Source organism: Numenius arquata, chromosome 2, assembly GCF_964106895.1.
Source record: "Numenius arquata chromosome 2, bNumArq3.hap1.1, whole genome shotgun sequence".
Classification (NCBI taxonomy): Eukaryota; Metazoa; Chordata; class Aves; order Charadriiformes; family Scolopacidae; genus Numenius; species Numenius arquata.
The window spans coordinates 93,201,600-93,342,938 of record NC_133577.1 but is presented as its reverse complement, the minus strand read 5'-3'; the positions used below and the strand labels follow the sequence as shown (position 1 = coordinate 93,342,938).

The 141,339-nt window shown below is 38.9% G+C and overlaps 1 protein-coding gene across 3 annotated transcripts; it reads left to right on the top strand.

The window, feature by feature from the left end:
* Positions 1–45,081: 45,081 nt before the first annotated feature.
* CNOT2 (CCR4-NOT transcription complex subunit 2) lies at positions 45,082–135,200 on the top strand. 3 transcript variants are annotated; one of them, XM_074163021.1, is made up of 16 exons: positions 45,130–45,157; positions 78,408–78,480; positions 97,130–97,252; positions 108,660–108,726; positions 112,010–112,157; positions 112,772–112,954; positions 115,745–115,824; positions 116,969–117,094; positions 119,657–119,781; positions 121,313–121,433; positions 121,543–121,699; positions 125,545–125,606; positions 125,704–125,753; positions 126,608–126,708; positions 127,282–127,426; positions 134,059–135,200. In XM_074163021.1, exons 3-16 carry the CDS (start codon positions 97,142–97,144, stop codon positions 134,143–134,145), a joined length of 1,563 nt encoding a protein of 520 aa, XP_074019122.1. In that variant the 5' UTR covers positions 45,130–45,157; positions 78,408–78,480; positions 97,130–97,141; the 3' UTR covers positions 134,146–135,200. The 3 variants fall into 3 exon arrangements, with proteins under 3 accessions (XP_074019113.1, XP_074019122.1, XP_074019101.1); XM_074163012.1 differs by lacking the exon at positions 78,408–78,480 and having other exon boundaries at positions 45,082–45,157; XM_074163000.1 differs by lacking the exons at positions 45,130–45,157; positions 78,408–78,480 and adding an exon at positions 96,027–96,047.
* The last annotated feature ends 6,139 nt before the right edge of the window (positions 135,201–141,339 follow it).

Genomic DNA, 141,339 nt, shown 5'->3' with positions numbered 1-141,339 from the left:
TTACCCTGTCGACCAAGCCACCTCTGTCCTCCTCCAGGAGGACAGATAATTCTACTACTGCCTTTTGAAGCCAAGTGGGCTTCTCGAGCACAGCTGGTGACCCCCATAGAGTCTGCATGTCACGTTACTTAAGTCTATGATTTTCAAATTTGGATGCACTGATTGAAAAGGATTTACACAGCTGACTTGATTTTCCAAATTAGTGAGAAATAACATTAGTATCTGCAGCAGTGGCAGCTTATGGACTTGAGATCACTCATTTACCCACTGAGATACAGGAATCAGCCCTTCTCTCTTTGACCAGACATATTTCTGAACACCTGGAACTTACTTAGCACCTGCTAAATGATATGCACTGTTTGCATCAGGCCTGAAATCAGTGCTGACAGAGAGCTTTCGCCCAAGCACTTCTGTCTCTCTTGGTGTGCAATCCAGATTTGGGGCTGGGTGTGCTTACTGCGTGAACCCAGGCCACCTTCCCTTGCAGTCTGAGCTGTGATTGAACTTAATAAATGTAAGATTTTCTCATTACATTTATTAAACCAAATATTTCATGATTGGTGATATTACAGAATATCATCCAGTGCAACTTTTCAGTAGTAAAAACAGTAAAAACAAGGAACTCAAAGAGAAAAAGCATATTCTCCTGGGCTCCTGGTACAGATGAACCTTCACTGGAAGACTTTCAGAAGTCATCCAAAGGGAAGATGCTTTATAAAGTATGCAGATAAAGATTTTACATGGGAATACCAGCATAGAATAGACGATGGGTGAAATTTCCTCTCTGATGGTAAGGGCCCTTGTTCACAAGGGGTTTTTAAAGATAATTAGAGGGTTGGTTTTGGTTTAACTTCAAAGGGCTTTATAAGCTGAGGGAGGGGCTCAGGAGGCCTGGGAACATTCATATACGTTCATTTCATGATCTATAATCAGACATATCTGGTCCATGTCAGAAGCTAGCAATTCTGTGAGTAAAACAAAATTAATTTTGAACAACACAGCTCTTTACCTGTAACATGCTTATTTCATGAAGCATTTCGAACCCTATTCCAAGGAGGAGATGTGCAGGCAGTTCTCTACTTCAGTGATTTTTCCCAACTGTTATTATCTAAAGCCTGCACCCCAGCCCAGGACCCTCTGAGAAAAGGCCCCTGTGGGTCTGGTACTATCTTCCTGTTTTCACAGGAGAGAGTCAGTGGGTGAAGCTGCAGCACTGCTGGATGTTGGATCTGGTGGGACTCATTGGCCATCCATGCGTTGGAGGCAAAACACTCTCAGAGCGGCTTTTGTAAAGAAGAAGACCCAAAGAGGGCTTGTCTTGCCATGGCAGGATTTGTGTAGCCTCTGTAATGGAGAGCTCGGGCTGTGCTAATGCTGAGTCCTTTAAAAAAGTTTCCATCCTCATTCGCTTGTTGTTTGGGGGCTGTTGCCGAGGGACCTCAACAAGGAAAATGAGGTAAATGAATTAAGCTTCATTAAAAACAGACGATGCCCATTATCTGTAGAAAATAATAAGACAGAGTTGTCTAGCTGATGCAGGTGCTGTTTAAATCACTCCTCTAAGCAGTAGGGCTTAGAAAAGTGCAAGGAGTGCAAGTTACTCTACATTTTAATAGTGTATCTTCGTGTGTAATTGGAAACTGGAAGGCAAAATGCACAGCAGAAACCCAAATTCTGCAGGGTGAGCAGTAATGAAACAAACCCGTTTTCTCCAGTGTTCAAGATATAAAAATTACCAGAATGAGATTTCTCAGTCTACCAAAAATAGTAAGAAATGAAGATGTGGGGGAGGGAAACTATCTAACTTTGAAAGAAAAAGAAACAAATGGAGAAATAGCCTCATGCTGTGGTAGAACCTGGTTTTGCATTGAGCAAGAGGCAAATTTCCATTTAACTTTTACAGGAGCCAAACCTTACTTCTCATCAGAGCTACATGCACTGGGACTGCATGCACTAGATATGTCTTCTACCCACGTAGCTGTACCTCATGCTCAGATTAATATTCTGCTTGGGAGCAGCCAGGCTTGGGATTTCTCTTATCAGAGTGGGAGACAGCATGTGTAGCCTAACCCACGTCCCATCATTACATGAGAAGGCTCCGAGTCCATGTGGAGGAGCAAAATAGGCTTGGACCTTCACAGATCCTCAGACCTCAGCCACCGTCGTGGCTTCATTGAGAGTATAGATGGTGGCCCTGGGAGTCTAGACTTCAAAACCACGTTAGATTTGTGTTTAACAGGCAGTAAGTTCATAAGTGTATAATGAGGACATAGTGCTAGGAAAAGCTGAGAAAGTTGCAGCTCACTGAGAGAACCAGTCTGTATGACAAGGGTGGTGTGTGTCAATGACTCACCTGTTGGTGCTGGAAAAGTGAACCTACCCTCCGGATAAGGGCTGACAGAGAAATTGTAGATTCTGCCCCCATGCATTATTTATGAAGATGGATGCACAAAAAATGCTGCAACACTGGAAAACAAGTGTAAGGTACCACGTGCAAAGAGAACAGCTGAAAGAGCAACATATGGAGGGAAAAGGACTTGGGAAGAGTAAAGAAGGGGAAAGTAAAGGCAAGAATTGATACAGTAAAGTTGTGGTAATGAGGGTTTTGTAAATTTCTGAAATATTAATAGTGACCATTTTCATAATAGCTTTTTATATTTATCAAATAGATGAATGCCAATAGCAGAAGCAGAAGCATGCCAATAAAGATTGATAAAATAAATTATTAAGGAGAATATTTTAAAATGCATTTTTCCATATATTTACTTGAATAACTGCAGATCTAGCAACCAAAGTTAGTGACAAGACACAGAGATAATACGATGTGTTTATGTTCTCTGTAAGGAGAGAAACGCTGCTATCCTAAGGCTAGCTGTGGTTTCCTGACAACTGCATTGTTATTTTCATTACATGGTGTGATACCTGGATGCTAGCAAAGTACCTTTTTCCTCTGGGAGGACTATCCTGATGAAATACAGTTCTTTTACCTCTTTACTGTCAACAGGTTTGAATTTTTACCGAGCATGTTTTCCAATCCCTGCTCCTACAAATCGAGTCAAACTAATGTAACTGAATAATACTGCAGCAGCTATGAATACAGAAACATTTGTGTATTTCTCACCACTTCTTAACTAATGCAAGTATTTTTTTTCGTTGCTTATGACTAATTGTTGTTGTGTCAAAAGCAGTAGACAGGAAAATTGGTGTTTCTTCCAAACATATCATTACAGTCACTGAAGTAATGAGAAATACATCAGATATTTTTAGGTCATCATTTTTTGTCAGGGAAAATAGCAACCTTTTTGAATAAACTGGAAATCATTATTGCTTCCACTGGGATTCACACTGAATGCACTAATTATGGTGAATTCATTTGGTACTGACAAAGTTACAACGAACTAATTTCAAAGAAGTCCCATTATAAATTGCAATGGGCTGGGTTGTACCCAGGCCAGAAACTTGTCTTTTGGCTGTGCCAGGCTCTCCATCCCCTGATGGGAGAACAAACTTTGCTGAGAAGGTGTAAATCCCATCCCCTAGCAATCCCCTGGGATTGTCCTCCTGGCTTCTGTGCCCTTGGGCCCCATGGCAGGAGAAGGAAGGGCACCCCAGGGCTGGGGAGAGGGTGGGGGGGCAACTCCTGCCCTGCTGCAGGGCTTCAGGGCATCTTCATGAGCAGCACTGCACGTACAAGAGTGCTCAGGGGCCGTCTTTCCAAAATAACTTCATGTACATCCTCAGGAAATTAATCTGCAGTAACTAGAGGTAAGTGTGTAAAATACCTCATTAAACCACAGCAGACTGCAGTGCACACATATTCACTGGACTTTCAATGAACCAAATTAAGGCTATTTCACTTCCAGCAAGGAGAGTCTCAGTGCAGCCTGAGAAATGCAGGTATCAAGCATGGTGCTTAATTGCTCCTACATGTTCCTCAGCCGCAAAGTCAGCTTCAGGCTCTCCTGCCCCGACATGTCCTGGTGACATGCTGCCACTACTGGTTGTGGGGCTGAGGAATGAGTCCTACCAGGTCCCACCTGCCATCAAGGTGGCAGTCACTACCATCAAGGTGGCAGTCCCTACCACCAAGGGAACTACTCTTGGTGGAAAACAAAGCCTTCCCCTTTTCTTTCAGGCTTACTTTATCTTGGCTCAATTAACTGATGTAATTTTACCACATGCCCCTAAAAGCAGCTGGGGACCCACAGCTGAGAAGGTAATGGGGAGTAGGGGTGGGTGGGTGGAACGGTTTGAGCCAGTATTATCATGGAAATAAAACTCTGTGGACTTGGCCATCACTTGCCTGTTAGCATCTTCTCCCTCAGAGTGGCTTTGGGATGAGCTGTGCTCAGGTACTGTCCTAGTATGGACACTGGACCTAATTTATGCAGTGAGAAACATCCACAGAAACAACAGCCTCAATGCCCTCTAGTAATGATGGCTCAAAGAACCACCAAAAAAGACTTCTTTTTTTTTTTTTTTTTAATGTGGAAAATCCAGGGAAGGGAAGAGAAAGAAAGAGAAGGCAAGGTCCCTTCCTAACACCACCCTCCACTTTCCCTGGGTGTTAAGAGGAAACACACCTGATTTGCCAGGAGTAGAGTTACCACTGCAATAATTTCCCTACTTGGGCTCTCTCATCATTATTTTTTGATTTGTGCTGAAATCTGTTTGTTTTGTACAGAATTCCTTAAAGGCAGCTCTGCTCCTCACACCATCCTCAGGTGACTACTGTGTGAAACATCCCAGGTGGGAGTAAGTTATAAATAATAAACTTTCCAAAGATAGTATTAGAAGAAACAATATTCTCTGTTAACCTCCATAAATTAAATTTTTTTTTTTGCCTTTTACTGATTACTTTTCCATTCTAAACTAGTAACTACTTGCCTGATCTAGAGCAATAACATTTTTTTTAAAGCAGAAAGCATCGAAAATATAAATCAATTGGGCTCATTATTTATTTAGAGTAAATATCTTGGCATTCACTGAAAGCAATCTCTCAGATGTTTATTTAATTCAAATCACAGCCTTGTATTTTATTACTCTCAAAGCTTAATGGGCTCAGATGAGGTTAACAAGTATTTTTAAACTTCGGCCATTAACTAAGAACAATTCTAGAACAAAAAAGCTATACTATATGTTAAAAAATCCTGGAAGATACAGAATTGCTTCTTTGGTAAAAAAAAAAAAAAAAAAAAAAGAAGAAAAAAGAAAGAGTCAATCGAGCCGTAAAAAAGAAGAAAATGTCTCCAAAGTCAAATTATCTAAAAATCAACATGCCTGTGTAAGTCATTCCACAGATGCAAACCACTAGCATGAATATATCACCCTGTTCCTCGAATGTGTCATGGATCAAAACTCAGTGTTATATTCCTGAAGGTGACCGGTTTCTAAATGAAATAGACATAACCAAAGTATTGGCGTTTGCTTACTTTTTGAGACCAAAGATTCGCCTCACAGAATAGTTCTCATTGCAGGGCAGGAGAATGATCAGAAAACGAGGATGGATTTCACTACAATAGAGAGAATTAAATTGAGCTTCTGATTCAGCTTAATTTAGCAGAAAGGGAATGAATTTTTTAAATAATGAAATGTATTGCAAATTGATTAATGCTCACTTCCCTGAAGCCGTCTGTCTTTTATCTGTGTTCAGTATTTGGAAGTTCAAGCCTGGATTTTTCTTTCTCTCCCAACAAAGTAAAAGGTCCATATTAAAGATTTCCTTCTGAGATCACTAAACAGTTGTGTTTTGTAAAGCTGCCTCCTGTGCTGCATTAACTGCTATACCTCTGTGGCCATTGGAGACTGGAGGAGCTTTCCTATCACTAGACCCAGCGTAAAACCCCTACATTCTTCAGCCAGCGTTGTGCCCTGGGAGCCGTGTTGACTCACCTCCATGGGCACAGCAGGACCCGCAGTGGATCCTGCGGAGTCCGGTATCTGGGTACCACAGAATGATGCAAAGCTATTTGAAAGGTGTCCTAGCACTTTTTTTGTTTTCCTTTATTTGTTTTTTCATACAAAACTGCCTGTGTTTTTATGTTTCATAGGCTCAGACAGGACGTCTGTGTTCCTAGAAAAATAGGCCTATCTGCATTAGTCAGCACTTGGATCCAGGAGGAGTTGCAAAAGGATCAGCATCAACCTGTGAAAGGCAGGTATCAGCTCAGACACCTTTCAATATGTGAATAATTTCAACTTCAACATTCCTTTAGATGTACCAAATTCTGGCAACTAATGGCAAAGAAACCTCAGTGCAATGCTTGGAGATGTTTCAAGACTTTCAAGAGTGAAACCTAAGGAGACTTACACCCTTAAATGATATCGTGGCTTTTGAAGATGCCACAAGTCATGCAGAGAAATATCAATACCAGGAAAAGATAGCTCCAGCTCACTTTCTGTGGTGTACAAAAGCCTGCCCTACAGGGCTTTGCAGTTGCACACCACCAGTTCTTGCCGTTTGCTGAACCTGCCATTCAGGTACGGGTCTGTGACATTCCAATGGGGACCAGGCTATCAGCCTTCTGCCACAGGTATCTATGGGTTAAAAGGCACCCAAGGAATGCAAATCTATTGCCAGTAGGCTGAAATCCACTGCGCAAGGATTGGCACCTCAGCTGGAGGTCATCAGCATGCACTTTGCTACCTATAATCAAGCACCTTCATAGCTCCAGAAAGGCGCTGTATTAGAGTAGAACATCTGGATGAAACCTTGGCACTGCTGAAGTCAACGAGAGCTTTAATGGAGATTTTCTGGGCCTTTATCCATAACAATTCTTAATTTGTTTGAGGTCAGCTGAAAGGTCCCAGCAGTTTTATGCTTACACGATAACACGAGGAGCATGACAAGACTGAAAAGCTTAATGATAGTTAATTCAAAAGCACTTTTAAGGCTGAGTAAAAGAGGGCATTTAGAGATATAAGTGGATGGATTAATTTCTTGAAAGAGGTTGAATTATTACAGGATCAGAATAAGTGTATTTTGAAATAGTTTTTCAGAAAATGTCTGTTCTGAGACAAAAAGAACATTTATATGTTTTTCTTAAGCTTTTATATGTTTTTTATTATAAACCTGCTCTCCACATTAATTTTCTTCCAATTATGTTTAGTGACTTCCATATTTTGTATCATGAATAATAAACCCTGTCAATATCCTTCTTACTTTCACTGGACATAAAGACACAGTTTAAAGGCTTTTTGCTGTCTGCTGCTGAAAACAATTTTTTCAACACCACTTGCTTGGTGACCGGTGTCCCGTTGTACAGCGAGGTTATGAGCTATGATTTATCACGCCAGGCACTGAAATAACTGAGTTTCCTGACACTGATGAGGGACTGCGGAGATGTGTATGCATGCATGATCTCCTTTCATATGTACAACCTCCCTTTTAAAGAGAGGAGAGATACACGTTGCCAGATCTGCTAGAACTATTGAAAGGGCGACTGGCAGCATCAGACTGGAAGTCCCAACTCGTCAACTAGAACATAACCTCCCCCCTAGCCATGGGGCTGTATTTCTCTGGACAGGTGTAGCAACTTGAAATAATTACATAAAGTGTGAAAAGACCATGTTCTGGTCAGGCTAAATGGAGCCAAATGGAGACTCATGCCAGTGGGGTACTCTGCATCTGTGCCACCAGAGGATACTGCCTTCGCCGCACCGCACGTTTTGCTGAAATACAGCTCCTGAATCGATTTAGCTGAGTGTTATATGTAAAAAGACATGTGATTTTGGCTTTGCTAGCTAGCTGCAAGAACAGTGCCACCAATCATAATAAATGAACTGTCTTGCTCAGCTTAAAGATGCCATTGTATTTTCTCTCCACGGCTGCTGAGAGCAGAGGGAAAACAGGAAGGCCTGAAGCCCGGAAAGACGCAGAGGCAGCAAGAAGAATATGTCTCTCTCCTAGAGGTAAATGAGAAGTGTAAATTACACCTTTTCAGTTTATTAAGTACTAATTAAGGGTTGCAAGCCTGGCATTCTTCTACCAGACATGTGGTGCCAGGGAAGCAGCCACCCGTGTGTTCAGAGGTTGATTGCTATCCTGTGATTATACAGAATCCAAGCGTGGCTTTTTCTTTTTTTGGGGTATTGCCGTCATTTGAATAATAGATCATCAGCATGCCTCGCTGTGGTGATCCATTATTCACAAGAGGTTATCATCCAAGAAAGATGTGTGACTGCTTCAGAGAGCTCATGTGATGCCCAGGCAGTGTGCCTGTGTGCTGAGAGCCTCTGACCGACCTCAGGAGACAGAAGAAGGGGTCTCTGGCCACCCCCCAGAAGCAGTTGGAATGAGCTGATTTCTGGTACATTTAGGCAGGATATTCATGACTCTGAATGGAGCTATCGCCAGTGGGTATACTATAAATCTTGATGTAGCTCCAGGTGAAAAACACACGTTCCCTGAAACCCTCCTCTTTGAGGAAGGTTTCTTCTGCAGAAGGTTTCTTCTGGTTTTCCTCTGCAGAGAAGCAGTGAGTTACAGCACATCTGCAACCTGGCTGCTGCCAAGTCTTTTACTACTATCAAAGCAAGTAGTAGCAACCCCTGGGGAGGTTAAGGAAGGGACCATAAAAGGACGGTGAGGTGCCTCTGTACGTGGTTACAGGGAGCATCCTCCAAGCAGTGAAGTACACGTGAAGGACCTGGTTTGAAAATTAGTGACAGAGGCTAACATCATGGTCCAAGATGAAGCAGAAGGTCTCCTCCTGATACTTAATGAGAGAGGAAAGTTTGTCAGGGAGTGGGGAACAGTAGAGATGACAGGGAAGGGAAATAACTACTAAGGAGCTGCACCAGTGAGGACAAGCACCATGTGCTGGGGAAGAGGGCAGGAACCAGGATGCCACTGAGGAGACCAGCAAGGAGAGTGCTTTCTGCAGCCCTGCTCTGCTTGGGTATCAGACTGGGTTTGCTAAGGCCAAAGAAGAGCACCCTATGGAGCTCGAGATTTGAGGTAATGAGAACCCAAACAGGAGTTTCGTGTAAGAGTCCAGCTTAGCCATCTGGAGCCAATTTAATCTTGCACTAAAATGTTTTCCTCCCACACTCTAGCCAGAAGAAAACAATAGTAACAGAGCCAAAGACTTTTTAGTGGCAGTGGAGCAAATCTGAGATCAAGGGTGGTGAATTGGGTCATGCACCATATGATCTGCAAGCTTCAGATGCAGAAGCTGACTTACGCTTGGCTGTTCTCACTGTGCCTTGCTTTGTGCAGTTGTTTTTGTTGCTCTACAAAGGCAGCTCAGTTTAAACAATATTTTATCCATACTCTGTGGCTGTTTACAGCGAGCATCTCCCAGGCAGGGAAAGAAACATGAGGGAGGTTTCTGCTAAATCCCATACCAGTTAAATCCCAGCTATCTGAGCATCTTCATCATAATTCCAAATAATCCACTTGGCTGAACTACGGATAAATAAAAGAAAAGTTAGGCTTAATGATTTTCTTTCAATGTTTTAAATATTTTGCTTCCCCTCCCTTAAGTTGCATGTTTAACAAATACCAAAATTACTCCTTCATTTATGACTTATGGCAACTGTTGTATAACAGGTTGATTTCTCAGTTTACTGGCAAAACCACACCAAAAAATGCAGGATCCACCCAATCCTCATTCATTTTTAAGATGTTTCAAACTATTTTCCCTTTCTAACAAAGGTAAAACCATTTGGGAAAAAAAATTGAGGACAGATGAAATTGGCTCACAGTTTTATGCTTGCATAATAAAACAAGGAGAACAGTTAGGCTGAAAAGACAGTTAATTTAGGATCATTATTTAGCCAAAGTATAAGGTAGTATTTAGAGATAAAAGAAGATGGAAGCTTTCAGAAAAGGTGTGTTCTGGGAAAACAAGACTAGGAAATGCAAAACCTCAGTGTGCACTTCCCTTAGTTGAACTGCAAAAATGCATCTCACTGACACTGCAGACCCCAAGGTAGCCTCCGCATACCTCTATATTAGCTTTAAAATTAACCAAGGACATCATCATAAAGCTGTTCTTTGGGTTGATGACATCTAAGCCGGTGTGTGTAAAATGGTATCATGTGGCATGAATAGTGGAGGGTGTAATTTCAGAGAGATCTCTCCCCAGCTGGTATTCCTTAATATTACAGCCACTTTGCTTAATTATGCAAATGCTACTGAGGCTATTAAAGGAAGAGCTGGAATCTCTAATTGCGTGGACCTCCTTGTCTGTATTCTGGAGACATCCAACTGTTCAGCTGTAATGCTTTTAAACCTATTTGCTGTACGGCAGTAACTTGGTGCTAATTGTATTCTGCACACAGGAGTTACTGAGTCTTGCTAATTTTGAAAGAGACTAACTCATTTTTTGGCAGTCATAGCTTGAACTATGTACATAAATAATGAGTCCTTAGATGTGTATTTTACTCTAATCATACATTAGTTCTAGAATGATTTCCACTAAATTGTGTGAAAACAAAACTTCAAATTTTTGACTTAAAAATAGCAAAGATGAAATTAACCTGTGGACCAAACACATTTTTTTTCATGAATTTTCATTCAAAAAATGTTTCCCACTTCAGTTTATAGAAAAGTTACCAAACTAATAATGTCAAGGTGGCAAATCCCCCATCCTACTTTATTATTATTAATATGCTGGCTTGAATAGCAATAAATAAGTATAAAAATGTCTTTGCGTGTCACATCTGTGGGGCAGGTGGCTTACCTGGAATATGAAATATAAACAACATCAATTCATCTGAATTATTTTAAGGTGTTTAGGTCGAGGGTTTGATCCAAACCCACCTTCCACCATCACATGCGCCTGAATGTAAAATAGATTTACTCACCTGAACGAACACAGGGATAAAGTTATGTACTTTCATCTCTCACTCCATAGGTTTTTTAAAGGCTTCTCTTGTAATGAAAAGTGCTGCATAATTCGTATGTTTGTCTGATGTATCAATATACCATACAGAAACCAATTACATCACCTCTAACAGATTTTTGCAACTGTGTGATTATAAATTTACCTTATCCAAGAGATTTACCTCTGGGATAGTGTTTGAATTTCCACTACCGCTTTTGCACCTTGCATCAGGAGGAGAGAAGGAAGAGTCTGATCAGGAGAAAGCCCAAGCAAAGCTGCTGATGACAGCAAAGGCAGATGGAGAAATTTGTGTTACAGCAGCGAACCAGCCCTTCAGCAAGAAAGGGGATTAATTACTGTGTACACGTACACAGTGACTAATGGCAGATAATCTGGAATGAAGATGAATTGGTTCCCTAATATGTCATGTTTGCTGGCCACAGGCTGCCTGCCCGGCTGCCACAGTCCTGTGGGAGCCCTGCCAAACAGCCTCTTAGGACCTTTTAGGAAAAACTGAAGGATTATCCCTTCATGTGCCCCTTACATTGACTTCCAAATATCTTAGCTTAAACTATGTCGATATGTCCAGTATGCCCAATTTAGCATCTAGCTAAGACTGACCCTGAGACTATCCCATACTATGAAGCTCTCTATTTCCCTGGGCAGAAAACTTTAGAATTGGAGAGATCTGGGAAAATAGAAAAGCTGGCAAATAAATAAGCAAGATCATTTCTAGAGAAGTTCATTATTCATTCTTTAAGGATCACTTTTCTTTGGGGAGACTGCGATTTAGTGAAGCTGTCATTCTGAAACGTCTGGCTCCACCTTGGCGTGGTCCCTGCCCGAGCCTGCTGGGTGATGCATGGCATCAGGGAGGCAACTTTCAGACTCAAGTTCTTCACAATTAATGCTAAAAATGATTCATCTGCACAGCCTTGCTTTCCCCACTGACTTGCATCAGCCCTGCACTTTCAGGTTTCCTCTAACACCAGTGAAACTACTCAGTGTCCACATGGTGATCTTGAAGGAAAAGAGAATCAGGTCATGTGTCTGTCCTATAAAAACACTCTCATCCTGGACCCAGTGGCATCTGCTATGTCTTAAATTGCCATTACAGGTCTAGGAGCTGGATTTTAGAAAAATGAGGCATCGTCTTGAAGGAATGTCAGAGCCTGGAGTCTCAACCAGACAGATCACTGATGGTAGTTTGCATCAAAAGTACAGCAGCAAGGAAGTTGAAGTATACATTCTGTAAGCTTAAGCACTTGGAAACTTTTCATTATTTTTTAAACAAAATTCCTCACAGTCCGGATGTCTTGGGGGATTTCTGATATTTACATAATCATTCAGCTCTCTACAGGCAGTTGACCAAAATTCACCCAAGTCTTTATTAATGGATGCTTGCAAGTGACTTTTTGGTCCTGGCAGCATAATTCCGCAGGAACTTTTGGATGCATCACAAAAATGATCAAGAACTGCATCCTTGCTGCTAATTCCATTCAAAATACTAAGCAGTAAATGGACGTGTAGCCTGGATTATCCAGTTAATTCGGAGCTGGTTCTTGCAATTAATGAATGGCTCGGTGGCAGATTGCTTGAATTCTCAGTTCAGGTGTTGTATCTACATTTGTTCTTGCCACTCATTTGCTGTTAATAAGCACTGCATTAATTTTCACAGCACAAAATTTGAAACCCTACTCTTGTACCAAAAATGTAAATACCAAAGAAAAATAAGAAGAAACAGCAAAGATGGCAGGAACTTAGATGGACAGATCCTCCTAAACACTGGTGCTATTTTATATGTCTGTTGTGAGCCAGTAATTCCTTGCTTCACTGGGCTACAGAGATGTATGAAGAATTACTAAATTAATGCACATGATATCCACCAAAATAGGAATTTTTATGAATGTCATATATTAATCGCTCTGATCTAATAGTACAGTTGCAGAATGTAATTAGTAGCTCTATCAGCAGGAGTCTACATTTGTCAAACCATCATTACATCAAAATTGGCTTTACGTGCGCATCTTGTATAACGCTGGAGCCCAGGTTCTTGCATACTTTCAAACAATTACAACCTTCCTGTAGAGGTGATCCTACTGACCGTTTTTATGTGCTCCAAGAGTTAAGGTCACGGAGAGCACCCAGTTAAGGTAATATAAGCATCTGGTCCTACATAGTGCTCTCAGTTGTCTAGATAAGATGGAAGAGAATGAACTGATGCAAATACCTCCTTAACCCAAATTACATGGGTCTCCTCACAAGAGTTATGAGAGAAAAATGTAAGGATAAGGAGCTTAGAACAAGAAAAAAGGCATGTAGCAGTGAAGAGATCAGTAATCTATAGTTCTTAGAATTTAATCAGGGGCACAAAAGATTATTTTAATTTAAAGCAGGGACTGGACAGATCGTTGATAAGGACTGGTTGTAATTATGACTTCTTGCGAATTAAGACTTGTAAATTGAAGCTTCTAACTGTGCTACTTGCAGAGCTGTTTGATCTGTATCTAAATGTGCTGCTGCTGCAGTAAGACATGCCCTTTCAATGCAGTAAGTGGTTTGACAGCTTTACTAAGTTTTATGACTCAACAAAAAGTTACTGCCTTTTAGTGTCTTTTGTTATGATTATTAGCGAATCTTCTACATAAGGCTGTCTATACTTACCAGTCCTCACAGAACAACATTATAAACCTGTCCCTTGTAGTGGTAGAGATATGTTACTTCAACATGTAATTTAATTATCACTTTAGGTAATGTGAGGTTTTCTGCTGAATGAATTTGGATGCCTGTCTTATGGTTTAATACCACACACACGCAGTGCCAAGTTCTGCTCTCGGGTTTATAACTTCAAACTTGCTGGTACTTCTGGCATCTTGCTGAAACGAGGCATCTAATTAAGTGAAGCATGTATTCACCCTGATGTCCTTTCCAGTCAATGGAGAGATTTCAGTGCACTAATTAGCAAACTGGAAGATGCCTATGTCCATTATTGATGACAGAGCATGCCCACACCCCGAAATAGGTGAGACGAACCTGAGCCATTGACCTAAGATGTCCTTATATGCCTTAGGATAGACCTCAGCCCTTAACATTTTGAACTGTTCACTTGCAGAATATTCATATACTCAACAAATTAACTCACAGAATATTCAATAATACTGTCAAAAATATAGTATCTTTCTTGTGAAAAAGAAAAAGGCCCACAACAATAGATCAAAGTTAGGGTTTATTTTTTTTCATGATGGTCCCCATGCTGGTGGTGTTGGTCACAGCCTTGTATACAGATACTTCTTTCTTCTTTATACTTACTTCTTATAAATATAAATTAAAAGTTAAAACAATTTGTGGATTTTTTTCACTCATGAGGAGAGAACAGATAGTATTTTATCTCCGAAAGAAACATCACAAACCAGGTCTTAGTATCAAAACCTTGGTTGTGCTCCTTCAAGACAAGATGTCGGCATCGTGTCAAAAGTCATTTAATAGTGCTGTCAGGTTCAGTTTCTCACAAGTGCCTCTAAAAGTAGTATTTTGGACTGAAACCTCATGGACAGGGAAAATCAAAACCAGCAGGAAAAAAGAAATTCAGTTTGTTGGACTCTTCAATGAAAAGTAGATACCATGCAAAGGATGATATTGCAGGCAAACAAAATTAATGCTTTACTGGTTGGTAAATAGAACTTATGTACTGCATGGATATAGTACTCTGGTGCTCTCTGCTTCTTGTTCTCTCTTGTGATTGACAGGATGTCAATTAATATGTAATGAGATTTATGTTTTGGGATGTAGGCTTGTCTTGACAAAGAGTTAGATTGCAGTCGCCTCATAAACTTCCAGTCCCCATTTTTCAAGTGTCTTCTGTCATTTCCTCTCTGGGGTGGGTTTTGTTTGGCAATCCGGAAGCGAACAGATCTATGCTGGTCTAACATCTCTACATAAACGAGTTTCAGGTTTTGAGTGAAGTTGATCTGTATGGCTGAGGCAGTTACGTTATGAATTTCCTGACTGGCAGAGTTTCACGGTAGAGTTCTCAAAAGTTCCTGTCTGAGTATTGCATGTAATATTTCTTTCACTTAATGCTTGTAGAATAGGCCGGGTTCATAAAATTTAACAGGGTCATTTGCAGAGGTCAACTACCTCTTTTTTCCCCAAAAAATTTTTTGTGGTTTTATGTGGTTGGACTCGATGATCTCAAAGGTCCCTTCCAACCACTAAGATTCTGTGAAAAGCAATATTATATAAGTGAAAACCTCCAAATACGAAAATCAGTGAAAACACCTCCAATAAAACAGGCATCCCAAAAACTGATGGTAAATTCAAAGAAGAAGGGCAGAGTTTCCCCTAAGCTAAATTTAAAAAGCCATTATCTGATTTTCAAAAATACACTGAGGTGAGAGAGCCATTTCTGTGGCTATACGGAAAATGCACTCACCAAACTTTTCTTGTTTTTGAGAAGTCTCCTAACAGAGTCGAGTTACTTGTGAGAAAAAACTTCACCTGTGTTTTTAATTTCATATTGTTAGCTGTCTATACCTTTTATTATCCCCACCCCAAATAACTTTGAAAGGTGCTTTACAAACAGATAATAAACCAAAGTCTTGGGAAAATCTTTAAAATGTTAGAGAAAATATGTATATACAGATGAAACAGCTAATCACATTTTTTCTTTCCATGGCCCTTGGGTATCCAGTTACATCGGAAATATTGCCATGTGTATCTGCAGTTAGTAGAGAAAGAAGAAAATGAAAAATACAAGATATTGGAGATCGTAGAAAGAAATAAAAATTGACTGGTTTAAATATTAATTTTGCCCAGGACCACTGTCACGTTTTTGTCTTTTAATCAAAAGTATTCTCTTTCCTTCTGATCATATTGATGGCATATGGGGATCTTTTACATTTATAAAAAAAGCCCTCTCCCCCTATATTTTTGCATAGGTGCATACACCTTTTCATAGAATCATAGAATGGTTAGAGTTGGAAGGGACCTTAAAGATCATCAAGTTCCAACCCCCCTGCCATGGGCAGGGACACCTCCACTAGAGCAGGTTGCTCAAAGCCCCATCCAGCCTGGCCTTAAACATTTGCAGGGGTGGGGCATCCACAGCTTCCCTGGGCAACCTGTTCCAGTGCTTCACTACCCTCACAGTAAAGAATTTCCTCCTAATATCTAATGTAAATCTCCCCTCTTTCAATTTAAAACCATTACCCCTTGTCCTGTCACTACATCTCCTGACAAAGAGTCCCTCTCCGGCTCTCCTGTAGGCTCCCTTCAGATATTGGAAGGCTGCTATGAGGTCTCCCCGGAGCCTTCTCTTCTCCAGGCTGAACAACCCCAGCTCTCTCAGTCTGTCCTCATAGGGGAGGTGCTCCAGCCCTCTGATCATCTTCGTGGCCCTCCGCTGGACCCGTTCCAACAGGTCCATGTCCTTCCTGTGTTGAGGACTCCAAAGCTGGACATGGTATTCCAGGTGGGGTCTCACAAGCACAGAGTAGAGGGGTAGAATCACCTCCTGCGACCTGCTGGCCACACTTCTCTTGATGCAGCCCAGGATGTGGTTGGCTTTCTGGGCTGCCATTGTGCACTGCCGGCTCATGTTGAGCTTCTCATCCACCAACACCCCAAGTCCTTCTCCTCAGGGCTGCTCTCTAGCCATTCTCCGCCCAACCTGTATTTGTGCCTGGGATTGCCATGTCCCAGGTGCAGGACCCTGCACTTGGCCTGGTTGAACTTCATGTGATTTGCACGAGCCCACCTCTCAAGCCTGTCCAGGTCCCTCTGGATGGTATCCCTTCCCTCCAGCGTGTCGATCATGCCACCGAGCTTGGTGTCATTGGCAAACTTGCTGAGGTTGCACTCTATCCCACTGTCCATGTCTTCGACAAAGATGTTAAATAGCACTGGTCCCAGTACCAACCCCTGAGGAACTCCACTCGTCACTGGCCGCCACTTGGACATTGAACCATTGACCACAACCCTTTGAGTGCAGCCATCCAGCCAGTTCCTGATCCACCGAGTGGTCCATCCATCGAACCCATGACTTTCCAATTTTGAGACCAGGATGTTGTGCGGGACATATTATTTTCAGGAATAATAATGGAACAATCTGCTATGTGGAAACATATTCATTGCTGTCAATAAGAACTACATTTCTACGTGAAGGTGATACATTTTCACCTTAGGAAACTGGAAACTGAGGCTCACTTTCTTCCTAAAAAGTGTAAGACCAGAGCATTCCCCTGGAGAAGTGAATCAGAAACCCACAACTGACTGACTCATTAAAAGATAAGAAAGAAAAGGTTCTCTGAGAAGGAAGAGGTGTAAACACAGCTGATGCGGAAGGAAGGAGGAATACTTCTCCTAATATGAATGTCCAGCATCTGGCAATATTTGCATTATTCTTGGAGCTGCTCCTGACCATGACGTATCAGGTTACTTGCAGCAGCTGGAATCAACTAGTATATGACGGTATGCTAACCAGCATTTAAAACACCATATATGTCAGCCAGCATTATGAAATAAGTTTTACAGCAGGAACTACTCCACTCTTTTCCTGTAGTATTAAATTTCTATTTCAATCTCTAGCAGCGTGGAGCTGATCAGATAATGCCTTTGTACTGCCTGGACTTTGATCCTGGGAACACCCTGCAACAAGATAGTACTCTAAGAAGATAAATTGGTGTACATGAATAAAAGCATAGAATCTATTCCATTTGTTAATGGTTCCAGGAAATTCTCAATGATAATAATAAGCCTCCAAACATAAAATTGAAAAACAATTCTGTACATAGGATTTCCTTCCTTTTTTAAAGGGATACTTGTGAGGAGAAAGTCACAGGAGCTGAGGGAGTTTCTTCCGATAGGAAAAATCAACATAAAGCAACCTAGAGATTAAAACTCTGAAAAGCAAAGTGTATATTTGTTTTTGTTTTACAGTCTTGATGTAAAGAAGTAGAACTGTTTGACATGTGTGATCTGTACATTGTCTGGGCTAGTCTAGGATAGGCTTTCCCTTATCCATTTTGAAGTTTGCCACAGGATGCTGGAAACCATACCTCTTTCCTCAGCCTCCAGCTGCTCCTGTAGCTCTGCTCCCCGACTCCTCTCCCTGTGCCCAGGCACCTGGCTCCCTACCACTGGGTCCACCCTGCTCCTGAGCAGGTCTCATGGTCCTTCTGCCAGGGACATCTCCATCACAGGCTCACCATGAAAGGCATGGAGACTTCTGTCCCTCCTCTTTAAGGCAAATCTCAGCAAAACAGGCTTTGGGCAGACTGCCAGGGTAGCGTATTTTGCACTTTTTGTGCAGGGTTTATTGCTGAGCGAAGCTGGTTGTCAGTGCCACAACCTTCCCATGAAAAAAATGTCGTTTGGAAAAGGAATTGTGTGTGTTTAACTCAAACCAAAGGCTGACAGAGACAACCTCTCAGGGTTGGACACAACCCTTTCACCAGTGCTTAGTCCTTTATGCTGGCCTGCTGAAGTCAGGGAGCCTGGCATCCCTCATTCATTAATAACGGATTAATGTTGAAGCCTGGAGGAGAACAACTTCAGGCTGGTCCAGGCATGTCTGCAGGCTGGAGACGGGTTAACCCAGCCACATGACAGAAAGCTCATGCTTCCAGCCCGGCTGCAGGAACACAGGCATTACCTGATCTGACAGAAACTAGGAGTAGCACAATACGTGATCGGACCTAAACACTGTTGGTACAGAGTTAACTCGTTAATACTTTTTGAGCAAGGTTGAACTAGTGAGTGTGTTGTACAGGACACATGCTGGTGCTCTGTGTGTTTTTGATCTGGCTCCAGGAACCTGACAAACACCGTTATTGCATGGGCCAACTAGAGCCTGAAGCTGCACAAGTTGTGCATCCCACTTCCCAAAGAGCTGTCAGGCAGGTCGGAAAGGGAGAGAGGACAAAATATAGGCACATCAGATAGTCTCAAAAATGGTTATGCGTCAAATCTGCTTGATGTTGCCACTGTCAGTTATATAAATGTAGCAGCATTATTATTGTAGGGCAGGCTATTTTGAGACACGCAGACTAACAGAGTTGGATTTGAACATTTATTTAGATACTCAGTTTTGCCATTGCATATGTTAGATCTTGTTTTTTGTCAAAATGGCTCAACTAGAACTACTGTCTAACACATATTCTCTAGGGAGGGATGCCAAGCTGAACTGTGAAATACGCTTGTCATTTCACGCTCTTCTGTTGTTACTTGGGGTGAATTTGGTCATGCCAGTCCTGCTCAAGCTTTTCCAAAACAAATTAATCAGATGGACTCTGTGGTCCGCCACAATTTTTAACAGCCAGGCTGCAAGAGACATCAAACTGGGCAAAGAAAACTAGTGATCACCTCTTCAAAGACTTGTCTCTAATTTCTTTCAGCTCCCTCCTCAGTAAAATAGGGGAACTCAGGATCCTTGGTAAAGCGATTTAAAGTCCATGGACAAAAGTAGCAGAGAACAAGGATTAGGTGTTATAAGACTTAGCTCTCAATGAAGAATTTCCTTCCTTCCTTCCCAGTGAGATTGCTGTGCCATCCCACAGATTGCCATCATTATTTTGTTCTTCAGTATTTTCTTCCAGTGTCTCTGATAATGAGATTCCTTTTGTCACTTACCCTCATCCCCACATACAGGACTTTCTTAGGATATGTAACTCGATCTCCCATTAGTGTCTTCTTGTGGCATGAATCTTCCCTCTTTCATGTCCTCTCTTGTTTTTTAACACCATGGATATTGTCTGAAGCCAGCAGCAAGCTATGAAAATTTTTTACTGCCAGCATTTCTTCTTCAAAGAAGCCTTGCTATGGCCACTCCAGTCTCTGCTGGCAGAGAGAGCCTTTGAAATGCCTGGGGCTCCACAGCATGGTCACAGAAATGATGAGCATATTAAAAAAAAAAAAAAAAAAGAAAAAAAAAGAGTTGTTTGTTTAAAGTATTCATAGCAACCATATAATTAAAGAGATGAGAAGGTCTGGAGTTTGTTTGTCTTTTATAGGACGGTTACCCACGCACTGGCTTCTGCATTACTATGACTTGGGACAACTATAGCCCTGCCACCCACCCTGTGATGGTGTTGTTATTGCTGCCCAGATGGGTTTGGCTCTTGCGCCTTTGCCCAGCCTCAGTACGTGCCTGCTAACCTGTGACTGTCTACGGCAGAGTAAATGTGAGGTTACCCAGACAGTGTGATACCTCCTGGAGCAACCACAGGACATCCATGCTGGGAGACTGACCTTCAAGTCTAACAGCTACAGGACAAAGAAGCATACTGGCCCTTGCCCCAGGAGGGTTACCATCCTTCAACAAAGCAGGTAAAAGCTAAAAATACAACCCTGGGTGCTCAGAAGCCACGGGATGAGCACAGTGGGGGGAGGGCGAGGGCCCTGTCATCTGGGCAAGCTCCTGGGCGAGCACTTTGGCTTCCAGTGTCCTGCCAGCAACCGTCCCACTCTGCACAGGGGCAGGCAAGTGCTGGCAGCAGGGGACCGTGGCCAGAGACATCATTAAAATACATGTTTTGTTTGAGGACCAGCCTTTAGCTCTTGGACCCAGTGGCAAAACCCTGCCGGGAGGTGAGAGATCACCACAGCTTCTTGCCAACACTAGTCCAGGGATAAGTAATTTCCAACAAAGTAATGCAAATAGAGCAAATAAATGAGTCAATCTGCTTCATCCTATCTGTAAGCACACAAAATTACTCAGTTACTCTGTCAGGTAATCCTGCCCTGGATAGAATTGAATTTGTTAGCCCCTGCAGTAAAGCAGCATTAGCTCAAATGTGAGCGCATTATATTCAATCTATCAAGCTAATCTGCTGTGCTAATGCGATAATCTTGGAAAGACAATTTGTGGGAGATTCTAGAAAGATGGCTTTTACTTCTTCTTTTCTTTTGCCCCTTTTTGGGAGAGTTCTAGGATAAATATGTGAAACATCCAAGTACTGAGAAGTTATTGAAATATGAAAAGGATTAGTACACAACAATATAGCTCCATCTGGAGAATGACAAAGAACTTCATGGTTGCAAAATGAGTATTTTGTTACTGTTATTGAAATGCTTTTTTTCATACTGCATTTCAGAATATAGCCAGGGAAGATTAGATGAATGTGCTAATATGACAGAAAAATATGTGAGATTTTATGAGTGTAGGAGAGAAAACGCGATGTGGATTCAACATTCTCTTGCTCGCTCCTGGAGGTTAGACTCTCCACAGCATCTGCTCTGCCCTGTCATGTCCAAGAACCTTATCGATAGAGAAGGCAAAGCCCAGATTTGTAGGTGTCAGGTTTTTTAACTTCATGGGGTTTGGATCAGGCCTGGAGGGTCACAGGGCACAAAATGAACTGTAGCGAAACACAGAGGTGTTTTGAGTTAAATGAAATCTGGAGGGAATCACTTTCATGACAAAGCAAACCACGGGGATGTGGAGACCTTGCTGATCAGGCTTTGCCACAGGCAAGTAAATACTGTGATTTGCTTGGCAAACTTGAGTGATCTGTTTGGTACTTCCTAATGCTTGTCATATACTTTCTGAAATCTGCAGCTATGGGTAGATTTCCTCTCACTTAAGCTTTTCAGGATGAGAAATATGCAATAGTCTACTCTTGCTGCTTGGGATGATGGGTAGCTACCCAGGCCCTCAAGGATGGTTCAGCCCCAATGCTGTAGAGCATTTCCATCTTCCTGGGCATCTCCATCTCCCCACTCCTCATGGAGGAACGTCAGACAGCCATTTTAACCTCAGAGCCCAGGTTTTGGAGGACTAGGAATGGCCTGGCTGAATCAATCCTTCCACAAATAACTCAAAGTGGGATCAATCTCACCTGGCTTTAGTCATCTAAAAATTAGGTGTCCACTCTAAGGCAGCTGACTCCCTTTTCTAGCCAATGCAAAGTAAACGTCTACCGAGGCTGATTTATCTCACCTGAGTAGGTAAGACAAATTACCCTCTGGTGGTGCCTGTTCCTCTCCAGAAGAGAAGAAAGAAGCCTAGGGTGAGCAGCAGATGCTCTGTCTTGTCAGCTTCTTATAGTCTTGCAGAGGCATCGGGATTTCCTCATTAAGACAGAGCTCCACACTTGCGCTGCTGCAGAATACAACTGACCGCAGATGCAGAAAGCCTCTTTGGTAATGTTGTGCTTCGGTCAGACCACTTAAGCTAATGTATTCCTATTTGAAGGTACATCTCCAATATAATATGCTGAGTACTGTATGTAATGGGTTGGAAAAGCCTGTCTGTGCTGTAATCACCTTGGACATTCAACAACAGTACAGCTGCAGGTGCTCTATACATGTAGCCTATAGCATTCATGAATCTGAGTAGATGGATGTGTGAAAATACTTATATTTTATTCACCAGTGGTATCTGGAACTTGTTGAAATTTTTATTTTCATTAAACTTGCAAGAACGCTATGTACTGTGGTGTGATTTGAATGCATAATCTAGAGGCAAAATTATTTTTTTATATTTTATGAGGGTTGTTTTCTGCCATTCCTGCCTAGAGTTCCTTAAATCAAATTTGTTTGTAAAACCAGCCGCATCTAAAGTAAGGATGCAACACTGCATTTACAGATCATTTTTTTTTCCAAAAGCAATACTAATGATGTACTTGCAAAACTTTTTAAAAGACTTTTGCTAGCCTTTATGAACCAGCTGAAATCTATGGTTTTAACAAAAAGTCTACAAAGTACAAAATGTTGACAAGTAATTCCCTGTATAATATATTCAGCAGGTCAGAGTAATTATAATAAATGTGGACTGTCTGCTCAGACTTTTGCAGACAAAATCCCTGAGTCACAGCTGCCTTTACGATTTCAAAGGTTATTTGGTTCGATCCCACACTCTCACCCTCCCCACTCATCCCAACTCCATCACTGCTCCACTGCTTTCTTCTGTAATGAAATTCAGCAGAAAATTTCCTAGGCTTGTATTAGCTTTGATAGAACCCCATCAGCTGCACTCAATCACATACTGCTCCAGACACCTCAAAAAGCCAGTTCTCCTCTACAAGAATTTTATCAGGTCACCTATTAGTGAAGTTTACTTTAAGATTAATATGGTCACCTTGGAGAGAGCAAATTATGCACATTGATACCACAGTATATAATTGCAGTGGTTAGAGTGAAATTCAAAACCAAGATACAGATATGCACCATAAAGCTCTTGCTTCCATAAAGTCCACTGAAGTAGAAAATCATTTTGAAGCTAAGCAAGGCATGATCAAATAAAATCCCTTGACTGATACTCTGGATTTTTAAACTTCCCTAAGATTTATGTGACTTAGTCATGTAATTGTCTACTGGTTACAAAATACTAATAACAACATAGGTGAAAAATGTAATCATGTTTTGAAGATATGCATATTTTAGTCTAACTCTTTCTTTGCTTTTAACAAGCTTTTGTGTTCACCAGCATCCTATGTTTCTTTTTATCTGGTGTTTTAAAGGTCTTTTAATTTGTCAGGAAAATACGTCGCTGTGTTATACTTGTTACAATACATTAACATCTGTGACTATTTCATTTTGTTTGTGGGATGAACTACTTCATCTACAGTAGTTAGATGTTCTTTTGCTTTGGATGTTGTGGTTGGATGTTTCTTCTGGTGAAGAACTTAAAAAAAATTAAGGAGAGTGGTTAAATTTTTATTGACAAGATTTTTGTTGGAAAAAGTAATCTGGGAATTAAAGTGGAGAGGTAGGGAGAAAAACTTCCATTTTCTTTCTTTTCCCCTTTTAAAAAGACAAAAAAGGACAGAATAAAGTGAAAAAGCCAAGAACTGTGGAAGGCAAAGAGCTTAGCTGTGTACTTTTTGCTGGAAATGCTCTGTGCATTACTATGAAGGGTTTGTACCGTTGACTTTTACACACCTTATTAGGGAAAAAAAAAGTCCTGGTTGATGTGCAGAGCTACAGAGGAGATGGAGAGCTCAGCTTCGTCTGTGCCATACAGGTGCTGAACCATGGAGGGTCTGCCTCTATTTCCGGACCAGGAAGGATATCCTGGGTCAGATGTGAATGGACATTTTGTCCCAGGACTCAGGGTAGGATAGTAGCACCTCCCACTCACCGAACATGCCTGGACCTGGTGGGGCTGGGCAGCAGTGAGTGGGGAAAGCAGAGATCAGCTTGTGTCCTCCCAGGATGTCACACTGCTGCTCAGTCAGCCGTGTTCTGTGTTCTCACTTGGCAAATGGACCCTTAAATCCAACATGACAGATGACATTTTCCATTTTCATACTTTTAAGCTCTGCTTCGTCTTTGCTGAACCTTCACTGATGCCCTGAACCTGGGCTCATCAAAGGTCTTTCATGCTAGGACCGAGGTGTTGCCACCAAACTCTGGTGCCTATAGACTGTGTCAGGGACAGCCAAATTTACCTTTGTTTATCTACTGTGCTGCATGACAGGCTGTGTATATTCGTCGTCCCCCTGCTGTAACATGTGCTGTCACAGCATTAGCAGACTGAGCATTTATTTTGTGGTGGTAACTTTCATGAGGAGTTACTAGAAGGGATCCGCGCGACGGGATGTAAAGTGCTGTTAAGAGCTGGCTGGATGCCTGAAATTATCTCACTAATGCTTCCCGCTATAATGTGGCAATCACGGGGGACTGGGGTTATTTATAGCCAACTGGGTGGGGAGTTGCAGAAATTGTTTTACATGTATGGGGAAAAGTACTCAGGCTGTTTCTGGTTTTGAGACTCTCAGGGAACATGATAAAAAACTAATCATTTGGCCATAAATGATTAAGGACTGACAAATGAGTCGTTTTGAGGTAACTGACGTGATTTAGCAGCTAGAAGCAGCTGACGTGCTCTCAGGCTTACAGCTGAGCTGGAGAACTCAAAACCACTCCATGTCTTCTCAGCTTGTACCTCCAGCCTCATCTCCTGATGCCACCAATGCGTGCCCCTCTCGGTTCACTCCTGGGAGGCAAAGCAGCGCAAATAGAGGCCGTGAGGCCGCTTGTATGCCCACTCAGAACAGATGCCCACCATGAACATGCCTATAGCTGCTTAAATGTCTGGAAGCTCATAGGAGACAGGGGTGGTTGCGATGGGCAGTGGCAACATCCCACTTCTATGTGACCATACGTGCCCTCATGCTGTTAAGAAGGATGTGGAGCGAAGGGCAGGGACACCTCACTTTCTATGTTCATACCATGTAACACGAAGGAAACACAGATTTGGTTCCCCTGGTCCCGTATACTGGGAGAAGCCCATCTCACCACACACATGGTGTCCTTAGTGGCTAGTGAAACACAGAGAGGGCCACTAGAGGGCTCAGAAACTGCTTACTGGGGAGATACCCAAATCCCATCTGCTGCAGCTCAGTCATCAAAAAAAAAAAGGTAACAATATACTGAATACTTCAAAGGTAATATAATAGGGAAACATGTCACAGATTCAGGTTGTTGTATACACAGTATTCTTTAACAGTTTATCTGTGTTTCTAGATTACTGAATAAAAAGCTAAGCTGTTGCTCATGTTGAAATTACTGATTCCTGCATTTTTTTAAAGTAGTATGTGAAAAGCTGGTCAGAAGCACTTTGGCAGAACTGTGTTCTGTCGGAAAATAGTACAATTCAAATAAATATATTTTGTAGGAACGTTTCAATTTCAACAAAATATGAGATGAAATAAAAGTTTGACATGAGATTTCATCATATCAAATACTTATTTTTGATGCTGATCACTAGCTCAGTGACTCCAACAGAACATCCTCCACTGAATAGCTAAAGCTAATTGCTATAACATGTCTGCTTTTTCTAGGGTAATCCCTGGCCCCTAATCTGCTGAGTCTTGACACATAATAATGTAAAGTAATATACCTCTAAAATGCTGAAAATCTCTCACATAAGATGACTGCATGTTCTGCTGTGTTCCTTTTTATTTTTACTATTTCTTAAGTTGTAAGTTTTTAAGGTTGTAAGTTTAGAGTTCACAGTTTATTTTCTCATTGTCAGCTATCCACCTACAAAACAAAGCATTGGCTACATATCATCAAATCATTGCTTAATTTTGCATACAGGGTGCTTGTGCTCATTTTGATTTTAAATATAATACCATTCAGTTTGTTTTCTAAAAGTAATTTTATCATGAAGATGGTATACAATTAAAGAATGTCAGGGAACTAAGTTTACCAGCATAAGTAATGTGAACTAATATTGCTGCACTTAAAATAAACAATGAGAAGTGTGATAGCTTACATTTAACTTCTTAGTATAAAGTATATAGGCAAGCAAAATACATTTTATTAAATCAGCTAATACCATTGAATGAAATGGAATGAACACTCTGTCAGACAAACAGTTCTTATCACTATATCAAAAGTTAATGTTTCTAGCCTCAGGTTTTTGACACTTCTTTGTCAGAGCTGATGGAGATACTGTGTGTTCGAAAGTTTCTCTAGTTTCTGCAGATGACCTAACAAAATATTACCTCTTTCTACAAGCTTTTACTACTATGACAGATTTTTGCTAAAATATTGATTCTTTGTTGCTTGACATCATTTGCTTTACATATTACTTTAACACACAAATTTTTGTGCATCTGTGATTAATTTTGGTTCACTGTTAATAATATACTCATTTTAGTGTTTATATCTTCAAAACATTGTGCTATGGAATTTTATTTTCTTAGACCTGCAAAGGAATTCTTCTTGTGTGTGGAAGTCAGGGTTATAGCCCCTCACTGTCTGCACCAGTGAATTACACTGTCCTTCCCAATATAAAATATTTCACTGAAGTGACTGGATGTAAAAATCTATAGCATAATATAACTAACTGTCAGAGCTTCAATGCTGAAAAAACTCAGAGTAAAATTCAGCACATTGCCAGAATTTAATCCTGGTAGAAGATGTCTACTGTATAATTGCAAGTTACTGCACAACGTCAGGCTCTCAGGTCAGGATTTCTATTCGGCTGATGACTACGGCCCCTGCTGTGAGTTGCCAAGATCAGAGACCTACAGAAATGTAAGCACAGCACAGAGAATAAACACAGCCCATTCCAAGAGAGATGCTCCTGTTAAAGAAAAATTTTGCAGTTTCTCTCCAGTTTCTCTCCACATCACCCAGTAAGTGCTGAAGAACCTCACTGTCAACAAGTGACTTTCTTGTTGGTTTCAGGAGATGGAGACAGCCCCTACTGATGCCTCTCAGCATCCTGACGGGGCACTGATTCAACCGTGACTCAGAAGGAAATGTGTCACATAATGAGTCACCAGCATCGCTACCCCCAACTCCTCTGCTCTGGTAATTTAGGTCTCCCATCTGAGAGCTGACAGTGACCTCATCTTACTTGTGGTTCTTGGGGATGGTGAAAGCAACGGATGTCATCACCACAAGGCAAAAATATAGTGGAAACATTCAGCTACTACTCTGGAGTTTGACACCTACAGCCCTTTGTACTCTTCTTTTTCTTTATTTTTGAGAAGGATGAACAACTGATCAGGTTTTCAAGAAATGAAACACCAGGATAGCATTCACAGTACGTTAGTACCATTATCAGGATATTGATCAATCATGTTTATGAACACTTTAGGCTATGGATATCTAACTATGATTCACAGCTGGATAAAAATTGGAAAAATCATATCATTTTCTTTCTTCTTGTCTTTTAATCTATTAAAAATATTACTACTGGGAAGAACCACTTATAAAGACAACTGGAAATGAAGAAGGTTGGGACATCAAAGTAAGCAGAAAGTGTCTGAAGGGAGCTGCTCCCAGATAATATCACCTCTTTTGGGAGTGGACCTAAAGCAGTAAAAAATCCATCACTTTGTTTCCATTTCCTGAATAAGTATTTCTGATTTGGATAAGGGTTTTGAGTTTTAAAGAAGCCAGATGTCTGCCTCTGTAGGTCTGGGACATCAGATGGGTTGTTCTGTATTAATATTGTCTTCACTCTAAGTCCAAAAAAGGAACAAAGGTTGCTGGACAGTTTGGGGAGGGAGAGATGTGGCCATGGTGCAACCTTTGTCATACTCTACTTAATTTAGAATAGGAAAAGGGGAAGAGAAATGGGGAAAAAAGGAAGAGGAACTTTTACTTGTACAAGTGCCTTTCCAATGGGAAAGATAATTTATCTGCAAAATCTGTTTCCTTCCTTACCTCCCCACTGTTTGAGCTATTCTCTATTGGGTTGGGTGGGATTGTCAATGGTCCTTTCCTCACTTCTCCCATAATCTTATTAATTTATCTGTTAGTAGGAGCAATACACCACCATAGCAGATATTAAGGCCATAGGTCTACTGATAAATCAAACAAGGCAGGTAGGGGCTTGAGCTGGGTGTCAGCCATCCACACCACTTAATTATTGATGTGGTCCGTGGCCCATGACACCTGGCACTCTCTGAGGAATGCCCGGGCTTGCTCTGGAGGTGGCACATCACCAGCATACACGCTAAGTGTGCCCATTCTGCAGCTTTGTAGGGGAAGAAAAGTCAGGCTGGTAAAGTTGAGCTCTGGCGTGCTGGTCAGCCTCAGGGGCAGGGAAAGTCTCCCTGGTGTGTCTTATTGAGCAGCATAGTTGCAGCTGGAGATGGTGCAAACAGACAAGATGGCAACCATCAGGAGTGAAGAGGTGGATCTCATAGGTCTGGGTGCTGCCCAACCCTTCTCAAACTCCTGGTCTTCAAGACTCCGTTTGTGACCATTGTACTCTGATGTATCTTTGCAGGGTTGTTTCTTCAGTACAAGGAAACACTTTTAAATTGTCCGTTTCAATATGTCTTATGTTTTCATACTGATTTAATTAGAATTTCTGCAGTAACCACACAACTCTCTGTCCTGCTTTTTCACAGCCTGAGAGCCAGGACTCCTTTTTCCTTCCTGTGCTAATATTTTTAACAGTCACCACACCTTCTCTAGTCTGGCTCCTCAGAAAATACAAGAAAACACAGTAGCACACTGTCAAGGCGAAGATTCTTCTCCAAAAGCTGGTATTTCTGGTAGTAAAAAATCATAAAACCTTTTTTCTTTTGTATCTTTTACCAGAAGTGGATAATATTCTCCTGAGCATCTTAAATCTCTGTCTGAAAAGGCACCAAGCCCATTAAGGGCACCTGAAAAATGAGAGCCTGCCCTAAGGTGCCCTGCGACCTTTGCCTTGTCACTTCAAAGCACATCCTGGGTGCCACAGAGCAATGACCGCTGATGTCTAAAGATGGCTGGGGTCAAAGAGCACGATCAGAAGTACTTCTGGTATGTCATCAGGCATCCTTGCAGAGTTTAATTTCATGATTAAAAACAGCTCGTTGTCGTGGTTTCGGCCGAATTTACCGAAACCAGACCAACAGATGGCCCTTCCCCTCTCCCTCCCCCCCCAAAAAAGAGAGAGAGAGGAGAGAAAGAGATAAGGAGATTCAGAAGTTTAGAATGAACTAAACTACTTCAATGAAGAGTTAATATTAAAATAAAAATAAAGAAGAAAATAATGAAATAGATACAATCTATACAAAACCGTATCAAGCTCCCAGGATGACAGTCACATCACTGGCAGGCACTGGGGAAGTCCCAGACTGGACTCAGCGACGAATGGGAACTGGATTCCAGCTCTGGAGTCAGGAACACATGAATCGGGATCAAAGGCAGATGAACAGACAGAGTCCTCTCTGGACGTCGGCCATTGCAGGAAAGGAGCTGACCCTTTGATCCCTCAGCTTTTATACTGAGCATGGGGCAGATGGGATGGAATACCCCGGTTGGTCAGGTTTGGGTCACCTGTCCTGTCCACTCCTCCCCACTGACCCCTCTACGTTTTTTCCGTTTCCGACCCTCTACGGGGGCAAATAACGAAATTGGCTGACCTTGGTTGTTATGGCAATAAGTATAAGCAAGGGCCTCCCTGCATACCATTCCTCGGCACGGAGCACAAACATTGGTCTTATCATTCTGGGAACGAGCAGTTTTCTCCACAATATGCCGTTAATTTCAGAGAGTTAGAGGAGGCCTAGCTAGGATGTAAAGTTACAGAACTGAAAATTGGTTCGGTTTTACTTCAAATCGGGACACTCGTGTAATCAAGGAGTTGCATTGTGTAAGACAGAATTTCTGAAACGTCAGCAGTTCCCTGATGTGCTTTTATGAGACTTGTCATCAACCAACAAGCATATAAAGGCTTTTGATTTTCTAATTAAAAGGGTGAATTTATCTTGATTCCCCATATGCTAAGTGAGGTTGATTAGTGAAAGATATAAGAGATTAAAACTTCAGCTGATTATAATTAAGACTAAATTATTCATTGCAAATAAATTATCTGGCAAGTTGGCCATTATCCTGCTCCTGAGCCAATCAAAAACCAGTCTAACACTTTCAATCCCATAACTATTTCACAGGTTATTTCCAAGTATTGACTACACAGACAATGACAAACATTGGCACTTACATTGATTGTCCATCAATGTTGTCCCGGTTTCAGCTGGGAAAGAGTTAATTTTTCTTTCTAGTGATTGTTGTGAAAGGAATGTCAATAATACCTATTGTTTTTAGTTGTTGCTAAGTGATGTTTACATTATTCAAGGACATTTTTTCAGCTTCCCATAGAAGAATAGACGGAACGATGGAATGGCCAATGAAATATTCCATACCATAGACATCATGCTCAGTATATAAATGGGGGTTAGCCGGGGGGTGGGAATCTGTGATTACTGCTCAGAATGGTGCCAATTCACTGGGTGGTGAGAGTGTCTTCTGTTGTTATTATTGGTGTTATTTCCTTTTCTGATACTGTTTTATTAAACTGTCTTTATGTCAACCCACAAAGTGTTTTTTTCTTTCCCCTTCTTTTCTCCCTCTTCTCTCTTGTAGGGGGAAGAGGGGATGAGCGAGTGGCTGTGCGGTGGGGATTAAACCACGACAAATGTAAAATGTGTAAGTCTGGAAAAGCTGGACAGTCTTAAAAGTTCTACTGTATGTCTGAAAAAATATATAGATACATCTTACCCACCATCCAGTACAACACTCTTATGTATGCATTTTGTGTATCTCGCTAAAAGATATTTAGTTGTAAAGGAACTTATTTTCAATTAGAAGAGGGGCACAGTGAAGGATTTACTACTGATATTTTTACGTTTCTGCAGAGGTGGGCCTGAGCAGCTGCAGGTCGCAAACTGGTGGTCAAGACTTTGTGGTGTTTTTCAGGTGTTTCATGCAGTGCAAGGCTACAACAACTCTTTTCCTTTTATAAAATCAGCTTCACACCCAGTAATAGTGCTTTCTCCTTCCATATCATCTCAAAGCTTCCTGCTGTTTTCAAAGCATCAGTCTAGCAAAAGCTTTCTGTATTTCCTGCTGGTAGGTACCTAAGAAAGCAGCGTGACATCCCAGCTTGCCGTGGCACACTGTGGTGGCAACAGGCCTCCGTGTACTGGTGGGATGTGGCCCTGGCTCCACCAGCCATCACCTGCAGAGCCGGGACCAGTGCCCTCCTGGCCACTCTCCCACTGCCCCTGGCTGTCTTTGAGGTTCAGTAGGCACTTGCCAGGTAACACTGCAGGAAAGAAACCCAGAAAAGTGAACAAAGGCTTTCGTAACCCCCAAAACTCGTATTTGTTGTGGGATAACAGTTATCCTGCCGATACCTGTGTGCTCAGACAGCCCCTGTCCCAGCTGCCCAAATACAGCAGTGCCTGTGACAGGGACAGAGCTATCTACATCCATGTCACGGGATGCCCACCAAAACCCTTCCGAGTTTGGCAGTGATGAGGCGCTAAGCCTGGCACAAGCCCTTGCCAGTGGGCAGGGTGCCATGTGAACAGATGACAAACAGTAGAGAGATAAGGCCGGCTTCTCCCCAGGAGCAACGGCACTGGGGTTGGTGGCATCGCACCTGCGAGCTTTTAGTGCCAATGCGCTCGGCTAAAGGTTTTAGACTGAGGTTAACATCTGCTGAGCCTCACGGGCAGAGGAGCACGTTCGTGTCACTGCAGGCCAGAAGCAGATAGATTATCATGAAAATTTTAAAGAAGAGTTTAGTGGCCGCATGTGAGAAACTGTTGGGCTGAACTTTCAAATAAGCAAAGAAGAAACAGTTATTTGCAAGGTTTGTTGTTTCTGTCTGCTTGAGAGTTTTGTCTTCTGGGGAGGGGGCGTTCAGGCTGTTGGGGTTTTTGCATTTCAGAGTCGTCAGATTAGAAATCCTGTTTGAATTTTTCATACCAGAGGATGACTTGCATGACTGGTGTCTGAATTTTGATCGGGTTCTTGAACATTTTTCTGCTTTCAAACCAAAACATCTAGTTAAACGCATCTTTCAAGGAAAAATGTCATCCAGTTTGTTCATAATTAGAAGGGTGTTTCAGGAAAGCAAAAGCCTTTATCTACCTTTTAAACATGAACACCATATTTCTAGCTGGCTACAAGGGTTATTAGTGTTTGAAGCTGAGGAGCATAAAATGCATTACCAGGAAAGAAAGTGCTGTGTTATTGAGCAAGGCTGCAGTTATTTAGATCAAATCCTTCTGTCACAGTTCTTTCAGACAGAGGGAGATGTAAGAAGTAAAATGTAAAAGACGCAACTACGGTGGCCTTTGTCTTTATTCTTCTCTCTCTTTCCAGTCTCCTTTTGCAAAAGGATGGGAATAAGAATGGCTAAAGAGGGGCATCATTTGCAGAGAATTCTGCTCCTGTAGGTGTTGCACGTTCTGGGTCGCCAGAGTTGTGTGTGTGTGTGTGTAGCTACTAATAGCAATGCCAGACTTTTTCCTAATCTGTGCACTTTTTCAGCTACTCTCCTCACTTCCAGGACTCAGCTTCGTGTGTGACTGCAAAGCATGACTGTATGCATGGCCAAGGCTGGGGAGAGCCAAAGCGAGAGCTAAACTGTACGACAGGCAGCGTGCTGGTGAGCCTGCAGCTGCACTCCAGCCATTGTTGTTTCCCACCGTGAGAGATTTCATGATGAATAGACATGGTTGCCACATCCTTGGCCTTGGAGGTGATCTTTCATGATGTGTTAAGGTTGGAAAAAAGCAGTTGTAGCCCAGAAGGGGATCCCAGATGCAAAAGCTTGTTTTGGCACAGTGGGGAATCGATACAATCCCTGATGTATTGGTGTGTTCTAACAGCGCTGAAGAAATCCGTGTACAATCCCTTCCCTCTGAGAGCAGCAAAATAGCTAAGGGCTTGTAAGAATCCTGTCACGCAAAAGAGTAAAGAGGAGAAAAAGAAGTCGTTAAGACTTCACACTTAGAAGGGGATGCTAAAGAGTGTACACTAACTGGAAGGACCCTTTTTGTCCCAGGGATCTTGATGGAGGCAAGTGTACAGTGCAGAGCTATCCCAAGTAGGGAACATGAAACACATAAAAAGGCTCAAACAAGTATCCAGGCTATCAAAGCGCTTTCCAAAAACTGAGACGTTGAGAACAGTCTAAAAGACAGAGGTTTTATGGGCAAGAACACCCTTTTCCACTGATGGACCAAATAGAGCTGAAGAGATTGTGCTTCAAAGGTCAGAGGGGAAGAGAGGAAGAGTCCCTGATTAGATGAAGAGAGTAACCTAGAAGGGAATCCCAGAAGAGGAGTGAGGAGATAGAAGGAGGGATGTAATGAACAATAAAATTTACTGACCTAAATCCCAAAGAATGCTAAAATGTGGCAGAGAAATTGAGCAGAGATGTGCATGCTAAATTTCTTACGCTGCTTAAAATAAAATTCAGTTGAAGGACTTTAATTCAGAATGAAGGGTTTCCACAGGATTTTGATTCTGGGACAACACAAGCTAAACTAATACGGTGTATTCAGTGGTTATCACTGGTCTAGAGATGTTCACCACAGCTGTTCTGGAGCATCCCATATATAGGTAATGGATCATTATATACAGAGCTACAGATCTACACTACCTATGCTGATATGGATCAGGGGAGTGGTCTGGTGGGACAAACGACAGAGGCAGTGCTGCAGGCTTCCCAGCCCAGGAGAGGCTTACAACCATGCAGGTCAGTGCTGGCATCCTGCACGCAGCTGGGCATTGAACGTCTGGGAGGGACTTTTGGCTTAGGTTTTGACACTCCCCAGGCATTTCATGCAAGATCAGAACTTAATTTCAGAAGGCAAACCTGAAATAATTAAATGCTGAATATATGATTTAGAAAGTATTGATGGACGAAATAAGTTCCTTTTAGAAGAACTGAAGAGAAAATCACTGCAGATAGCTCCTTTGCTAGGGAAAACAGAAAAATGTTCCTAAAATGCAAGCTATAAGCAAAGTAGCAATATCTCTACAATAAAAATGGAGCAAGGAGGTGAATAGCTGTGATATTTGTGTTCCTTTTTTGTGTGAAGTGAATTTCATTCCTCTGGCAATTTTGGTTTGGTGTAGAAGTAGTGTTTCAATAATTCCACCACTGACATACAGTAATTAGGGTATATTCCCTCTCGAAAAGCTCCCAGTCTAAAATAAATGAGTATTAGGATTTGAGAAGGAATTCTGTTGGCAGATGAGTGCCAATGCCAGCTATATCTGACAGACAAGAGAAGTCAGAATGTATTATAAAATATTTTGTTTTTAACTAATATTTCTACTTATTTTTTATGCAAGAATTTCAGGGAAGTAGTGGTTGTGTGAAAATTGTAACTGGGCATCTCTTACTCTCAAGAAACCCCAAAGAAAAAGAAAGTCATGAGATACACAGCAGCAAGGATGACTAGAGAGCTTTTCTTTTCATCCCAGGAGATGGGTTTAGAAAGTAGGATCCACAACTGCTCTGTTTCTCTCCAGAGAACTGTAACAGTACAGTATTCACACACACGACGCACATGCATGTGACACAGCTCTTAAAACACAATTGTTAGTTATTTTCCTTGCTGTGGGTGGGTGAAGCCCCAGTGCTCATAAAACGTCTCTTATAAAGGAAAAGTGAAAGACCCTTTGCCCAGTTTAGAGAATACAAATGAGGAATTATTCTAAACAAATTCAATAGCTTTTCTTTCCCCCAAACTGCCATAAAATGTAAAATATTTGATAATACTGTAAACGAAAAAATTATCACTTGCACTTTTCCAGATGAATTTGTACAAATTACTGCTATATTATACCACAGGGATTTTAACTATATGTTACAAAGGATAAATTCTTTAATGCAATAGATATGATTAAGCTTATGAAAATGCTCAACGGTGAGCTTAGAAACAGATGTTTTAGCACTAGGATTACTCCCTTCCCTCCAACAAAAATTTTTTCTATAGCATCAGGAAGATCTTCTACTGAAACTGTCACGAGGCCAAGACACAGAAGTCACTTCACAGTAAACTTGAATTAAGATACTTATTTCCTGATAACTAGTGCAAATTTGGTGGACAACCCGCATTTCTTTCTTTACAGCGCCAACAGCCAGTGGAATGAACAGTTGAGGCTGGATGTTTGCAGCAGAGCAACCATCTGGAGAAACACAGAGAAAACAGGCTGCTTCTGGGTGTCCAATCCACCTGGGAAAAGGGCTCAAGCGATCTGCCCAGTCTGGAAACTGAGCTCCTCTGCTCCACAGCAGCCGGCTGTCACGCAGGGAACCTTCCAGGGCAGGTCCTGACCTTACACGCTGCAACCTGGGCTCGGTTACACACAACTCTTCTACAGGTAATTAGCAACTATAAGAATGATAATATCAATAACATTGAAATTTGTCTCCCCAAATCCTGCTTATGAACACCTATGGGAATCGCAAGGGAGTATATAAAACTGCTTACGTGAACGTGAATTCACTCATGAAGAGCGAATCGTTGTATCAGTGTCAGCTCAGACTTGGATGATTTTGTCAACGAGTGTCCTACACTGTACTACCTTTTATTGCTTTAGTGGTTCAACAACCAGAAGTGATGGCTACAGATATCGCTTTAATGGTTGGTAGGACAGTAAAACCCCCATCTGCATTAGAGCAGAAAGCAATGCCATCTCAGGTATCCCAAAGGCAATGAATGACAACAGACTCACGTGCTTCACCCGCAAGGAAGAGGAAGGAGTGCAAAGGCCAGACTTCTCAGCACTTCTCCATGCACTGGAGCAATGCACAGGCTGTGCTCCCAGGGTAGGTCCATCTGATGTTTTGCAGGCAGATGCGAGGCCTCTCCCACAGCTCATCCCCCCTGAAAACAACATAACTTTGTTAGCCGAGCACAGAGACCTAATTATTAGGGCTTCTTGGGCTAAGCAGCTTTTTGTCAGTTTGCAATGTGACTAGCTGTAAAAAAAAAAAAAAAAGGACACCAAAATACAGCTATCTACCCTCAGGCCGCGATGCCACGATGGCTCATGCAAGATCTGCACTCTGCTGGGTCACTGCACACTCTTGTTCATCCTAGTATGGGCTTGCTGACCCAGTCAGAGGTAATTCATAGCTTTTCCTGATTTTATGTTGACTGCTGAAGGAAGGACAATGTACATGGCATGAAGCTAGACTCGGTATAAAGCCTGCTGTTACAAAATTAATCCATTTACCTTTTTTTAAACAAGTATCAACCAACAGAAAAGAGGCCACAATATTTTAGAGCCACTACTGAGAACTCTGAGGTGAGATTTATTTTCTGACCAAACCTCAAGTGGTTTCATTGCTCAGAGCACTATCTTTTCACTGGATTAACATGAGAAATCTCCATGAATGTTCTCAATTAAGAAACACTCAAGGTTGAGTGGGGAAGTTGGCACAGGGCCAGAGTATACCTGGGCTGCCAAAGAAGATGTCTCAGATTATCTCATATTTGTACACTTTACAAAAAAAAAAAAAAAGATGATACTTAGCAGCATTCAGCTAGTGATTTACTTGGGTGCCAGTACAGATTGCTAACAACAAGGATGTGGGAACCACAACTGTTCGTCGCAAAATCTTTTGCCATGCTAACAATGCTAAAAATCATAATGTTCTTGGTCAGGATATTCCATGTTTGAATATAAACTGTGATTTGTCATATTATTTTTCTCCCTAGGGAACACTCTCCTTGAATTGGAAAGGCCAAGCTAACTGTAGGGTAAGCTAGTCCACCTGCAGTCCCAGTCAGCAGCTTTACCCCTGTACTTGAGCTTGAGAAAGGAGACTATTACATGACTTTTAGCAAGTCACTTCAGCTCTTTTTCATCATCTCTTCCATTTCTGTCTTGTCTGTTTTGACAGTAAGTGCTCAGGAAAGGCCTGTCTCCAGCTATGTATTTATAACACTACAACCTTGATCTCTGGAGCTCATAACAGTTCTTTATGGTGGTGAATTTGAAATAAATATGCCTTCATAGTAAAAAAAACAGACATAACTTAATCAGTATGAAAACAGAGGATGTTAGAACTGCTACTTACAATTTAAGCAGCTAATAACAATTTCACATCAAAAAATTGTTTTCTTGCAGATGATTTTTCCAGCCCTGAACAATACAGGGCCCTTCTGAAACTGTTTTTAGGAATACACATTAGGATTACACAGTTTTATATCTAGGATCTTCCAATTAAATTAAATTTTTAAATTATGATAATATTTCCATTCTTTTATGCCAACATAATATTTCATAGGCAGATTTATCATATATTGCATATTTTCCCAACACAGGCCCTGAGATTTGTGCACAAACTTACTTTTTAGTAAACACCTGCTAAGTATGCAGAACAAGTAATATTCAGGCTTCCCAACTGAGTAAACAGACTGTATAAGGCAGAATTTCTCCCAGCTAGCATTAGCCATCTGAGTGCCACACATCCCATCTACACCAGCCACCTGCGGCCAGCAGGGACGCCCACCCTCGGGAGTAGTGGAAGGTGTAAAAATTCCCTTCTCTCTCCATCGACTTGCAGGAAGACTGGATAAATAACTTAGACTAGGCGCCTTCTTTTCAGACAGCTCAAGGTGGTGAGATGAATTGTACCCTTAGCTTTCAAATTCATCTGACTTAACATCAAACGAATAATATAAAAAGTAAAACATATTTGTGTATGTGAGATACATGACTCCTGCCAGTACGTGATACTGTATCATTTCAGTTACCGCTGGGAATCAGTGTTACGCCGTTGCTTAGTTGTAAAGGGAAGTGTGTATACTACATGCATTTGATGCGAATATAAGCTTGCTGGTGCTGTATCTAGAAAAAAAAAAAAAAAAAAAAAGGAATTTAAAATGTGCAGGGTTGTCTCGGTGGGTCTGCCCCTGTGCCCAGCCCAGGCACCACCTGCCACAGCTTCTGCCTGAGAAAGTGCTGCAGAACTGGGGCTTTAATGCTTTCGTTTGCAGCTATCACAACACATAATGAAATAGAAAATATCCTGGATGTAGAAATTGTAATTGCAAGTTTTGCACAATATAACCTGCATTTTTCAGGCCCTCACCAAAATCTGTGGGGTTCCCCAACAGGTGCAGCAGTTTGTACAGGAGCCACGGCATGAGTGAGGTCAGTCTCCTGTACTAAAAAGATGTCTGCTTATTGCAGGAATATTTAGCACTGTGTGTGTGATTTCAAAAAGACAGCAAGAAGAGGGAAAGAGACAATTTGAAAGAGAGAGAGAGGGAAAGAGGGAAAAAATAATTAAAATCTTACTTTTCTTCTCTGAAGATGCTGCCAGTTTTCTCAGTGCCAACCCAGGCAATAAGCAGAGCCAGAAGAGGACCAGGGCTGTAATAGGAACCTTGAGCTCTGCTGGAGGTGATGGGAGCAAGGCAGGCCACTGAATTTAAAATTCAGCTTATTTCTGCTGAGAGACAATTCAGATCTGGGAAGAAGCAGTCTGTCTTGGTCAGTTGGTCTCCCCATGGAGACTGGATCCCTTGCTCCCAGATGTGGGCAGCTCCTCCACTAAGAGTATTGAACAGGATGAGCAGGATTAGTGTGGGAGGAGGTGAGAGGGGTTCAAGTGTTGTGGAATGCAGTATTTACAGTAGAATTTCTGCATCATGAGATTTTATTAATAGCTTGGCTGCATGGTAGACAAAAGTCTGAATTCATGGTCCCAAAAGGGACAGGAGTAGGGAACCATTGGTGGTATCCAAGGCTGTGGGGGCATTTTTGTAATAAACCAGCATACTACTGGCTGCAGCAAAACTAACCCCCAGGAAACTTCTGGAGGGTCCTGGGCTGGCATGTGAATGTAGTTATATCTCTTGCTAGTCAAGAAGTGAAGAGCTCAAAAGTAGCTGCTATTACTCCCTTACAGAGTGTTATAATCCATGACACAGAGGGGTCGTTGCTTTGCTGGGAAGGCTCAGTCTCAGCCCTGCGATGGTAATGGGTCTTGGAATTTCCTAGGCATGCTAAGGGTTGGTTTCAAGCAAGCCAGAATGAAAAGTAATTCAATTCAGTATCCTGGCTGCAGACACAGATTATCTTTGATGCAGTAAGTTCCCTCTCCCATTGGCCTAGCAACATGTTGCTGCTTGAATTGGCCAAGATGGTAAGCAGCAGCTTTGGACTTCCGATCTGGGTTTCAGCCTTCATTGGGATGGACAGGCAGATACACCAAGGCTGGCAAGAGCAAAAGGATGTGCTTTTTGGTTTTTCTGCCTATGTCTGTAGTAAACAAGTCTCAATTTAAAACATGAGCTGATGATGGCTTTGGAAAATGAGGTAGCTCAAGCCCTTCTGAGGCCTTGTAAGCCTCATTCTGTCCTGGCTCTGCAATCCAGTAACAGAAACTGGTGCCGTGCCTGGCAGCTGGCCTTTGCCCTTATCACAGGAAAAATGTAACAGACTCTCTGCTGATGTTCAGAGTCATCCAATGTGATGATCAGGACCCCAGCAAAGCTTCCAAAGCAGCTTAACAGCTGATTCTCATCTTCAAACAAGCACAAAGCCCAGACAAATGGTTCTGCAGTCAGTGAGCAACCCTAGGGTCTGTCCGCACGTGAAACCATCTGCAGGCTGCAGGGCTGGCACCAAACATGGGTAGCTAACAGCACCGCTGGGGAGTTCAGGGACCCTTCTCCCCAGGCACCACCAAACTCCTGCCAAGTGCCACGAGTTGGCCTAACTTCTGTAGCTGCAGGCTGGCAACTTGCTTGGACAGGGCTGGAGCCATGCCTAGTGCGACAGTGATGCAGGAGTCCTCTGGCTTCTGGTGGGATGGCAGACTATCATCAACTGCTGTAGACAGAGTTCATTTGCTGTGCTTATTAACACTTATTTAGGGGAGAGCACCCTTTTGGAAATAGGCCTGACTGTCGAACTTGAAAAATTCTCAAAAAGCAAGATCAAGAATCCAGTGCTTTCCAGCCCCTCAGCCTCTGTTCCCTTGCTGAGCTGAGACCTGTTGTAAGGGAAATTAATCCTTCTTTTACCTTAGATATAGTGATTGCTTTCCCCAGGCTGCTGGTTATATATTTGCCGATCACTTTTTACAAAGCCATTGTAATAGCTCTTACTTGCCAGCTTAACTTTTAATTATGACTGTCTGAAACACTTAAGTTTATGTTTCTATCAATAGGGACTGCAGCTTAATGGAGAGGCTGTCCTATGTAGCACATATTCATAGTAACTGCATCAGTTAGTCATATGGAAAAATCATGCCAAAAAGCCCACAATAGCCCAAATAAAACATTGCCAGTCTTTTGACATGATTTAATAGTTTCAAATGAGAAACAGCATTTCTGACCAGGGAGCTCTCCAGTGACCACCAAAAAGAGCACTGCTCACTGCAATCTTGAGAACTGAGATAGGAAGGGTTCCGCTGTCACCACCACTGTAACTCCCATCTCTCCAGGGATAATCGTGCTTGGGAATGTCAGTCAGCACCTACTCTGGCACTGGCTTGTGTATCTGTAATACTTTCTCTCCTCTGGAAAACATATTTCCATCTGTAGCAATATTCTTCTCTTTGTCTTAAGAAACACTTGAAACTGCTGCTATCTCCAATTCTTGATTTACTAGCGCTCTGGAAGACCTCTTAGTTGCTATACAGCAGCGTGAAGCATCTTATTTTTGGAAAATTTTACATTTTTAATTTACATTATCTCCTCTTTGGGGTCACATTATTTTCCAGAATAGGCAGATTTCTTTTTAAACTTGGTATTTTTTTCCCCTGATGCTCTGATATAATTAGCACTAAATCAGACACTGAAGGCACTACAGCAGAAGGCTGAGATAGGGTTTCCTGATAGTAAAAATATGAGAGACTGAGATAAAGATACTTCCGCTCCCAATATTCCCTCCTGGAAACTACAAATCCAGCAGATGAGAGGCCATCTGTGTGGATACCTTGTGATGCATTTTAACACTCAAACAGTAATGGAGCTGCACTTCTAGGGCTTCCCTTGCCAGCAGCCATCCCTGGAAATCCCCTGTAGGAGTGAAAGGATAGATAAGGACAGTGCCATGGAAACAGCTGATACTTCCCTTATCTTTACTAAATTAACTAGAAATTGCAGACTAACTTGCAAAAGTCATCCTAACTAACAAATCCTCCCTATCTAAGTATTTTGTGCTCCATTTTAGTGTAATAATTAAGAATTATGAGAAAATATAGTAAGAAAATGAGAGGTCTTAGTGCTTTTACTCTTGAAAAAATGTTTTTACACCTCTTGGTGGTGAAATCTTTAATACCAGCTTTGGTATACACTTTGACACACCTTTATCCTTGTGTTTTAGAAATATTAAAAAATTAGAGAGGCTTTATTTATGAAAAAAACCCTGCTGTGTTCTTCTAGGGAAAAGATTAATGCAGAGCAGTGCTGCCACCCTACAACCTTCTTCCAAAGAAAGCAACTGAGAGACTTTTGAATATCATGCAAGACATCTGTGAGAAGATGCCGCTCCCAATTCATGAGTCTCACACAGTTCTGAGTTCAGCAGAAATCAGAAACCTCTCCCTCCTTCAGAAGAGGTATTTCACTGCTTTAGCTAATCAAATGCACCTTGCAAGCAAGGGGCACTATCTTCTGGTTCAAGCTGTTTCTTCCAATGGATTTAAACCCTAATTTGTGAAAGAAAAACCCAGCCTGTTTCACCACTGCTGAAAAGCTGTTAACCCTTACTGTTGGTGATTGCACTCTATTTGTTTTTCCAGAGGAATACAGGGTGTAGGTGGGAGAAGGAAAGGCCCTTGCTGTGCTCCAATGCACTTTTTGTTCTATTTGAAAATTACTTAAAAGGTCGGCTATTCACCATGTTCTGCTCCACTCATAATCAAGGATGGTGGTCTTACTATGACTAATTTAATTTTATGTTCTGGCAAAGTGGAACACTCTAACTGTGCCTGGCACATACTCTGGGCAGTTCGCCTTCCTCCCACTTCTGCGACTGCATTGCCCACCTCTATTGGTGATGCTTTGAATGGAGCCAGGGAGCTTCCACAACCTCTCTGGAACAAAGGTTCAGAAGAACTGCAGAGAGTTTCCAGTCAACACCCAGAGCTGTGACAATAAAGTATTTGGGGATTCTGAGCACATTCGTCTCTCTTGACAACCTCTTCCCAATTTTTCCAGCCAGATGCTGTAGGCTTTTAGCCCTCTGCAGGCATTAGCAGAAGCAATAGCCATCTGGGAAACCAAATGGCTACTAGATGAGCGTCATGACTGCTTCACAGCGTGCACGTTAAGGCCCTGGATTTCATGAAGATTAGATAGAAGACTGCACTGATTGACTTTCACAGCACCACATGAATGGTTGACATGCAAACACCTGCAGGACAGGTTTTCTGTAATTGCTGCCATCACATATTATATAGTTCCTTCACCTGTGCTGTCACAGACAAAAGTTTGCAGATTGACTCCTATAGACATTCTTGTATCGATTAAAAACTGATGTGTATTGGCCTAGTCTGTGAAATACGTCAAGAAAAAAGAGACCATTGATTAAACGAGGTTAAAAATAACAACACAAGGAGGTCAAAACATACTATATAAGATTCAAAATGGATTAGGAGTGTCCACACACCATTAGCAGCCATTGCATTAAATGAGCTCAGGACACCTCTTTAATTAAGTAGGTGCAACTATGCAAAACAGGCCCCACATTGTAGCAAAATGTATTGAGCCAAGACCAAAAGTAGCAAATATATGAGCACGTACATGACAATACATCCTCTTTAGTGGCTATGAAAGTTATTTTAAAGCATTAAAATGCTAACAGCTTTCACTTTCTTTATGAAAACAAAGGAGGAAGTTGAATACACACCTCCTACAGCCACAGTGACAAGGTTCCTCAACTAAACACACAGTTTTAGGCAGAAGGGCAGGTTAGATTTTTTTCGATTAACAGAATTTAAATCACAATTTACACACATTGTGATTGCTAGTTATGTTGTTATACTAACCTAACCAGTCTAAGACAAGAAAACCTATTTATTTCTGTTCCCTAGCTCTGTTGAACTACGCAGGCTTCCTGTTGTATAAATGTTAATTGATTTGCATGTAAACTGTAATTTTGTAATGGACAGAGAGATCAGTCCACATAGATGCAATGACCATGTCAGGTGCTTAGTTTACTTGCATCATATCACTGGGTATTGTATGTCCTAAATTACTTCTCTTTGGGGAAGTATAACAAAAATTGACTTTTGAAAAAGAAACTCAGACCATTAAAGTATGAAATGAAACATAATGAAGCAAAACGTTTATAAATGCATGTAAAAGGGTCAATCAGACTATAGAAAAGCTTATTTAACAACAGTAAAGATTAATGAGATTCATGACTGTTTTCAGTCTAAAAGCACTGCCTTTATAGCCGTCACGTGGTATAAAGAAATCATTGATTTTTTCAGACTGAACAACAGAGCAGTACTCCAGAAGTTCAGATACTCTACTTAAAACAGGATGTGATTTACAATGTTTTATAATGATTTGTTTATATCAAATGAATATTTGAGTGACAAAGGAAAGGTTAAAATACTACAATAATAAAATGCAGTATTTTCCCAGACAAAGCGTATAGACATTCATTTCAACGACATGGCACCCATCCTCAGCATGCAACTGTGCTGCACAAAAAGGTGGTGGCATTAAGAAACTGGTCTCCTAGCTTAGATGAAAGACAGTGCTCTTTCATCTTCAAAACCTGTTTATGTTGACAGACGTGTTGCTGTAGGTACTAACGTTTCTATAAAATATTAGTGTTGTGTAACCTTCCGAATTTTTTAAATTCAGTTTGGAACTCCAAACCTAAGAAGAAAGGACATTTAAGTTATTGAAAGAAACCCACTATTTCTGGCAAAGTATTGTACCTTTTTTTTGCATTTTTAAACTTTATGATGACTTCATAACAAAATTAAGGTAGAAGTACCATTGTTTTTCTTGATGGAGCAGAGAAGACAGTTCACAAATAATGTTGGCCTTGATCCTGCAAAGACTTGTGTACGGGCTTACCTTTTGTACCTTTGATAGTCTCATTGAATTCAAGGGGATTATTTGCATTACAAGTGTTTTGTGCACCTGCTTTTTCTATACTTGAGCCATTGTTATAACACACAGGTTTTCAGGGCTGATAAATTAAAAAAAAAAAGTCTGGTTGTGTCACCTTGGCAATGCTTTCCCATTGTAATAACAAAGTGGATGGCAAGGCCTGCCTGCCCAGTGCTACTTCACTGTCAAAGAAAATATAAACTTTCACACAATTTATCTCATCACGACAGTGTTTCCTGACCAAAATGCTCTGCAAGCTTCTGTGGAGCCTACAGCAAGGCCCAGCTGCTCCTTCCACACCCAGTAACCCACGGAGAGCAGTCAGGCCCAGGACACAGAGAATGGGACTCCCCCTCTGGACACTTCCCAGGGGAGCACGTGTGCCTGGGGTAGGTCCCCACAGCTCCCCAGGGGCTCCCGCCTCTACAGGATGAGAAGGGAGCACTGCTATCCCAGTCACTTCTCGCCCCCACACCCCCTATATGGCCCGGCCCGGGTTGGGTGCGCCGGGCCAGGCCGCCCTCTCCCCTCACAAATTGGGGGCCGGGCCGGGTACTGCCGCGTCGGAGCCTCACTTCCCCAGCCAGCAGCGCCTCTGTCAGCGCCAGTGCCTCTAGCCGTCCTAGGCCGGTAGAGCACGGCGGGGTCCGGCAGCCCTGCGGCCTACGTGCCCCGTCGCGGGCCTAGCGACGTGCGCGGCCCCAACTGCTGGGCCGCGTCTCCCGCGGGAGGCGGAGGGAGCGCAGCCGAGCGAGCCTCGCTGCTCCTTCTTCCTCCTCCTTCTCCCCGTCCCCCTCAGCCCCACTCCACGTAGGGCCGCTCCGCTCTACTGCGGGCCGGGCCGGACCGTGTGGCTGCGCTTGCCCCCGCCCCTTAGCGCTGGCCGCCGGGCCGAGCGGCGGCGGGGTCACGGCGGCGGCGGCCGGCGGGTCAGAGGGTAAAGGTTGCTCCCCCAGCATCCTCCGTGCTGGATACTCAGCCATCTTGGATCCGCGGGACAAGAAAATTCATGCGGTGAGTCCAGCCCCAGCCGCCCCCTCCCCGGCCCCCGCCATCGCCCCAGGCCCTGCCGCCGTCCCGGCCGTGGGCCGATGAGGGAGGGCCGGGCGGCGGCGCGGCCCGCGGCGGGGTTCTGCGGGCCCGGAGCCGTCCCGCCGGGTTTCCGTTTGCTTTTGTCTCCGAGGGGGAGCGGGGGGGACGCGCGGCGCCCAAGCCGGGAGCGCAGCCGCAGGCCCGACCCGTCCCGCCGCCCCCCGCCTTCCTCCGTGGCCGCGGGCTGCGGCGGCCCCTAGGCGCCCCTCTGGGGCCGGCTGAGGCCGAGGCTGCGGCCCAACGGTGCCTGGGCCCCGCATCCTCTGCGGCCGCCGTTGGCAGCTCGCCCCGCGGCCCGCTCGGCCCGCCCGGGACGGCTTCTTCCCGCCGCCGCCGCACCGCCGGCCCCGGGCCTAGTGGCGGCCGCCTCCGCCGCCCGTCCCCCCCCATCAACCTCCCCCCGCCGAGCCCGTCTCCGCGCTGCGGCGGTGGTGCGCGGCTGCCCAGCCCCCGCCTGCCGCCTCCCCCCGGGCCCGGCGCCGGTGCAGCGAAACCTGCCACCCACGGCCGGGGCTGCTGCCGCCGGCCCGGCTGCCGGGCGGCGCCGGGTTGCGCGCCTCGCCGGAGTGGCTTTGCGGCCTGCTCTGGCGGTCCCCCGGGAAGGCCCGGGGTGAAGAAAGGGGGTGAGATAGGGGTGCTGCTGGCTGGTTTTCTTTCGAAAAATATTTATTTTATTTTATTTTTTTTCGCCTGTGCCTTTTCCGCTCTCCTCCTGGCGGCCGTTAAGGTGGTGTGTAAACAGGTTCTGGTGTTCCCGGGACGCGTTTGTAAAACAAACTTGGAACGGACCGAGCCGCTTTCCCTCCCGGAGGAGGGAGTCGGCCTTCCCCTGCCCACTGGGACGGAGGTTTGAGGCTTTGGCCTGAACCTGACTTGGGGGGAAGCGATCAGGTGTGGGCTGGGGGGGGGGAATGTGGGACAGGGTGACAGGTTAGGGATGAGAGGGGGACACCTGGACCAGTGGGGAAGGGTGTGAGAGGCAGTGTTTTGGCTGTAGTTAGTGTATGTGTGCTTCTGATGGGAGCAAAGATTTGCTTACAGGTATCCTAGGTTTGGCATTTCTGTTCTGGGGTGGGTCTTTTTTCGTGAAGTTACAGGTAACTTTGTTTTGGAGGTTTTGTAATATGAGAAAATGAAAATATGCCGATCTGCATCTAACACAAGCATGTTTTCATTTCTGCCTTAAGTCTCAGGGAAAAACTTGTTTCCAACTTTGCACTGTTGCACATCCCCAGGGGAAGATAAGAACTTTCTGTGTCTCCTTCTTGTATATGTATGTGTGACTTGAGTGTGTGAAGGAGACATTCCTGTGTGCCTGCATGCCAGTAACATCTGGTGCTGCTGACTGGCTGCTAGTTTTAACTCTTCAGCTGAGGGAAGGGAGTTTAAGATGATCAAACCTGCTGTCACATCAGTTAGTGGCAACCTTTATGTTTCTGGAAACTTGGATATGTTTCAGACTGTTAAGACTTGTAAAGACCTGCAAGAGCAAAATAATTCTTTAGGTTTGTATTGCAAAGGCATCTTTGCTTGGACCTGGAAGAATTGAGGGGTGTGTGTCTGTTGATGTACTCTGAGTTCTCTTAGAGTGGTGGTATGTTAATAGAATACAACTCTCAAGATCCAGTTTTATTATCTTGAAGACTATATATGTATCCAATGGCTTTCCCCCCCCCCTCAGCTTCCACTATTGTTTATGTTGAGAATTCAGCCAGCACGCTAAACTTTAAGGTGTTGACTGCTGCTGATTTTAGGAAGGGATTTGAATACTTGCTATCATGAGCTGACTGACTTGACTTGCAAGTGTATTTCCGTTTCACTTTCAGGAAGCTGTTGATAAAGTTAAGAGTGTAGTAGTAGATAAACCTTGTCTACAAGTCTCTTTTAGAAACTTAATATTGCTGTCAAAGTAGTCATTGTTATTGTAACCTATTTGTGTGTCAGGTCTACTGACAAATGAAAGCAAAAGCCCTTGGCTAAGAACTGAAAGTAAAAAAAAATCCCTGGAATTTATTTATATATATATATATATATAAAAAAAATTGATTTCTTTTTAAAAGAATCTAGTTCTAGAGAATTAGTGTTCAGTGGAAAAAATAGGGCAGTTAACATGTCCTGAAGTTTGATGCTAAAAACTGGCTGTTTGCACCTGAAAGTCTTGGTCTGTACCTCAGCACCTTCATATGAAAGTTTTGTGCACCCACAGTGGAATGGTAGCTCTCAGAAAGTTTTTCCTGCTGTATTTACTATACTTCTAAATGTATTTTTTGTCTAGATAGACATTAGCTCTGAAACTGGAAACACTATTGCATTTTTACTCTGCGGTGGATTTTAAAAAAATTACTTACTTTTGTGTTGGTGCAAGGGTCTGTCTGTTATGTAGTAATTGCAAAGTGGTAACGTCGTTATAGCTTTAAAGCAGACTTGTATCGTAATTTTGTTTATTCAAAAATAACTTGCACCTCCTTGTTACTATTGCCTCAAGAAGTGAATAGAACTTAAAGATACACCATAGTTTAATTAAAATAGAGGTTTCTTGCACCTGGCTTTCTGACTTGATCTGGAGACTGAAGAGAAACATTGAATTGCTTGTTTTGTTATGGGGTAGTACAGAAAGTGCGCGTGAGCTTCCAAGCACAGAATTTTGTTCTAAAGTAAGTAGATCCTTGTATTTAACTTTTTAAAATTATGTCTTTCCTTAAAACTGTAATGTGCTTGAATATAGATTTTTTTTTTAAAAGGTACCTTAAAAATGTGTTCTTAAAAATAATTTAAATTCTTGGCAGAATACTGCTGTATTTGTTGTGTGTGTTTCTAAATGTTAATTTAGATAGAAAGCTCTGTGCCAGTTTATATAGAAGTACAGTAGTAAGTCAAAACAGTATTTTTTTGCCACAGATTTAAATGGTTGCTTTCTAAGTGATAGTATTTCCTATTTTTTTTTTAAATTATTAATAATACAGTGTGTACATGAACTACAGTGCTTGTTGTCAAAAGCCAAGAAGTTCAAGTTAACTTAACTTTCATCTGGGCTTTTGAGGTATGTATAAATAAATAAATAAAATTTGTATGTAGACAGATGCTCTACACAACAGAGATCTGCTAATAATTTTACTTGAAATTTATCCTGATGTCTCAGATACCCTGTACTGAGCAATTCGAAACAACCTGTTTCAGGTGTGTTTCCTGGATAGGGTTGGCCTTTTTTTTTTTTTTTTATACTTTGTGGGGTTTTTTTTGTTTCCAAATGTGCTTTAGCACATACCTTCTGTGTTTGTGTGTGTTGCATGGGTCTCCTGACCCAGGTTCCAGTAAAAACATAAGAGCAACAGAAAGTTTGTGGGTAGTCTCATTGACTTAAAAGCACCTACTTGCATGTTGACAGTTCACTTAGTGCATGAGAGTTTTCAGGATGGATGCTATATATTGACGGCTAAGTATGCTTTCATTGAGCATTACAACAGCATAGGAAGAATTGTGTCAAATGAAGTTATTGCACAGTAGGATGTTTAAAATTGTTCTCATGGAATTATTTTGTTTTTAGAGAAAGTGTTTGCATACCAAACATGGTCTGTGCTAATCAGTAAGAGATTTCTACATAGGATTTAAAATCTTTTTGTGTTTGTATCAGCAAAAATAAAAAAAAAGTAAAATGTTCAGATTGCTTTTAATTTGTATTTTATCTTTCATTTACAATACTCTGCTGAAAATTGAATATTTGTATTGTGGTAGTGCATACTAGCTCAGCTTTTTGTCTGGTGGTGTAATAGGCCCCAAATCAAGGTGTAAACGATCCTTGCCAAAAGAGGTTACTGAGCCCTGCTGATTTGTCTTGAGATAATGTTGGTTATCAGTAGCGTTACAGAAAAGTGTGCATTATTTTTCCCCTTGGCTTGTTTGCTCTGCCATCTGACCGCTCTTTACACTGCTAATATGTTTAATTTCACAACTCTCTATGCTTCCTAGGAGGATTCCTTTCAGATTATGCTGGTAGGTTAAAACTTGATTATAATTGAGACTTTTTTCAGACACATCCTTCTCTTGTTGAATTGCAATGCAGGATTTGTTGATCAGAAATTCATTAGTAGGTAAACCATTGTTTCCTCCTGTTTTCCTTTTGATTTGGGATAATTTTTTAGGGGTATTTTTAAGTATCATCTTGTACCCCATGTTGCTCAGGATTCTTACTGGTTGCAGCGAGTAGTTTAGTGACCTTCTGAAGCGTTTTTGAAGTTCTGCCTTCAAATTTTTTTATGCATTTAAGATCAATGATTGAATATAGTTGGCTGAGGTCAAGTTATTTATTAGAAGGATAGTTTATTTAAAATGAAAACTAGTATAAAATGCTGATGTGTTTTTTGGGAAGTAAAGTGGAAACTCTTACTCTGTATTAGTCTCGCTGAGCGGACAGTAATCCAATGGATGGAGTGTGAGCGTTAAGAGTTGGAGCTTGCTTTCTGTCTTTCTGAGTTACCTGCTGAAGTAATGGGTGACTCTGGGTAAGTCGTCTAACCAATTTTTAGCCAAGTTCTGGTCTGTAGTAAGAGGATGATGCTTTCCGGTGTTTTACTTGCATGGTTCAAAGCTTCTGTGGAACTAGATACCAGTAGCAGTTAACATACCTAGTTAGAGAAAGCAATGTTAAAAACCCCAAAATGGTCCTATACCAAATTCAGTAGGTGGCAGTTGTATTGTTTGTCCTTGCATGTTTCAGAATTGCATGTCCACAACATTTTCATTACAATCTAAATATGTGTATATTTGAAAACAATAGCAAGGAGTTTCCAGGCGCCAAAAAGAAGCAGTATGACTAATTACATTAAAACAACCACCAACTATTTTAAATTACAAACTTTTAATGTTTAGATTTGTAGGCAACTTCTTGGCAAACAAGTTTTTCTAAGGCTGCCTTCATAACACAGCCAATGTGATAAAGTAATATTATATATTATCTTTTCTGTCTAAGAACTGTAGGAAGATGCCCGTCCTAGTGCAAAATAACTAATGCTTGTGCCAGTGGACTGTGTACTTGTCATACACTCTATATGACTGTGTGGTTGTTTTTTTTTTTTTCTGCAAGCTTCACTGGAATAATATTTTTCCCCTTCCAGCCTTCTAAAACCTTGCATTGTTTGAGGTAGACTGACATATTTTTTTTTAAACTATTTTTAATGCATTTTTTGTTCTAATTGTGAAAACTGTTCTTGCAAAGGAAGTATTGCCAGAGGATTATAACGGTGGAAAAAAAGTCTGCCAACCTTTCTTGTCTTGCTCCTCTGTGTAGGGAACTTGTTCAGGTATATGCTTGGAGTCTTTCACCATTCAGTAGTAATACAATTGGTGAGGAATTACTTGTTGCGTATATTTTAAAAAGAAGGTATAAAGTATGAAAACAGCTGTGAAGCAGGTATTTTATGCAATGACTTAAGTAGGGTAAAAAAAAAAATAATTATAGAAGAAGGTGTTCTCTCTTCTTGAGAGTGTGTACCATGCTTTGTGGTATGGAGAAGTGGGTTTCTGAAAGGTTTTCAAAAAGAAATCTGAGCGGTATGCAGTGCCAGCTTTTGAAAGACTGAAGAGATGATGAGCAATTCTGAACGTTAAAAGTACTTTGTAATATTGTGTCCACTTGTGAAAGAGTTTGCAGTAAAAAAATCTTTTATATGATATATTTGATTAATTTGTTGCAATGTTGGTACTGTTCTTGATACTTTGCTTTGTGGTGTACCTTTTTCAACATGTCAAAAGCATCATCAGGTAGAAAAGTACCTTAAGTACCAATTTGTTGGCTTATTTACTGGATGTGGATGTACATTTCTGGTAAGTTGATTCTTCAAGATCAAATTCAGATTGGCATTATACATGAGAATAAGTATCTCTATGTCATGGTGGAAACTGAAGTAAATTTAGATTCCTGTGCTATTGTGATATGGAATTAATATTATTTGTATTTTTTTTAGGAAACTTTTTGGCCCTTTCAGGAGAATATGGTTTGGACAATAAATATGTGAATTGTTTTCCCCCTAATTCATGGAAGTTTGGTTAGATAAGAATATATATGTTGTGGGACCTCTATATGAAACAGGAAGTATTTCAAATTTCTTGTAAGAATAAAATATAGTTTTCAAGAGATTGGTGCTCTTCTGGGCAATCCTTATCTCAGATAGGTGTGTATTGTGACTACCAGCAGTATATGCTTGATGGCAAGTAGTATTTTCATACCTGTTTCATTAGGAATTTGCAAACTGTTTGTATTAGGTGGGATCCTAATCTTTTATTTGTCCCCAAAACACACATAACTTCAGTTTAAATGACTTTTTAAAAAAGAAAAGCATCTGACAGTTCTTTTAGGATCTTAACTGCAGATTCAATTTCAGGCCTTCCTTTTTTAAATATGCCACTAGACTAAATTTGTTTTTATTGGAACAGCTCAACAAGTCTAGAAAACTGGGATGGCCAAGTGTAGGTCTGGTTCGCGACCAGGAATTCCTCATGAGGGCAGGTGTCTTTAACTGTGCCTTTATAACAGCAGGTGTGTATTCCAGTGTACGGCTGCTGGACTTTTCCATACTAGTGAATACCTGCATCTGCAGAGTCTGCTTTTTAAAACAAAAACATTTTGTGAGGTACATTTTAAAACTATAGACTAAGCATAGTCCGCAGGCCATGCTGTTAATATACTTAGCAAAGAGCCTGAAGAGGAATAGTGTAGGCTGCAAATGAATAAACAGTGGTAAAATCTGTTGGTAGTAGGATGGCGCTTAATGGATTGTTTTATGTCTGTATCTGCAAGAAATAGGGGAAGCAATATTGATAAATTCAGGTGGGGTTGTTTTGAAAAGCAGTGTGATGCATGATCATGAAGTTAGCTGTAAGTTTTTTTTAAAATCGGTAAGAATGAGAGGAACAGTAAAAATTGAAGATGGTGAGGGAAAAGCAAACTTTAATCTAGGAAAATGCATGCTGAGTTCATTCTGCAGTATCTAGTACTGTTTAAAGAAAGCAAACACCTAGGAAGCTTTGATTCAGTTTTTCTCAGGAAATTTGATTTATAAGATTTAGTTTGTCTTTCCCTCCTCCCCAGTGTGTGTATATATATATGTATGTGTATGTAAAAATTTAAAAGAAGATAGAAGTTGCATTACCTATCTATACTTTACATATGAGTTAGCTCAAAAGTTAAGCATTTAACTTAATTTATACTTATAAAAACGTAAATCAGAGGAATTAAGACTCAAATTATGGAAGAAGGGAAATTTAGATTAGATATCAGGAAGAAATTCTTTACTGTGAGGGTGGTGAGGCACTGGAACAGGTTGCCCAGGGAAGCTGTGGATGCCCCATCCCTGGAAGTGTTCAAAGCCAGGCTGGATGGGGCTTTGAGCAACCTGCTCTAGTGGAAGGTGTCCCTGCCCATGGCAGGGGGGTTGGAACTCGATGATTTTTAAGGTCCCTTCAAACTCCAACCATTCTATGATTCTATAAAAATGTGACTAGATAGAGGAAGTAAGTCTACATTAGTGCATCCTCTTGTAAAAGAGATAGTCCGACGTGATGTAGTATGTGTTCTGTAGGACGGCAGCTGGTCAGGCAGTCTGTGAGCACATGCAGACTTCCAGGGTGTCTGCACCACTGTCTCTTTTCCCTGGAGCAAGGGGGTGAGGGAGTCATGAAGAGATGTGAAAAAGAAGGAAGTTGAGGGTTATCATGGTGTGGGAGAAGTATTAAGAAACAAAAGAACAAATCTGTAAAAAAACTAGTTTTTAATGGTTCTGCTGTTCATGGAAAAGAATATGTCTCTATGATTAGTAGTGTCTTTTTTTTTGTTTTTTAATGAGCCCAAATTAACTTTCTTAGTTGCAGATGGTTCAGTATTTTGGGGGATTGGCAGGAGGGAACTCTAAACTGAACCGAATCTAATATTCTGCTCCAACTGAGCAATTGTTCTTTTTGCACATTGATGTAACTGTCCGTGGCTCTGCAACAGATTCCAGTGCAGTACTTAATTTTGTAATGTGCTTCTAAAAATAAGTGCATAGTCTTATGTAACACTTCTTTTATTGTTAGCACCTAGAGGCTTCATCCCCACTGGTATGAAGCAGAACACTTCCTACATCATTTGTGATTGTGGGTATTTACATCTGAAATGTTTTCCCTGTCAGTGTCTGTGGCCAAATAGTAACTGCTTGTGTTTTTAGGAATATCAAATATCTTGTTTGCACTGTTGGGTATGTTACTCCCCTGCATTTGCGGTTTTACAGTATTATTTTGGCATATCTGAGCAAAGCAGCAGTTAGAAAGTGGTGTATCGTACAGTAGACATTTCTTTCTCTAACTTAAAGAAGCCAGGTGGATTTCTGCTCACAGGTATGTGCACTTGATATGTTGCACTTTCTCAGAGACCTCTCACATAATCTGGCTCTGCACAGTAACTGTAATAGTTCTGAAAGTCTGTGGATGTTGCAGACATGAAAAGGTGATGTTAGTCATATTAATGCAACTTGGAGGGCAAACTTGAAATATGCTTGAACATAAACCACTTTTTTCTCTCTATTTTAGGTGACATTTATGATCAAATTATACTGTTCTCTTAACTGTTACACACCTCTTGCTGTAGTCTAGCAATGTTTTGATCTCTTTAATGTGACTTGTCTCATGCTTTTTGAACTCAGGCTGCAAATACCATGTTAAATTAAATGATAGAATGCATCATGTCTTGTTGATAGGATGACACCTGTGAAGAAAAAGCTTGTTATATGTAAATAATTTAAGGGACACAAAATGAATTTATGAAGAATTATAGCTTTATTAGACAGTAACTTGATTCTCATTTTTCACCACTTTTTGAAGTAGGTGCTATATTTTTATGTTAAGAGCACAGTTGAAATTTCTGACTAGAGGATCAAAAATTGAGTCTCAAAATCCAAGGCCAAAACAGAGACATCCATTGTTTGTTCTATTACTGTCCTTATAACAGTTAATTTTCTATAGTGTTGTTTACTGATATCCCAAGTACTTCATTTTACAAGGTCATTCTCTTTCCCTGAGGGATCCTGTAGTTCAGTGAAGAGTGAATTCAAAGGGATTTAAGGTCTGAATGAATAGATACTTGTAAAACGAACAGGTATTCTCTTCATTAGGTCACAGCTTTAAGAATAAATAAGCCTTCGTAGATGGTTTTAATGATCGTTTTATCTGAACAATTCAAATTATATAATTTCCTAGCAGTGTTTAGGTCAGGTATCTAGAACTTTGGGGCTGGGGAAGTACTGTCAACCCTCAGACTTCCTTGTCAACCGTGGAGGTTATCTGTAAAGCTTGGTATTATGACACCAGTAGTCCATGCTTCAATATGAGGGTTACCCTTGGCAAAGTGTGGGTTACCTTTTTCCTTTCTGAGGCCAAGTAGCATATATGAATATTCAGATAGGTAGATACATGCCATTTCTACATAGGTAAGTTTTGTTTGTAGGTTGGGCTCAGGTTGTTCAGCGGGAGAGTGGGCAAAGACAGTAAGTGACAGCCTGCTGTAAGGCCTGTCATCCTGTGGCTTCTCCCTTGGCCATGGGTCTTAAGGAGACTCTCTTGACCCAGCTTGTGTACTAGGGGGAAGAACCCCAGAGCACTCCACCACCCTTCTTGGAGGCCTGCGGGCACCATCCACTTATCCTGGTGATAGGGAGGCCATCCCTCCTGTTCTTGGGGAACCGGTGAGTATACTTGTGAAGGGAAGGAGCAGAATGTCCAACATGAAATTGTTGTTACTTGGCTTTGCCTTGTGAATAGCAGTGTTTTGAGGTTTGGTTTTTTTTTTCAGTCCTGGACTGTCCAAAGAGCCCTGGGACACAGCTAGAGCACTGTGGCTCCAGGGAAGGGAAGGACACTGATCTGCTGGCACTGAGGGACTCCTGAGTGCTGTGGCTCTGTGTAGAAAGCCCAGGACTAGCCATGGCGGAGCAGGCACGTGCCTCTGGTAGGCCAGGCAAGGAGCAGGAGGGCAAGGGTGGGGGAAGGATCCCAGAGAGGAAGAGCCTTTGCAGGCCAGGCCATGTTCTGTGCCTGGTGGGTCAGCCTGGGCCTAGCCTGTCAGCTAATACTGTGTGTGTAGAGGAGTGATGCAATGTTTGTATAGTGAATATGTTCCTCTGTTCTGTTTGATATTGTTTCCTCTTTTTCTAGAGTAGTAATCCAGGGAGCCAAACACAACAGGAGTACACATCGATTTTATATTTTGGCATTTATGTGCCCAGTCATTTTTTAAGAGTGTATCCCAGAGTTTCCTCAACACAGCTGTCTGTTATCTGTCTGTCCACTGGTAAGAGAAAGCTGCTAATGTCGAGAAGGCCCTGGCGGTTGTTGGTGTTCTGTCACCAAGTTGTCTTGGCCTGATTTGGGCAGGGCTGTGTCAAGAAACTGTTGGTATCACTAGGTTGACTGGGGGGCTGTTAGGAGAGGGGAGCGTTGTGAAAAGAATTTCCTATTTATTTTTGCCTAAAGAGTCAGTACATACTTCTTACTTCAAATGCTTAATTGTCCTGTTAATATAATTTAATTTTGTGAAGTTAGTGTGTTTATCCTACATTCCTCGTTATAACTTGATATTTATGAAAAGTTTTAGATCTTTGTGGAAGATGGTGTAACCCTCCTTCCCTCTCTAATTAGGTGGAACTTTGAAATTTCAATGTCAGGTTTATTCAATGTCTGCCTTATTGACTTGCAATGTATAGAACGAATGGATAGTCTTTTCATTGACTAACTCAGGGTCAGAATGAGATCACATCCCTCTAATGTTGCCCTTGCCATGGCACTCTATAATTATAAACTGCATGGATATGTTTTGATTCTTCTGAGGTATGGATATTTTGGTTGTGAACATGTTTTCTGTGAAAACTTAGTCACTAATAATTGTAGTGACACTTTTAAAATATCTGTAACTGTTTTTACTGGAAAGTAAAAAAGCATATAAAACCACAAGAGAATGACAGATTTAGCTTAGAAGGTAAGCTTCTGAAATTGTTATGCATGAAGAGCATTTAAAATAATCCAGTTTTCATTGTTAAAGTCTAATACTGAAACAGGAAAAAAAAAGTGAAAATGGTCTTGCCTAATCAGTTGCCCTCATGCTTTGTAGTGTCAAACCTAGAAGACATACCAAGTTTTGCCTTGGTTAACAAAAGAAAATTGCCTTTGGTGTTGTGTTTCTTCTCTCTGAATGCAGCTACCACAGTTCTGCCCACATTATCCTTTTTTCTTTCTTTTTTTTCTTTTTTTTTTTCCCCTTTCCTCTGAAGAACCACTCAATGTTTTTCTCTCAGAGGTACAGTCCAGCGGTGGCAGGGTAAAGAGGCTATCTTGGAACAAGATGGACAGCTGCTGATAGGGCAGGTTTGGTTCAAGTTCCACAGCAAGGTCTTGTCATTTGCTGGAAACCTCACTAGGTCTTGCTCTTGTCAGCAGTCTGACCTCTGTGGACACTGTAAAACTGGCAAAATAAAATAGGCAAAAAATCAGAATTACAAATGGGTAGATTACTAATGGAAATATGTCCCTTGAGTAAGAATGAGACTCCTAGTGATACCTTGTAATTGTACATTGTTATGAGGAGCTAATTTAAATTTGGGGTTGATGTATGAAGTGATAGTGATGAAAATCTATGCAACACTGCTGAGGTGGTCATATCGCTCACATATTAATTTTGTAATATTTCCTTTGTGGGTTTTTTATAATATCAAATATACTTTTAAATTGTAGCTATTAAAAGTTTCAGTTTTTTCCCCTAGTGCAAGAAGCTTAGAATTGGATTACTCTTTAAATCTAGAGAGGAGCAGCTATGCTCCATCAAGTGATGAGGATGTTCCCAGTGTTAGTAGAGGCACGTGCTGTGAACTTACTTAAAAACCTGTCTTCAAATAAAAATTAAATGGAGAACACTAGCTAGCCATTTTTGTCTCCTGTGCTCCCAGAAGGCCTCCTTTTTCTACCTTATGTATTCTTATGGTTTGTTTTTTTTTTTTTGTCCCTATACTTTCTTTCACTTTTTCATCTATTCTTTTCACTCTGGTTTTTTGCTTTCCCAGCAATTTAAGATTGAAAAGCAAAGTTTTGGATTACCTCATTGTTCTTCCCAATGCCTAGTCTTTGTATTGCCACATCATAAACTTGTCTCATTTTCAGTTCATAAACTGAGAGGGGATGTAGGTCACTGCTTATATGAGCATTTGAAGTTTTGTTAAAAACAAACCCCTCCGTCAGTACATAAAACCCTGCTTCAATGAATGTTAAAATTGCAAAGTCAGGGCTATCTGAATTTAAGAAATGCTGGAATGAAGGTTCTCTTTCCTCTCTTAAGTCAGGTTCAATCTGCATATCACCATTATATATTTTTTTGATAAAATGCTTTTTTTCCCAGAGGACTCTGGCCTCATTTGCCGCACAGGATGCATGGTGCTCACTCACTGAGGTTTTTCTTTTTTAATCCCATTGTTCAGATCATGCAATGCAAATTTTATAAGTTATCTCCCCAATTTCTTCATTACCGTTTCATGGAAGTGCTTTGTAATAAGTTTTTGAAAAAGTTAGTTATATTTTTATATTGCCTCATTGGGGTGACAGCCATGCATTACAGAGAGAAACTGAGGCATTGGCTTAATATTCCATAACAGAAATACTTTTAATTTAATTTGGAGCTGTGAATGGTTAATGCTTCTGCATAGTCTCTTGAAATATTTCAAGCAGAAAGCACTTGTGAAAATCTTTGTGAGGCTCCTCCTCATTATTAAAATAAAATAAATTAAAAAAAAAAAGACAAACCTTAAGAGATGCATAAAATCAGTTTACATATGTGACATTTAAACATCTTAGCTAGACACATTGTTTTCTTTCTATAGTCTCTGCCTCATTAATTAGAAGAGGATACAGGTATATCTTGACAGTGATCCCTGTACTGTCTGTACACCAAAAGAATGAGGAAATCCAGAAATGGTGGGTATGAATCCAGGATCTGAAGCTCTGCATGCTGTAGTGGCTGGGTTTTTGGGACTCTCTGCTTTCGCGTCAGCATCTTACACATCTGTGTCTTTCTCTCTGCAGTTTCTTTTTCTGTTCCTGTTCTGAACTCTAATTCCTCTTCTGATTTCCTCTTCCCCTGTGTCCTAGCTATACTCCTGAGGGCACCCAATTGACTTCTAAGAGAATTAAGGTGTTTCTCAGTCCTAAGATGAAGTGTCCTTAGCTATCCTGTGGCTAGGCTTACATCCACACCATTGCACAGATGCCTCGTGCAAGAAGGTGAAATATGCGTTGTATATCAGCAGAGAGAAGTTGTGAAATTCTGTACGATCTCAGTGTGGCGTGAGTGGGGTGGTGTTGCAGATCCTTGCTGCTGAAGCAAACTTCAGCAGGTCTTCCTTGTGATGGTACACAGCGAGTACCTTTCTAAGACAAGAACATGCCCTGCTTGTCAGCGTTTGGCAGCATTCAAGTGCTAGAGCATCCCAATAGACTAGGTTTTAAAATGTTTTCAGCTGGAGGGGTGATACTTTCCTATTTAAAAACATTCAGAAATGGTTGAACTATCTTAGCTACTTCAAAAAAATAAATCTGATCAGTTTGGCCTGAAAGATGGTTAAAGGAGGTATTTGGGCATAAAAGGCTTGTGCACTCTGTAATTTGGCCAAGCAAATGAATATGGTGTCTAAAAGCATTGACTAAGATTATTCAAGACAGTATTGCTGCCTGTGCTGTCTGTAACAATGTACATTGCTCTTGAAAGTAAAACCAAATCTGTATGTTTTCATAGCTTTTTCTTTTTCAAAGAGTGCATTTGAAGGCAATTTTGAACAAGGCCCAGATCAAAGTGCATTTCATGTGCATGCAATTTATTGTGCAGTTTTCTCAATATGGATAATAAGAAGACCTATAGAAAATTTCTGGAAAATCATTAGAAGTGTTGGATAAACCTCAAATTACAAGATTGTTTTCGGAATTCCTAACTTTAAAGCATGATATGATTTTCAACATGAGTTATCTGCCCAAGATTTCTTTTGAAAATGGCACTGGGGTTAAATGTTTTCAAAATGTATTTTTGCTATCTTGATTTTGTTGTTGTTTTGTTTTGCTTTCTGAAAATAAGCTTCACTTGAGGAGAGAAGTTGTATTTTAAGAAAAAAACCTTGGCCTGTAAATCCATTAGGAAGATTACTGGCATTTATGAGAATGCACTGGAAAGCGGGGGGTTAGCTATAACTTCATCGTTAAGGAATGACTGTCAATGCTACATTAAAAAAATTGTGTTGTAAATGAAGATACTTTAGTTGTAAGAGTACAGGAGGGTTATGTAATGAGGGAAAAGGGTGAAGCAGTTAAAAGAAAGTGTTTGTTACAAGAGGAGTGAATGTTCTCAGGTGAGGTGAAGGTTTTAGTTTTATTCGGTGTGTTCACCTCACATTAAAACTATTGTGAAAATAGTAAAGATGTCTATTCAAGTAAGATATGACTCATTTTCTCCTCTTCTTTGTGTTTTACAAGTGAGGCGGTTAATACCCAGACTCAGCTGTAAATCTTTGGTTGTCAATTTAATATCCAGATTTATCCCACATATCTTCCTCCACTTAATGCTTGAGGTGAAATTTTTCTCTTCTGACTTTAGCTGTCTAAAAGGTAGGCATCTAGGCCTCTGGAAGTCCAGGGAAAGAACTGGAAGAACTTCTTATGTATCCTTGAAAACACGTGCATGTACCACATGTTTTCTCTGAATGAATAAGCATAACTGAACAAGAGTGCGCGTGTTACTGTAATGTGCCTAAGACATGTCTAAGGGCTGCTGTACTGTTTTTCTCCTTTCCAGACTACAATTGTGGCAATACACATATAGCAGATCTATATGTTAAGCAAATATGCTGCAGATAATGAACATTCAGTAATTTTCACTAGGGTGGACTTAAAACGTGTAACTGTGACATTGAGTTGCTGGAGTAAAACTTTCCCACTTTACACTTCAACTTCCAGGTAGAGGGATTTTTTCTTACTATGTGGGTCTCGTTTTCTGCCTGTAACCCAGAGTTTTGGTAAAATCTTCCTATATAAATAGGCAGTAGCACTGCTAGATTTGTGCTAAAGCATAAGAACCTAAATAAGTCTTGTATCACTATAGCAATTACAGTATAATATATTAACAATTGTAAAACCTTTGAATAATCTTCAAAAAAACAAACAAAAAAGCAATGTATAGTTACTAGAACCCTTAGGATTATGCATTTTTTTGGAGACTGCATCTGTGTTCCTGTGTGAATAGTGTTTATTAAGATCACAAATGAGAATGTGGATAGCGCATTTTCTTGTGAGGGATCAGTTCTGTACTCATGCTTTCTTCTCCCCCCTTGTTCAGGCCTGTGTTGTGGTGCTTGTCTTTCTTAGTGAAGGGCCTGTATTGAATTATGGTTTGTTTACTGGCTCTTCCGACCTCAGGCACAGCGCCTCTAGGATCTTTCCTCTTAAACCTTCTTTGTCTGGGAAAACCAGAGTCTGTAGTTTATAAAGTTTTATGAAGTTTTAGATTCTTTTGGCTGAAAATTATGATAATTTTTTAATGTATAATTCTGTAATTATGCATAATGCAAGTGCATAGTTTTGTTAATTTTGCAGACTCTTAATGTGTGCTTCCCCCTTCAGATGCATATATAAATCATTGCTGGATTTGACTAAAAATGTTTGATTTACAGTTTTCTCCTTATTTTTAGAGAACCAGAACAGTATAAATTGGATTAGGTGTAAAATATGCAGAATAAAAAGTTTGCGAGCTGTGCAATTCTGTTGGTTTCTCACACTCAGTAAATGACTCAGTGTCCTCTAATTTTGCACTTCTCTTTAGATTTATTGTGAGAAAGCCCTTCCTGGGCCACCATGCTAACACTATGAAGTTAGCCCAAGGTACTGGCCTTGCTTGTAAAAACCTCCTTAAAATATGAGGTAGGGTTTTTGTCACCAATTTCTGTGTCCTATCAAAGTTAAATCGGGCTATGTTGCCTCTTACTGGTTTTGGGTTTTTTAGTTGTTTTTTTTTTATTGAAGTTTTGCTAGTCTATGTCAGGTATGTAACATACTTGACAATCACTGTTTCAACAGCATTAAAATTGATCTTTATGATGTGTTTGTTCTTTAAATTGGCTGTTAGACTTTACAACTGTAGAAATGTGCTTGATACTGATGGACTTACTGTAAACATTTACTGTGGAAACTTTTTTTTTTTCCAAAAAAAAAAGAGTTCTGGATCAGTAAGAGATGTAATGGTAAAAATCTAATTTTCTGAAAAGAGGTAGATGTGGAAGTGGTTAAGGGAGCCTCCGTTAGGGCAGCAGAAGTATATTACTCCCATATACATCATGTAACTGACACATGTTAATCATGATGCACTTCAAAGGAGTAAACTACTGAAACCATTTCTTTCATTTAGGCTTTTATCTTGGGATGTTTGGTCGTAACTTAGGAACGCTTTACTCTGAAAGAAAAGTATGAATGGGTTAATTGTATTTAGTTGAAAACTTTTTCTTAAAGGATTTTTTACAGTCGAGCCATACTAAATGACATTAAATAGTAACTATGCCAGTTAGAAAATATGATGATCTTTCATACTTTAGTTAAAAATTTTAACTTCTGTTTCATGTGGTTTTGAAGATTCTTGAAGGGTGAATTCTTCTTAAAAGTGAAATTTCTTTTGTGTTAAACATCAGTCTCACTGAATTTAATTTCAGTATTAAAACCTATAGTTTCTCAATATTGCAGATAAAAGATTTAATACTGAAGGTGATTTTTTTTTCCCTCATCCTGTTACAGAGAAGCCTAGAGATTTCTAGAATGTTTCTATTTTTTTCTTTTAATTCTGTAGTGAAAAGTATATTTACTGCTGATTTGCAAACATGAGTTGCAGTCTCCAGACTGATATGAAGCCATCAGATATATATTACAAAATTGGGCAATTGTTTTTTCACATATGGATTAGTTTTGAGGGATAATACAGCCTGAGGCTGTGGCTTTGCTACATTTTACATTCTTGCGGAATTTAGTAAGCAGTTCTCAAGTGAAGTTCTTCCTTGTTATGGGAAAAGTAAAATTTATGACTGCATATTGAAAAGTGCCTTAAAACATCTCAAACCCACAGCGTCACTTTCATTAAACCAAGTTAATAGTTCAAGTTTTAATCCTTCTGAGAAATAGAAAATCACACCACCCCAGTCTAATATGGGGCAGAGAACTGCCTGTGATATGACTAGCTGTTGCAGAGGACTCTGGTCCTGACCTCAATATCAGAATGGTAAGTAACGGAGCTGGTGAAATTGAAAGTGTGATACCCACTTAAACTCATCTTTAGCTTGTGTCCAGATAAGAGACTTGACAGTACTGTCTTTAACTTATTTCAAAGCACACCTTGGTTAAGCAAACACTTTGGATTACTGGGATACTTAAAACTACCTAATGGATTTCCTAAGTAATGTCTCTGTTAACCCTTAAAGTAAACAGTGTCTCTGTTAAAGAGTTAATAGAGACATTACATAGGCATTAAGTCTAGCTTTCCTCAATTAGCTCAAAGGACCTTCCCAGCAGGTTGTTAAGGAAAGTAAATTTCCAGATCCAGGGATTCTCCTGCTGCGGCTGAGTTAGGTGAGGCACAGCTGATTCTGAATCTTCTGTCTTGGAGATCAGTGTGGTGGAAGGTACTGCTATTTGTTAAACAGGTATCCTACAAGACTGTAGGAGGGTGTCCCCTGAAATGCTGTTTAAGGGTTTATAAAACAGAAGTCATTAAACTGTTCTCCATTTATGTGATCTCTCCAGTTCCTTGCAGCTGGTCTTGCAGCTTGCCATTCCAGGGGCATAGAGGAATAAGCTCTGTCTCTTAGAATTATTTTTCCTTCTCTGCCTTTCTTGAAAATGCCAGTGTTACCATTCATAGGCTGCAAAAAGGTGTTTTGCATAGGAAACAAAAAGCCTTAGATGGAGAGATTTTAGAAAGTGACAGAATGTAAAAAGCAATGAAGGTCTTGGACAATATAGGCTGTTCAGGACCACGTCATGTTTTTCTCTCCTGGAAGCAAGAGTCAGAAGCCATTTGTGCAAGGTGCTGGTTTCCCCTAGAAAGCAACGAGGGAAGAACGATCTAAACCTATTCTGCTGTATTTCTGTGGTGTCAGCCTTCTGAGTGGAATGTCAACTGCAAAGCAACTGCTTTGATACAGCTGTGTCTGAGCAGACTATTTATGATCATCGCCCCCACAAAGTGCTCTGCTCTTCCTTTTTCTTCCTTCATTCATAAAAGCTTCCTGGCAAACAGCGGTCTGCCAGCAGAGATACCTGTATGACAGGCAAATGAGCAAATAAACATAAGCCCAGGAGATCCTGCCAGTAGGTAAACTGGCTACAAAGTTGCTGTGAGAACCAGTGAAGAAGTCGGTTGGCAGAGCCTGCTCTGATAAATCTGGAAGTCGTTTTTTTTCACAGTTCGTTGCTAGACAGGCTTGCAAGCACTGCCTTAGGCTCTAACAATTATCTCTGATTTCCAGCAAGACAGCTGAATTAGAGAACTGCTACATCAGGGAAAGACAGGAACAAGTTTCTGAAGAGATATTTCAGGTAGTTTGCTGGGCTCTTCTCCAGCTTAAACGTCATCTAGGAAGCTATTGGTGTTCTTGGTCCTTCTCACAAAATTAGATTTTGGAGGTCATAGATGGAATATTTCATAGATGGAGCAAGATCTTGGCTTGCCAACTAATTTAAAAGTGTCACTGAAGTAAGATGTTGCGCGTCTGTTCATGATGTGACTAACATGATACTTCACGGAATAACCATTTGAAATTGCGTGAGTCGAGGTGAAGTCTGAGATCCTTTTCTGCACAGGATGCCTTTTTCTGTAACTTTCTGTAGCAAATATACTACTTTTGCCCAACATTTCCAGAATAATTTCTGCATTTTTTTCTACATGGATGCCTACTAAAAGGTGAGTATCGTGCCAGTAAGCAAATGGGTCCTGTTGTTTTCCACGTCTATCTTCTTACAAAAGTCACTTCATACACTACTAACCAAAAATAGAAAAGGTCTGTTACGACCAATCTGCAAAAGGAGTTATGGTAAAATAAACTCTGTGGGAGAGATACTTCAGATCTGTAATCTTGCATTGCTCTAGGCTCCTCTACTTTCTTCATTTAGTTTTTATTCTGTTTTTATCTACATGCCTGTCTTATCCAAAGGTAGCTTTTTTGATAGTTTCCTAACAGTCAAATTACTTCTCAGCTTCTTGAAGTGTGTCTCTTTCCAGGAGCCAGACCATCCATCTTTCTAGTAGCAAGTCCTAAATCTGGCTCCTGGCTGCTGCAGTCTGAGTATCCATTATAAGAGGCTCAAAGAATTAATTTCTCTAGGAATAACAGTTTTTATAGTAAGTTCTGTTTGTCTCACTTCGCAAACTTTAGATAGAGAAACAGAAGCTGCATTCCTTGCATTCTATTCATAGGGAGGGAACGAAGGAGGGAACCTGTGCCTTTCAGTAAAGAGTATAAACCTGGGATTTGCTCTTCTGTGTAGTAGCAAAATATGCTAACAATTCCCCATAACTTTTGTTTGTGGTGCTACTCTCAACTAGTTATGGTCTATCCAGTACTAACAAATATTCAGTGCAAAATTTTAGCTTTAGAGACTTATTGATATGCAGAGGGAGGAAAAGTAGAATAACTTGTATCATTTTAATTCTCACTGTCAATATTTGATAATACTTTCAGCCCCGTTTTCCTATCTGTTGCTTTTGGTGTTTAAGTGGTACTGTCTGAGACCTTTGTGTTTTTTCCTTGCCTCAGTTGTTCTTTATGCTCGTCAGAAGTGAGTGAAAATGGATATAGGATGTGTCTAATTCAACTCAAAGCAAACTCTAAAAGAGACATAATATTTAGTCGTCTTTTTATCTAAACAAACTGTTCTAGTATGCTTTTTTCAAATCATTTATTATGAGAATGTATTGACCTTTCAAAAAATTGTTTTGCATATTGATACTTTAACTTAAAATATATTCGGGAGTCCAGATATGTACAGGAGCAGAGATTATACCAGCATTATTTTTTAATTGATTTGTCATGGAAAGTTGTCAAATACTCTTTTGTTGTTGTTGTTATTTTATTGTTATAGGAGCTATTTTGAAGGGACGAAAAGCCAGCAAATACATAGCAAGAAAAACTTGAATGTGGGGCAACCTGGGGATGATACTATTGGGAAAACTTATTTAAAATATTATATTTTTTGTATTTAAATCTATGTAAATATCATTATCTCTAGAGTTGACTTTGGAGCATTTTTTTAATGTTTTATTATGCATGTATATCTTTTAATCTTAATTACATATAGTCAGTCAAGAAGATTGCTGGGTGCTCATTCCTGGAAGCTTAATTAATTTTAAATACTGCAGGAGATGGGTTTAACATACACAGTAACATTTGTAATACTGAAACTTGATGTAAAGCCTTGAGTGTTCTAATGTACCTTCCCTTAAAAGAATGGTTCTAATATATTGTAAAATAATCAAAGCAGTGCTCTGTATAGCTCTATTTATGAGTGGCTGTGTAATGACACATTTTTAATTACAAGATCCTTGTGCTTTCAGATATATCTGTGCTTACTTTAGGAAGTGAGCTTTTTGTCTTTAGCTGTCATCTAAATAGTACTAGTGCCTCTTAAGAACTGATGAGTGGAATTACATGTTCTGGTCCATCAACAAATTAAGAGTGTGGAGTGGCACAGACAATACTGAAACAATAATTTGACCTAACGAGTTCTTACGTTGTCATCTGCAGTACATCAAAAGAAATGACATTTAGCTCTTCCAATTTAAAGAGCAAAAGGCTGAATAGTTTTCTGACGTGAGAAATGAGCATGTTCATGAGAGAGGAGACGAATAAGCTTCATGCTGTTCCTGGGTATTTGGATTTACCATTCAGGAATAAAGAAGAGTTTTCTAATCAAGGGCAAAAGAACCTGGACACTGAGCAGCTGGAAGAGATGTGCAGATTTTTTAATTGACAGTGCTACCTTGCTCCTCCTTATAAAGGGAATGTAAAATCTGGATGAGCCTTAGAAGGAGTAGTTGTAGCCATACTTTTACATGTTAAATGCAATTGGATTTTTATAAGTTTGCTTGATAATTATAGGTACTCTGCAAAGACTGAAATGTTTGAAGACTTCTGAGTTGTTATCTATTTCCCAGTTTTGAAACTTAAGCAGTGAAGTCCAAATTTTTAGTGTACCTGGCCAAAGACTGTTATGCAGGTGAACATTCAGTTATGAGAGAACATGCTATATTTAATGTGAAAACCAGCTTTTCTCAAAATTCCTGTATGAAGGATATGTTAGCAGTGGGGAGTTCTAGATCATTGTGCTTTTCTTGTATTTTCTCCTTGAATTTCTCATCCTTTCTATTTAAAACAAGAGGAGGGAAAAATGAAGGGAAAGGGAAAAAGCTCTTCTACATCCCTCATTCCATCCTTAAAAAGGGAGGGGGCAACTTAGTTTTCAGATCTTAATTTAGATTGGGCCATATTGGTATTGGTAGGATTCCCTGTGTGTAAAAGCACCTGCATTGGTGGACAGACTGGCCCCAATTCCACACTAAATGTAGCTTAGAGTTTCTGATTTGACTTCGGTGAGGTTAATTGTGTATGTAGTGTTTCAAGTTGAGAGTTAGGATGTATCAAAAGAAAATAGAGTGATTGAAGGGACATTGCTGATTGTTCTGACATTTTTCTAGTACCACATTTTGAATATTGTACCCTGAGGCCGCTTTATTTATTCAAATACTCTTTTTTCCCCTGCATCTCTGTTGCTGATCAACAGCTCGCTGCAGCAACTCTTTTGCATGTCAGCAAAGGTATCTTGCTGGTCTGTTCTCCTCCTCTTCATGCACCCTCTGCTGCTGGCTCTTCAGGGGCAGGGTTGTTTCTGCTGTTTGTTGCTGTTGGAGGCTGCGGTTGGTCTGGGCGTGCAGGAGTGCACCAGCAGTTCGCAGCATTGATGGATGAACCAGGAAACGCCAGTAAGAGTGAAACCAGTGTTCTGCAAAGTGCTCTCAAACCAAATGAGCAAAAATGCTAACAATATTTTGAGTAACTTTCGCTGATGATTAGGCATTTGTTTGCAAGCAGAGCTGACAAGCGCATATACCACTGTTTTGTGGCTTTAACAAAGTCCACGAGAGGTATTTATTGAAGTCATGTACTCTTGTCTCTCGAAGGAGTATGTGTATATTAAGGGTGAAGGCATGTCTCCTTATCCTTGTAATAGTAAGTCCTACTTAGGAGATATGTAGCTATTTATCATGAACTGCACTTTTATTTTTCTTGGTTGTTGTTGCTGCATTACTCTAAAATTGCTGTACTGGCAATGTAAAAATAAGAGCATTTTGGGATTATCTAATATCCATTTAAATAGCAGTGGATAAAATGCTTGAAACGTTCATGGGATATTGTACTGTGGTGTTGGGTTAAATGGAAAGATTAGAGGAGAAAGATACACCTGTGTCTGAGCTATATTGTTTGAGGAAATTAAACAAAATAGCTCTGCATCAGTGCTTCACTGTGCCAGACTAGCACAGGTGTGTGTTTGTAGCTCCACATAAACATAAGATGCTTGAAGAATTAAGGAGAATGAAACTTAACTATAATCCATTAGATAGAATAAAATGCAGTTTCAGTGTAAAATTTGATTTAGCTGCAGTGATGTACGCTGACCAACTTCAAACAAGAAAGCAGGACTAGTGCGGGTGTGCTCAGATGAGTGATGTCAGCTCATGCTGAACTCCCACTGTGCAGAAGCTGAGTTGTCGCTGTCAGGACTGTCTCAGTTCCGTTTCACAGACACTGGGCCAAATGCTGCTTGTGCTGTAAAGCCAGGGCTCAGGCACTGCGTCCAACAGTTTGAACAATATTCAGTTAACTTGCTAATATCTTTGCCAAAAACTTCTTCTTGAACTTCTTTAACTATACTAAAAAAAAAAAGTAAGTTACTTTTGCAGGTTTCTGACAGATGTGAGGATCATTTTACTTTTGAGGCATCAGCCACGTGTGATCCTTGTATGCCCATGGCTACTTGAACTGGAGACCTCTTGCCTTTGCAACTGGTGTTTAGCTGGAGTATTTTTGGTATCCTCCCCTGTTTGCTGACAACACTTTGCTATTTTTGTTTCTCCCTGAGCTGTGCAGTTTTTCACTGAGAGTTTCTAGCCTTCAAATCTGCTCACCCTACTTGTCATTGGTATCTGTGGTAGTGGCTTGATGGTCTCTTCAAACTCTGTGTGGTGTAGGGCCAAAAGGTGGTGGCTAAGTGCAAAAGCTTCTGTTTACCTCTCTCTTAAACAGTAGATGCAATGGATGCCTGTTAACTTGTCTGGGTGTGTGCCCTAGGCTGTTGGACTTGTGTAGTAATATCTGTCTTTCCCCACATAATTTGGGAGTAAAATAACTTCTCTTTAAAATACAGGTCTTCTGCCATCTTTGTCCTTCAGAGCGATCACCACTTCCAGGTGCTAGTGGGACAATGGTTGGCGCTTCTAGAATTTAGGTGCAGGCACTGCAATGTGCTGTGTATTAGAAACAGAAGAGGGAAGGGAAACATCCCACAACCTCATGGATGTTCTGCAGTAGCTGGCAGTAGCGAGGCTGTTCTTACCTGCTGGTACGGCCAAAGCACAACTCTGCTTTCCTGCAGACATATGCTTCTTTGGCTGATGGAAAGAAAGGTCAGAAGTTCCAGGCTCTTAAGAAGATATTTTTGGTATTGCCTTCATGTCTGGCTGCCTTGACATAGAGAAGCTTTAATAGTCGGAGTTTAAGAATAGGTGTTCTAAAAAAGCCCGGGATATGCAAGAATATACCTGTGTTTTGCCAAAACGCTTGTATCTGTTGTAGAGGATCTGCCTTTTCATAAACCTGTGATGTTTGTCCTGAACAAATGATCTTTCATTTTGTCAGGGTTTCTAACTGACAGTGGCATCCATTGAGCATCTTCTGCCTCTTTATTTTCACTTTTTTTTTTTCCCCAAATAAGGTGGCTTTTACACTGCTTGAAGACCTCGGCTTCATCTTTTCCTTACTCACTGTTCAGATTTGCAGAAAGTCAGAGTAGTTGAAGGCTTCACAAGTGTTGCTTCCAGTACCTATGACCCATCTATATTTCCTCTGTTGCTATCACTCTAGCTGTTCCAGCAGGTTCATATCACCTGCTTTGTCCCCCCTGCCTACAGTTTCCTTTCTCTAAATAAAAAAATACACACACCCCCAACACCTCCCCATACCTAACAAATTCTCTGTTTTTGCTACACTAGTTACAAGTATTACCAGTCATGCCACTACTGTCCTGCAGTTCGTCACTACCTTTCTTTGCTGGAGTCAGAGTATGGACCTTCACTGTATACTAGAGAAAGTCTGCACTGCAGAGGCAAAGGATTTTACAGCCTGTTCTTCTAATATCAAAACAGAAGAGAAAGATGGAGTAATTTTAAACTTAAGCATTCAGCTTCTCACCGCCTTTTTCCGTGGTGCTCCTGGCCTGGCTGTTCTCTTGGCCAGTCAGGAAAGAAATTGGTGTGTCTCTTGATTTCAGGATACTAGAATGGAAATACGGAAGTGAGCGTCACAGAGAAAGTTTCTGTATTTTTTAGTGATGCAAATCTGCTAACAGTAAAGTATCTGGTTGATTGGCTTCTTTATGGTGCTAAGGTATGGTGAGGTTATCTCCTTTCTCTTCATAATAATTAAATAGGAGTCTCTTAATTAAGAGACTCAAAAAAACTGTATTGTTGACTTGGAATGTGGTGGGTTTTTTTCTCTCAATGGAAGACTAAACTTCAAGGCCAGTGCCAAGAAATTTTGCTCGTGTCCTATCTGTTGGAGGCAGCTGACTGGGGTGATTCTGGACACAGTATCTTTGAAGGCTTTTCTGCCTTGGTGAATTTAGAACCCTTAAATCTTGATCTAGATGCCTGTCCTACCACCTAGAGTAAGGCCCTTAGGATTATCTTCAGAATGGGTTCCTCCTCCAAATTTAAAGTTTAATTTGAATTAGTTTTACTTAATCTGGGATGGGATATGCAAGTCTTGCAGTTTAGAGTTGCTCATCCCAGCGAAGCAGAAATGTCATATCAGCTTTCTGGAGATCTTCACTGAAGCAGAGTGGCTGACAGGTCTTTGGGTGACAGTGATGGTGTGTATTGCTACAGTATAGCAATACTGAAGAAAATATTGTGAAGACACATGGTGTTTACCAGGACCAATAAATTAACATCAGGTGTTGAGTTTGCCTTTAGTTTGTTTTTTGGATGTTTAGAGTACCTTAGCAGGAGTCTGAGTCACTTCATGGCTTCGAGCCTGAATAGGAGACTTGGACCAGCATGTTAGAGGTGGACATCTACAGGTGGTTCTCTGTCAGCTCTATTACACATTCATAAAAAAATTTTTTGAAATATCAATTCTGTTAATTTTAGTGCTGTGGTGATGTGTGTTGGGATTTGCATGCCTTAGAGAGCACAGCAGGGTCAAAATTTGCCTCAAACCAGTGAGGAAGTTGGTTGCTCTCTTAAGTGCTATCCATGCTCCTGTTTGGACCTGCTTCTGCATCCTGTTGGGAACCTGGATGTACTTTTCAGTTTCCTTTTTCCAGCAGTAATATTTTCCAATTTTTAGGATAATATTAATTTCTTGAATTAGAATTTGTGATTAAAACAATGTTTGCCTACAGTGGATATTTTGAAATGTCCTTTATTAATAAGAATTCAGAACCACTGGAAAACAGCTCTAATGGTTTGGGCAGCTGTAATTTCCAGGTAATGAAACAAATATATATGAGACCATAAATGCATGTAATATCAACAGGAAATTGTGTAATTTCATTGACATTGTATACACTTACCTGTACTGGCCCAAGCCAGATATTACTTTTTTTTAATTCCTTTTTGATCGTATGCCCATGTGAAGTTCCTCTTATCTGCATGTTTATTCATAGGGAGCATGTGTTAACGTCTGTGCAATGTGGACCGATTCAGTGTCTTTGGAATGCTGCAATTTTATGCATTTTTGTGGTGACATTTTCTTGCCCTTTTTAATTTGTTTAGATCTTTGACAATCTGAAATCTAACAAAGTGAATACTTCATCATTTTTAGTCATCTTTATTAAAAGTAAGTAGTCTTCCCATAGGAAATTCACTCCTTGGATGGAGTCTTCAGTGTATATATGCATCCCAGATACTGAGGAAGACATCACATAAGAGATGGGGATTTTAAAGTTATGTTCTTGGAAGTGCAACATGAGGAGGAATTAAAAGTGAAAGATTAACAGTTGTCAAGTCATACAAGCTAGTGAAGAAATTTGAAAGGAGCAAGTTGAAAAATGTTACTGAATGTGAATATTGTTAGCCAGAAGCTGAGTATCTGCTTGTGTTTAATGACTTTGAATATACTTGAATACACTTTGAATGAACTTTTCAGGGCGAGAGGGGTAAAGTGAAGCTTATGTTATAGGAGTCTTATATTATCAAATTTAAAAAAAAAAAACCACCAAAAAACAACAACAAAAACAAATGTAAGTGCTGCCAGCTCATAAAGCTTTTGAAATCTTTAGTCTGCAGGGAGACCTTTTTATTGAGATATGCATGTACACACATTTGTGTGTGTGTTTATCTTGATATATGGATTGCTATACCCCCGCCCCCTAACTTTGGTAAAATGAAAATCCCTGTTCTGCTAGGGTTGTTGCAAGTGAACAAGAATGTGGTTTTAAGGTGCCAAGTAGAGAAGCCTTTTTTTTTTTTTTTTTTTAGTGTCAAGTAAACTGGACAGAAAAGTATGCAGAAATGTGAATACTTTAGGATGATCTCTCCATTAATACGTTAGAACTATTAATTAAAACTTTCCTGCATAGATTTTCTTCGTACTTGTCAGATGGTGACTTTTTCTGAATGGAAACTGTTACTGTATTTTTAGCTTTTATATGGAAAGAAAAGTAATCTTTTTATGTTGAATTCCTGAAGTGGTTAAAGGGGAAACTGATACTAGAACAAGCTTCAATTATTTCTTTTTCCCTATTTCATTGTACCTGCATAGTAGGAAGTTTCAGAAGCGTTACTCAGAAGTTTCTGTGTGTCTGTACTTATCAACTGTTATGCTTGGGTCACATAGGTGAACTTGTCTGCAAAATAGTGGTGGTTCTGCTTTGATAGCTGTCTTCCACTCAAGTTAATAGTGGTAGTCTCTATGGTAAAAGATAATTCAAGATCATGTGTCCTTTGTGTTTAGTGTTTGTTTTCTGTTAACTACCTTTTGTGTAGTTGTTTTGTGCTCCTGCCAAAGTTCTGCATGTTTGAGCAGTTTGTAAATAATTTTTGATTGTTATAAGTGCAGATCATTGGTGCCTGTTCTACTTCAGGCTACAAGTGCTGCATCCTGAGACACTAATGGCAATTTAGAGCTTAGACGAGTGTAAGATGCAGTTGAAACAGTATGTGACCGCATAAGTAAATGAGCTGCAGATAAATACAGTAAGTGGTAAACTTTATTTTAGTTTATTGTACATGGTTAATTAACCATTCACTCTAGATGGTGGTTGCATTTCTGTGTGACAAATAAAAATTATGATATTCCCTTTAGCATGAGTCACTAGAATTCTGGCATGACCAATTTAGGATTATTGGTTTTGTTCCAATCAGTAAGATCAGAGGAAATGTAAAGTATGCTCAGCTAAATGCAGTGAGAAGGTCTGCCTTGCTTGTATTTAATTACTAAAAAGTTTGAAATCTGGTTCACCTACCTCTTCAGGCTCCCTTTATAGTCAGTAGAGAGAGGTCATACTAGGGAGCAATTCCTCCCCTGATACTTCTCTTGACTGACTAGAAGCAAGCCGAAGTGCTGCTTTTGAAAGCAGAGTTCTTCATGCAGCTGTCTGCTTCTGATCTCTTCCATTACTGACAAAGACCTTGTGCTGCAGATTTGGTGGAGGATGCAAAAAGGCCTCATTACTTAGAGGAACCTTTTCTTTCTGTTTTAGCATTAGTACAGACAGGAGGAGGGAGCTATTTCTCTGTTTAAAAAAAAAAAATAAAAAAAATAAATCTCTCGACAGTTTGTTCCTGAAAATGACCTGAAGTGGTTGGGATTAGGATCATTGATCAGCTGAAGGTTTTGCAAGTATGTAAAGTCAAAGCAGTGTAGGAATGTCTGAATTGGAAGGAGGATGCTGAAATAAATTTAATTTTCAACTTGAGAACAGCAAATCAAAGTTGGAGTAATGAAACTGTTAATCAGTCAACACTGATGAGTGTGAGACTACAGAGAAAATATCTTTCAAAGTAATTCTTTTATGGGGGGTAAAAAATGCAGGCAACCTACTCCTGTATTCAAAATGCAAGTATTAAACTAGTGTATTGCAAGTAGAAGCAGACTATATTATCTGAACTTGGTAGATAGGAAATGTTATGCAAAATGACATGCATGTTTTAATGTTTTAGTACAAACACTGTTATGACTGAGATTTGTAAATTAAATAATGAAACCTTTCCAATAGTGAAATACTACTTACTGTATCAAGAGGTGTCATTGTTTTAGCTTTGCATTAATCCAAGTTAAAGTTTGGAATGCTTGAAGAAGTATTTTCCAGTTTTCCTGGCCATTAATGTGGGGTTTTTTTGCTAGGATTTGTTTATGTGGAGACAGTTGTCCAAGCTGTGTAGTCTGGAATTCAAAGGGGGACTGCGGCTACTGCATAGTATTTCTGAAAAATCAAAGGAGGGGGAAAGCAAAAAGGGAAGCTGAAGTTTGAGAAAATGATTGAGTTTTGCGTAGTTCTGTCAAATTTATCAGTAATATCCGTTTTGTCTTTTAAAAAAGAAAAATAGATTGTTACTTATTTTTCTGTGACCTTTACTGCTCTGTGTCTAACTTTCTTTTAAAATAAGATAGTTATTAGAGTGTGTCGTGTTTGTGGTTTTTTGGGGTTTTTTGTTAATGCTTTTTCTCAGTTTGTGAGAATGGAGAGTCAGTCACTTAGTTGAGGTTTTGGAAAACCTAAACCTATGCTGTAGGTTGAATTTGATTTGGGTATTGCTCTTGAAGCTTAATCTGACAGATTTAGTACAAAACTAAACTGTGCTAAGGCAATCCAGTATCCTCCTGTGGTGGAGCAGATCTGAGTAGAGGAGAAGCAGTGGATACTGTGTATTTTAAGAAGAGCTTTTGGCACATGCTGGCATGGTCTATGTAACTAAGCTAAGGAGGCATGTCTTAGATTGAAGCTACTACAAGTTGTCTGGAAAACTGTAGTATAAGTGCTTCACTGAGACACTGAACTAAACTTGAGTTTAGTACTTGTCGATACTTCCTCTTTATCATGCAATAATTGAGGAAAAAAAATATACTCATTTTGCATAAAAAGGCAAATTCAGAGATGACAAACAGTGCAAATGTACAATGAAGAGTACTGGTTAATTAGCAGGGAAGGATGTAGTGCTTGTAGAGTGTAATAAGCCACGCAGACCAGCAGTATGTTGTTGAGGGGGAGAGAGAGAAGCAGATGCTATTCTAGGATGTATATGTAGGAGTGCCTGTATCCAAATCATAGTGAAATACTGTTGCTGTGTTTGAAGATGTTAGGGCCTCACATGGAGTACTGTACTTACAGAAGTACATTAACTGTTAAAAGGACTAAAAAGAACATGAGTCTTGCAAAGATGGCCCGGAAGAGCGGGGCAGAAGAACTGGAGCCGCTCTCCCCTGGGAACAAGTACAATGCTGTGCCTCATGAGCGCAAAAGGAGAGGGAGAGGAAAAGCTGCTCTTTGCCCTCTGGGAAGTGGTAACATCTTCATGATGTTTGTACGAAGGGGTTTTTCAAAGATCGGAGGGACTTTTGGTAAGTACAGTCAGACGCTGGCATAAGTTCCTCAAGGAGGTTGTGTAGGGTAGGTCTGTCATGGGTCCGAGAGGCAGTAATGGTGTTACCAAGCAGAGGATGGCTCCTGCCTTCTGCATAAGTGAAAGCTCAGCAGGAGCCAGGGGCTATCATCCAGGAGATGGTGGCAACTGCTAGCCTCTCTTGAATACGAGGTATCTCTTTGGTAGGGAGAATTTCCCTAGCATTTCCTGCAAAATTCTTAATCAACAAATTAACATCTAATTTGGAAAAGAAGAATACAGCTTGATGTATTCTTTGGCCTTTGGGCCGAAGAACTCTCATTTCTCATAAAACATGTAGAACAAAACCCCTGTAATGAGGTGGAATTACAGTGATTTTAATCGGTATAGGACTTGTGTGTATATATGAAATAGGCTAGTATTTGTATTAGCATGTTGTCTTCTCGGTATAACATTATATACATATGTAACAAAATGAAGATTGACATTTTCTCATTCAAAATGTATTTAATTTGTTTTAGCCATGTTGCTCTCAAGTCATATTTTGGTACTCGACCAATGTCTGGCTCTTGCTTTCTTAATCCCTGTCCCAGGGGTGGTAAGGTTGAAGCGTTGCAGAATTTCATCAGTGCTGTTTGAATTGGCCTGGTAAAGATTGCATTACAATGTCATGACATTTTTTCTTCTGCTGGAACTGAACACAAAGCTGCTTTGGTGTCATTGATGCTGTAAAGAGATGAGAGGGAGGAGCTGAAACCCAGCTGCTTCTGTGGCACTGCGTGGAGAGGCTTTGCAACCCAAGTCGTTTCCCTTCTTGCCAGGGAAAGAGAAAGTTTGAGTTTTTTTTCTGAAATTATGATACTTAGTGATTATACCCTAAAACCAGTTGCTTATGCTGAGACTAACTTTATAATACCTATTCAGGAAAAGAATAGGACCCTTTCTCTCTAATTTTTCTTGTGATTTTATTATATTTGCATGTCGAGTATGGTGCGTTTTCCCACCAACAGGTTTATAGGGCTGGATAAGAAGAGCCATTCCATATGTAGCAAGTCTGAATTTAATGAAATAAAAGAAACTTAATACAGTGAATTATTAGTATTTCTTCTAACACTTAATATTGTCAAGTATATGGGTGCTAGAGCTGAAATCATAACATCTTAAAGCAAGTAAAGAAAGTAGCATTACTGAGTGTGGAGTGATGCATTCTGACTTTAGAACCTACTACCTGTAATAGTGTTTTGGAAACTCTAGTTTTATATTTTATGGTGTTGGAGCTCTAAGGACCCAGTCCCTTGTCAGGCAGAAAGGATCAGTCTGCCTTTAAGACTTCAGGGATATAATTTGTATTTTTGTAGCAAACGTTCTTATAAAAATCCCTTCCTCAAAATATGGGTTTTCCATGGTATTTGGTACCACTTCTGTTTTGTCATGTAAAGAACCAGCTGTCAGACACATCCTTGTAGCCAGCGGTGCCAAGTCTTACACGCATCGGACGGCGCTACTTGCTCTTTGCCAGTGCTGGCAAAGGGAGTGTCTCTGGGTCGTCTGGCATAGGCATTTGATATGTGAGGCTTGGTCTCTTCACAGAACCAGAGGAACCTGAAACTTTCTGCTGGCTTTATCGGTGGTATGTATTGACTTTGTAACCTTTGAAAGTGGAAGGAGGAGGACAGCAGCTTGTCCAGTGTCCTACAGTTTCTTTGCAGGACGTGACGAGAGCTGGGTGTGCACCAGGGCACTATAGCCATGCCGGCGATGGCAGCCTCCTCGGCTATGCTTCCTCCCATCACCCTACCATTGGCAAACTATTGCTTTGGTTGTGTGGTGCAGCCTTGGCATTGGGGCCACACTTAAATTGCTCAGGGACCACAGGGGTAAATGCTACAGGCCTGGGGAACTTGGTTGCTTTCTTCAGACGCCTAAGTCCATGTTCCCTTTGAATAGGTCAACTAGGGTATATCAGTGCTTCGGTGATATTTTCAATGAAGTGTTTTTTCTTGAGTTGCTTAAAGCTGAAGAAAAAGTTTTGCAGAATAAGCGTACAGGAATTATTTAACAAATCTACTTCGAAATTTTGCTGCTCTTCTGAGTTGAGGAACCTTAGGAAAGTGAAAAGGGATGGCGCAAAACGCTTGGTGGAGTGTTGTCTTATAGCTGCAGTAACCACAACTGGTTGTGCTGTGCCTCTTCTGGGCATCACTCTTAACAGTGTGAATGTGCTTTTTGGTTTTTTTTTTGGTGAAAAAAGCTTATAGCTTTATCATTGCATGCAACAGTTGGTTCCTTCACTAGCTTAAGGTCCTCTGTGTTCAAGGCTCGGGTGATGTGGTTTTTCACCAATGTAGTTGTTCATTTCCTGTACCAGTTACAGCCAGAATATACTGACTCTGGAGATCCAAAGAGGTCAGAGCTTCTGCTTTCCCAATTGTTTTTTGGTGGTTTTTATTTTCTTTCTCATTATTTCTTCAGTAAACTAAAACTTGTGTCGGGAATGTTTTTTGTTTCCTTCCTTTTCCTTTGGATTTGGAAATACGGATTCTGTGCTCCCAGCTTTTGGTTATGTTTTCCCAGTCATACCTGAAAACTGTTAGGGCATGAGATTGTGCTTGTTCCTCTGCTGTCCCAAGCAGAGGAGCATTTCTGTGTTTCTGGTAAGGAGGCAAAGTTCCCTTTAAGGTGTACAGTAGAAAGAATCGGCCTGTATTCAAGTTTTGTCCTCTGCTAAGGCAAATAAAATACACACAGCTAAAAATAATTTTGGGAGCATTTTTAATTTCTTATGTGGTTTTGTTACAAGGCTAATTCTGTACTATTTTTAGAATAACTTGTCTTTACAGGATCAAGGCATCTGTGCCTTTCTGTTTGGACAAAGGATTTGTAGATACATTAGATCTCTGTAGCCTTTAAGTTCATGTAGTAAACTCCTTTCTTTTTCTGGGGGGAAAAAGCTTACTACAGATTCATTTTTTTCTTAAGTCTCCAAAAGAGTACTAATTTTGTTTTTAAAATGAAATTTTGACAGTTAACGACTCCTGCTTTAGTTTTTGTGATTATTCCTTTTTACTGCGTTTGCTCTTTGCTTTAAAATTACTCAAAAGCTTTTTATTTTCAGTTTATTTTGGTATCACTTTCAGTGCACAAAATGTTCTGAAATGGATTTTTTTTTTCCATTTATGGAACAGTAAGAATTGTAAGAAGATAACAATGTATTTTTACTAATGTTTTATTAATTTACTTCATTTACAGGAAGTGGTCATCGGTCAAAACTTGCTTACCTCAGCAGAGACAAAAAATTAATGGGAAAAAGTACAGTGTCTAGGTAGGTAGCTATTTTCAGTGCACTTAAGGTTCTTTGAGGAGAACCTTATTCTAAGGGAGTGGGGTAGCTATCAAAGTATAAGTTTTTGCTCTTTCAAATATTCAGGCAGTATAGTCAGCGGTGAGATGTTGAAGGAAGTGGCTTTGAAGTTTTCTGATGTGCTCCCTACTTTTATGAGAGTTTATTAAAAAGTTCCTTGGAATGATAGATATGTGCATTTATGTGGTAGAAAGAAATTGAAAGAAGCTTATTTACTTTTATGTGCTTTAAATTTTTTTTTTCAAATATTTTTCTATATGATTTGTGAGCAGAGTGTTCTTTCAGATAGTTTTCGCAAATTTGAACATAACTTAGCTAATGTAAGTTATAAAGGAGATGGGGTGCAGGCATCTTTTTGTTGACTGTTGATGGTTTATTACATTTGATGCATTGAAATGTAGTGCAATAAATGTTATACTTTAGTATATTCTTTTCTTTTACAGTATTCTGTAATCATAACAGAAGTTAGTCAAAGTTCCATGATCATAACTTTGCAGCAGTAGTACCATAGAGTGGGTGGGTGAGTTCTGCATTTTGGCATGTAAATAACAATCACATTTTATTTATCACCTTTAAAAAAAAAATAATAAATAAATCCTTGATTAAGATTTTCATATTAACATAGTCTGCTCTGCAAATAAATGTTCTTTGGAATCCCTAGTGTTCCTTCAGCTCAAATGGCAAAGCCTAAAAAAATCCCTGAAAACTACTTGGCTTTATTCATACAGACATGTATGTTGTTAATAATTATATGGAATATTTCAGGATAGCATTGCGTTTAATTCAATAAAATAAACTTTGAAGATGGAAGCTTCAATTTTAGGACTGTTTTATTTATCTCTATATCACTAAAGTGAAAATTCAGTGGTGGCATTTTTTGTTGCAAGTCTCAAACTGTGGTGCCATGTAATTTAGCCAGTTTTCATATTTATGGCCTAAAAGTAGAGTAGGAAGGAAGGAAGGAGATGACATATCTATATGGGGTATTATGCCATTTTCAAAGTAAAATTTGTTAAATTCCTGTGAGTTAGGAAGGAATTTCAGTGGACTGCAGACTGTGGGTTAATTAGAGCCTACGAATTTTTGGGGCTTGGGGAGTGAGCGTGATAAGTAGACATAAAGTTAAAAACATACAAGCTAACTTTGGGGTTTGCCAAATAGCATGTTAAAGTAGCATAGACACGTTCCCAGGAACATGTCATGACATGCTTAAGATTCGTTAAAATAAGATGAGCGGAAGAGTCAGTAAACCTCAAGAATAGCTTGCTTTTGTGATTATTCTGTTTTACATTTTGGCAATGTGTATTTGAATTTAGTGGTATGCTGTAAAAAGTCCCAGAAGTTATTTTGAAGCGTTTTTTTCCTTTCATTTGTCATGTATTGTTTGTTATGCTCAGTTAGGCTTCAGTTTGAGGATTTAAATGCCAATGTGAACTTTTCTGCTATGCGCTCCTAGGTCTTGTCCCAGAATCCCAAACTGTTTGGGAAAAAGTTATGCTTGGCACAGGTTGGTTTCTTGTTCCTCAGAATAGTTTGTGTGTTGCCTTTGCTTCTAATGCAGTCTCTAGACCGTTTTGACTTTCCTAGAGCAAAGCTGGATAAGTAGTTTACCATTAGAGAGCGTGACTTTTCACTAATAGTTTCTGCGAATTTTTTTTTTTGGTGGCAAAACATGTTTCTCTTCAGTCTCCCATGTAGTGCTTGAAAGAAGCTGAGATCTGAGCAGCCTGTAGTGTGGAATTGCGGTTCCACACACAGGTGAAGCCTCAGCTCTGAGAGCCAGTGTTTAAAGCGCAGCAGTGGAATATGCAGACTGGTAACAGGAGTTTGAGAAGTTGCAGTTCCAGATATCCTTGGTGTCAGAAAGACAGAAGCTATCCTGACTTAATTGCTGTGATAAGGAAGAGAGGTGACTGTTCTTGTTTACGAATTTCTTTATTCTGAACCAGGCAACAGGATCACTTCTTAAAGCCAGAAATCCTTGAGACGGATGCAGACACTGGGGCACTGGGGTAAGGACTGGTATAGCTTGAGTGCTGCTAGGCGTGTGATTCAGGAGTGGCAGTGCAGCCCTGCTTATTTAAATTTGGACTAGATCTGATAGTTCATGAAGCAGTACCAGACAGACCTATTTTGAAATACTGGATTCACAGATGAAAAGTCATTCATTTATTGAGAGAAATTGTCAGCTCTGTTCTTTTTTTAAGATGGGTTTGTCTTATAAAAGACAGCTGCTTTGGTTGTGCGCTGTTCTATCTCTGTCTCTCTCTTCCGGTCTCTAGTACTTTTGATACCAAGAAATTTTATAGAAGCCTCTCACAGAAGACTATACCTTATGTACGTTTTGCTTCCCTTAATAGTAGGAGTTTTAGAAAATAACTTAGAACAGAGGGATGCTTTTGTGAGAATGTTTTCAGATGTGGATTTTTGTTTGTAATAAATCCTTGAGAAGAGATTTGTTGCTTTGAATAAGAATGAGAGTTGTATTTCAGAGACTGATTCAGAGGATGTCAGTCCCTATGAACACATATGGGGGGAAGGGAAGAAACTAAAATTCTACTTTTAATATAAAGTGCAAGAACAATTATAAAAGTTATTAGTCTTTACAGAATGAAACTTGAGAATCCTTGTGGAGAACAGCACACATGTTCTCCTCTTGATGAAAAGAAATTAGGAAGCATCAATACAGAGCAAAAGATCAGATAAGAAGTGTTGGAAGTCACAAGGTTCCCAAAGGGACTCATATTTTTATCCTTACTAGGCTAAGCACCAGCTTTTCTTCCTTAGATATTTGTTGGATCACTGTAAGTAATTGAGACTTGAAATATTTTTTTCCTCTGAAATTAGTTAGAATTGTGGTAAGAAAGCTGTTAAAGTGGAAAACAATAATAAAAGGAGGAAAATAGAACCATCCAAGGATGCACTTTCCACCCAGAAGGTAAAAAAGTGTGAGCTAGTTTCATTTCAATCTTTTGTCAATCAATTGGACTGTAGACTTCACAGGAAACCCAGAAAGGTGAATACATAGAGGCTGCAGAGAATACTTGGAAAGTTCACAGAGCCATAATATACTGAAAATCGTTGAGAATTACTTTGTTCCTAAATAAGCTGAAACATAGAAATTTTAAAGTCCTTTTTTAAAGTTTAGTTTGCAAAACAAAATCTGCAGCTCCTCAGTTTTATCCGCTTAACTAGCGCTATGTGTGCCCACACTAGCTATCTATGCATTTAATCTACAGTTTAGCAAATTTATCTTTATTTAGAAAGAAAAAACGGTACTTCAAATCATGCATCTTTTCTCTATATGTTCTTCATGGCTTGCTGACAGATTCCTTTCCTTTTCTTATTTTCTTATAGCACACTTACTGTACTACCTGATTCATAAATTAACAGGCATTGGTCAATATTTTGGGTTTTTTTTTCAATTGAAATTTTAGACTGAGAGTTAACGCTTGGTATGACATGAGAAGCATGAAGGTAACAGTAGTTAAGATCTTTTAGGATCTGTGGGTTTATTAGGGTTTTTGTTGTTGTTCTTTCCCAGTGAAAAGGCAATTGAGCAGATAAAGGAAAACAGGACATGCAGGTGCTGGGTGGCCACGGCACCCTGTGGGTGGAAGTGGTGTGCTTTGTGCCGTTAGCACCCGCAGCTGCTTTCTTCCTCCTGTCCCAGAGGTGGTTGTACCAGCTGTAGTGGTGATTGGACAGGGTATGTAGCAAATCCTGTGCAAATTTCACTATAACCTAGCAGGAGTAAATTGGTGGTAGCTCAGTTGCTGTTTGTGTTCTGCAGCTTGTCAGCAGCCCCTGGGGAAAGGGCATGACGGAAAAACTTAGGATGGGAGTTATATCGGCTACCATAGTTCATTCCACGACTGCATGTGAATCAGTTACATGTTATACTTGCTTAATAGGGTTGTCCATCATAGGAGTATTTCTCCTTCTGCTGTAGCTATTATGCTGTCCTACTGGTGTGGCGTAACCATGGCTGTAACGGTGTAGCAAAACTGCACCAAGGAGCCAACTGGCTGAAAATTTACAAGCCAGCCAGAAGCTGGGCTGTGACAGTAGACTTTGCTGCTGTGAAACCTTATGCTTTGTGAAAATGCTGCTCAGTGATGATTCATACTTTAGTGAATCTTTGATTAAAAAAAAAAAAAAAATCAAAAATCTGCCTGTGCAGCCCCTCAATCGAAGAATTGTCCAGTGAAGGCTTCTCTCTGTCACTTCAGAATCCGAAAAACTTGTTGCCATCACATTTTTGTAATTGCAGCCTGCAGTGGATCATGGTTATGTGTTTGTATTCCTCCCTCCCTATAATTGATTTTCTGTCATTTTTAAACTAATTTTACAGTATCCTAAACAACCTTCCTATTCTCAAAGAACACCTTGAGTCTACCAACTATCAGTAGTATATCTGTTTTGCCTTGTTCTGCTTTCAAAGCTTTTCATCAAGTATTTATTTTGTGTCATCTAGACCTTTCTTTGCAGCTGCTTAACAAAATTCTGGTCAGTACTCTGGAAGCAGTGAGTGCTAATGGAGCCTCCCTTCCTGGAATCTGCAGTTTTGGAGGCATATGGTTTGTCTGCAACAGAATTTGCTTGATAACTGTTTAAGTTCAGATTCCTAAAAAAATCATATGTGACTGATTTTTTTTCTTTTGCATTTCACTTAAATGTGGGTGATCCAGCAATCTCATCAAGTTTTTTTTTCTGTTAATAAGTAGAAAGCTTTTGATGTATGACGTATATCCAGTCACTATACAGAATTTGTAGGTTTTGAAAGCTAATTATTGTACACTTCCTGTTATTGAAAGAAAGCTGTACTATGCGGGTGATGTTTTGTTCAATTTAAGAATAGTTACAAATTTATGTTACTGGATAACTGGAGGCAGTTACCTGTTTATAGGTTCATGATGAAATGTATCACCCTTCGTATTCTCACCAGCCTGATGGTCAGAGAAAGGTACATCCATGCCTTTAAAGTATTCATTTGGAATTTGAGTGTGAATCTGACTTTTTTTTAAAAAAAAAAAAAGATAAATATAGTTCTCTGAAATATATTTTACATTTTGAAAATGTGGTAAAGAAATTAGTCTTTCTCTGTCTTTCCTGAACAAGATTTAATGCTGGAACAATGTGTTTTTTTAAAAGAAAAACTTTTAAGGGTCCTGCTTCAAAATTGTGCAGGGTGGGGGGAGGGTGGGGAAGGGATTGTATCACTCAAAAAGCAAGAACTTCTTCCAGGACTTAGCTGACCCTGGGAAGACTTGAAAGAGTTTGGCATCAGACTGTGGTGTAATGATTTAAATCCCTGTATTTTCCCCATCTGCAATACTGGTAAAATGGGTTGAGACTAAAATTGATTTGAATGGTTTGCTATTGCAACTGTAGATGAAAGTGTAGTAATGCTGCTGTCAGTGTGGTAATGCTGGTCAGTATAACTTTAGTATCTTATAAAATCAGCTGTAGGAAAAGAAAAGCTGTCCTGTCTTGGGGCTCTAAATACATGTGGCTGTTTTCTGAGGAAACTCTGGGGAAGGTAAGAGATGGAGGGGACTATCCCATGTCTGGGACTTGGGCTAGGTCTAAGCAACATTTGCAGTCTGAGCTTAGACTGCCAATTTGAGGTAGCTCCATTTTAAAATGTTTTGGTGTAAAGTCTGTCACTTCAAAGGGGGATTTCTTCAAGATGAAAAATGACATGTTATTTCAGTTCCTGATATTTGAACAAAATTTACAGTACATACTGAGCTAAAGTTTTACAACATGGGAGTCTGAAGTCCACCTGCTTAAACAAGAGAGTGCATAGCTAGATTAATTCATTTCTTGATGATGTTAATGGAGAACAGAATGATTGAAGAGGTTTAAATTAAACGTGTGGAAGATTAGTACAGTGGAAAGTCATGATAGGTGCATTTACTGCTTTCTTAATTTTACTTGGTGATTGTATTTGTGATAGCATGGTAGGGATTTCAGAGTCTGTAATTTATCTTCTCCAGTGTGGAATAGTATCTAACTGAACATTCTTTACTAACATCAATTAACACTTAATAATAAAAAAATCAATAAAGAATTGGAGTTTAGCAAATTGAAGTCTGAAGTAATTCTATTCTGATACTCTTTTCATTATCTTTAAAATAAATTCTGTCTCTTTTTTTTAAGACTGTTTGTATCCTTTTTCCTTACATATGATGTAAAAACATCAAAGTTGTTTTGTCATACTTTATTTTATGGCTGAACCCATTACAGCTGTAATCACAGCATAGCCTATCTGCGTAGTCAGAAGGTTACAAGGAACAGGCCCTGAAATATTTTGAGAAACATACTTCCTAAAGTGTCTCAAGGCTTTCATTTAAAAAAAAAAAAACAAAACAAAAAAAAAACCCAAAGAATAGAAGCCTTTAATTTTAACTTTGCATTTTTGTGCTGCCCTGAAGAGTCACAGACTCTCTTAAGTAAGTTTTAGGAGGACATGCTAGAAAGCCGTGCATGAATTTAACTTTAACCTGTCTGTGCTCTTGGGAAATGTTTCTGCTTTTGCAGAATGTACCATTAGTCTGGAGAAGGAGAGTCACTGAGAAGCAAGTATGCTGCCAGGAAGTTGTGGCAGCTCGTAAATATTTCTTTCTCTTCAAGGGTTCAATATATTAAACATACTTAATGTTTTGAATTTTCCAGTTGTGTTTTAATGTAAGACAAGATGTTTGATGTGCTGTGTGTGCAGAATGACTTTTTTTGGCCAGAATATTCTCAGCTATTTCTGTTTTTAGAATACTTCTGGAAAAAAAAAAAACCAAACCAAAAGGAACCCTGTATTTCTTAAAATTCAACATAAAGTAAAAACAGTGTTATTACCTCTTTCTTAAGGATACTTCAAACAAATGGTCAGCAGCTTACATTGAATACTGTATATGTGAATGTATTGTTAGATAAATATTTAAAAAATAGTTGTGCTCTTTTTCAGTTGTCCTCTGTCTTGTGATCGCTCAATGCAAAAATAACCCAACAGCATCCTTTTATTTTTTTTTTTCCTGTGGCAAAAGCTGGAGTAGAAATGGGTCTAGTACTGATTTACTTAATGTCAACAAACTCCATCCGACTAATGAAATAGATTAAAAAAAAATTCCTGTTGCTACTCCATTAATCATGATCTACATCTGACTGTACAGTGCTTAACTGGCGGAAATGCTTGGGAAACCAGTGCTTATTTAAAATACAATGTTTTAGATGAACCAGACATGAAAGTTTTGGCTGTGTCCAGGAGAGAATAGGTAGGCAGTGCTGCTGTCTTAAAAAGTTAGTGGAATCAGTTGTTACGCAAAAAAAAGGAAGAAGAAGAAAAAAAAAAAAGGTACTCGAAGTATTCCTGGAAAGAGGAGTGAGTTCAGTGTCAATGTGGAAATGTTCCAGGTGGACTGATGGTTACCCTTCTTTTAGCTGAAGCACAGATGCAGAAATCTGGCCTCCTGGCTGAGTCTCTCAGCTGAAAGCAAATAAAAAGTTGAAGAAGTCCTATTCTTTATTTTTTTAATCTTTTATTCTTCTCCCACAGTAGATAAGATTTGCTATGATGAAAACGTCTAAATCCCAGGATCACAAACCGCATTTGAATTACTAAATTTAGGTTTTTTTCCTTTCACTTTATAAGCTTTATCTCACTGTCTGCTATATAGTGCAAAAGTTTCTAAACGCACTAACGAAAGATAGTGTCCAGTGAAAAGATACAGGCTACCTAATAGTTGTTGCAACATACATCATTTAATAAGGCTTAATATTTTGTAGAAGTAACAGATCTACAAAGCTTATCAATGGGCATTTTTGGCTTCAACTGAATCACGTGTGTAGGAACTGTTAAGAAATATTGCTTGGAGGGTATGTAAGGTAATGACTCTACAGAGAAAGCTGGAGGACACTTAGCAGATGAAATGATACCAGCTTGGCTTAGATATTATATAAGGGACCACATCAAGATTAAGAGAAAGGGAAAAAATACTCTCACAGTGATAGAGTGTGCACAGGGTCTTCTGACTTGCTCACTGACAAGTGTAGCGACACCATCCTCCTAACACTGCTTGAGTTGCTTCTCAGCTGTGTTATCACCAACCGTCTTTCCTTCCCTTCCCTTGCACCTTCATGTTTCCAACTCATCTACTCCTGTCCCCGTGCAACCACCCCCTGCCTTGCCATTGCTGCTGGCCTGCTGGCCGTCTTCAGTTTTGTGTCCCCTGGAGGGATAAAGCCTCCCTAAGACCTTTGGGAGGGGGGTGGTTTTCTCTTTCCTCAACACTGGCTTTCCTTGTAAAACTTGGGAGGAGTATCAGCTATTAACATACTCGTTACAATGGGCATAATTGAGAAAAATGGTTACCACCTTATTTCAGTGTAAAAGAAGGTTTACATGTTACTCCACCAAAGGTTTTCTTTTGTTTTTATAACTTAGGGGACTATTTATAAACATAAAAGGTTTCTGAGATGCTCTTTATTAATGAAATCCTTATAACATTTCTGTAATACTGGGAGCCATTGTCTCCGCTTCACAAGTGCGATCTTAGTGAGAGCAATTGACTGGCTTTGGCTGGATTAAGACCTGGTTTTGTTTTCCAGGTTAAGGTCTGTTGGTCCATCATCTGATTTTTCTGTTGTTTGTAGAAAAAGGTGTGGGGTGGCTAGCCAAGCATCAAAGGTGGCAAAGTATGTCATGTTGATACTGAAGCTGTAACACTTGATAGAGAAGAAATACATACTTTAGCGTAGCAGATCTCCTCATTGTGAAGCTGGAGTCCAACCTCCTTAATCTTACTTAACTTCCGGTTCTAATTGCTATCAAAAATATTTTTTGTGTATGTGATGACTGTTGAATACCAATGAAGAATGAAAACCTGTCAGTTTTTTTCCTCTTAACCTGTTCTGAGCTTTTCTTAAAAAAAATACTTAATTTCTTTGCATATTTTAAAATATTTTTCCTGCCTGGGGATTCCATGAATTAAGATGCTAGAATTCCAAACCTGGTTTACCACCTGTCTGATTATCACTTAACTTGCTTAATGCCCTTGCATGTGTCCCTTGGGGATCTTCTCTCTGCTATATGCTCCACACATATCATGGAACGTATACTAGTGAAACAGCTGTCCTGTTTTGGTGTGTTCTAGCAGAGGGGGAGTGCAGTAAGGAGAGTTGATAGTACCAGTACTCTTGACAGCAGACTGGCATTTCCCTGTTGAAATCCCCTGTTTTCTGTTGCTTATACAAATTGCAACAGTGTTTTCAGGATGAAACTTCTTGTTCCCTATATCTGCTTCACCTCATTGTCTTGGCACCCCTCTTTGAGTTTTCAGCTAAGTTACTTAAGTTATAACTAGTTCTGCGACCTATTTCATACAGAAATGAGTTTTTAGAGTAGGAAGTGCAAATTTCTTTAACTCCTGGCTTTTTTGTCACTGCTTTCTTCTTTGCTTCCATGAGAAATGCATAGAATCTGTCAGTTCTAAGTCTTTGCAAAGAACAATTTGTATGTACTCAGTATGATGTTATTTTGTAGATTCATTTCTCCAGTTACCTGATCCAGCTTTCAGACTGTGCATATATCATGTGAGTTTGGCCATACAAAGAATTTGCTGCAGCAGAATTCTGCTGAATGCAGAAATTACATTTTTATCAATTTGCTCAAAGTATTGCAATGTTTAAGAAAATGCTGAATCCCGACTTCTTTCTCTGGGGACTGGAGGGAATGATAGGATTTTTTTATTTCCGAAGAACTTAGTGCAGTAGCTGATTTCCTAATCTTTTAAAGCTGGGCTTTACCATTATATGTGCCCTATTAAGAAACTCTCTAGAGTGCATCTGAGCAGATCTAGAATTTGTGACTGAGTAAAGTGCCTTTTTATTTATTAAAAAAAACACACCACAAAGCAAAAAAAAAAAAAAAAAAAAAAAAGGCAAGCCCAGGCATGAAACTGGAGATAAAATTCAAATAGATTAACATGCTGAATTAGAGGATATCTTACTCTAATTCGTTATGAAAGGGTACTTCTGAAATACAACAAAACTTGTTTTGTCTACTGCAAAATACTCAAAAGCACTAATGCAGGCCTTGCAAACTGCAATGTTGTTCAATTGCAAAATCAATTTTTAGTTAAAACTACACGTAGTTTTCAATCAGTGCATTCCTGAATTACCTAATGGGATGAGTCAAAGTTTATCAAACAAAAGAAGGTATAGAGTTGTCGTTCCATTATCTTCCAATGGCAATTTTTCTTACGGTTGAGATGCAAAATACTGGTTAAGAGAAACTCACAGAATAAACTTTTGAGGAGCCAAGAGAAGTGCCACTGTACTAATGAGTTTATTCTGAGAATATTTGAAGCCAATTTTGTTATCTTTGCAGAATGGAATTTTGTCTTTTGCTTACGTATTTACAAACTTGACAGTCGAATTTCTCCTTTCTAAGACTGACCTATTTTCATTTTAGCCAGTTTTCATAGACAGGTTTACTGTAATAGTTATGAGAAATGCAAGTTTGCCTGTCTGTTATTTTATGCGCTTCTTTGCTTGTTTGTTGAGTTTTATTTTGTTTTCCCATGACAACATAGGTACTTCAGGAGCTTGTTTGGTTTCTGAACCTAATTTTGGTTAAGTCTGGCTTCTTAGCAGAACTGATCTCTTCTTTGATGGTATTTCCAAAAGACAATCATTAAATAGATATGAAACATATATATTTAGCTGGTAAATGTCTTGTTGGATCATCAACTGAGAACATAGTTTAAAAGTTACTTTTTGTTTACAAAGTCATGTAGTTTCTTTTTTAAAGAAATACTGTGACTCAGGAGTGTCTTAAGTAGGTAACAAGAGTATGCCGGTACATCATTTATTTTCAAGATTCTTGGTGGTGTTCACTGCATGCTTACTTAAAATAACATTGAATTAAAAGTATGAGCCAACACATTGGCCCCTGAAGTTACTGGCAGATTGCCCCTTTTTTCTAAAATGCAATCATGTTTTGTGGTGAAACCTTAGAGTTTGAAGGGTGTTGCACAGCCAAACTTAGTGTTTTACAACAGTAAGTCAGGAACGCTATGTTAAATTAAATATAGAACCCCTCTTAGTCTTGAATGGACTATAAATACTACTAATGACTGGAAGCATCAAGAAAAGAGTGCGTAAATATACTCACATTTTGGATAGGCTGTTCAAGGTTGCATATTGGTTTTGGTTTTTTTCTTAATAATAAGTAAATAATATTATTTAGAATACTGTCAGACAAGTAATAGTTTTTCCTGATCGATAGAATTCTAAAACCACGTCTTTGACAGATCATCTAGCTGTGTGTTAAACAGTACGTGTGTGGGTATGCATATGTGTGGTTAGTCAGGACTTGTGACTTCATTGCCATGTGAACAAAGGACACGTTCCTGCTTCTCCTCAGGTCACATCACTAAATAAGGTGGAATGCATCTGTCATATTCTTGGTTTCTCCCCACAGGTGCTGTAGGTGGAGTGCTGGTTTGTTTGCTTTTCTGGTCACTTTTGCAGATCCTTTGCTGCCGTTCTCACCTTTGAAATGTCTTTCTTGTGTGTGTGTTTGGATTTTGCTGAATGGCGCATGCAAAGATTATTTCCTGCGTGAACATCTCATTGATAAGATCCATAAAAGGCACCCACACAGCTTAGTGCAAAGTCACATGCCCAACCACTGTTGATTTCTGATATCTTCCAAATCTTGGGCCTGTGATTAGCAGGAGTAGAACCTGCGGAAATCTGCCCCAGGGTGGGCATGGTGGCAACCATGTTATGAAACCAAATGGAGCTTCTTGTAATCTCAATTTTCAAGTTTAGCTTTAGTAATCTCAATGTTGGTTTATTTTTATTTTAATGTAGGATAGTTTTTCTTATTCCTCTTTTGCTGTTTCATTTCAGAAGTGTTTGAAAGTGTTCATTTCGTAATAGTTAAGGACGGTTAAAGGTTTAAAGCAGTTAGCATGTAGATCTTGGTCAAGAGAATTTCTGTGGCTTTTCTGTGGCTTGTTTGATGTTATGGACTGCACTTTCCTGATATAGTTTACATGCAGCAGAGATTCACAGTTTTAGTGTAGCTTTTGAAAGCATTATTGTACTTCATGGAAACTTGAAAAATTTTTCCTTGTAGATAGCTGTTCTTGAGAATATGAGTGGAGGATAGTTTAAAATCTTAACTATATCTTCTTTATTTCCTTCATGCTCGAAATTTTTGTCTGGAGTTCCTGCGTAGAAGTTGTTATGCTCTCATATGTCATATTTCCTTTTTGAAAGGAAAGACCATGCATCGTTTTAAGGAGACTGGTTATATCTTGAACTACTTTGAGACATGATCTAAGTAATTCTGTGAATCAGATAGTGCTTTATGGCTGTTATTTTCTACAATCTGTAGAAATTCCAAATTCACAAATCTGTGAATTTGGAAAAGAATCAATTTATGAACCATATGACACAAGTACTATGAGATTACTCTAAAGGCTATCCAACCTTCAAGGTTTTTTTGGCAGATTTGTGTCTCAGATATTGTGGTTGTCTTCATTTCAATCTTCCGTATTTCTGAGATTTAAACTTAAAAATACTTACACAGGTTAAAATAATATAAAACAAGTTGTTAAAGATGGACAAAATACCTGTTTTCCAAAATACCTATTATACAATAGTATAATAGTGAGTACAAATCTGTGCCAGTATTAAGCTCGTCAAGGAGAGGCTTTTTAACAAAAAAGAAATATAGTGAGATGTTCCATTTTCCATGATTATGTGTTGTTGATACTTCAAATTTGTTTGAAGGGCTACTGTAGCGTAAGCATACAGTCTGCTGTTAGAGGTTATCAGTCACCTTGGAGGAATGGAGTGACTGTGATTCTGAAATGAAAGGAGGGAACAAAGGATCTCAACTTCTAGTTTTGTTTTGTCTTTCATCCTGAAAATAAAATCTGCTTGTACCAGTGTACTTTTCATGGTGTTTTTTGATAGCTATAACTTATCAGTAAAGGGTTGGGATTTGAGAGATCATTTGCATCTAGCAAGTTGGTAGTATATGTTCTATTGTGTATCAGTTCCAGTTAGGGCCAAATAGGAATTATCTTTGACACTGAGAAATAAAAATCATAAACAGTAGCATTTTTTACTATAAAATGGAATTTATGCTATCTTTTCCAACTGTTGGAATTCCAAATTCTATATTTTGACTTAAATTGCAGGCTGATTTGGTGATTACCAGCATGTGACTTTTGTGATAGTCTTATTTTTTTGAGATGCTTATTTCTCACTGAAAGTCTTGTTAAGGGTCACTTTTGTAGATACTTTGGATATGCAAATATGTTACCTCATGTGCAAACATTGATTTGTAACAGAAGGGAAAAAAATAAAGTAAATTATTAACGTTGGTAAGGCCTAAACAGCAACATCAGGAGCCTTAGTGTATAGGTGGATGGAAGCTCTTCAACATCAGACTGAGATTACAACTTTTAATTACTCTCACATAATGATAGTGTGCTTGTTGGCAAATACCGTAGTCATTGGAGAAGCAGGAAAGGGAAGATACTGCTAAAATTCCTAGAGTAGTTTTTTTTTTTTTAACTTGTATTACTGTATATATTTTGAGCTCTCATAAAGACGATGAGTTTAATCAGTTGTAATGCAATAATTGATTTTTCTGCTCTATGCAAAATTAAAAATATTCATTCTCCAGGGAGACTTCATAGTATCCTCTTAGTTTAGAGTTGTCTATGTTAATGTCATTAGTGAGCTCTCCTTGGGCACAACCTATAGTAATATTGCAAAACAGAAACATAATTAGTTTTCATATTTTAATATCAGAATTTGCTTCAGGCTGTTAAACTAATTTAATATACAATTGTAGCATCACTTTATAAGTGATTAAGGAGAAGAACTTTTTGCAGCTTAAGATGACAACATTTTTAATAGGTTTTCCTTACAAATTCTGTGTCAATAATGTGTGTTCAGGTTTTGTTAACAAACAAGTTTTTGCATGCTAAAGTATGCTATATCAGTGTTTCTTGCAATGAAGAGGATTTTTCTTAATCTGTTGTATTGTTTGGTTTTAATTTTTTTTTAAAATAAGTAATGTTGATTGTGTTACGTACTCAGCTGAAGGATAAAGGTCAATGACCACAGCAAACTGCTTATTAGATGCTTCAAGTTCTTAAGATTTGTAGGTGCCTTTAGTTCCCTTGTAGCAGTTGCTGTTAGGAAATGTTCCACAGAAGTTAAAGTTCTTGTCAGATTTGTGACTGCATTTTGCTTGGTTAACATTAGCTTGAAGTTGTGGGCAAATCTGGTTTTTAAACATGATGTGCTTGCGCTTTGAAAGAAGCGCTTGTGTTCATCTGAACAGAATTGGGTCTGGTTTGTGGCAACGTGGCTGGTTAGTTCTCTCAACTCCATCCTAACATGTAGCTCCTTCCCTTTCTTTCCTCTGTTACCATGAATATTTTCTAATAATATTTGTACATGGGTCTGCCAGTGGGAGTTATAAGTACTTTTGCAATATTATGGTAAAGGATGAATCGACAGAAGTGCACCGTTTTTTGCATTTTTAATGAATGGTTACACTGCCAGTGTGTCTTGTGCAACAGAGCACTGAGTTCCCACAGTAGAAAAGTAGTTACAGGATTAGGAGAGGGATCTGTATGAAATTAGGCTGAGTAGACAGGAATTCTTTACTTAATAAAATTGCCATGCAATTGGAGTACCACTTCTGTGAGATTGTGTTGGCATAAGTGTGTGTGTGTCTGTATATAGGTATATATGTATCAGTGAGGGATTGAAATACAAGAGCTGATTTCTACCTTTCACCTCATCAGTATAGACTCTGTAAAGGTACAAAACTTCAGGTCACTGTTACTTTCCAAAGGGCTTAAAATGTATTTGTAAGCGCTGCATGAACTTTGCTGTACTTACTTTTGTAGCTGATTGGATGTTGATCTGTGAAAAAGGAGCTGTGGTCTTTGTGTATGAGGTTTCCTGGTGGCTTCTTGTCCTAAGAAATAAGCAACAAAGTTCCACCTGCAGATCTGCCCGTGTTTGGCAGAGCCCCAGTTATTCTCACACCTTACAAGTAGTATTGCGACAGCATTTTTTCAGTATCTGTGCGTGTGCTTGCAGCGTGACTGACTGATGAGTATGTTAGTGAATACTGGAATAAGTTAATGTGGATAGAAAGATGCGTACTGCTAACTTGAAAACCACCTGACACTTCCATTACATAAACCTGCTATAATATTATAAAAGTCTGCACGGGGATAGGTGCTCTGATTCAGAAGTTTGCCAGCTGTTTACAGTCACTGGAGAGTAGATAAATTGGCTGCTGCTGTTAGCCTAAGAACAAGCAAGAAGTAATCAGCCTGGCTACCGCAGCGGCAACTTCAGTCTCTAATCCGAGTTCCTGCCCATTCGGTTACTGGTCTTTAGCGCCTGCCTCATTTTATGGTGCTGTTAGTTTTGTAACAGGGCTGGATAGCAGCGTGAATTGCAGCACCACGTTTCTCTGTTGCGATCTGTGCTGCGGTTCACCCTGAGAACAAGCAGCAGTTCTTTCTGGTGAACTGGAATCCTGTTAGGGGTGCAGGCAACTGCCAGAATGCCTTCCAGCGCCTGTCCCGCTTCCCTCGGTGGGAGCGCGGACAGCTTGAGCGCTGCATGCGACTGCTTCGCTTGGCAGCATTGAACAGCACAGCATTACAAAACTGCTGCTGTGAAGAAGTGTCAGTCTCTGCAAAAAAGGTTTTTGAAGGTCTTCAAAGCAGTCAGGCACAGCGATGCAGCTGGGCTGCAGGCAGGGCTCCGGCCTTCCCCCCTTCCCCGCAGCTGCAGCCTGCAATGCACTGCTCTGCTCTCTGGAGTTCAACAGCACAGTCCTGTTAGGCATCATCTGGAAATATGGGTTGCCAATAAAAATATTTAATCTGTCTAATTATTAAAAGTTTTTTTTTAATATCTATGCTCTTATAAGACTCCATATTAATATCAGTTAATCAGCAGCAGCAGCACTTCATCAGTCTTCAGGGCATAATCTTGATTAGGTTTTGGGCCAACGTCTTCTACAATTATTGATATAGAAAATAAACTTTTAGACAAATTTAGTGGAGAATATTTAAAACCTCTTCTAGCGTTTCAGTATTTAGGCTTCGTATTTGCACATACTAGCTTTCTCGCAGCAGCTTTAAACATATATTTTGAGACTGAAAGCTCTGACCTTACCCCACTGACTCAGAAATCTTTATGGTGCATGTGTAGCCAGCCATGTGTAAACCTTTGCGGAAATAAGATCAAAAGCTACAGGGTCAAAGACAGAATTGTTTTTTCCCCTTACACAGTTCCTGTACTGTAGCTCAGGGTTAAGTATTACATTAGTACAGTATCGTGTACCTCAGTGACTGGCTTTCTATCACAATTAATTTTTTTTATTCTGATATGGTGTATTGCAAGAAAAGGTTATGTGGCAAAAAAAAATTTTCTTATCCCAGGTATTGTTAAAGGAACACCAAAAAATTCTTTGGGACTTGTGAAAAGCTGCCTTTTGCCTTCTCAGGAGCAGGAGAGACTCTCGGCTTCATCCCATTGCTTGGGATAGCTTCACCAAAGCATTTCACTATCCTTTTTACAGCAGTTAAAGGCAACTGCTTGTCTCTCATCTCTCCGCACTTTACTCAGGCAGAGCAAAGGACAAGATAATCCCCTTAGCCTGTTAAATGCTCCATCCCATCTGGTAGGTGATAATTGCATTGTAAGGGGATTAGCACAGTGGGATATGCTTATTACAGTGTAATGAAAGCTTCACTACAAGTGTGAAAGTCAGCTGAATGCATTTGAGCAGTTTGAGACCTTATATTTGCACATTTTTGTAAATATCATAAAATACGAGTTTCATCTGGAGAAGATGCACCTTACCTTTACATGCCTTCACATGTCTGTAACATAAATTTGTTTTGAAACATCACTAGTCTAAATATCTGAAACGCTGTTGTAGGAGTAGTGGAATAGACTTTTGTTTAGCTGGATGTTTTAGGGCAATTCTGTGATTATAGCTGTATTAAATGCATCCCAAGTGTTGACTTTACTTTTACTCAAAACTCCTATGACTTTGAAATCATGAGGTTAAGTTGTTACTAGTATAGGAGCACCCATGTTACCAAACACTGCCTAGAAATCTTCATCATAAAGGTGAAATTCGAGTAAGCCCCGCTGTGAGGAATATCAGAGTAATTTTTTATCAGTAGGGATAAGAGGATTTCAAGCTGAAGGTAACTCTCCTTGCAGCCAAAAAGAATAAATGTTTTGAAATTTCAATTTTAAGCATGAGCCAAAGATAAAGTAAAATGACTCCTGAAAAAAAAAAAAATTAAAAATTGTTCCATGTGTTTGTTTTTTTTTAAGTTTAGCTAATGCTGTCAGTAGTGAAGATAGTCAATCTTAAGGCTCGGAGCACTTCATAACCTAACTGTAACTTAACTTCCTTACTTTTCAAGATGTTAAAGATCCTTTCGAAGGTAGGCTATATAGGGCGGTAGCTCAGGGTTGATTTACCATCCTGTTGGTTGTGCTCTCTCCAGTCGCCCTGTATGGTACAAGAAACTGGGTGAGTTGCCCAGTGCTGCCCAGTATGTGCTGTTTCCCTGGTTTGAACATTAACCTGTTAAGTTAAAACAGGGCTTGGTTAGCCCACACTGTGCTGTGATAGTGTTTTGTAGCCAGATAGATTAGGAACTTAAGAGATGTGTGTATTTTTACGTAAATAAGAGTCAGGTGTATAAATATGCGCTGCATGCAGTAGATGTTTCGGCAACGTTGTATGACCTTGCTGTGGGATTAAATTTTCTAATGAATTAAGGTTCTGTGACCAGCTGTGTGGTTGCTGTTTCTTCAGTTTCCATTTCCTGACTTAGCAGCTCTGTCTGTGTGTGTGTATGCCTCTGGGAGTAAGGGCAAAATAAAATCTAGTGTTTTTTTATGGGCTGTCTTCAGTAACGTTGCCAGTCTGTGATGACGTTGTTGAGTGTGGTTAAGCTCAACCTTCAACTTAATCATGGCTCTCTGAGTGCACAGGGTTGAGTAGAAGGCTGCTTTTCCAAAGTTGTGATGAGACATGGGAGTGGTTTTACAGATACATTTTTTTTTTTTTTTCTTCCTTTCTTTATTATTATTTCTTTTAAGGTGGCTGAGCTCTAAAGAACATTCGTTAATTTTCTTCTTTTAGATGGAAAGTGTTTACCTGAGGAGAGGAAAATCTGAGAAACTTTCTGTTTTTTTGTCTGATGTTCTGTAATTTTAAATAAACCTGGGTTAACGGTCATGAGATTCAAAAAACCCCAGTGAACAAATGAACACCCGTACAAAAAATGAAGCGTGTCCTCTCTCCCCACCCCATTCCTTTCTGAAATACAAGTTTGTCAGATGAAAATCCCACTTGGAAGAACTGTTACATTAGCAATATATAGAAAACATTTCTGAAGAGGAATTTTCAAATGTTTAGGAACAGAGTTGTTTTTGTTTTAAAATATACACTCTTATAAGCGTGTATATATATAAATCAAATCATATACACTATATAATCGTTTTTCTTCTTATTTAGGTGACAAACAGCATGTTTGGTGCTTCAAGGAAGAAGTTTGTAGAGGGGGTTGATGGTGACTACCATGATGAAAACATGTACTACAGCCAATCATCGATGTTCCCGCATCGGTCGGAAAAAGATGTAAGTTCAATAAGCTTATTTTTTCCCCTTTCAATACTGAGATAGTTTCAAGTATGTGAAATATATGTGAGGAAGGGCTTCTTTTAGCTTTAAGCTGTGAATAACAGTGTTTCCAGTGGCAAGTGCTTTCATTTCAGTGAGTTTATACATGTAAACTTCAGCCGTATGCATGCCAGGGTTTTATTTTTTCATCTTTAAGAACTGTAGTTATAACTTAAATTGGCTTATTGATTATATCTTGTGTTTACATGTTTTGTCTACAATGGTTTTGTTGTGGATTTGCATTTTACATCTTCAACGGTTTTTCCTTTTCTGAAAATGCCTTGTGCAGCTTGTTTGTCTGCTCAAGTATTCTAATTTAGGTATTTCTCCCATTTGTAGTGACACAAGTTACAAAACCAACGATTCCTAAACATTTTTTCCCCTTGGTAATGCATTATTTTATGTTAGAATTGCATTGGCATTACTGAAGCTCTGCTCATTATTAAAATAAATGAATTAGCTGGTAAAATATTTCATTCTTACATGGAGTGGCATGTAGAAATATATGGTAGAGTGAAAGTATGACTTGAAGTTCATGTCCCCTGAAGGTCAGTAATACCATCTCATGACAGACTTGCATTTAATATGTATAAGCGACATACATGCTAGATTTTCTTTGTAACTTATAGAACAATTTAAAAATACCTTCAGACTTTTAAAAAGCTGTCATTGCTTCAAATCTGCCTCCATGATTGTCCAGAAATATAATTTTTTAATAGCAGATGTGAACATAGCCTGTATAGACCTTGACCTATGTAAACATAAACGTTTTCTTATAAACTTAGTGGAATTTTAATCCAGATTTTCAATGGTATAAGGAAATAGGTTTAGAGTAGAAAACCTTTTAAAACAAAACAAAAGAAAAAAAAAAAAGCTTAAATGCAGCTTTCCACTTCAGTTTCATAAGTTATTTTGATAAGAAATTTGAGGCGAGCCAGCAAAGGATTAAAATGTACTAGTGTAAAGAAAATTAAATAGGCTGGTCTTCTCTGTTTATGCCCATTACATATGTACATGTAGCACAGATGCACACAGACACAATGGAATATTTATAATGTTGAACATACTTTCCTTTTTCTGAACACCGAGAGGTGCAGCCAGTGTTCTCATAACCAGTAGACACTATTTCTCCAAAGCGTTTCTTAGATATTCTTAGATATCCTCCCTTTTAGATTTAATGCATTGAGGGAGAAATCGTTACTGTGTAGTAAGAAAGGTAAAGTGAGATGTATACGCAGTGAAAGCTGACGCTTGGCATGTTGTTGACACAGTGAATGAGTGTTTTAGTTGCCTACTCTTTCTGTAGGCAATGTTGCAGAAGTGGATCTTAGAATGGGACTTCAAGAGAAGGAAGGTGGGTGTTCCAGACATCGGGAATGACAAATGAGAAATCGTGAAAGCTTGTGGGACAAGTGGCCAAAATGGGGCATAGAAGCTGCTGTAGTTGGCAGAAGAGTGATGTCGTTCCGCCAGGAAATGGAAGAGTGATTTTTGTAAAAGCTTTTAAAAGTTTTATTTCCAAATCCTTGTTAAGGGATTTTTTTCCCCCCTGTAGCTTCGCTGTCAACCATTACAACTTTCTGAGTTTATGCTTATGAAGCCTTAAACCGTTATATGCTATTGTAATTATTTATTTATTTTAAAGTTGATCAAAATAAATATACGGTGGTGATATTGACATTGTTTGTACACCTTTGATCACTCATGTATAGCTAAATGTATATTCTGTATTACGTGTTCCTTTTGATATCTCATTTGGCTCACGGTACATGAGAGAGGTTGCAAAGGTAGTTGTATTCTTTTAGTTTTCAAACAGTTTTGTGGCTTTGAAAACCTTTTCCAATTGAAAACAACCATGTTTTCAAGTAGTCTTTCAACTGGCATTCCACTGAAGATGCTGTTCTGTATATGAGAACACAATAAATAAATTGACTGTGTTGTTGTTTGGTTAATACTTAGTATTGACAGACAAAAATAAATTGGCTCAGAACTTTCTCTGCGTAAGCTAATAAAGACTAATGTTCAAAACCTGGATCCAGTTTTATGAATATCTGGGGGGAGGGAAATTTCCAGCATTCTAGATCTTGAAACATCTGGAATCTTTTTCTCTTCACATTTATATTGAAATGGAGTAGGTAAACGTGGGGAAAAAATAGAGGTAGAGGAAACTTTGGGGAAAGGAGTGAATCACTTTTATATTCAGAAAATCTGACTGGTAATAAAAGGATTAAAATTTAGCGTACACAATCTCTTTGTTAAGCTTACTGAAAAATGGCAGTGTTTGTACCTTTTTATAGTAGAATTGTCTAAACAAGGTGCAGTTTTACTGCAATTTAAATTATTCCTTTTTTTCATTTTTAGTATGTCTTTAGTGAGAGCAGGTAAAATTAATGTATTGCAAGTTTCAGCAACAAACCAGTAGAAAATGAATTAAACGTTAATTTTTTTTTTTCTCTGATGTATCAGATACCCACCAGAATCCCGAGTGCTTCATTTATCCTCTAGAGTTCTTCAGCCTGAGATAGTGATTCTGAGGGAGGCCCTCTGTGAATGGCCTCCTTAAATACTGCTCTTTGGGAAGAACTAAAGCTTGTTTAGTATTTATCCTCATAATGGACATGACAGGTGTTTTTCTGCTTTTCCACTTTGTTGAATTTTGTAGAAGTTAAAAGTTGCTATTTTCCAGGGAATTGTTACTGCACATGTGTATATGTACTCCAAGCAGAGGAACATACAGAATGGTGAAACCTTCCTAAAATTTAGAGTAGATTAAGGGCTATTACTGCAAGCCTGTTATTTTGTATAAACTCTGAAATCTATTTTTCACTTCACTTTTGCAGGAGGGTTTCTGTCCTTGTGAAGAGATGTTGTCTTTGGGTTGGGTACAGTGGATGACTTGTACACAGTTTGACTGGGTTGGGAGTTTTTCAGCTTCCTACCTTCTTTTAACACCTGAGGTGGAAGTTTTAATTTTTTTCAAATTATATTAGGAAGTAGTTCTTCACTCAGTAAGTCAAAAAGGAATTTATAACCTATCTGAAAAAGATGTGAAAAATTTATACCTTTTATTAAACGATTTTCATGGCACTTACTGATGTGGTATTCTTGTAACTTCTTGCTTTGGCTAATTTGAATTTTAAAAGAATTTCCTTAACACAAAGCTAAAGTGACCTAAGGCTGCTCAAGTCCTTTCTTAGGTTTTGAAGACTTTTTACAAGTGGGAAGAAGTAGCAACAAATAGTTTAGGACATGTTTGTTTTTTTTTTTTAATTCAGAGCCTCAGTGTAGCTAAAAACTAAAAGCTTTCTTGTAACTCACCTGTTTTTTCACTAGGTAATACAGTTCTAGACAGTCAGGATTGATGTGATAATTGAAATGGAAGAGTTGCCTGTTATGTGTGCACAAGTGCTTCCAAAATCATGTGGATGCTGTTTGCGTCTCTTGTTTTAGGCACAAAGTTGTGGTTCCTTAGATGAGATTAGGTCTTAAGCCATCTACTGCTTCCTTCTTACTAAATGAGTGGCTTTGCCTTGAGTCATCACAGACCTTGCTGTGTTAAGTAGGGAAGTGGAACAGAGTAAATCCATGAATGCTCTGTCCATGAATTCTGCTGCACATAGGGTCAGTGTGTGATAACCAGGTCACAATAATCCTTTGGCAAAGAAATTAGATATTTTATAGAACTTGCAGAAAATAGAACTGGTTAAGAAAATGGTTTAAGATTTGGCTTGAAACAAATGTGGTTCTGTAACTTAAATTGACAAGATATGCAATGGGCCCACAAAATAACTGCAGAGCTTATTTGTGGCCAGTTTCACCAATTTAATTGAGCTGTCTGTGCACTTGGCAAAATCATTGTGAGGAAAGGGACACTTATTTTTATTTGGATGGAGTGACAATGGTACTCAAAGCCTTCATTTGCTGTTGAACCTACTGTCTTCAAATGAGCAAAAAAAAAATATGGTGGTGCGCTTTGAGAAAAGATGGGACCTGTTCAGTCTGAAGTTCTGTGATTTCTCATGTGTAAGAATGTAAGAAGTACTCTTGGAGGCATGGAGACAGAGATCCATAATCTTGCTAAGTTAGGGAAACTAAATGTGTAAGGGTTTAATCAATCTTCTGGAGACGGCTTTGGTATTAGGGATACCGTGTTGCACCAGATGGATTGTGTACTTTCTAATGCTGTTTTTTGTGATTCTAAGGAAACCTATGCTATCTCATTTCCCAAGGCATCTTGCTTGGAATTTGTCTTAATCATTGCACGGGAGTTTGTTAGCTTAGTCATAACTTAACTTCAGATGCTACTTATGGAGTTGTGCGAAGTATTTAAAAATTCCCATGGAATCTTCTTGTACCGAAGCAGTCACAGCATTCACGCTAACGCTGGCTGGTTGAATAGAGCTACTTAACATTAATGTAACTTTTTGTAGTCTAAGTAGTTTTGATCCGTTTGTGGAGGAAAAAAAAAAAGTAAAGCTTATTTTGGTGAGAAAATAGATTCATGTCTCTAATTATAAATGGCAAATGAATATTTTCATTTTCATATGCATTACTTTACACACTTGTAGATTTGACTGAATAGTGGGTTGGTTTGCCCTGCCTGCTTTCTGAAACACTTGGCTTAAGCTTTTTTTCTCTGAAGTGTGAGATGCAAAGCAACAGAATTTTATTTTTTAAAAAAAAAAACCACCCACAAAAAAACCCCAAACAAACTTTAAATGAATGAAAATTCCAATGCCATTAATTGAAAACAGTTGGAAGGTCTTGCAGGGGATGAGATTAGAAACAAGTTGAGGGAGGTTTTGTGTTTTAATGCAGTATACCCTTTCAGAGCCTATCATCATTCTAGCTATAGCTTCTGATTTCATAATGAAGTTACACAGTATGAAGAAAGAACCAAAAATTTAGAATGCAAAATTCAGCCTTTTATTGTCACATATAAGTTCGTACCTGGATGAGTTTATGAAATAAAACAATACATGATAAAGTAATTTTACTTAGAGAAGAAAATGTTTTTTAGTGTTCTGTCACACACTTTGTGAGAGGTATGTGTCTCAATTGAAATTATTTCGCATCACTTACTTTACAATTTGAAATTACATCACAAGGAAATCAATTTCACTGTTGATGACTGTAGTGTACATTTTTCACTATGGTTGAGTTTGTATTTACTTTTTTTTATAGAAGAGCTAAGTGACTGTAGAAAGTGGTGTTTCTGTACTTTATCTAAAAAGCTATATTTTACTGCATCTCTGCTTAAATCAACAATAGATATTAGCTTTTGTGTGCCCACTTTACTGTATGTAGTGATTCCTTGGACCAGATAATTCCATGCATAAAATCATTTGCCTTTTCTAGAAGGGGGAGGTTGTGGTTTCTTACACAATAATTCAGTTCACTGAACATATTGTATTGTAATATTGGTAGTTTACATGCTCAGTGTGTGGGTGGTTTTTTTGGTTTTGTTTTTTTTTTTAAGATTTTCCTATGCAACTGGTTATTTAATGAAATAACATATTTGCTTTGTTCTAGTTCTTAATTTTTTGTAGCAGCTCTTGACGAGTTTTCAGTAATCTTTTGGTTCGTTAGTACGCTGTAGCATCAAACTGAGTGTCTCTACACAGGGAGAACTTGTTTTTAGAGTTTTACTTCAATAGCCGTGTTAATAATGTCATTGTCACTGAAAACAACATATTGCATTTAAGATCTTGAGATGCTGCTGCCAACAACAGCGCGGTCCTACCTCTCTGTTCTTCCCAGGTGCCACAGGAGGCAGGAGACCACAACCGTAAATGATGAAATCATAGAATCATAGAATGGTTAGAGTTGGAAGGGACCTTAAAGATCATCTAGTTCCAATCCCCTGCCATGGGCAGGGACACCTCCACTAGAGCAGGTTGCTCAAAGCCCCATCCAGCCTGGCCTTAAACACTTCCAGGGGTGGGGCATCCACAACTTCCCTGGGCAACCTGTTCCAGTGCTTCACCACCCTCGCAGCAAAGAATTTCCTCCTAATATGTAACCTAAATTTCCCCTCTTCCAATTTAAAACCATTGCCCCTTGTCCTGTCAGATCTGGAAATCTGACAGGATCTGATGCAAATCTGGAAGACTGAATAAAATTTCATTTTTTTTTCAGTACTGTATAAAGTTTTATATTTAGATACAAATAATTTAGATCAGTAACAATTTTCACTTGCAAATAATACTCTGCAATTGTCAGGCTGTTAAAATTTCTTCATTGACCTCTGATTTTGAGGTTTGGAAATATTTTCTTGTAATGGAATTTTGTGAGCACTGTATTACAAAGTGGTTTGTAATCTAGAGGAGGACTAATAATACTACTAAAAAACTGACAGAATATAGAAAAATCTGTATTTTTTTCACCTGTTATCTGTTGGCCTGATTTATTATTATTTTTCTTATCAGTATAACACTTCCTTCTTTGGACGCTGTTGGTCAGCTGTTTTCTTATTAAATAATACAGCACAGATGGCAGATACACCAGAAATAAAATAGTGCAAATACAGAATGATGCTGATGTTTGCACCTGTGAGAAACCCATCGTTTATCAGATACTACTCACTGACTGACTTGCGTATTCTAATGTGTTTTGCTTTTAGTTGACTTTTCTAGTGTTGCATTGATGCATTTTAACTTCAGCTCATTTTGTCTTTAAGAAAGTAGCTTTAGGCTATAACTGCATAATGTAGCAGCCTTCGCAGAAGTGTTGCTTTACTGAGTTTTCTTGGTGCCACCGTGCTGAGGTGTGCTATCACAGCAGTTATGGTGACAGGCAGGTGTCCCCCCAGTAAGTTGGGAGTTTGCTTGAAAGATGCAGGATGCTGCAGTGCAGGGGGGAGGCAGGAACTCCATGGGCCAGCTCCGCTGCTGGTCCTCCTCCTGCTGCCTCCCTGTGCTTTCAGGGAGGCTGCAGCCTGTGTTCACCAGTCTCCCAAGAGGGTTGTAAAATGCAGCAGTTTTTTCACAGTTCTGGCAAATTTGAGCAATTGCTGGGGCTGGTTTTTTTTGAAAATTTTGGCACTCTTAAATGAACTTACTGGAGTAAACCCATCAAGAGTTTCAGTAAAATCTCGTTCGTCACTAGGGGAAGGAAATTCCCTCATAGCATGTTACAGCTTACTGACTTTTGTTGTAGACCAGTCCAGAAAAATTGGGCCATCTGCTTGAATCAGTTAGTTTGAGTTTAGAAGCAGAATCTTCCATGATCAGAACTGCACTGTGACTATTTGAGACTTGTGAGTAAAATGATGCTCACATCTTAATTGTCATCAACTCAGTCCTTCAGCCTTCTGTAGGCCAGCAGAATAAAGTGTACCCTTCATGTTACACAAGGTCTTGCTCACTTGCCCTGTGGGTGAGGCAAGTCTTAGGCCTCCTCTGTCCCCTAAAGCGTACAGGGAAAGCCAATTGAAACAGTCTGTTAGGTTCCGTCATACGAGGTTGGAAGAGAAGCTGAAACCCCATGCTATTTCACAATTGGATTTTGTAGCTGTTAACTGCTTGCAATTTGATTTAAATCTAAATGCCAAAGTTTGAAGAGCAGATTTTTTTTTTTGGTGTGTGTGCAGCAAAAGCTATAGGTGTCAGAAGCTTGTGTGACAATTTCCTTGACTCGATCAAAGATTATTAGTCACTGGTATTATATATGTACTGCTAGAACATGCAGTTCATTGATGTGATCTCAGTAATTAGGTACGTTTTTTGGGTTTGTGGTGTGTGTGTGTTTGGTGTTGTTTTTTTTCTGAAGGTCTTTACAGGTATAATTGTGAGCATTTTTTCCTAAAATATACTTAATTGGGTAAAGCTTAAAAGATTTTACCAACTGAAAGAGGCTTTAGTGACCTTAAGGGTTAGACTGGTTTAGTTTTTATTAAGATTATCATTACCTGTGACTATTATAAACTGAAAGAAATTCAAGAGTAACTTCCAGCCACTGTTGCAAGTACACTCTTGGAGAGTTGTTTTATTTTGTGTGTCATGTGAGTAGTAGTCCAGTCAGATAAAATAATGATTGCAGAATGCCAGAAGGAATGTTTTTAGTACTAGTAATAGTGTTCATTTTGAGTCTTCATTATCCTTGGTAGACCAAGTTTGATTAAAGTATAATAGTGACTCAGAGGTGGTGAATGCAAATAAAGATCCTGCTAGTATAGGTTAAGGTTTTGGCTAATTCAATTGTTTTATTGTTGACCTAAATTACATGGAAATAATAGAAAAAGAAGACAAAATTTTAAACGTACTCCTTTCTGTCCTATGACGGAAAGAAGCGTTTGATGCTGAGGAGGGTTTTTTGGCATATTTCAAAATAAACTAGAGAGGAATAAGTGAGATTTGAGAAATGCTGCAGTTAATCAACTTGGAACAGATCCATAGAAATATTTATTTATTTCTTCTTCAGGCTTGTTATCTTTGATGTTTTAAGTATGTTATGACTTTAAGACTAGCTGTTAGACTTACTGAATTTAGTACTTGGCCTTTATTATGGTTTTTATAAATGTTTCTCTACAAGTCATTTGCAATTAACTTTTCATGTAAAACCAAATGACACAATACATGTGACCTACTTTGCGGTGTTTCAAAAGAAAATCCAATTTCTAATAAGCAGTGTTCATTAAATATTATTTCCTATTCCTTTTCCTTTAACTGAATATAAAAAGTGAAGTAGTTCTCAATATAGAAGTGGGATTCTTTTTCATCTCTTCCAAGTAATCTAGTATCTCTTAGGTCTATATTTTTTAAATTTTTTTTTTGGATCCAAGTTAACATAAATAAAAGAGTTTTATGCTGAGGTTTGTACTATCTTTTGCTTATTATATCATATGCCATCACAGCAATTTTTGAATGCCCTGAGCAGCTGTTCTTACGGGATCTTCTTTTTGGTTCAACTGTTTTGCTTACCTGTCCCTGTTCCAAAGCTAATGGTACTTTTGGGCTGCTGTTTCTATCTCAGTGTCTGGTTGGTTTGGTTTTTTGAGGCCTTTTTGCTTGTGTGCCCTTGTCATTGTCTCTGAAGGTGTCTCATAACTTTTTCTTTTTTTTTTTTTTTTCTCCATGGAATCACAATTTGCCACACCTTGTAAAATATTCTCAGATCTTTCAACTTGTCAAACTTGAATGTTGGTTTGTTGTTTTTACCTCAACGTTTTATTTTGTCTTTCCTTTCTTACAACCACTCTTGTTTTATCAATGTTTAACAAACATCAGTTTGTTAGTTTGGGTGGGGAGTGTGCTTTTGAAGTCTGTCTGCCAAGTGTCCCCACTTCTGCGTGCCTTGGTTTCTGTTGTGGAGCAGTCTGGATGTGAGTGAATTTGATTCCTTCTGGATGAAAATAGGCTGGAAGCGATGCTCCGGGAGTGTACCAAACGCATTCTGCTCACTAATGGGCAACCAGTCCATGGCATTGGGTGTTTTAGTCACGGCTAATTCTAGTTAGAAATGCATATAGTATACATGCTAGGCCTTCAGGACTAACTTTTTGTTTTACAAATGCACTTCTCTCTGGTGGCATTACTTGCTGGTACAGATGTAGCCTGTGAACTTTGCTACCTGAGTACTGACCTGAAGCCACTGTTAGTTATTTAAAATGTTTTTGTTTGCAGCCAGTTCTTCACTAAGAAAGGAGAATATTGGTCCGGTTTGGCATGTATTTTAGTTACACCTTTTTCTGCAGGAAGTTTTTGTCTTAGTATTTCAAACCTCTTGCGTGTGCATGTTTCTTGCTGTAGTTGCTTACTATCAAATACATGCAATTTGTTCAAAATATGTGAGTATATAGCATTTTGGAGTGATATTTCTGACACACTTTCTGATGGTCTACACTAATTACCTGCTGTAATTTCTCTTCTCATGCCTTCTGTATGTAGTCAAAAATCATAAATACGTTGTGATTTAAAGACGTGAATGCTGCTTTTGATATTCAGTGTCTACCTTGCATGTCTTCTTTCTCATTTCTGCCATCTAGATTTGGCCCCACTATAGACAACCAGCAGATTCAGTTTATAAGGTTTGTTTGAATTTTACATCTGTCTAGATTAAGTTAACGAAGCAATTTTCAATTTATCACAGTAAAAAGTTATTTTGATTTGAATTCTTTACACTCAAGTTGAAAAATTTGAAGTCCCCCTATGCATAAGAATCCAAACATTCCTTTCCTTGAAACCATCCTAAAATTCAATCCAAGTGCAGACTGCTGCACCAAACAAGCCTATGGGTTAGTAAGAACAAGTAGCATATTCTGTTGAGAGCTCGATTAGGTCAGCTAATACCTCTTCTTGCTCCAAGGGACAATCAGCTATACCTAATGTTGATGAACATCTAATCTGTTCTGTAAAAACATCGGTGGATGGATGTTCTAGTGCTTAGCTGTACTTAAGATTGCAAAGGGCTTTTTTTCCCCAAAATATTTAGCCTAAATATCCTGTTTCTCAAATTTATTAATACTTTCCATTTCTGCAGCAGCATGGAGAGTAGCTTATTCTTTTCCTCTTACAGCAATGACTGGAAGTCTGGTGTCATGTCCCTACCTTAGTTGCCTTTTTCTTTGCGTATGCAAACTCGGATCTCAATCTTTCTTCATAGATCATGATTTATTTTTTTAGATCTTACTCTTCTCAAGAATCTCTTTAGTTTGTCACATTTGTTGTGTGATGTCTGAAAGTTGACAAGATTTTAATGGAGATATTTAGTAATACGTGATGTCTCTAAAGTGGGCATAATAGAGCAGGAAAGATTACTTCTGACGTTTGTACATCTTGCCTATTTGTATGGTGTATACAAGCATGAAGTTGGCTCTTAGGGAGGTACATTACACTTTTAACACTGGAATTTACCTGAAGTTCGTATCTGTTTATCTATACCTGCTGCTACCTAGCCACTCATTTCCCACCTTTTGCTATTGTAACTGATAATATGAAACTTTGCACTTGCTGTTATTACATTGAATAGGGATCGGTCTGCTTGTATGATGCATGTTTTGCAGGGGAAAAAAAAAAACCACCCTATATCTGATTTAAATAACAGTATTCCTTCTGTAAAGATTGATCTCTTAGCTATAAGGGTAGAAAAACTGAAAGCTTTTGGACCTTCTTCCTCTATGCTATTTGTCACAAGTGAAAGGCTGTTTATGTAAAGTCATAATTTTTTATTGACATGTAATATACTGTTATGGTTGTTACCGTGCAGATATTTTGGGAAGTTTCTAATGCTTTTGATGACTTAAAAGGAGTTCTTAGTTGCTGTTTTGGCTTTTTTGGCAAAACAATATTAGTGTTGTCAACTTTGAGAGCAAGATAACACAATATCTTTGTGTTTTTATTAACCTTTTGTTCTTCTTACATTTTAGATGCTGGCATCACCATCAACATCAGGTCAGCTGTCTCAGTTTGGGGCAAGTTTATACGGGCAACAAAGTAAGAATTCTTTTTATTGATATGCTTATTTTATGCTAAATGTGTCCTAGTTTCACACACTTTGGATAGAGAACATGCATATGGCTTTGTTTTTTGATGATTGTAAAAAAAGTATGTTTCTTCATTTGCGTGATTCTTATTTTTGTTAAGATATATTTTTGCTTTGCTCTAGTATGCGTTTTTGCATTGTGGTATGCAAAGTGTCATATATATTGACACTGTATAGCTGTTAAATACTCAAATAGAATCTTCCCATAAAGAATGTCTGTGATGTAACTGTGACTTTCTGAAGGAAAAACTAAGGAAAGTGAGTCGAGCCAAAATGAGCCCTAATTCAGAAAAATATCTAAAGAATAGAAGGGAATTATTCTGTAAATTATAACTGATATTTCATGCTCTACATGAGCAAATTAAATCTTATGTATGTGCTTGGCCACTCGCATTTGGCAAAGAACTATGACAGTAAGATTATTGCCTTCTGCACCACTTTCTTTTCTTTTTCATACCTTGAAGATTTTTTTTTTCTGTGTCTGTCAGTCTTGTGTGTACTGTTGCAATAGAAGACCTATAGAGCAGCAGTCACAGTGTGTAACGCTGGCCGCCTAACCTAAGGGCCAGTGTTGAGGACTGAACCTCCTTGTAGCTGAGAGGTGCATCCAGAAAGTGACTCAGACTATCTGAGTTAGATACAGTTACACAAGTAAAACAGGTTTGTGAACATCTCCCTTTTATCTCTGTACGCTTTTGAATGTTTGCAACTTTCTTGCCAAGTGCATCTGACTTGGATTGTAAGAAAAACTGTCTTTAGAGAGTGTGAGCTTTTTTATCTGGACAAACTAAAAGCTTTGACTGCTAGACGCATGGCCTTCACAACTTCTTTCGGCTTTCTTCAAATAGTTAAAAAAAAGTAGTGTTTTTTTTACTATCTCAATGGCTGTTGATCAGTTACCATGTGATATAAACTGGTGTTTGAATATGCTGCTGAGATTTCTATGAGCAGTTTCTGGACAGTCTGAGAGTCGTGTTTGGCTCTTGGCTTTTTGGGTCCTGAATCTGGCACTATTGAACCTTGCAGACTTAACTGTATAAACATATTGAAGTAGTTTGTTCATTCTGTTTATCACAGTTATTTGTTGTTTGTTTTTAAGGTTTAACTCTTTTCATCAACTTTCTTGTTCATTCAATTGGTTGTGGTGCCTCGGACATAATCTCTCCAACATGGAGACATGGCTAAAAACTAGAAAGTAAATATTATCAGGGTTCAGTGTCTACCAAATGTTGAGAAAAAGGGGCAAGAAACTTCTGTGTTGAAGTCAATACTTATGATTAAAATACTTTGTGGAAAACCAGAGTTGATAATGCCTGTGCACTTGTAGATTGGTAGCTGTAAGTCATTTAGCAAGATGTCATTTTATAGAGTGAACATAACTTAAACTTAACTGTTAGGAAGGAAATTGGCCACTTCATTGACCAGCCTCTAATATAACCCATGCAGATCTCTTTGTTTCTCTTAAAGAAGTGGAAAAAGGAAGCATAAGAAAAAAGATTATTCTTATTTTTTGTTATGGTGAATATTTCAGCTGCCCCTACTTACCAGCCACAGGAATATAGTTCTACTTCACTGTAACAGCCCTACTCATTAAAAATTCTAGTTTAAAGAAAGCCAACAACAAGAAATAACCATCAGCGTAAAACTGGCTTTGCTGAAACAAATGCTTGCATAAAATTAACCTGAATATTGTAATAATTTTCAATGTACTGTATCTGGTTTGGAAGTGTATGTATTTTTTCTTTACCATCTTATTTTTAAAATTCCACCTAATTGTTAATCAGTGTGAAATATTATTTATAATGTATATTTATACTCACTGAAATTATTCTGATGCAGCAAATTGCCAAAATATTTACAGTGTACACCTTGATATAATCAGCATTTAATGAAGTCTTAGGAGGCTTGTTATAGCAAGTCACACCACCTCTTAATCTGAAGATATAGGGATAAATTTGAATGTTATCAAAACTTTGAGTGTTATTGCAAGTTGTAGGGTAGGATATGGACAGACAGCAGCCCTTAAAGTGTGAGAGCTAAACAACTGGGAGGTTTCTTCAGACCTTGTCCATGATGATAACCTGAGCATATGCTATGTCCGTACTTTACAATTTTAGCATTTAATCGTGTTGTGGACTGGCATATTCAGCTCTTCTTCAGGGGTGATTTACCATGGGAGAGTGCTGTTTCATCATAATTTTTCTTCTGTTTGATATGCAAGGATAAGGTTTTGAGTTCTGTGAATCTACCTCAGCAATCTTATTCCGAAGCAATAGGGACAGTTACTTAAGGCGTATCACATTTTATATGCTAAGTTTGTTTCTATTGATATGTTGCACTAAGTGACTTTTTCTTGTCTTTGAACATCATTCCAAAACTTCATAAGCACAGAAAAGTAATGTGAGAATGATGAGAAACTTCATAAAGGTTTTGGACGTTTTGAGACGAGCAGCAACTAGTCTTTTGCTGTTCTGAGTTAAAGTGATTTCTTTTTTTTCCTCACTGAAGTGCGTGCTTCTGTCACATCTGGTTGTTTGTGTAGAAAATACTTTTGATCACAATGTTAGAAATCTTCTGTACATTTTTAAATGCTGATAGAGGACAGTTAAAATTCTGCTTGCTTTCTTTTCTCAAAAGATTGAACTTGACTTTATCCTGGACACTGAAGTGCTTTTATCAAAAAGAAGCAACTTAAACTTTTCAGAAAACTGACTAAAAAGTTGCTTTTGTTGTCCTAAAAGCAGTGTTATTGTTAATTAAATATTAGTAACTGTTTTTAATTTTTAATTAATGCTTATTTTTTAGCAAGACATATCAGTGTTCTAAATACTAGCCAAATATATACCAGTTTATTCAAAAGTAATTAACATATTTCTCGAGTGCAGTTATTAATTTTCTGCCTTTTTTGAGGTAACTTGTAGATTTCTACGTCACCCTCAAAACTGAAACCTTTCTCCACAGTATGCATCTGAAAGGAAACAAAATTTTGTTAGTGACTCGAGTACAGAAACTCTTTAAAGAGCCTTTCTAAAGTTTAACAGAAATGGGGCTAAATTTGAGATTATTGGGCTTCTATTATGCAAACAAGGACTTAGGTTCTTAGACTGCACTTTCCTTCAGTCTTTAAACTTTTTTGTAGGTTGTCAGCATAAATTGTTTCCATCTACACCTGATGGAGAAGACTTTGTTCCTGATTGCTCTATATCTCCACCCCTCTGAATTTTTTTTCAATAGGTGCACTAGGCCTTCCAATGAGGGGAATGAGCAACAATACCCCTCAGTTAAATCGCAGCTTATCACAAGGCACTCAGTTACCGAGCCACGTAACGCCAACAACAGGGGTACCAACAATGTCACTTCACACGCCTCCATCTCCGAGCAGGTATTTATTGATAGCCAATGTTTCTGCAATTGTGTCTTTCTGCAGAGCACTTGTTAAATGATCTGCATATTTTGCCTTGACTACTTTACAGTCTAATTAAAAAAAAAAAAAGTAGTAGTTTCTATTGAAACTGTGTTAGGGAAACAATATTGTAAAACAGTAAGATAGGACTTACTGTAAGACAGTATTTGATTTTTGTATGTAAAGGGCAAATTACTGGCAAATTCTGCTTCAGAATGTAAGAGGCTGTTTTTTGGTTATTCTGGTAAATGTATGGTTAAATTTTTATATGGATGTCGTACATTATGTAAGAACATTAAGGTAGTAGGTCTGAAGCGGTCATTAAAAGAGTTGTAACATCTTTTCAAATGCACAGTATTTAAGTATTTATCTAAACCTGACCAAGGACTTGGTTAGTATGTAATGGGTCATCTGGTGTTTCTGAAGAAATCCAAAACTACATTAATTACAGAGAGTAATCCAAACACGCTGTGTTGATGCTAAACACAAATTAAGTTGCAACAGCTCAGAGTCCATCCTATGTTAATAGTCTAAGTGAGTAACCAAATACTATTGTACAGATTCATCTCTGTGGATGGTTTTTTCTCTTTCAGGGGGATATTGCCTATGAATCCTAGGAATATGATGAACCACTCCCAGGTTGGTCAGGGCATTGGAATTCCCAGCAGGACAAACAGCATGAGCAGTTCAGGGTTAGGCAGCCCCAACAGAAGCTCTCCAAGCATAATATGTATGCCAAAGCAGCAACCCTCTCGACAACCTTTTACTGTGAACAGGTAAGGCTGTTTAGTGAGACCGTCCTTGTACAGCCATGGACGTGCTTAAATGCTGCTCTGGAAATCTAATTTTCATCCATTAGAATAAAGCTCGAAAGCACTGCTTTATGTGTTCTCATCTTCTGGCAATAAATTTTGAAGCTGTTTTAATATTCACACAGGCTTTTTGAAGCCTTTAAGCTAAATGCTGTTTCCGACTACTGAATTCCTGCAGCTGCTTCTTTAAGATATGTGATGTTTCTCATGTGTTCCTGAGTTTGTTCTTGAAATATGCATTGATTTTTGAGTGTATGCCTCCATTTTAAGACTATTCATCTATGAATCTGGGAAGAAGTAAGGCAATATTTAAAAACGCAATAGTTATTCTGGAAGAATAGTTAACTGATTCAGATGCAGTAGGGACCTAGTGTTTTACTTCTTTAAATTCTGGAATAATATGGAGAACAGTGATTTGCCATTCCTTTAAGGATATGGCGCTTGCTCAGATGCCAAAAGCTTCTCAGTCACTTCTGCTCTTTTTCTAATGGGGCAAGATTATAAGATCATAAATCATTAGGCTTTAACTGCATTTTGGTGCTATGTTTATGCTTAGTTCATACTGATAAACTTGTAGTAAAAAGTGTGTCGATTCTAATTATTCAGTGTGTGTGGTCACAGCTTCGCACACCTCACTGCTTTCCAGGCTTCATTCCACCACCTCATGATCTCTGCGCTCCCAGTTTCGTCCTTTTTCTCCCTTCAGGCCCTTCCTTAGGCGACTCTTACATGGAGCACAAACAAGCTCATGGCAGTCAGGTGCCTCTGCTAACCCCACCTAGTATTTTACAAAATGGATAAAGGAAGGTGAAAACTAATGTCGTGGTTATCTGAAACTTGATCAGGCTATTTATTGCTATATCATAGTGTGAAACTACAGAACTAGAAATGCTTTTCTCAATGACAGCAATAGAGATTTGGTAGTAGCAGTTTAGGTTCTTGGAGTGTGAGAAGACTTTGTATCTTGGCTCTGATTACATAGAATTTGCCTTTTCTTTCCTATGATGTATGTGGCAAGTAAAGGAGGTGATAATTTAAAAAGATAACTTTACTTTTTAAAGTATTTTTGAAACTTGAGCATCACAAAAGATTGGAATAGTAATATACTTAAAAACTCTACATGTGGAGGACAATGATTTTTGGAAACTGTATATGTATAAAAAGTACTTGTTTAAATATCATTCAGTTGTAGGGTAGATAATGAAATCCCTGTCTTTAGGAGTATTTCACTGTTTGTATTGTATATCTCATTTTTAAGAAGCTACAATTTTTACACGTTGAGAAGGAAATATCACTGGAACAATGACAAGTTCTTATTCCACAGTTTATTAGCCTACAGACGTATAGTAGTAGTACGTATCCAATTGTTAATTGACATATTTCACAAAATTTTGAAATTATACTAGGAAAAAAAATTTATGGTGTTTCCTTGACAGGTGTATGAATTATGTGACTTCCAAGAAGTGTTTTCTGAATGCTTGCTTTAGTTAGAGCAATGCAAGTTTTTAGGATTTGAACATAAAAAATACTTCACTTTCCCTTGCTTAGTTACATAGGTAGAACAAGTGACAAATATTTGTAGGGAAGTATGCATTTAGTGGCCTAATCCCTTTTTTACCGCTGAAATTCTTAACATGGTTATTTCTAATTACTTTAAAAGCAAACAAAAACCCCCTTGCATGAGAAATCCTGTCATCAGGCTAGACTGTATGCCCTCAAGATAAGTCATCTCCTGTTGGTGCTCTCACCAGGTCTAGAATTCACAGATGATACTAGGAATGTGTTTCTTCAGATGGGTCAGGTGTCCAAGATCTGGATGTCTTTCAGATACGCCACCTTGGAGAAACAAAGTAGGACAGGACTAGTCTTGGCTAACTGTTCCCTTTCTTGATGTCTCAATCCAAAATGAAGTATTTGGGGTTATTTCAAAATGCTTCAGATTTGTAACTGTGGAAAAAGTCTGTCTAGGTAAAATTTCTCCTAGGAAAACGTTTGACATCTTTATTTACAGAAACTTCTAAAACACTAACTTCCATCCTGTTACAGGGGAAAAATGAATGTTGTGATTTCCCACAGGACAGAAATTCAGAATTTCACTCAGCTGGGGCCTGCCTTTGGGCTTCTTGACATCTACAGCTCGCACAGAGTGAAGTGGATCATTCATGAGGGTGTCTTTCCAACCACAGTTGTCCTATATGATATTTAGATGTCTTCAGACATTTTTCCCTAACTATATAAAATTTAATTTAGCTGGTGTCCTTGTGTGGCAGAGACCATCTCTATACTCGTAATAGTACCGTATGTACATGGTGACGATTGCACACCATAACTGTTCAGCTTATAACCGAGTTGTGACAAACTTGATCGCTTCCATGATCCAGCTTACACCTGCAAATGAATGGATTGCAGTCTTGACTTTTCACTACTGCATTTACTGCTGCTTCATTTTTCTATATGAAATTACAGAGTAATGATCATGTTTGTTATAACTTGTTGGTTGACAGATGTCTTAAGACACAGTGGCTATTAAGATAAGTTATTTTGAAGTCATTCCAGTTGTCTTAATTGAGCAGTGCCTGTTGCTGCTGCTCAGAGTTTTCAGAAATATAGAGGAAAATAATTAAAAACTGAGTTTAGGGTAACGTGGATTGCTTAAGCTTGAAATAATTTAAGTGTCTAGTTTTTTTTCCCCTCTTAATGCCTTCCACAAAGTATGTATACCCTTTTGTCTGACTTGCTGGGTTTTTTTCACAGTATGTCTGGATTTGGGATGAACAGAAATCAGGCATTTGGAATGAATAACTCCTTATCAAGTAACATTTTCAATGGAACAGGTGAGTTTAAGATCAACATTAATCAGAGTAAAGTATAGTAGAGAGAATCTTTTGACTAAGGAAGTCTAATTGAAAATTCGTTGTTTTATTGGAGTGCAACTTTGTTATAATTTTCCATTGTTCCATAGAAATGCTGCTTCAGGAGCGGTGCTATGAAACTGTTACTACTTCATAACAGTGGATTTTAATACTGTTGAAGACAAAGTTACAATATTCTGTAGAATACTCACTGTACTTCACAGGACTATAGATTATACTTGGTTAGAAATGCAAAATAGTGCATGGAGTTGAAAAGAGGATCAGAGAAGAAAATATGTATCCATTTTCTATGTAAGCATTATGTAGGGTAAAAATAGTGGGAAAGCAATTTTTTTGAAATCTGAAACTCCTTTTGAACAGCTGGTTTATAATGTGATCCTTTCAATAGGTTGTTTCAGTTGTGATTTTTCTCTGGGAATCATTTCTCCACCTGAACTTAATGAACTAGAGAGGGGAAGACATCCTTGTGCATAAGTGCCTTAGGTTTGGCCATGCTGATGTTTCTATAGGTGGCTGTGTATATGAAGCAACTTGATGTGTTGGTGATATCACAGGGTGGAAGGGTTTGGGCATCCCCTGGGACCTCGTGACATCTTTATAGAGCCGCAGCTCTGGCCTTGCTTTTGTATTATTTTCTGCTGCAAATCAAAAAATGTTCCCACGTAACTTGCACTGCATTGGCTCTACAGTTGCTTCAGTTTTATTTTACCTTATCTAAAGACAAAAGAGCTCCTTGATGCTGCTGCTAATGTGGGTTACTCTCTCAAATTTCTTCTTGGTAGCTCCTTGAATTTATACAGGTTACCTATCCTAGTACTGTAATTTTGATAGTCTGCCTGTATTTTATCCATGCAGTCTTTAATTCAAAATGAGTAGACCTTGTTACTAAATACTGTTGACTAGCTGTTGTTTGAAAACAAATCACAGACATCTTGAATGGCTTGTTAGGTTAGACTCATAGCACAGAGGCTGTAGTTATTTGTAGTAATTATAGTAAGGGTAAAAAGATCAATTTGAAGAAGAAAAAATCCTACATTTATATTGTACATAATGACGCCTTTGAGTAAAAAACATAAAGGAATTAAAATATCTGTTTTTATTGTAGATGGAAGTGAAAATGTGACAGGACTGGACCTCTCAGATTTTCCAGCACTAGCAGACAGAAACAGAAGGGAAGGAAGTGGCAATCCAACTCCATTAATAAACCCTTTAGCTGGAAGGGCACCCTATGGTAAGACTATACTTCTGAAAGCTGTTTGAATGAAATCGGTATTTGCTTGATTCACCTTCTGCTGTTCATAAGACAATAGGTAGTGTTTTCAAAAGTGCCAAACACTTGAGCTCCTAAGTCTTGTTTTTTTAAAATGAATAATCAGTATCTTTGTGATTGGAGATTCCCCTCAGGCTTTTGTTAAGTATTAGAACTCATCTGCTTTACTTTCACCGTCAATAGAGGTTGTTGGGGTTTTCAGTCTGTATAGTATGATTACTCTGAAGCTGCTCACTCTAGATGTTTCTTAGGCAACAGGTTGTTTTCTAATTGCATGTATACAGGAACTGTCGAGGTCTGGAGTAGTAAATTTCAGAAATACTTGGTTACTAGAGGTGGTATTGTGTAAAAAGTCAGCAGCTGTAAACATCCTGTGTATTTTTCTGTTTATTGGTAGTACTTGCTGTAGTACTGTTCATTGTCACTCTTATGATGAACATCAGATTTCAAAAAATAACCTGTAATCATCAACTGTTATCAGTCAGAGTCCAAGTCTGTCTCTTATATAATTCTTGCTGAACGGCTTAAAAACTAATAAAAGAAAAACTTTAAGGGGGATACGAACTTATTATTTGGGTCTGAAAAAAATTCAGGTAAGCTTAGCATGAGGCACAATACTTTTTTTTGTTACTGCTTTAGTAGATTTTGTCATGCATGTTGCATCAGCTACCCTGAAAAGTTCCATCTATAACCTAAAGTTATTTTTGTGAGACTTGTCAAATTTCCAACTAAAAATAACCCACTATTTTCTAATTAATACAGCCTAGTGTTTTTCAGAGATATCTCCAACTTTAATTGACGAGAAATAATAGATACCGCATTATCAGGAGAAAGTAGCCTCATGGATTGGGCGTAACCAGGGCCCTCTGCTTAAGATAGCTGTGAGAAAAAGCTAAACGAGTTCAACTGAAGTGCTCCTAAATACAGGGGAAAGTCTCTTCCCCAAATAAAGACTCTGAGGATGGAGAGCTAGTATGGCTCGTGTTTTACATGAGATTTTGTCTGTTTCTCAAAGAGAAGCCATTACATGTAAAATTAATGGAAGGTAGGAAGGAGATCCACACAGATGTACTTCCAACATGGAGCTGGAGTTCACCCTTCAGCAAAATTGCCGCATTAAAAGATCTGTAATTGCTCCCGTGCTTACACTATTTCCCCATTTTGGTGCTAGCACAGCTATTTGCATGCCTGTGTGGTGAACCAGGAAAGAAATTTCTTTGAGCAGCTGCTTAACACAGGAGATGGGTATAGTTGTAGAAACAATCAAGAATTAGGGATATGAGATGCTCTGGGCTCTCTCTCCAGCAACAGAAAGTGGAGAGCACTTTTGGTTGCGATCAAAGAGAAAAAAGGTTTGAAACTGAGCAGAGACATGCTTTCTCCAAGCTTAGCTTATTTAGGAAAACTAGACTTCAAACGACTTGTTAGGTAGAATGAGAATATGCAACAGACTTACTTCACTGTCAGTTTTATTCATACAGTGGAAGAAATCGTAGTAACCCTGGGTGAAAAAGGTGAACAGCAGAAACAAGATTAACTCAATGGTTTCTTTTCAAGTGGTTCCACTCTGGTTTCCTAAAGTAAAGGAACTTTGATCTCTAACTTAAGAATAGTAGAGAAAATCATATATATTGTCAGCTACTGAACTACTTAGATCCCATACATCTATTAAGAGTCTTTGAAAATTAGGCCCCAGACTACTTCTGTCTTCTCTTCCTGTAGTGTAGTGTTGTTTGCAACCAAGTCACTGAACAACTACTCTGTCTTTCACCAAAGAATACTTACCCTTGGGTGTGTGGTGTGGGGGCTTTTCTTTGGTTAGTTTTTTGGTTTGTTTTGGTTTTTTTTTTAACTGGCATTAAAAAAAAAAGAAAGAAAAGAATGTTGGTTTTCAGCAGTTGGAATCCATGTTCCAATGTGACTGGCCTACTTTTTTTAAATTAGGGTCAGAACACTGAGAGTTGCAGGCTAAATGCTTTCAGTTTTCATACTGAAAGTAGGAGTCGTTCTTATGTCACAGGCAAGTATTTCATTGGTGATATGTTCTGTTGCAAGTTAGCTGGGCATCCTTTAAGAATACGTGCTTCTAAAGAGATCATGCTAAGAAATTCTTTGTGCAATTAGAGGATGGAGAAAAAATGTATAATAATCTTAAAAGCAGTACATCCTTCCTTCATCAGTGGATTTCCTTAAATACTGCTTGAATAATGCCTGTAAAGATTATTTGATTATTTAGATGTGCAAAACAGTAAAAGTACTGGGCTTCATTCTTAAAGCAGTGGATGTGTCTATGAATTTAACCCAGAGTGTTTCTCAGCTCACACTTAAATAAGAAGCTTTAGTCTAATATGTGTGGATGTTTAAAATTAATATGCTCTGTTTTGATTTACCTGTTGTTTTTTTAAAGTCATTTCTGCTGTACAGCTTGCACATAATGAAAGTGGACAGTAAGCAAGATCAACAGCAGAAAACTCTTTACTTGGCAGTCATTTAATGTTATTCCTGCTTTCATTTTGATGATAGTTGGAATGGTAACAAAACCAGCAAGTGAGCAGTCCCAGGACTTTTCAATACACAATGAAGATTTTCCAGCATTACCAGGCTCCAGCTACAAAGACCCAACATCGAGTAATGATGACAATAAATCTGTAAGTAAACCTTAAATCTTCTTGTATTTTGAGTGTTCATACTTATTTTGATGATTATATTTTAAAATGGGCAGTGACTATATTTGTAATATAAGATTTTCAAATTTGCCCCTCTAAATTAACAAGAAATCTTGCATAAGCAGCATTTCATATATAACTATGTAAGTAGAATTTCTCAGGAAGTTTTTTGGTTCCAACAGTCACTGTGACCTTGTTTTCTTAATTTCATTTGACTTCTGTGTATACTTTTGTATTTTGAGGAAGGGCCAAGGAGGAACTTGCAAGAACATCTCAAAATTTATTTTTGAGAATTGTGATATATATATTTCAAGTTTTGCAATTCATAATTATTTTTTCTAGCAATTCCAGCTCATTGTTTGCTGTTGGTGCCTCTCATCAGTAATAGTAATTTACATAGTATAACATCTTTCTTCAAAGCTGTCAAATCCTTTAAAATTTAAGTGGTACAATATCACTTCAAGGTAAAATTCTTGATGGGGAAAAGAAATCACAGGGAACAAACTCTTCTAATAGAGAACACTGCATTCATAGGTATGTTGTAGGCTAGTGGTATATGCTGTATCTTAAGTATTACTGTAATGATCATGTGTTAGATGTGAAGCTTAGATTATGGGGGTTTTTCCTTATTTACTCTGAAAGATTTGTAATAAAAATTGCTTTTTTATTACAAATGAAATGTGAATAAAATTTGGATGGAAGAGAACAGTTTTCTGCAATACTTGACAAAATGTTCTAGTTTCTGATTGTTTTATTACTTGTAATTGCAAAAAATGTGTTAATTGGGGGGGCATAAATAAACTGAAAAATGCAACTGTTCAAAAAAGGGACTTGGGTAAGCCTAGCTCCCAAATGTTGCGGCCAGGTTTATCATCCGGAAAGTGTTCTAATAAAGTTAGTTAGTAAGGAAGGAAGGAGTAAATGTGATTACATTATGTTACTGCAGACTTGTTTTAAAGAATAAGAAATAATAGCTATGGAAGGTATCTTTTGTCAGTATATGGGCTCTTGGAGCGCAATCACAGTTTTCTTGCCAGGCATGATATTTACATCTCTTTCCTGATAGTTGCAAATGTGCCAACTGTATGTTGCTTGCACCTGACATTGACTTGAGTTATTATCCGTTGCTACATCACGGAGTGTTATGTGGGAGCAAGACTGTGTGAGACAAATATAGGATGTGATGAGTCCAAAATACCCTTTAGTCACAGGCAATTGGGATATCCATTTTGTATTCAAACTCGGGTGTAAAATATTTTCTTATCCTTTTAGACTCAAGCTGTAGGGTCATTAATAGCTCTTATTGCATGACAGGTTTTTTTTGGAAGTGATAAATATTACATAAGATTTGTCAATAGAACTCAAGAGCTTCAGCTTGATTCTATTTTAGTGCCTAATTGATTAGAGTGACTTGATGTACTGGTTTAGAGCGCTTGACTGTAAGATACGGTCAACAAATTCTTCCATTTTGGTTTCTTTCTATCATACCAACTCTGCAAATTATTTTTAATAGAATTTGAGTACATCAGGCAAGACATCATCCAGCACAGATGGGCCCAAGTTTCCTGGAGATAAAAGTTCAACTACGCAAAACAACAACCAGCAGAAAAAAGGGATCCAGGTTTTACCTGATGGTATGTCACTCTTTTTTTTTTTTTCTTTGAGTTTTAACAGTCATTTAGATCACCCTGTTGATTTCTTCACTTCTTGAAAGGAGAAAATTAATTTGTTCTTCTTGCCCAGGTCGGGTTACCAACATTCCTCAAGGGATGGTGACGGACCAGTTTGGAATGATTGGCTTGTTAACATTCATCAGGGCAGCAGAGACAGATCCAGGAATGGTACATCTTGCATTAGGAAGTGATTTAACAACACTAGGTCTCAATCTCAACTCTCCTGAGTAAGTTTCTGGTTTTCAGTACTATCTTCAGTTTGGGTTTTATTATGCTGTCATTCGTAGTAGACTCACTTAGCTCACATGACTATTCAAACTCACAACATATTTTACCAAATAAAATCTAAAAATATAATGACAGTAAAATAAAATTTTCATAAACAAGAGAATTGTGGTTCAAGGCATACTAAGATCTTGTTATGCAAGCTTTCAATTAACCTAGTGGCTTTGCTTATTCTCCTAACTACTTTAGGACTTTCTTCAAGGAATTGACAGTGTATTGTTAATAAATTTCATGTGTATGTTATTTCTCAAATAATAACGTTCCTTGAGGATATCTGCACTTAACTCTCAGCAATTTGGGTGCTAAATTCAATTTATATTAATGTAATAATGAACAGAGCATCTGCAGTGTTACCCTGCACCAAATACTAATTTAAATGAAAATGTAGTTTTGTAGTTAACTTCTAGTCATTGAGTTCACCTAAGTTTAGTCATCGAGGCTTCCTGTAGAGGCAGGGGGGAGAAAAGCAGTAAGCAACTGCTCTGATGGTAAGATAAGTGCTTAAGATAGATGAGATGAACCACCAGCCCAGGGTGCCTGTCTTTCTCCACTAGTTACAGAAGGAACCCAGATCAGTTTGGACAAAAATGCTTATCTTCTAGTTGAAATTGTGAGAGCAATTTAATTTCTGGTACTCTAACGTGCAACTGACATCTCCCATTGTTTTGTTTCAGTAGAGATTCACATAGTGTTAGCAGAGTAGTATATTGACATATATTGTCAATTGACAGAGTAGTATATACATTTTAAGGTTTGCACATAATATATTAACGAAACAAAGACCAGACAGCATACACATACACAGTTCCCACGTTCACGAATTTATATGGAGCTGCACTCTGAATGCACAAGTTCAGGAAAGACTGCTGAATGTGGATATCAAGGTGAGAGGGAAAGCATAGGAAAAATGGCTACTGTTTTTTTTTCTGTCTTTAAATAATTGTAATGAATTTGTGTATTTCTTTCTAGAGATGTAGCTTTTTAGAAATTACTGCTTCCAGAAATCTTTTCTTTAGAGCTTGCATCAAAACTTAGTCAAATTGTTATGCCATTGGCACTTTTAAAAATATTTCAAAATGATCATCTGAAGTCAGCCTTCTAACATAGCTGTCTGTAGTTATTTGCAGAACGTGTTATGGTAATGTAGTGTCTTCACTTGTAGTGTTAGTCTCAGAGGTCATTCCTCCCTTGAATCCAGTAGCATCCCATTCCAATCCCTTTCTCCCACAAAGTAAAGAGAATGCACAAAGAACAGTTAAACTGACCGTGGGTTGATGTTTTTCCTTGGTAGTCCCAGAGCTTACAGATGGGACTGGGAGATGGGTCTCCTGGATCTACATGATACTGAAGTAATTTGCTGTTCTCAGTATAGATTGCTCAGACATAATTTGAGGATGATCAGCTGAAAGTAGAATGCCTTTGCTCATTAAAATAATTTCAAGTACATTGGTATCTGAATTCTGGAGCTGTTCCTAGACACTGGTGGAATCCAGTTATGCCCTTTGGTTATATAGCTTTTTTCTCTAGATGTTGGCATGCAGAATAGGAGTAGTGATCCTACTTTTGGTGATCCTATTTGATTTTTTTTCAGTGTTAGTCATTAGTTTTAATGACTAACATAAAGCTTAAGCTTAACGTACTTATTGGAAAGTCTACATAAAACTAGTACCTCTTTGTAGAGGAATCCCAAACATACTTTGATGTTATGACTTTTAGCTGTGTTATGCAGCTCCTGAGTAGAGTATCCAAATTATTAGTGTCTTTGTACATAAGCAGTATATATACCTGGCATACTGCTGCTTTTCCTTAGCAGGTATGCTGTAAATAGTTGGATTTTTTAAGACCTTTAACATCTAATATCTGTGTACAGGGTATTAACAGTCGTGGTATTAACAGTCGTGGAGGGGGTAGCGTTAATATTTTATTCAGACAGTTCTGTATCAGAAAGCTGGTTTTATTTTGTACTACAGAAAAAGTTTGCAACCAGCCTCTGCAGCCCTCAGTGTCTAGCCTGCCTTCTGGCCTTATGTTAAACATGCTTTGCTTCCTTTATGAATTGTCATTTGAAAAACTAAAAGCATTTCACATGTGGAAAGCCAAAATTTTCTGCCTTGTGAGGTACTTCTGATGGTAAAAATACTTGTCTTACTTAAACACTTAGCGCAATAAATGTGCTGTCAGAAACAAAATTTTAGAATTCTGTCTGTATCTCTAATGGTTTGAATTAAGCCTTCTAAGGCCCAGTTTTATATAGATTTTCTGTGCAGGTAGGTTAAGATTTATTCTGATTGTTGAAAGAATGATTATATATTGCCTGTACAGTCTTAATTTCCTTAATAAATATGCTTCTAATTCCTTAGGATAACTTAAAATTCTACATAAATATAGATTTAAAAATATGGCATTACTACATTTAATTATTTAGAGATTATGTAGCTGTTTGTTCATGTTCTGAAACTTCACGAAATATTCATCAAGTAGACCGTAGGCTGTCCAATACCTCCTTGAAAAAACGTTAAAAGAGTACAGTTTTATTTGTATCATGGAGGGAACACTGTGCACCAACTTGTCAGTTTTTATTGCATACAGAGGTGCAGTCCTGAGTCTGTAAAATCCTGGATTCTTTGCCCTAGGGAACCAAACCTGTAGGGCAAGTGTGAAGTGATGGAGTTGCAGAATGCTCCTCTTCTTGGGGCAACGCCTGTCCATGCTTTAAGTACAAGGAATGGTTTAGTTATTTTCAACATCTCCAGATTTTGCCACTGAAATTTTCCTTCAGGCTCTAAAGCATAAGTTTTTGCTAACAGTGAAATTAACTATCCTAGAGTAAGATTGACACCACTTGATCGGTGTAGTTTTTGGCCCATATAGCTCAGCTTGGGAGTTGGTTGTGTTCAGGGAATTCAGTAGACTTCCAATATTTATTTTTTTAATAGTAATTATTAGGCCCTTGAGAAGAGGGAAGCAAGGATTTGATAGGGTATACCATATTCAGGCTTCATTTACAAAACTTGCCGTAATAGGATGCTGTCGTGGATAATTAACAGCAGGCTGTAGCTCCCTGCCAAAAGTACATTTTGCTCAGTCCTTTTTTTTCCCCACTTCTTTACCTGTTAATTAGAAAACTCATTCCTCGATACATCAGTCATTGTAGTAGAGTTGAAAGCTTCATCATTTTCTCTGTATTAAACTAATGGCTCTGTGTTGTGGTTTTTTTTTTTAATATGTTAGCAAAATCTGTGTGAAAGAAAAATACTAAATCATAATAAACTGATGTTGCTGTTGTGCTGGGGTTCATTTTATTTGTCATCACTGAAATTTAGAAGACGAGTAAAATCTTTACTGGTTAGTTTAAAAAAAACTCTACCAGTATAAGCTTTTGCTTCCCTTTTAAATCATCGGCCAATAAATTGGAACGCACCAGGCTTGTGACAACTGTTCCTACGCAAATTGAAACCCTGTGTAAAACAATCTCTGAAAAAGGTTGGGATCCCTGGCACTTAAGTTGAAGGAATAATAGATTGAAATGGAAATCTTGACTCTGTAGATTCCCATGGCAGTTTAAATGCAATCTTAGTCCTCACATTAAAATGAAAATGAATAAATGTAACTGTTTTAGGAAAGTGGGCTGGAAATTTCTTTTTTTAGCTTCCTTCTCACCCCAGCTAGTGATTTTGGTTGCGTGGTATGGTTTTTAGGTTTGTGAGATTGGTTATGGAGTTTTTTTGTTTGGGTGGTTTGGGTTTTGTTTTCAATTTTGGTAAATTTGTGCTTTTCTTTTATTCAGAAATCTGTATCCCAAATTTGCATCACCCTGGGCATCATCACCTTGTCGACCTCAAGACATAGGTAAGAGAGAAATAACTATTTAAATCAATACTAATATTTGCAAATTATATTCATTTACATGTCTTAATAGTTGCATCAATTCCGATTCTTTTTTTAGACTTCCATGTTCCATCTGAATACTTAACTAACATTCACATTAGGGATAAGGTGAGTATGTGTGTGTGTGCGCGCCTATTTTTTGTTAATTTATTATCGGTAATTTTCTAAATTTTCTTTCAGATAGGTGATATTCAAAATCAATGCTTTTTATGGATGTCCTCAGACTTTTTAGGAACAGTGGTGTGTTGACCAGCTAATTGGACACATCACGCACCCATTCCACCTTAGAAAAAGAAAGGGAAGACAAAACTGAGAATGGGTGTGGTTAGAAAAGAGCACATTACGTTTTTAAGAGTTTGCCCTTCATGCAAAGCAGAAGTTTCTTATAGTCCATAGACTCTTAATATTCAGATGCCATACTAAATTGAGCTTATCTTAAGAAGAAATATCTCAAGAGTTGTAGCTCAAGATACTCTCACATTTATCTGTTGCGTTTCATATCTACTTGAATAGGGATTTTTTTTCTAGCTATATTTTCTTTTAACTATTGTAGTTCTGTAAGAGGCATCATTGAGCAATACTGTAAGAAATTGTAGTAATGTTACTTAATAGAGTGTGAAGTGAGCAAATACATGTAAATGTTTGGGTTTGGGTTTTTTTAATTAAAAGAAAGTAACTGATGAAGATACACACAGGTACAGGGAGAAAACTCTGTCTTGCCGATTCGTTACTTCTGTTCATTTTTTCTATTGTATCCTTTATGTTGGAAAGGCTAACTACAAGTGAAGAAAAAGTGATTGTTTTAATAATTATTACTCTTGTTAAACTAGAGTATCACTTGCAACACACTTAGGATGGAAGCACATTCTGGATGTATCCTTGTGTTATTTAAGTGGGATAGTATGTCTTAAAACTTTTATCTATTGTGTTTTTTCATCCTCATTTTCTTCAATCTTTTGCAGCTGGCTGCAATAAAACTTGGCCGATATGGAGAAGATCTCCTGTTTTATCTCTATTACATGAATGGAGGAGATGTATTACAGCTATTAGCAGCAGTAGAGCTGTACGTTCAAACTGTTTTGTCAGTCTTATATGATTTAATCTATTGCAGTAATGAAGTAGTAGATGTTAAAAAAAAGAAAAAACAACAAAAACCAAAACCCAGCAAGTTAGACACGGGAAACAAAAGTTTAGTCAATCTAAAGCTGGAAATCTTTTTTAAATACCTCCTCCAACCTTGGTTCCATTTTGTACTTTTTTTTCATTCATGTAGTGGAAATCAAGTCTGTCTTGTGAATTTTGTATATTGTGAAGCACTGTGAAAAAGTGGCAGGTGCTGGTTGTTATTAAATATCTAACTTACCTATCTTAAACAAAAAGAAAAACAGTAAATAATCATAAAAAGAGTTTGTTGTTTGAATCTATCAGACTTAAAGTTTCATGTGTGATTAGTTTGAAGTGTAATAATTGAATGGAAGAGGTATGAGATCACAGGTTTAACGATGTCTTAGAAATTTTGTTTTGGTTTTGAATGCGTTGTACAGTTTTGATTGAAGCCCTTAAAATTTTAGTTTATTAAGTTGTATTCAGATAATTAACACTAAAAATTATTTTTCCTTCCTATTACAAATGAAAGATTTAACCGGGATTGGAGATACCACAAAGAAGAACGAGTATGGATCACCAGGGCACCCGGCATGGAGCCAACAATGAAAACCAATACGTACGAGAGGGGAACATATTACTTCTTTGACTGTCTTAACTGGAGGAAAGTAGCTAAGGTATCTCTTTTACCTTGTGCAGATTTTTTAAGTCCGTCAACTATGTATTTTTAGGAGAAAAGTAAAACCCAGTCTTGTCCCTAACAGTCTCAAACTTTATAACTTTCCTGTTGTTTAAGTTCATTATCTCAATTTCTGATCTGTGAGGGGATAAAGATTGCCTAAGACATTGGCTTGCTTGTGGAAAAGGAAAAATTTCTCTATTTCCAGTTTTCTTTGGGCAGTACAGGGATGTAGAACTTCTATTACAAGTTTTGTTAAAATTGAAAGCTTTTTTCAAGTACAGAATTATAGAATAGAAGGCATTATTTAGCATTTTAGAAATTGTGCTTGCACATGTTCTAGTGTTTTGCTTCAGAAAATTAAATAAGGAGCTACCACATCTCTCTTTGGAATTAAAAATGGGAGTGGGATGGGTGGAGGGAGTGTTTTTTGTTTTTCAGGTACTGTCTCTCCTTGAGCGTGTTGAAGGCCTTTCATGCTCTGTTGTTTGAACATCAGAGTACTTGGAAATAAATCACTTCTTTTAGGGAGGAATCATATTTTCATGATGCTTGTTCTCTGTATTCTAGGCCAAGAGGTATTAAAAAAAAATCAGAAAGCTACAGTCTTCTCCCTTCCCACTTCTCATCTATTTCTTCCTTTCTGTCCACAAATACTGTCAGTAATGTTCATCCTTTACTTGTTAGCTGAAGAAATTTACAGAATTGCGCTTCATTTCTCCACCCTCCCCCAAAGATAATTAATTTTCAGTATTTTCCAACATTTAGGACCATAAAACTTCCAATTCCAGCTTCCAGCTTTTAAAGCCCTATCGTAGGATGTCTGTTGCTGGCTGGATTGTGACTTCTGTAATTTCTCTTCCCCGCTAAAGCAAAGATTTTCCTGGTGTAGATAATGTACCAAAACACTCTTTGAGTTATCAGGAGCGCTAATATTCAATAACCTGGCAAGAGGTGTGCCTGCCCTACAAAGTCATGTATTCAGCTTCAGCTGGAGCTGAAAATAAGATATATTCACAATGTGCATATAACCATCACACCTACCTAGAGTCTGTTTGAGTTAAATAACTTGTCAAGAATCTCATTCCCCACTTAAGTTTGGTTATATGAGATTTTTGTGGATGTGGCACGATTTTTGCTTCATGTTTTAATCGACGTATTGGATTCATCGATGAAAAGAGCAAGCATAAAACTTCCATGTCACACCTTCTGTAGACATGGTATCATACTCTTGCTTTCCTCTAAGAAAACACTTAACAGATCAGACCAGATTAATCTTGAAGCCTTGAACTCAACGGATATGATTCCAGCATGTTGGAATGATGTTTTGTGTTCCACGTGCTTAGGTGTTTCACTTACTCGGGAACCTTTTCACCTGGAGCCTAACTTACCAGTTGTTTGCTGAAAAGGCATTTAATTTCTGTGAGCAAGTTGCATCTGTACACTTGGAGATTATGAAATATTACATGAAATCGTTACATGTCTATTGATGTGTTTTTAAACATCAGCTTTAAATTAAAGGGAATAGAGTTCAGTGTTCTCCCCTCTGTTAAATGCATTCATTACATTCATTCCTAGCCAGTATACTGAAGTTTGCCATCATCTAGAGATTAACTAGATGTAATGCTTTTTGTTTTTTCCCCCATTCCTCCTCCCCGAGTAAATTTGCTTGGTCTGTGCAAGCTCTCCTCAGAAACTAATGTTTTAGTTACCCCAAATGATATGGGAAGGTTCTTCGTTCAGTTGTGTGCATGATGTGTTGCCTCTGCTGCCTTTCTTGTGACCATAAGAAAACCAATATTTTGTGCCTGAAGGTTTTAATGGCAAGCCCTGCTTGTATGGTTTTTCGTAAGTGCAAGGTAATTCCAAAACTTCTAAGCAAAAGCATCACTCCCCTCAAAAGAAAACCCAAACAAAAGAAAAGTTTTAATTTCTACTTGAATTATTTATTTGGTGACTGGTATACTTTCTTAAGTTTCCCAAGAGACTGTTTAAAGCTCTTTTATTATTACGTAAGATCATCAGAGAGGAAATAATTACCTTTTGAAAGGATAGCTTGTTTCTTTGGAATCAACTGAGTATGTTCCTTTTTTTTTTTTTTTTTACGAGCAATAAGAGTCTCCTGTAGGTTCACGTATCAGTGGAATTTGAGTTTTTGCCCTATGTGGAAACACAACATTTCTTTTACTAGAAGGAAGTGGTGCCCATTGTATAAGGATAGAAATAATTCTGTGGTGTTTCCTTCTATGATAAATAAATAAGCTTAGATGTATGTCAGGTGTGATCTTGGCATTGTATTAATTCTGATATTAATTTCTGGAGTTGACATTTCCTTGGAGGAAGACTAGCAGAGACTTAACCGTAACAAGGATGGGTGTATTTGATAACTTCATGTTGCTTTGAATGCAAAGAAAAGTATGGCCAAGTAATTTTTTTCTAACAAATGCAGAAGTATTAATTAATGTTTCAGGAAACTAAAAATATAAGAAGCTGGAAAAAAAGGAAGAGCTCTGATAAGTTGCAGTCTCTAACTGCTACATTATTAGTGAATACTGGGAATATCAGTTCCTTAGAAGGCCGCAATAGTAATTGCTGCCTAACGATTTCATTAGTCCTTATGTATTTATTGTACCTATTTTAAATTGTAGTATATTACAATAGATACAGTGAAATATAACTGTTTACTTTAGAAAATATTGCTAAATCTTAAGACTAAGTTTGTAAACACATAAATCAGATGTGGTTTAACAGATTTTTTGATGGTGTCCTAGATTGGTTTTAACAAAGCCCAGTAAAGTAAACTGAATAAGTTCTTTCAAGAAAACATCAAATAATATATTTAGCTTTATTTATTAAGCTGTAAGCTCTATTTTTATATTCCTAATACATAATAGACTGAAGAAGGAAATGCAGCAAAATAGCTGACTAACAACACAATTCCTAAACTGTTAGGAATAAAATCAAATTAATTCTATGTTGATACCTTGTAGTAAACAGCGGGGAAAAAAAGATGAATGACAATAAGCTTTAAATTCACCTTAAATGCAAACCAAAATGCAGGAAAACGCTCATTATAGATATGTTCTGTATATATGGTTTTTCATCCTAGGGCACGTGGAAAATACAGAATGGTTAAAGACGCTTTGATTTTTCACTGAGGATTTGGCTTTATAGTTTGCTGCTGTTGAGGAGACATGAGAGGGGAAGGGAAGTGGATATGAGACCAAAAATGCCTCCTACAATTGCGAGTTTACTGAAATCCTGATTTAAATAGTCTGAAGTAAACTGTCTGGTATTTCTCCTTTGAAAAGTAAGGAGAATTAGTCCCATTGAAGGAACAAGATTATAAAAAACGTTTTACTTTGATTTTGTAGTTATAAAATCTGGAATTCTTTATGGGAGAGAAGGTCAAATTTCCAAGTATTTATTTCCTAAGAGTTGTTGCCTATATTAAATTACTTCCTATCCTTTTAAGATCAATATTAATTGAAATATTTTTATAGTTGCTAGGAAGTTAAATTTGCTCTTCTAATAGAGATGTGCCGTAGCATTTTTATTTAGCCCCTAACTTAAGTTTGGGTCTTTACATCCAGTATAAATGCTGCTTTTTTTAGTCCCATTTGGGATTTTTGAACTAGCCATAAGATTTCTACCATCTCCTTTGATGGACTTAAGCAGTCCAGAATATATTGTCCTCAGGACACTTCCTGTCAGATAACTTTTTGTTTTGTTGTACTCTGTTAATGCTATGGATCACCTTAAGTAATTCTCTTCTATCTTTATTCTTACCTATTATTGTTTGTACATGTGCAGGCTCAACACAAGTTTTCAGGATGACATGAGAAGTGATTGATTTCTTTGCATAGAACAATTTATTTAGTGTCACACATGTGCTGTAATTTTCCACACACATTTAGTATTCATTATTCTTGTTTAATAAAAGGTATTTAATTTTAAATAATTTCTTCCATGTGGAAACCAAAACAATTTAACAGTTGTTTGTCAATTGATAAGTGGCATTTTTTTGCATTTTATTTGTATCTGTTTATATTAAAAAGTATCAGTGCTACTGTTTATATCCTAAACCACAGTGGCTACTCGAATCAAAAGCAAAAACATAAAGTATACCTGTAATACAAGCATTTTTCTATATGTAATAAATAATTGCCTTTTAGTTTTCAAAAATACTTGGTCAATGAGTTCTTTTTTTGGTATTGTCAGATATAACTTTAGATGCTCTTATACATGACTGGATATTGGGCTTGAGCATTGCTGACACTCGGATGCAAATCAAAAAGGCTGTTTTAAGCCTGTTTAAAATAAACATCAATGAAAGTTTGAAGTATGAACTTGGTAGGAGTCATATTCCGTCTTCTAAATGAGGGGCTTCCAATTTGTGGCATTCAAAGGACTACTCAAGCTACTGAGCATTTCTCAGACACACACCCTGGTCCCAGCTACTACTGCCAATAGAGGCACATAGATGTCTCAATGTTGGAAAGTCCTTTTTAGGCTATTGATACCGTCTTTACTGATTCAAGTAGCCGTTTTCCATGGGTAATTTTGAAGGCACTTGAGTATGTGAAGATTCAGGTAACTGATTGAAGCTGACTATAGACCGTAGATAATCCACAAACCCTTCCATGATTATGTGCAAAATGGAAACTTCAAAAGCCATAAATGGGAGAGAAGTTGTAGGGGTATTTTTTCTATTATAAAGTGACTTCAGAATTACTGAAGATCCACCCAACCTAAAACAGCCTTTGACACCAAAATACTTACACAGATTTTTACACTTTGATCTTGCTTCTGACAAAAGGAGGGAGGAGGCATCTTTTCACTATCAGCACATGCATATGTATCTGCACAAAAAGAGAGCATACACCAACTGGCTTTAGGAATGCCAAAAGCAATTGACTTGTGTATATAACCTAAAAAAGCTCAAACCAACCAACCCACCACCAAAAGAAAAGAAAACCCTAACCAACTAAAAAAGCCCTTGGTTGGAGCATAGAGCGGGGAACCAAAAATGAAGCAGATGTAGCACTTTAGTGTGGGTGGCTGTAACCTCACATAAGTTTTGCTAGGATTTTCCAGATTTAGGGACAATGTTCTATGGGGAGTACAGACTTACTGAATGCTTGGCATTTTCCCCACTTAGTTACCTCACCATGCTGAATATTCTTTCCGTGCTAGATGGACCTTGTTTTGCCTTAAAGAAGAGAAACCAGAGAGTTGGATTTCCTAGATTTTATTTCTGCTCTTGCATTGACTTGGTCTTTAATTTAGTTTGCCGACCTGTAAAAACTGGAATATTTTACTATTTAATCACTTCAGGGAGTGTTCTAAAATAATCTATTCACTACTCTTAGCTTTTTCATCTGTATGTAACAATAGCGGGGTAAGTTTGCTCTGCAGATGATGCTCTGCTGAGGTTCTGCACTGAATTAGGCAAAATAAATTACTGTACGTGTCCAAGGTAGCTGTTGTTGAATTACTAAGAAATACTCTTAAAGAACAATTCTGAATCTTCCACTTACTCTGTTTCTTGAATGAAGGTAGAATGGGGTTGAGACACAGTTACACTGCTGAAAGAATCTGAAAAATACAAGATTTAAATAATTCCTTGATGGTTTTTTGCATGAATGAAGTAACAAGCACCAAATATCAAAGTGCAGTAATTGGGGTTTTGTGCACAAATTAATGTCATGGGGAAGGAAGCTGCTTTTTCACTGTAATAATCAGGATGCATTTAGACATCAAGGGTTGTTACAATCTGTTTTGTAGTAGCTGCTGTAGTCAGAATAACAATTCCTACTGGATCACTGAAATGTTTTAAAATTATGCAAGCCAGACGCCCTCAAACAAAAGTCAGGTGATTGAGACAGTAAAGCTGCTTATTTATGAACCAGTAGCTTGTGCGGCACCCGAGGACACGGGCAGAGATTTTTATTCTATTTATTTAAACACCGAGAGAATGTCTCATGAAAGATGTTGGCAAAGTGGGATATAGGAGCAAGGAGCTCGGGATGTACCAGGAGGGTTGGGTGAGTCTGAAGCTTAAATCAGAGTATGAAATGTAGTGGAATATTTTGTTAAATTCTGGGTTAAATAGGCCTCAGTACTTTGTTTGTAGCATTTTAAATTTCTCCTTCGGGAACACTACCTATCTAGATTAACTTACAGTTGGGCCTGGTAGTATGACACAGAATATCCCCAAACTTCAGGTCATCCAAAACAAGTCTCTGTACTTCTGACGTGTTGAAAGACAGAAGCTTTTATTCATCATTCAGCTCATGTAGTGATTGTGTATTTGTGTTTGGGTTGTGTGCATGTGTGAAATGGTTCGAGACCATAAGTAGGATTCTGAGAATAAAGTAGCACTAAACGGGATAGGAGAGCCTACATGTTGCAGGTACAATGGCTTAGGATATTGACTTTCTTTTACTTAAACTGTAGAATCCAGGGTACTGAAATAATGTATTTCTGCTTGAAAGTTAGGACTTGATCTCTTCTGTATTTGTGCTTTTCAAGTATGGCTGGTAGAAAAACAAGGTCTCGACGGGTAAATGATACGTTGTTTTATTTGGTTTTGTCTTTTTTTTTTTTTTTTTTTCATTTTAATTGTAGGAGTTCCATCTGGAATATGACAAATTAGAAGAAAGGCCTCATCTGCCATCAACCTTCAACTACAACCCTGCTCAGCAAGCCTTCTAAAGACTTCCCTTTTCTTGGGGTATGGCTGTCTCAGCACAATACTCAACATAACTGCAGAACTGATGTGGCTCAGGCATCCTGGTTTTAATCCTTGAGGATCTGGCAATTGGCTCATGCGAAGGGTCACCATTTGAGGTCCTGCCTTACTAATTATGTGCTGCCCAACAACTAAATTTGTAATTGTTTTTCTTTAGTTTGAGCAGGGTCTGAATTTTTGTTTTTGTTTTATTTTTTGCCAGCAGACAAGCTTGGGTCTGTAAAGACAAGCGAGTACACTGACAAAAGTTTACCACTTAGTTTTCCAAAATGTAAAAACAAAAAAAAAAAGAAAAAAGACAAAAAATTAGACAACAAAATTTACATTGTTCATTGTAGCACTATTGGTAATAAAAAATGTTTGTGCATTTTTATGTGAAGATCCTTCTCGTATTTCATTTGGAAAGATGAGCAAGGTTTGCTTCCTTCATTTTACTTCCCCTTCTGTTTTTGAAAGGCAGTTTTCGCCAAGCTTAATGCAAGAATATCTGACTGTTTAGAAGAAAGATATTGCCACAGTCTCTGGTTAGTTTCCAGAGTTGTGTATTACTGAGCTTCATCTTTCCAGAATGAGCAAAACACTGTCCAGTCTTTGTTACGATTTTGTAATAAATGTGTACATTTTTTTTAAATTTTTGGACATCACATGAATAAAGGTATGTATGTACGAATGTGTATATATTATATATATGACATCTATTTTGGAAAATGTTTGCCCTGCTGTACCTCATTTTTAGGAGGTGTGCATGGATGCAATATATGAAAACGGGACATTCTGGAACTGCTGGTCAGGGGACTACTTTGTCGCCCTGTGCACTAAAGGGCCAGATTTTCAGCAGCCAAGGACATCCATACCCAAGTGAATGTGATGGGACTTAAAGAAGTGAACTGAGACAATTCACTCTGGCTGTTTGAACAGCAGCGTTTCATAGGAAGAGAAAAAAAAAAAAAGATCAATCTTGTATTTTCTGACCACATAAAGGCTTCTTCTCTTTGTAATAAAGTAGAAAAGCTCTCCTCACTGCAGTGTTGACTTTGATTTGAGATTGTGAAATTATTTCTTCAACAATGAAAAATGGAAAAAAAAAAAAAGTTGAAGTATTAAAACTATCGAGCTGTACAGAGGTTAAGACACTTGAAGAGTCTTTTTGCTGCTGACAAGTAAATTTATGAGAGAGTTTTATATTCTGTTCAACAGTAAAGCTTCCACAGCCAAAAAGTTTGGTTACCTTGGTTTCAGATCCCCTCTCTATAATAGCAAACAGCAAAATCATTTTTAGAAAGGCGGGTGGGTAACATTTCACATGATAGGAAGATGCTTCAGGAATTCATCACAGAAGGACCACTTGGAAGAAGCTTGGTTTAGAACTGATCATAGTTGCAGGTTGGTGTTTTCCCACTTCAAGCAGAAATGAATTTCATTTGATGATCACTATTACTTGAACTGGTCCTGAAAAGTACGACTGCTCTCCAGAGGGGAGGAAGAAAAGCCTGAACCATTTGGATAATTTCCTTTTCCTTGATGTTACTGCCATGTCTCATTGAGTTGCCTCTGGTGATGCAAACCATTTCAAAATACCTGAAATTACCAAAGCAAGACAAGGCAAAAAACACATGCCAGTGAATGGGATGCTGTGGGGTTTTGTTTTCAGGTTTGGATCTGGTTTTCTGTGTAGCGCAAAACCAGCATGTTGGCTTGTATTGAATTTTGCTTGGAAATTGGACCGTTAATGGCATTGCTATGGTTCTGTATCAGGCATATAGCAATTTTAAATTCTACAGTTTTTTATATATATTTTAAGATGATAGACATAAAAATACAAGACTATTGTTTATTATTTTTTATTACGAAAGCAAACTGCTTTCTCAACTTGAAAGAAGAGGATAGTTATAATCCAGATGATGGCTAAGAGAAGCTGAAAAAGATGGCTTTTTTCTTTTCTCTTTTTTTTTTCTTTCCTGTTTCCTTTTTGCTCCCGTTCTTTCATTCCTTCTCTCAAATAGGAGAAGATACAAGCATATATTTGACTATTCAAAAATAAATATATAAATTTTAAAAGGATAATTTTCCAAAAGTGTCCTGATCACTCCACAATCTTACTTTTTTTTTTTTGGTCAGAGGTCTGCTGTGATCTTTACTTTTTATTGTTTTTTTTAAGGATGCCTGGAACAATGTTTAAATCTTCAAATCAAATGTGATTATTTCTTATTATATGGTCTTGGGTTTCATTAATATTATTTTTCATCTCCATAGCCAGTCTCATGGAAATGAACAACATAAATTACATTTAAAATGGCATCGTACTGGTAAATAACTATGGTACTTTATAAACAATTCAGCTGAAATTGGGAACCTACGTTCTCCAAAGAGTTACTTTGACGATACAGTTGTACTCACCTGCTCCATGCTTCAAAAATGCGAGATGTTTGATTTTAGCAAACTTCTCGCCTGTGAGTAAGGAACTGGTGATTTGCTCCCTCCAAGGGGAAGAACATTCTGGGTCTCCAAGCATATATGGAGACTTTAAAATCTGTGACTTAATTTCATGTTATGCTCTGGGTGGAAGCAGGAGAAATGGGTTTAAACAGAAAACAAGGTGTAAAATTGGAAGCACTTTTTAGCTGATACCACGTTAATTTAAAAATTGAAAAAAAAATATGCTGCTCTGAAAGGAAGAAAACCTCAGCCCTCATTTACACATTCAGACACCTGGCAAATTGGCAACTGAGTTGACCTGGAGATTTTTAACACTGGCAACTGAGGTCTGAGGCTTATTTAATATGTTTTTACGTTCCACTAACACTATGTATAAGGGGAGAGAATAGAATGCTCTTTTAAAAATATACTTATTTGAAGTGGGTTTTTTTCCCCCATCATGATTCTGTTGTACAACAATGTGCAAGGTAAGTTTGGAGTAGTAAACCCGGTGTTCTTGGGAACGAGTAGAAGCATTCCTGTTTCTGGCCTGTTTTAATAACATGTTTTTAGATTCATCGCTCCTTACTGAGTATTGCTTATAAATCTTTATTTTGGCTCCAGTTTCTCTGGAAATTCGCTACCCTGAATTTCCAGGGCTAAGATGGGTTTCACCCACTTGATTATCCTTAGTATTGCAGAAAACACTTGCAGCTGTTATTTTAACAGTTCCTACTTGTGGGAAAACCGAGGGGACCAGGGAGTGGTGGAGGAAGGAGGTAAGGACACTTCACCTGGGTGTTTAAAAATGAACACACAAAAAAACCAACCCCAAACCACGCAGGACTAAATCTCCTCTACCTTAGTACCCGGTGCCACAAATGCTTAAGCACGTGAGAACATTCGTGGGCTTGATTAATCTAATTGAAGACCTGACTAATCTGAGCAAGCCTGCAGATACTCACGTGGATAAAACTATTTTGCATGTGACTTTGATCTCAGTGAAAGTGTTGACTCCATGCGTGTCAGGATTCGGGACTGAGCACGCCGCTCTTTCACAGACGTGACATCTAGATAGTATGAAGGTGTATAATCATATCATATCACTGCGTGTCGTGTCTCAAATCCTCTCTATCCCCAAGCCAGTATTTCTGGTACTCTTCTATTTCCATTTTGCAGTTTCCATGAAAAAGAACATTGAGAATGTACCCAAAATACAAACTTGTATATTGTAGCCAGATGTTTTTTGCAGAGCGCTGAGGGACTCTTTCTGGTGACTGTAAAGAGACCAGAAACTATCTCTGGCATGACCTAAGCGGTGTCGGAAGGCATGGAGGTCTAGGGACCAGTCAGCTTGATCCAGCATGGCTCGTAGGTGGCCGTGGCTATTGAAGAAGGGTGTTCACTTTCTAAATAACATGGTTTTAAAGGTACTTGTCACCTAAAATGAGCACATCTTAATTTTGTTGTTGTTGTTTTTTTTTTTTTTAATTAATTCCCTGTGACTTGTGATCGAAAGTACTTCCATGGCTGGGTGTTGACTGAAACAAAAAAGAAAATATGACTGCTATCTGTCACACTCAGGAAGAGCTTCTGAATGCACGGTTGTCATCCTAAGCATGAGGTAGCTGGAGAGCGCTTTTGATTTAAGATCGTAAATGTAGCAATGGCTTCTATTAAAGCAAAGTTTCTGAGTCTGCTTAGTCTTCAAATACTTCAAAAAAGGGACTGCAAAAAGTCCCTTTCATCATGTTCTTCAAAATTTGCCACTGCCTAAAAATTAGGCTAGTGGTAGTTGAATTCTGGTAAAGAATGCAGATTGGGCCACACAGTCTGGATTGACAACTGATGCTTTTATATTTTCAGATAGTATGAGAATTAACATGGCATAGTTGTTTTCATTTCTCTCCTCTGATAAGCATGCGTGCTGTCATTTCCACAAATCTGAAAGCTTCTGGTACATTTAAAAGACCAGAGGAAATGCAGCTGGATGACTTATTTTGAAATTGTGGTTTGAATTACTTCAGTAGGTTTACCTCTTAAAGCCACTTTACTGTTGGAGTTAAACTGTATTTTTTTGGAAGTAATGTTAAAGCACATAGAACAGTAGTTTTGAGTATCAGTGATTCAACCCACTTCAGAATTAGCTGTGCTAACCAAGCTTACATATTATTTTCCTAGACTTTGGTTTATTGTTTGCATTTCGTATTCCCTCGTCGCTATTAACATGCCAATGTTGGAGGTGGGTATATGTCAGGATTTTCCTGCTGAAGCTGCCAAAAGAATTTTCTGCAAAATCACTTCTTTCAACTCCCTCTGGTTTCACAAACAAACAATCAATCCAGGGAAGTAGCAGCCAGTTTTGCTGATTGCAGCCTCTTGCATCACCTGTAAGACTGTTCTGATGAGGAGCGAGGGGAAGGCGGGTGTCCTGGGGCTGCTGACGTCGATGACGTTCTGTGGAAACTCCTTCAGCTTTTCCTACAACTCTTCTTTTGGACAAAAGGGCTGTTTTGGCTGTTCCCCTGCCCCTGGCTGTGTTTCTACCAGCCGGCTGGCATCTCCTTCCCTTTGAAGGTCAATGGTGGGCATCACAGCATTGTTTTCAAAAAGCCATTTTGTTATTGTGCATATATATATTTGCTGTTCACAAAGGGGGTTCATTACTGGCACTTTCATGGAAGACAGTGTGAGGCACCTCCAGGATGGACGTCACAAGGACCACCACTCGGCTTCTGCAAGGAAACAGGGACATGTGAGCCCATTCCCATCAGCTGGCCCCTCTGGGTGTGTGGTAACGGAGCCCCACCAGAGCCCCTCCAGCCCCGAGGTACACAATGGAGGTGGAGGCATCCTTGCCACGAGCTGCCTTCAGGTGGGCGATCAGCAGTCGGCCGCAGGTCACAGGGCAAGGAAGGGCCTGAAAAAGCAGGGAGCAACCTGTTTTCCTGTCATTGAAAATTTCATACAGATATTTAACTTTGTTCACTGGCGTTCTCAGCCCTGGCTGCTCCTGATGTAGCCTGTCACCATGGAGCATCCCAAATCCTGCCCTCAGCAGGTGACAGCAGAGCTAAAATCTTCACAACAGGCCCCTTGTACCCAGCTTTACTCTCTTACAAATTGGGCATTGATGATCATTTTTCGCTTCCGGCTGATCCGAATAGACTTCGAATACTGACTGGGTTATTTGTGCAGAACTTTAAAAATGGATGAGATTACCTGGTGAATGTGAAATGCCGGTTCCCAGTTAAAATACAGCCTCAGCATCTCCTCTGACCACGGATGACGCAAGGGTTGGATGCACGCAGGAGGACTAATGCTCAAGGTTACTGTGTCACCCAGTGAGCTGTTGCCTTAATTTTCAGCTGACGGCACTTTATGTACAGGGGACAGCAAGGAATTGAACCAAGTACCGACCGCAGGGAGACTCAATAGCAGCCGTTCAGAAGGTAAGAAAGATTGGAAGTCACAGCCCACCTGAGCTGGGAAAGCAGGGCTGGAGTTTCCCTTCAGGTGGCAGGCAAAAAAATCTACCTGATTAAAAATTTATTTTTTTATAATAAGAAAGCTCTACACAGCGAGCCCCACCACTGGAGACTGCCGTCGTCACAAGCGCTGGCAGCAAAGCCTGGCTGATGGGAATAGATTAACAGAGCCAAGGACTAACCAAGATGAGCTCCGTTTCTAGTATAAAAACCTATTCCATGTCTAAGCCTGGGATTATTTTTATTTTTACTCAGAGCTAGCATACTTTATCTGAAACCCTTTGGTATTAGGAAAGGCAACTAGGGAGCAGCTGGCCTGAGGGCAGCGTGGTAGTGCGCTGGTGCAACTAAGGACAATATTTGCATCCATTTATATTCATGTCACAGCATGGATTCTTAATAGCCTTCCTGCCAAACCTTGCTCAATAGTCCATTTGGAGAACGTATGGATCAACTTTATTTTTAAAAGTTTGACGTCGCACTCTGCGGTGGGAAAGTGATTGAAAAAGGTAGCCAGAAGAAAGTGCTACTTCCCATATTTATTTTTCTATTATTTCTGTACCCTCTTGTCTGCTGTATCATCAAGTTCAGCTCTTGGCTCTGAAACTGGCATATTTTGTTCTATCTAATTGCCTATGATAAAGACTAAGGAACAAAAATATAACTATTGCTTATAGTACTTTGGCACTGAAGAGCTTGTTCTGTTGTGTTGCTGTGGTGGGAAATGCTGGGTAATAACCAAACTTTATTTGTAAAATAAGTGTATTTTCTTGGATCAACAGTTTTTCTGCAGACCTGCTTCGACGAGGGCACTTCTTAAGGTGACCTTTCAAAGGTCAGTACCTTCCTGTTGGGAACAATTCCTATGTAAAACGTTTTGGCAGGTATCATCTTGCTTACCTATTATCTTCAAATAATGATGGAAGAGGCTGGATCTGTCCCTGCTGGATGCTGGATTTGGGGCTGGCTGGAGCAGAGCACTTGTCCTGCACCCTCAAAAGGTCCTGTAGGTCCTCAAAAGGTTCCTTTGCAGTTAATAAGATGAAAATAGCAGCTGCTTCCTCACTTCCAGATACTTAGTTTCTTTAATTTTGGGTCTGACTCTGTGTGTATACACGGAGATCTTGCAAATTTTGACACATGGGGGTACTAAGCATGACTTCGCATGGGCTCTCCAGGACTTAACCAAGCCAGGGGCAAGAACTGGGACACACAAACTATTTTCAAGCCGTGATTTGATTCTTCTGGATTTAT

Coding starts and splice junctions, on each gene's coding strand:
- CNOT2 (XM_074163000.1), top strand. CDS start 96,027: ATGTTAAAGATCCTTTCGAAG. Junction 115,825..116,968: donor TAACATTTTCAATGGAACAG/GTGAGTTTAAGA, acceptor TTTTTATTGTAG/ATGGAAGTGAAAATGTGACA. Junction 125,754..126,607: donor ACATTCACATTAGGGATAAG/GTGAGTATGTGT, acceptor AATCTTTTGCAG/CTGGCTGCAATAAAACTTGG.